General features: G+C 36.5%; 5 protein-coding genes and 2 pseudogenes across 12 annotated transcripts in view; 3 read left to right on the top strand and 4 right to left on the bottom strand.

The window, feature by feature from the left end:
- GTF2E2 (general transcription factor IIE subunit 2) overlaps nt 1-21,694 on the bottom strand; it is an 80,813-nt gene extending 59,119 nt beyond the window's left edge. For 4 of the 7 annotated variants that reach the window (XM_039846445.1, XM_039846446.1, XM_039846447.1 and 1 more), the window contains exons 1-2: nt 21,458-21,694; nt 18,810-18,982 (exon numbers count right to left, since the gene is read on the bottom strand). In XM_039846445.1, coding sequence (XP_039702379.1) covers nt 18,810-18,978 — 169 coding nt within the window. In that variant the 5' untranslated portion in view covers nt 18,979-18,982; nt 21,458-21,694. Of the gene's footprint in view, nt 1-18,809; nt 18,983-19,510; nt 19,589-19,673; nt 19,696-19,770; nt 19,790-21,457 lie in introns of those variants that run through there. The other 3 variants (XM_039846444.1, XM_039846441.1, XM_039846443.1) reach the window with 3 other exon arrangements.
- SMIM18 (small integral membrane protein 18) lies at nt 1,647-8,319 on the top strand. Of its 2 annotated transcripts, XM_039846457.1 has the most exons (3): nt 1,647-1,706; nt 7,221-7,283; nt 7,799-8,319. In XM_039846457.1, the coding sequence occupies exon 3, from the start codon at nt 7,836-7,838 to the stop codon at nt 8,130-8,132; it is 297 nt and encodes a 98-aa protein (XP_039702391.1). In that variant the 5' UTR covers nt 1,647-1,706; nt 7,221-7,283; nt 7,799-7,835; the 3' UTR covers nt 8,133-8,319. The 2 variants fall into 2 exon arrangements, with proteins under 2 accessions (XP_039702391.1, XP_039702392.1); XM_039846458.1 differs by lacking the exon at nt 1,647-1,706 and having other exon boundaries at nt 6,830-7,283.
- Nucleotides 21,695-32,205: 10,511 nt separating the features above from the next.
- GSR (glutathione-disulfide reductase) lies at nt 32,206-68,757 on the bottom strand. Its single transcript, XM_039846439.1, has 13 exons — nt 68,392-68,757; nt 56,974-57,000; nt 53,602-53,690; nt 52,346-52,415; nt 50,082-50,229; nt 47,615-47,669; nt 44,548-44,647; nt 40,051-40,137; nt 38,803-38,961; nt 36,626-36,737; nt 35,283-35,414; nt 34,372-34,505; nt 32,206-32,419 (listed from the first exon to the last, which is right to left on the bottom strand). The coding sequence occupies exons 1-13, from the start codon at nt 68,674-68,676 to the stop codon at nt 32,270-32,272; spliced, it is 1,548 nt and encodes a 515-aa protein (XP_039702373.1). The 5' UTR covers nt 68,677-68,757; the 3' UTR covers nt 32,206-32,269.
- A 1,192-nt stretch (nt 68,758-69,949) lies between these two features.
- LOC120589052 (28S ribosomal protein S35, mitochondrial-like) lies at nt 69,950-71,021 on the top strand (annotated as a pseudogene).
- Nucleotides 71,022-79,074: 8,053 nt separating this feature from the next.
- On the top strand, nt 79,075-102,558 carry UBXN8 (UBX domain protein 8). The gene is made up of 8 exons (XM_039846438.1): nt 79,075-79,598; nt 83,060-83,182; nt 85,578-85,648; nt 89,039-89,161; nt 91,009-91,146; nt 92,564-92,605; nt 96,725-96,799; nt 101,339-102,558. Exons 1-8 carry the CDS (start codon nt 79,511-79,513, stop codon nt 101,504-101,506), a joined length of 828 nt encoding a protein of 275 aa, XP_039702372.1. The 5' UTR covers nt 79,075-79,510; the 3' UTR covers nt 101,507-102,558.
- LOC120589108 (uncharacterized) lies at nt 83,467-83,586 on the bottom strand (annotated as a pseudogene).
- Nucleotides 102,559-111,763: 9,205 nt separating the features above from the next.
- On the bottom strand, nt 111,764-142,375 carry PPP2CB (protein phosphatase 2 catalytic subunit beta). Its single transcript, XM_039846437.1, has 7 exons — nt 141,910-142,375; nt 125,773-125,982; nt 123,928-124,101; nt 118,985-119,074; nt 118,713-118,874; nt 116,854-116,972; nt 111,764-112,432 (listed from the first exon to the last, which is right to left on the bottom strand). Exons 1-7 carry the CDS (start codon nt 142,009-142,011, stop codon nt 112,360-112,362), a joined length of 930 nt encoding a protein of 309 aa, XP_039702371.1. The 5' UTR covers nt 142,012-142,375; the 3' UTR covers nt 111,764-112,359.
- Between the last annotated feature and the right edge of the window lie 1,804 nt (nt 142,376-144,179).

Here is a 144,179-nt window from a genome sequence, read left to right as displayed (position 1 = left end):
GCAAAAGAATGCATTAGAAGAACTGCAAGTCAAATGTAACAATTGTCAGAGATCCAAAAGAACAGCTTCTAGATGACAACATAATACTCCTTTGAGAATGGTTAGTGAAAAATATGCTTTTTTGAAACTAAAATGAGACTTCATATGCAATTTTCCTCTAAAAATAACTTTGTTAACCATCTGACAAGTTACTTGACACATTAAAGCTCTTATATCCAGAGCCTCCCAAAATAACGATATTAAAAATACCTTACAGGTGTGTTTTCACGCTTTGTCAATTATGAAATACTACCTACCTACATGGTTCATTTTTCAAGATGTTTAGGATCTTCACAACGATAATAGAAACTAACTTTTATTAAACACTTACTATATAGCCAAGAGCCATGCTAAAAGATTTTCTCATTTAATCCCTCCCCAAAATCCTATCTGAGAGATATTATCTACTTTTAAACATAACACAGATAGTAAGTGGCAGAGTATGGACTCATATCCAGTTGTAAACTGTGATAATAGCTTGTAAAAGAATTATTAACTAACTAGTTTTTAACAGAGATTAATCCATCTGAAACTGGCTATTTTGTCAGAGTACAGAAATCTACATATGCACATTTACTGTTTTCTTGTTTAACTTTAGTAAAATAATATTAAGTTAGTAACATATAAACAACTAAATGGGAAGACTATGAAAAACGGATGACAAATAAGAAAGTAGCAAATGGCCAATCATGAATCACAAACAATTTTGTTTACCATGGGGTCTCCAGCATTTAACTCAATGCCAGGCATAGTAAACACTCAATAAACGTTAAACGAATGAATGAATGAATGGGAGGGAAGGAGAGAGGAAGAAAGGAAGGGAAAACTTCCAGGTATTGATATTTTAATGGCCCCAGAAACTAAAGTGCTGATTTATCTAAAAATAAGTCTGCAGAGAAAGCATTACACAGCCTGCTATTGTTAAAATAGCCACTCTCATAATTAAAAACTTTGATTGTTATGCTTACACCACAACTTTAATACGCCATTTGAAAAAAAATTCTGTCTCTAAACATCCAACTGAGGATTCTTTTGCCATTTAAATTTCCGACTGCTTTTTTAATGTAGGCAGTGTACCTACCAAAACTAACATTCTCCCAACTGGTAAAGCTGAAAACCTTATTTCTTTTCCCTCACAATTTCTCTTAAATCAAACTACAACATGGTAATAATCACTCCCAGAGGGCAAGACTTATATAAAACACAAGTACTTAAAGGAGAGGAAATATCTTTATGAGATTTTATGTACACTTCCTAGAGGAAATGTAAAGCTGGTAAACCTGTTTGTTTCCTAGGTTACTACCTCTCTCGACATCATCTTCTAGCCCTAGCACTGAAATACTCACAGAAGGATCTGAAAATTTATAGTTAAACACCAAGGAAATATCAGTTTGTTGCTAACTCACAAATTCCTACGCAGGAATTCAGCTAAAGGACAAAAATAAGGCAAGAAAAAGGGGTGACAGTTGATATCTCAGATAGCTCGACTCAAGTTTATGAATGATTTACTCTTAAGGGTGGCAAGACTTAATGTAAATTAATGTAGAGGAAACTGTCAGCTGCACTGTGGTTCAGCCAATAGAAGCACTGCTCCATCTTGGCTGTGCACTAGACTGCATTACAAACAGACGATACCATCGCCTCAACAGCAGCCTTTCAGACAAGAGGTAGGTTTATATCATCTTTTTCATTTAGCAATACATGTCTTTATGATGCAATATAAAAATATTTTGCTATAAAAATCAAGCAGAAAGCTTTGTTGCTACTAAAGACCAAAAAAAGCAATGTATTCATTTCATTGCTTAGTAGGATTTTATTATAAAAATATGAAGACTGCCTTATGCTTTTTGATAAGCAGCCTTACCATCTGTGCCTTAACAGAAAATTCATGCTATTTTCTATGAACCTGATGTATATTTAGACCTAAGAGTAAACCATAAGCGTTTGATGTTAAGTGGTTAACTTGCTAATTTCAATTTCTCTGAGCTATTTCGTTTCAGCAGTTTGGTCTGTCTTAAACAAAGGATTTTTCTTCAAGAAAAATCTAGACTAAAAGCTAATCCTGGACTAAAGCTTTCTGATATAGGCAAATTATATTAGCTAGAAAAAAAGCAGTCACTTACAAGAAAGTTTGTTATATTTTAACAAATATGAGGAAATAGTTTGAATTATTTTTTATTTGATTTTGAGTGTAGATGCAGAGAATGCTGAGAAATTACAAATGTAACTTTTATATTAAAATAAAAAGACAATGAAGGTACCTTTACGTAGGCTGCATTATACTGTAACCAAAGACATCACTTATAGAACTTCAGACTTCCAGTAACGTTTTAATTAAAATAATTCCTTACAGTGAAAATTTAAATGTATAGTATAATATACAAGTTATACTGATTAAATGAAAACCTTTTTAAATACTTTCATTTTGTATGACACAAAAAAATATTTATCACCATAATTTCGATATAATGTTAAACTTATTCTTAAACTGATTCTCCAAATAAATACAGAGTAAGTCTTTTTGATAAACTATGTTTTAAAATAAAAATGTCCTAAGAATTGGTTAATGGAGGAGAGTATGGTTCCTTTCCAGGTAATAAGATTATTTCATGGCTCAGAGTAAGCATTCATGTCTACTGAAAATTAGTTATCAACTAACTGCTAACCAAATTTTTAATTTTAAAATATTTGAGCATAAAAATTATTATTTAATAGATGCTAGAGTTCCAGGCTATTACCTATACATGCTGACCTAAAGATCCAGCTTTGCTTTTCTTTGCTGGTAAATGTACTTAAATTTTAAAGAATTTTTTTCATAATTTTTACTCAATTTTTTTAGCCAGTGTTCAGCCTATATGAGCAAAATATCCCTTACAAAGTCCAGAGGGTGCTGTAAGAAGATAGATCTCCCAGGTTCGGCACAATGGGGTTAGTTACCTAGAAAACATTCTTGTTTGTTATACGAAGTATAAAAAAAAGTCTTAGGTAAAATTTTAAAATAAAAACAATTCTGTCAAATAAAAGAGTTAACTTGTAATTCAAATTTCAGGTAAATTGTAAACAGAAACCTCTGCCATCCACATTATTTTAACACTATAATCAGCCTTTGTTTTACTGGTAATATATCTATAGTTAGTACAAATGGAGGCTCATTGCTGTTTCACTGAACTGACTAGACGCATGGCCTAACTCAGAGATCCAGGGCTGAGTGAACTGTTCTATATTTAAAGGGCATTATGATTAATTAATTGATCATATTTCAAAGTGATATGCTTAAAGGCACTAGAAAATTCAATTCAAGGGCTTTTACCATAAATACAGCAAAAGCATAATTTTCTTCTGATCTGGCAATTAAAAGTTCCAAAACAGTTCCAAGTCTTAACCCCATAAATATTTCACTAGAATGTTTGAAATGGGAGGAAAAATAGGTGAAGGGAGTATTTCATTAAAAAAAAAACAACTAAAAAATATGGTATTTACTTTAAAACTTCCCATTCCTGTAATGAAATTTTAAAGGGGCTATGAGAGATTAAAAGTAATACAGACAGTTCCTACCTTTTTCTTTTTTTTTTTTACCATTTTCTTTTACTTTTCATAAGGCATGTTTACAGCATTTGCTTGATATCAATTTAAATTTTAGTTTCAAAAATAGTCTCAATACAAAAAAATCCTAATGGTAAATATCTTTCTGCTTGTCTAAGTATATCTAATCCATCAAAGTAAATTTTAGATTTTACCCTAAATTTAACACAAAAAATTACTAAAACTCTGCCATACTTTCAAAGAATAAACTATATTAAATGTGAAGTAGAAAATGACTCCATATTATAAGGATTTACTTTTTTCAAATGTTCCCAGAAGCTAACTAAAGAGTGAATGTTTTGAGTTGCTCATCAGTTATCAATACACTCACAAGAGGCAAACTGTCATCATTTACAACATAAACCTGACATGTATATACTCTTTCTTAAACTGCTTATATGCTTCTAGCAAAGCTTACAAGTGCCCTGGCAGATGGCATACACTGCTATCCACTGTCATCATTGCAAGGAGAATTATTATAAGCATATTTGTGTGTAGATAAAGTACACAGTGTAATCGAAATAAGTGTTTACTAATCCTAATTTTAATTTTTTGGAAGTAACTCAGAAAACTCAATATATGTATTAAATAGATATATAACACAATAGACTTTTAAAAACCAAAGACAAGGGATACTTTTAAATATATTAGTTTGGGTTTTGAGTAATATACTCAAATGGTTCAAAAACTAAAATGCTACAAGGTGTATCTTGAGAAATCTCACACACATCCTTGTCCACCAATTCTACTCTCCAACCAATCCCACAAGTAATCGTTGTTATTAATTTCTTGTATATCCAAGATTTTTGTGCAGATACAAGCAAATAAAAATATATATTTCTCCGTAACTATACATACTGTCTTGCACCTTACTCTTTTCACTTAACATATCCTAAAAATCTTTCCATACCACTACACAATTACCTCACTGATGCATAATATTCAATTGTGTCGATATTCTATATTAATTTTAACCAGAAGAATAGTCATTGATGGGTAGAAGTGAACTTCAAGTGACTAAATTTAGTTGTGTACCTGTCTGCATGCCTCCGCCTTTTCCCCTCCCTTTCGCCTTTCTATCCATCTATTTTTTTAAGGGCAAGGGAGCCTGAAAAAATTTTAAGCAGTTTACTTGTATCTCAAAAATAAATAGAATATGAAGTGCTTTAAACCAATTTTCCAATCATTTTAAGATTACATTTTGAAATTAACTTACATTATTAGTCTTTACAACTTCTCCCCAGTTTTAAAGTCAATACAAGTAAAGAGGCCTATTCATGATTAAAATACAAATAACTTCAGTGTAATTTCAACCAAGCATGAGTTATAGACTAACATAGCCAATTTCTAGGAAAATTAAAAGTCTGATTTATTAGGAGACAAGATTCTGAGTGAAGCTTTTAATTTTTAACTTTTAGTTAAAATTGCTATATTTTTGAAATTAATAGCAAAACATTTTAAATTAAGTTAATAAGGTAGATTAAACTAATTTGAGGGGCATAATGTGGAAACAGAGGGGAAACCTCTCTTTTCCCTCCCTATCACTGCCCCACCCCCACAGTCACTTCTAATGCCAGATTTAGAAAAGAATCTTTCAAAAGACGTTCCCATATTTTATAAAGGAATCGACCTAAAAGGCCTTAACAGAAAATCTAAGGAATATTTTCATCCATGCTGGAGAGGTCCTAGGTTAGTTAGCCCAGGTAAAATTATTAGAGACTCTCAAGCAATTCTTTCTGTTCTTTATCTACCCATGTTAAGTGGCATTGTACCCCATTTCCCCAAGGTCATATTCTTCTTCTTCTCCCTGTCTGTGCTGCTCTTCAAAAAGGACCTGAAACTCATTCACACTGAAGTAGAAATAATTGCAACAGTGTGTTACCTCTCCCAAGAATATCTGCATTTTAGTAGTGATAAAAATCTTAAAGGAGTTCCAAAGCTGAACTTTTTATAGACATTTGTGTGTATGTGTGCACCTACACACAACATTATTAGGAAGGCTGGGTCATAAAGACTTTTGTCTCCATTTGAATCAGTTTGTATGGGTTACTTGACTATTTGTGTGCAGAGTAATTAAAATCAGAGGCAACAACAATGCAGAGGTTGGAAGGCTAACCTGTCAGAACATTCCACATTACACGACTCCAAGGGGCATCACTTACATTGTATTCTACATGAATAACACCCCATAACACAACATGAATGGTGCTCCCTGGAGTTGTGCAACACAGCAGCACTGCTTTCTGTAATACGCTTGGAACAGAAAAATTCAAAGGATAAAAGAGGGTAACTTTGAAAACGCTGGGTCTCCAAGCGTAGTCTGAAAATAATGTAATGTAATGAGCAGTTATACACCTGTGTTACAATGTATTTCTGTATGTCTCAGAATAGAAGCAACTGATTAATGTCCATCAGTTATCCTTCATTTTAAGATGAAGGATCACCAAGCACCATGAAACTGAAAAATTCTTAAATCCAAAAAGAAAAAATTAATTTAAGTCTTTTATATCTGGCCTCACCATCAATTTAACCTTCAAAATGCACAAAAGAAGGAACAAAATCCATCCAGAGAGGTGAAGTGATTTGCCAAGCAAATCTGATTTAAGAAAATAAAAACCTTAGAAAATATTTATTTATCAACCCCAAAGTTTTAAAATTACATCTATAAAGAAAACAAAGAAATCTAAGAAATTATATTGTTATGGCTTTGGGGTATTTTTTTAAGTCACTTTTTAATCTTTTTTTTTTTTTTGATGTGAAAATAATATTATGGTTATGTTTAAAAACAGGGTCCTCACCTTTTAAGAGGTATATATATACTGAGATTTCTAGATGAATTAATATAATGTCTGAGATTTTCTTCAAAATAATCCATGGGGTGGCAGCAGTGGGTAGAGCTATAAACTGGCCAAGAGCTGATAAACGAAGTTGTATTATGAGCATATGGGGATTCGTTATACTCTTATACTTCTGCACCACCTTTAAGTTTTCTTTAAATGACACTCTCATATACAAGTTACCTCCAGCACCTAGAAAAGTATTGGTACACAGCAAGTAATCAATAAACATCTGATTACAAGAATAAACGAAAGTCTTTACAACTATGTAGAGGAAAAAAGTAAACAAAATAAGTCATCTTTCATAAAAGAAAGCATACAAACTGACAACAGTCTTTGAATTAGTGATATACTTTTTCCTCTTATTTCCAGATTTTCTTAGTATATATTTTATAATTTTTAAAAATAAGTTTAAATAGATATTTCTGAAAGATCAAGGTAATAAAAATTCATCCTATTATTTTTACTGCTATCAAAATTTCAATCCTCATGGTCCCATTTAAGGCCTAACAAATATCAGGTCAGCAAGAGCAAGACTTAATAACTCGCTGTGAAATGGAATAATAATTTAATAAATGATATCTGAGGCACTAAATTTGTTTTTAAAATGTTCATGTCTATAGGTCATTTAGTTATATTAAGCATTTAAGATTATCATATACACAACAAAAATATCCTTAAAAAAAGATTAAGGTCTCTTCATAGGCAACTTTGATTTTTCTCTCTCTACTATTTTCACTCAGCCACTATTTCCTGATTCAGGTAACCTGTCCTTGAAGTTTAAAGGAGTGGAAATAGGAGACGTAAATACACTGAACCAAGAAGGTAAGAAGGATCCACAAGGGTAATGAGAATAGCTTTTCTGGAGGCAGTTTCAAAAACATGGCCTTAAAATGCTAAGATTTCTTGTAGACCACAGCTTTACTCAAATTTTCAACCAATTCAGCTGCCTTTTTCCTCCTTCCACTAGCAGTTAATTTCTGTGTATAAGTCTTAAATATATATATTTGTCTAATAAATAATATACATAAAAATATATAGGATGGTTTACAGAATACACTGGCATACAGAAGAAGTTAATACTAAATTTATTTTTAAATTAATTTATTAAATCATAAAAATATATAGGATGGTTTACAGAATACACTGGCATACAGAAAAAGTTGATACTAAATTTATTTTTAAATTAATTTATTAAATCAATTTAAAAATACCATTCTGGTAGGAAAAAAGACACAAGTCGCCTATACAAATTTACTAACAAATCTTAGTTAAAATTGAGATTTGAATTGACAGATCTGTACTTTGGTTACATACATTCATGTTCCACTTTTTTACAGATTCAAAAGGGCAAAATAAGAAGTGAAATCTCTAAGAATGGCCTCCTTGAGCTCCAGCCTCTGGAATGAAACCACTACATCTGTTTATCAGTACCTTGGTTTTCAAGTTCAAAAAATTTACCCTTTCCATGATAACTGGAACACTGCCTGCTTTGTCATTCTGCTTTTATTTATATTTACAGTGGTATCTTTAGTGGTACTGGCTTTCCTTTATGAAGTGCTTGACTGCTGCTGCTGTGTAAAAAACAAAACGGTGAAAGACTTGAAAAGTGAACCTAACCCTCTTAGAAGTATGATGGACAACATCAGAAAACGTGAAACTGAAGTGGTCTAGCACTCTAAATAAGGTGAACAAAATCTCTGAAAACAGCCTTCAACTACTGAGGAAAAATTTTTTCTGAGGCCAACTATTATTACAAAATCGACTGACTTTGAATGATCAAAATTCTTTCTAACAGAAGTGAAAAACAAATATGTACTTTGTGTGTGCGTATCATTTCATTAAATATACAGTAAAACTACACAAATGTGAATAATTTACTAATTTATTTAAAATGACACTTCAAAAATTGGATGAAAGATTCCTAGAATTCAATAGTAAACAGCAAAAGGTAAAATCGCAAACATAAGCAAGGTTAATGATGTCAAAATAAGTGATACCTAAACAAATCATATGGACTAAAAAATAGAGTAGTACTCTATATGTTTTGATAATAAAAATACTATTTAAATGCTTACCTAGATCCAAAGTAAAATACTTCCACTTATAAAGTCCTTATTAAAAAGCAGCATTTTCTAATTTATTGAAGACAACATACAAATTTTTAAAGACTTAAGTTTTATGTAGGACTAGTGTGAAAAAAGTCTCCAAATACTCAGAAAGGTCAGAAGTATACTTGCCTAAAATTTTCATAAAATGGACTGTTGAAATACCTGGTTTAAGAAGGGCAAGCTATTTTCAAACTAAAACTTACTAGCACAGCAATAAATTTCATTTCTTGAGCTTGTGCTTTCATTTTACTTCTCACATTCACACTCACAGGGCTAAGATACCCAATGTAGAAAAGAATGCAAAAAAAAAAAAAAAAAAAGTCAAAAAATAGGACCACTCAACACCTATTAAGAAATATGGCAATTTTGTTTCTTGGAATTCCAAGGGCTATACGGATATATTTTATAACCCTAGGATTATTTTGCTACCACCAAAGAGCAAGTCAAAGCATGTTCTTAACCACTAGAACTGTCCTTAGGCCCGAAATGCAACTCTTGAAAATTTTTCGAAAAATTAGTTCAAAAGAAAAAAGCTCAAGATACAAAGATGTTTACTACAACTTTACTAAAAATAACAAAAAATTGGAAATAGCCTTTAACTAAATGTGGCACATCAACTTAACAGATTATTAAGAAACTAATGAAAATTATGGCAAAATAGAACATATTTGATATGTGAAAAATATCTCATTTTCAATTTAGAAAACCCTAAGTGCCAGTCTGAAATGGCTTTTCCACAAAATAGTTTGTTTTTTTCTAACATTAGAAACAAACACAAGTAATGTAACCAACTTTCAAAGGACTTGTGAAACCTAGATATACAAAATATTTTGGTAACCAGGAGCTATTCTGAGCACTGTTAAAACTACATTTTTAAAAACAGTAAACTTTAGGGTCCTCGCCATGAATGGAAAGCATCCAGGTCCTTTAATAACTAAATTTTCTGATAATGAACACTATTGATTTTCCCTACCTTGCCCTGCAATTTATTTAGCCATTAAACAAACATGTATTGAATGATTCTATGTGTGAGGGATAGGAGGCAAATAACTAATTACAAGATTACAATGGCACACAGTAACTTAGAAAGTTGGAAAGTGCTGTGAAAATTCAAAGGCTCAGCACTGAATTCAAGTAGTAAAGGGGGAATAACTTTTAAGCTAAGACTCAAAAAAATAGGAGTTAGCCAAAAGAAAGAGGGAAGTAGGTAAGAAAAAATGTTGCAGTTAGAGGAAAGAATATGAGCAAAGGCCAAGAGGCAAAAAGAGAGTAAAGCATGTTAGATGAGCTACAAGTCAGTATCGCTAAGAGAGAGTACAAGGAGAACAGTGAGATATGGGCATAAAAGAGAGTGGAAACTACAGCAGGTAGGAAAAGATGGACTTTACCGGAAAAGCAATGGTGATCACTTTAAGTGATGACATCATCAGATTTATGAATAAAAAAAGCACTGACTGGGATACAGAGAATGGACAGCAGAGAAGCTAAACCAGAAGATCTGGTAAACAACTAATTGGGAAATCCAATGATAGTGACATGAACTAGGATTGTATGGTAGTCTTTAGTATTTATACCCAATATATGCAGTTCTCTTTCTGAGCACAAGAAACCCCTGTGGCTGGGTACAGCCCTGTGACTAGATTTAGCCAATGACTAGTGAAAGGAAGTGATGCGTGTCACCTCCAGGCCAGAGCATTTAACTGCCAGGAAAGATCTTCCAGAATTCTCTTCCCCCCTAGCACTGAAACCAACATTTAAAGTACCAGTACTCAGTCTACAACTATGACATTCTGAACGCGTCCGATCTTGTCTGCTCTCGGAAGCTAAGCAGGGTCGGGCCTGATTAGTATTTAAATGGGAGACCACCTAGGAATACCGGGTGGTATTTTTAATGCTGCAGGCATTAAAAATAATAATAATAATAAAGTACCAGCACTCTATAAGCCTGGGTCCCTGAGAGACTATAATAAGTTCAGATCCCTGCCAACACATGATAAACATGTGGTATGAAAGAGAAACAAACTTTTGTAGTTTTAAGCCAGCATCAGTAAACGCTGCTTCCTGCTTATAGCCTTGGTGTCCCGTCTCTCAGAGAATCCCACAACATTTCTGGTGGCTCGTCCAGGATCTGAAGATGGCGGTTTTCACCTCCTTTGTCTTCGGGGTCTGGCCCTTGGGATACTGGGAGAAGTAGACTTCACCTGGTGCACCAGGAGAACTATTGTCTGTAGGGAAAGACAACTCTTCCAGCGGACGAGGGTGGCGGCTCCGAGAGCACAATGGAACCCGGAGAACACCACCCAACTGAGTGATAAGGACCCGGGTCCCAGGAACAGCCTCCATTAGAGGACAGAAGGGCAGTCTGCTCAACTCCCAAGGTCACTCGATTACATTTGTTAGAGGAAAACAATGACCTCTCAGGTATACAGGGCGGAGAGTGGTATGTGTATGGTGTGCGTTTGCATGTGACTAATACGTGGGCTTCCTACAAAGCGAGAGTTGAGCCCCTATCTGCGGGTCCGTGGCGAACCTCATACAGCTTAGGGTGGTGTCACTGGATCTCCATGAGGAATCTACTCCAGTGATCCAAGTCGGGGGTTTACACCGCCCCATCAATTGCTAAGATCCCCACAAGGGGAGTGGCCGGAGACCGGTGAAGCAAATCTCTGAGTGCATGTGAGACACCAACCACGGGTGGAAGGATGGGTAGACAACTGAGTAGACACCTTTAGGTCATATGCTTAAGAATTTCAAAAAGGGTTATTCAGGAGATTATGAAGCTAAACTCACCCCACAGAAACTCTGCACCTTTTATGACTGACTGGCCCTCTTTTGGCGTTGGGTGGCCAGCAGAGGGAGCTCTCAATAGGGAAGTCATTGCAAAGGTCTCAAGTCATTACCAGTGAACCGGGCCACCCAGATCAATTCCCTTATGACAATTCCTGGGAGACAATAGTTCGCATCCGACCCCCTTGGTTGAGAGACTACCTAAAGGACAACTGTAGGGTCCTCCTAGCCTGAGCCTTGGCGCCCTCCCGAGGTCAATTAAAGGAAAAGAGGCCTGTGTTGTCAGCAGATCCAGAAGTCAGTCAATCTTTGCCTTCCAATGGGAAAGCCCTAAAAGCGGAAACAAGGGCCAGGTAACATGGACACAGCTGCCTCAGGGGTTCAAGAACTCCCCAACCATTTCGGGACAGTTCTAGCCTCGGATTTAAAGGCATTCCCGGCAGACCAACACAGCTGTACATTACTCCAGTATGTAGATGACCTCCTCCTCACAGGAAAGACCAATGAGGAATGCACGGAAAGAATGCATCTACTCCTCAATCTCCTATGGGAAGCAGGTTACAAGGCCTCTAAAAGGAAGGCTCAAATCTGCCAAGAAAGAGTCAAATACCACGGCTTCCACCTGTCGCAGGGACAACACCAACTGGGCCCAGAAAGGAAACAAACAGTCTGTTCAATTCCCATCCCTACCACCCAGTGACAAGTCCGCAAATTCCTCGGAGCAGCTGGTTTCTGTAGAATCTGGATACCTAATTTCTCCATCCTGGCCAAATCCCTCTATGAAGTCACAAAGGGAAAAGAACATGGAGCCTCTGGGAATCTACACAACAGAAGGCCTCTGAAGAAATCAAACGGGCACTCACTAACATCCCAGACTAGGATTCTCAGATTTAACCAAATCTTTCTTTCTGTATGTACACGAGCGCACGGGTGTCGCAGTAGGGTCTTAACCCAACTGCTAGGATCTTGGCACTGCCCTGTGGCTTATGTCTCTGAACAGCTTGACTCTGTCGCCCAGGGCTGGCCACCCTGCTTGCAAGCACTCAGAGCCATGACTCTCCTTGTGTCAGAGGCCAACAAACTGACTATGGGGCAAGAACTGACAGTTCGAGTACCACATTCAATAACAACATTACTGGAATACACGTAACAATATTGGCTAACCAATGCCCAGATGGTCAGATACCAAGGAATGCTATGCAAGAATCCACAAATCTGCCTAGAGGTAATACAAATCTTGAACCCCGTCACCTTGCTACCTGTTGTGTCTGGCCAGCCAGATCACAATTACACTGAAGTCATGGATGAAGCTTTCCAGCCAACCCAATTTGAGAGACCAGCCCCTCAGGGACCCTGATGTAGAATATTACACTGATGGTAGCAGCTTTGTGAGGGGAGGAGAACGCCTTGCCGGATATGCTGTGGTGACCCTACATTCCACTACTGAAGCAAAACTTCTGCCTAAGGGAACCTCAGCATGGAAGGCAGAGCTCATTGCCTTGACTTGCGCCTTTCAGCTGGCAGCAGGAGTGTGTGCTAATATATAGAATGACTCTAAGTATGCCTTCACCACCCTCTATGTACATGGAGCCCTGTACAAAGAAAAGGGTCTAATCAATTCAGGGAGAAAAAGCAAAAATATGGAAAAGAAATTCTAGAACTCTAAGATGCTGTGTGGGCCTCCAAGAAAGTGGCAGTCATGCACTGCAGAGGACATCAAAAAGGGGATGACATAATGGCCCGGGGCAACCGCAGGGCAGACCATGTTGCCAAACTGGCAGCAGCCAAGAAAATGGCCACCCTATGGCTCTAACTGCTTCCCTGTTTTCAGTCCTTTAGCCAAATGGGACCCCAAGTACGTGCCTCAAGAAGCAGCCTAATTTAAGATTGAAGAGGGAGCCTCCTCCCTGTGGATGGTAGAAGTTCAAAGACAGGCGAACTGCAGTCTTTGGGGCCCTAGCCCCAGCTTTTGTCAAGCAGTTTCACCAAAGGACTCACCTTGGTAGCACTGCCCTAGAAACCACTCTGAGCGGATACTCGTATGTCCTCCAGCTCTCTAGCATCTCCCGAGCAGTGTGTGAATAGTGTAAGGTCTGTGCCCGCAAAAACCCCAGGCAAGGGCTATGTGCCCTACCGGGGGTCCAAAGTGTTGGTGGCACTCTCTTTGAGGAACTTAAAGTAGACTTCACTAAAATGCCTCGATCACGGGGCCTCAAGTATCTCTTGGTCTTTGTATGCACCTATTCCAATTAGGTAGAGGCTTATCCCACCTGGGTTTTTTTGGACTGAGAAGACCCAAAAAGTAGCCAGACTGCTCCTCTGAGAAATTGTTCCACAATTTGGCCTACCAATTACCTCTGGCTCAGATAATGGGCCAGCCTTTATACCAGAAATAGTGCAGCTACTAGCTAAGAATTTAAATGTTAAATGGAAATTGCATACTGCCCATCGACCACAGAGTTCAGGACAGGACCCTTAAGATTCAGTTGGGAAAACTAAGTCAGGAAACACATCTACATTGGGATGAAGTTCTCCCCATGGCACTATTAAGCATCAGGTTGGCCCCAACCAAGAAGACTGGGTGTTCCCCCTACAAGATCATATATGGGCAATCACCACCACTTATCAAAGGACTTCAAGGAGACCTCAAAGAAACAGGTGAATTGACTCTGAGACAAGAGCTTCCGGCTCTAGGGACCACCTTCCAGACTCTCAACCAATGGGTTAGGGAAAGGCTCCCTGTCAGTTTAACCACTGAAGTTCACTCCTTTAAGCCAGGAGACTCTGTCTGGGTAAAAGAGTGGAACATTTAGCCCCTAAAACCCCTGTGGAGAGGCCCCTTTACTGTCATTTTGTCTACCCTCACTGCAGTTAAGGTTGCTGAAATAACACCCTGGATACATCACAGCAGACTTAAACCTGCAGCTGCAGAGTGGGAATGTGTTCCTCCTTGGCTGACTCCTCGAAACCCGTCTTCTGGGAAAAAAACACCAACTGTGTACCAAAAGAGACAAAAGGGTAAGGCGTCAACCCCACTTTGAATACACGCCGAGGCTGACAATCTACAACCCAGAAACCTGGATAATGATCTCATCAGAATAACATCCTAAAAAGGCTCTTCTAACACTCCTGCCCCCACACTCGTGTATGAACAATCTCTACTTTTCTTCCCCTTAGCCCATTGCATACAAGGTGCAGATAAGGTCTGTACCCACTGGCTTCTACTTCCATAACCAGCCTACCCAAAGGGTGTGCCCTAAACGCCACACTCTTCACTCACTGGGGATTCCAATATTGGATGGGATACATAAAGGTTAGATCTGAGAGTGGCCAATCCTGCCAAGAGCCTAAAAAAATTAGGGAAAACTTGGGGGTGTTGGCCATAGACTTCAAGCAGGGAAAGGTCCATAACCATGCAGAGGGCCCAGCAGTCGGAGAAATAGTCCAATGGCTGCGTAATTCAACCACATCTAAGCCTACACCGTCTCATAGGCCCCAAAGCCCACAAATGTATGATCAGCTAAAGGTAGCTTTGGGCCAAAACCTAGACCTCCCAACCCTAGGGAAGAACCTCTTTGTTGACCTAGCTGGAAAGATAGCCTATGAACTTGGAGCAGCACTCATGAGTGAACATTGGCCTTGGAAGGGAACTAGCCTAGATGCCTTTTACCTCCTTCAGTGGAACTACACGGTGGCTCATCACAAAGAGGGTCGACCCCAGAGCTGGGTCCTCTGCTCAGAAGTGGTAGGGGAAGAATGTCTTGGCATGATGGGTCCAGGATACACTCAGTGGGTTGGAGAAACTCCATGTAAAAAAATGCTATTTTTAAATCACACAGACCTAAACTGGTGGTTCAAGGTTCCTTCCTGGTATTGGGCCAATAATACTGCAGCTAACTCTTCCTTGTGCCACTCTCTCAATCAAAACTTGCCTGTCACAAACTGTACTATAGAGGATGGCACGGTCCCTAACCCTCTCCACGCCATCCCAGCTATTGGCAAATTCTGGGAAAAACTCAATTCCACAAGCCCCGACAGCTGGAAAGCACTCGATGGGCTCTTCTGGATTTGTGGAAAGTGGACTTTTACTCAACTTCCGACAAACTGGGACAAAAGTTGCACCATTGGGAGCATTCAGTCTGGCTTCTTCCTTCTACCTGACCAAGGAGGAAATGAGCTAGGTGTTCCCCTATATCAAGATTTAAAGGCCAGAACTAAGAGATCACTTGAAATAGGAGGATTACAAATGTGGGGGGAAGATAAGTGGCTACCCCACCATATTATCCAAAACTATGGCCCCACAACTTGGGCCCAAGATGGGAGCTGAGGTTACCGGACCCCTACATACATGCTCAACCAAATCATTAGATTACGAGCAGTTCTTAAGATCATAACCAATGAGACTGAAACTGCCTTAGAGCTTTTAGCCAAGCAACAATCCTAGATGCGGTCAGCTATCTACCAAAACCGCCTACCCTTAGATTATCTATTAACAGAAGATGGAGGAATATGTGGACAGTTTAACCAAACTGCCTGTTGCCTCAAAATAGATGACAATGGCAAAGCTGTGACTGCCATAGCTACTAATATTAGGAAAATAGCTCATGTGCCCATCCAAAGTTGGAAAGCATGGGACTCTGGTAGTCTCTTTGTAGGCTGGTTCTCCACTTTCAGTGGCTTTAAGACCTTAGCTGGGATAGTACTCCTCCTCCTTGGAACCTGCCTCCTCATCCTTTGCCTATTGCCTCTTGGTATCTGGTCAACTACCTCCCTCATAGAGGCTATAGTAGAAAAAAAAAAAAAAAACTACAGCAAAAGCTATGGAAGTACCAGCCTCTAAACCAAAATTAGAAGGAAATGATGCTCTCGGATCCCGTCCTGAGTCCGAGCATCAAAGCGGGGAATGTGGCAGCCTGACCTTGCCAAGCCAGTTCCTGCTCGAATGAGTTTGTTCCTGACTGCCCCTGCCTTCCAAGGACTCTCCAGCTGACATAAATTTTCTCATAGCTTGCCAACCAATCAATGTTCTTCCTTATATCTGTAGCTGTGTAGGAATGACAAGACTGTATAAAACTGCCCGTTATGTTACAATTGGGGCTCAGCTTTTGGATAATAATCCACTGAGCTGGTGCCAGCATAAATAAACGCTGCTTCTTGCTTATAGCCTTGGTGTCCCATCCCTCTGTTCGAAAATCCCACACCACACATATTGATGAAAAACTGAATGTTTTCCTCCTAAGATCAGAACAAGGCAAAGATGTTCACTCTCACTTGTATTTCTATTCGACATTATACTAGCCAGTCCAGACAAGAAAAATAAAAAGCATTCGTATTGGAAAGGACGAAGTAAAACTGTTCTTATTCACAGATACATAATATTGTATGTAGAAAATACTAAGAAATCCACACAAAAAATTTGGAAATAATAAACAAGTTTAGCAAGGTTGCAGAATACATGATCAATGTAGAAAAGTTTATTATATTTCTATATACTACTAATAAACAATTCAAAAAAAATCAAAGAAACAATTTCATTCACAACAATATTGAAATGATAAAATAGGAAAAATTTAACAAAATAAATATAAGATTTATACATTAAACATCTAAATAAATGGAAAGATATCCATGTTCATTGACCGAATGATTTAATATTGTTAAAACAGCAATTCTCCCCAAATTGATTTATAGATTTAATGTAATCCCTATCAAAATTACAGCTGGCTCTTTTACAGATTGGAATTGGTGAAATGATCCTAAAATTTATATGGAAAAACAAAGGATCCAAGAAAAAAACAAAATAATGTTGAAAAGAAAAAAACTGAAGGACTTACACTTCCCAATTTCAAAACTTAACTACAATGCTATAGTAATCAAGAGAGTGTGGTACTGTCATAAAGATAGACATGTGAATTAATAGAATCAAATTGAGATACCAGAAATAAACTCTTTCACTTATAGTCAATTGATATTCAACAAGGGTGCCAATTAATGTAAATCAATGGAGAAAATAGTGTTTTCAAGAAATGGTGCAGAGACCACTAAATAACCACACACAAAAAGACAAATTTAGACCCTTATGTTAAACCACACACAAAAAAATCAACTCAAATGTATTACTGGCCTAATGTGAGAGCTAAAACTATAAAACTCTTAGAGGAAAACAGTAAATTCTCATGATCCTAGATTAGGCAAAGATTTCTTAGATGTGATGCTGAGAGCACAAGTGACATTAGGTCAAGAAATTATATCCAGAATATATAAAGAAATCTTATAAATCAATAGGAAGACAACCCAATATTTTTAAATGGGCAAAAAATCTGAACAGACATTCTCCAAAGAAGACACACAAATGGTCAAATAAGTACATGAAATGATGTCCAACATCACTGGTCATTAAGGAACTGAATATTAAAACCACAATGATAGCAATTCACATCCACTAGAACAGCTATTTAGATAGGAATAACAAATCTTAGCAAGAATAAAAAATGGAACCCTCAAGTATTGATGGTGAGAATGTAAAATGCCACAGCCATTTTGGTAGTTTCTTAAAAAGTTAAACATATACTTACCACATGACCCAGAAATTTCACTCTTAAGTCTCCACCCAAGAGAAAAAAAAAAAAAATGAACAAAGACTATACAGGAATGTTCAGGGCAACACTATTCATAATAGCCAAAAAGTGGAAGGAAAACAAATGTCTATTAACTGGTGAATGGATAAACAAATTGTAGCATATCCATACAATGGAATACTCTTCAGCAAAAAAATGGAATTACTGATATATGCTACAACGTGGATGAATCCTTGTACAAAATATCATTAAACTGAATCCCACAACAAATAAAAAGAATTATATACCATAACCAAGTAAGATCTGTTCCAAGAATGCAAAGCTGGTTTCACATCTGAAAATCAATTAATGTAATATATCATGTTAATATAATAAAGAGCAAGAACATGATCATCTTAATAGATGCTAAGTAAAAGAAGCCACATTCTAAAGACCACATACTATACAAATCCATTTATATGAAATGTCCAGAAAAGGCAAATATATAGAGACAGAAAGTAGATTATTGGTTATCTGGGACTGGAGTGGGAACAGGGAGTGACTGCAAATGGGCACAAGGGGTCTTTTGGGGGTGATGGAAATGTCCTAAAATTGGATTGTGCTAATAGTTGCACAGTTCTGTAAATTTACTAAAAATCTTAACTGTATACTTAAAATGAGTAAACTGTATGGTATGTAAATTAAACCTCAATGACGTAAATTCTAACTATAACATAAGACTATTAATATCTGAAAAACAAAAAATTCTATCATTCCGTCACTTATACTTCAAGTGCCTATCAATATGAATGTTGAAGTGAAAAATGAACTTGCCACCACTGAATGGTTTCCTGAAAAATAAAACTAAACAGTTCTAAACAGTCAATTTTACTAACCAGAATTTTGCTTAGAACCTGATGATCCTCCATGTTCTAGCTTTGCTTTCTTCTTCTTCGATGACGATGATGTTGATGACTCAGAAGATACTGAACGTTTTTCTACTACAGGAGTGGAAAGAGCTCGTTTTTTGAACAGCTCCCGTTCTCTCAATAGGCTTGGATCCATAATGCTGCAAAGATAAATATAAGTATGTTTAATAAAAATTCCAGTCACTCAAACCTGTATGCCAAATCCATAGGTCTCAACAAGTTACTGCCCAAACAAAATTACCTTTACCAGTTCTCTAGCACTTGTATTTATTCACTTACTCATTCAATCAAAAAATCTTTAAATAATGCCTATTATGTGCCAAGCATTGTGCTAGGCACTAAGAAAGAGAAAAAGAATTATCCTCTAATGCTCTAGAACTGCACTGTCCAATATGGTAGCCACTGGTAACATGTGCTTACTGAGCACCTGAAATGGGGCTGGAGATGAGTTATACTCTAAGTGTAAAACATACACCAGATTTAAAAGACATAACAGAAAGAACTTTTAAAATTACTAATGAGGTATTTTAGATAGATTACATGTTGATATAATACTTTGGATATACTGGATTAAAATTAATTTTCTCTAATTTTTTAAAACTTTTTTCAAAACTATGGCTACTAGAAAATTTTAAATTACATGTGTGGCTCACACTTTTGCAACTTACTTTGTATTTCTATTGGACAATGCTGCTCTAGAAATAACATCAGGTCTACTCGGCAGAAATTAGGCAGACTTAGGCTTACTGTGGAAAAAAAAAGAGAACCATCAGAAATGCTTATAAATGAAAATGGTAATGTCACCATAATAAAAATAATTTTAAAAAATACTTAGAATACTGTAAGCTCCTTGAAAGAAAAGTTTCCTCTTTGACTTCTTATATTTATCTTGGCATTTCATACATACTGTGCTGGTATGTAAACTTACAGATGAGTTATTTAGCATGCTGGAGTAAAGGAAATAGTGAGAAAAAAAAGAGAAAAAAAGGTATTTTAAAACTAGTGAACTCTCTATCATTAAGTACATTAATATTTGGTAGAAATACCTAAGAAAATTCCTTACTTGGAGGGAGGGAGGACTAAACCTCTTCGGGTTTTTCCCCCAGTTCTAAACGCTACAATTGTAAGCAACTACAGTACAATAAGGGTAGCCACAGATCATTCAACAAGTATTTTAAAACGTTCCTCTCTTATCTGAACTCTCCCTAGAAACCCAAGGAGAATCTAGGAAGCACACAAGCAGACTTTGTAAATGATCTGTGCACTGTTAAGATTAGTGTTTGTAAATAAGGAAGGAAGGTCCCAGAAGAAAAAGACTCTTACACTTTGAAAACCTTCAAGCACAAGGTAGCTCAATCAAATGCTCCTTACTCCACACCTGCAATGCTGGTAAAGGTCTCTAAAACACTCTAGGTCACATTTTATTTATTCATTGCTTTTAAGCCAGGTGCTCAAAGCTTTCCTGTTCTCAGTGTAAGCAAGCTGCTTGAAGGCAAGGCTTTATCTTCCAGAACCTCTCAAAATGTGGAGGCTTTTACTGCACTTCGGGTGTGGAGTAAGGAGCACGTGATTTAAGAGTCAGGATCTTAGGGTCCTCGTCCAGGTACTTTCCTTTAGAAGCCTGTACTTCTTACTCCACACCTGAAATGTTGGTCAAGACCTCTAAAACAAAGGTGTGGGTATGGGTAATGTTCCACGGTACCTAGAGCAGAAGGCTTAATGTCTATCTTTCCCATCGCACGCTCTAACTTTTCCTTTTTCTCAGAAAGCTACTCAATATTTGTAGTTTTACATGTACTGACGTGTGGTAGACAGGACTCACCACCCTGCTCGTTTTACATTTAAAAAACACCACCACCATAGGGACTTCATGTGTCCACGTGTCACAGATGAACAGGGAGAAGCCAAAATTAAGTCACAATCTTCCGTCTCCAAAGCCCACGTTCTTTCCACTGTAATATCCGACTTCTTTCAACCTTTCTACTTACCGTTTTTTTTTTTGCTTCTTTCCCTGCCTAAGCCTCAGAGGTGCCACTAAGAATCTAGGAACACTGCTACATTGAATGGCCGGCAAGCTAGGAAAAGAAACTGCTTACATCTTAAATGACAGAAATGTAAAGGTGGGAGAAAACTGCACCGCAGTGTTTTGTTTTGGAAAATGTCTTTAGCCTTTGCAGAAAATTATTATAACTAAAATTTAGGAATCATTACTAACTAGATCTCCAAAAGGTGACTTAAAAAAAAAAAAGTCCGTGGACGAGCTTCTACGAGCTTCTAAATCACAGCCTTTTAGGTGCACGGACATCGTGGTTCCCCAAACTCCACACACGGGTCGCTCGGCTACTGCTAACGTAAACTTGGGGGCTACGAAGAGGCACAATCGGCTATCCGACTGCGAATTTCTCCTTTACAACCCAAAAGTTTGCTGAATAAACCTCCGGCCTAAAAGACAATGCTCCCAAGAAGTTTGTTACTGTGTTTAAGTGCTTCTCGTAGAGAACGGCAGCACCAGCCTCACGATGGGTGGAAGACACACTCGCCCCTTGGCAGGAAGCGGTCCCCACGACAAGCAGGCCAGAGTTTCGCGCCCCTCGCCTCGCGGCTGCAGCCCCTACCTGAGCAAGGTGGGCCGCCCCACGCGACCCGCTGTCGCCTCCCACTGTCTCCGCCTCGGCCAGCCGCCCGCGTCCGCGTGGCCGTCGCTTTCGGGTCCTAGTCAGTCCCCCCGCCTGTCCGGACGCACGCCCAGCGCCGCCCCCGCCAGGTCGGGGTCTCCGCACTGGCAGCGGCGGCGGCAGCACCGACAACTCGGCCCAGGGCTCCGCCCGCCACTTCCTGATCAGGCTGCTAAGAGCTCAGTCCCGGCAGCCACCGCGGCGCCTCCACCGCCTAGAATGCGCGTGCGTCGTCACGTGCCCTGCTTGGGTGTAGTGCAGGAGAACCAGCCAGCTGAGGCGTTCCGGGTCTCCATGACAACAGGAGGGTGCTAGGGACCGGGCGGAGAACAGGACTCGGGTGGGAATTAGCAGCCGCTAAAATGGAACTTTACTTTGCGTAAAATTAAAGCTACCAGATCCTCCTGCAACGTCATCTGAAATCTGTTACGCGATTTTTCAAGTTATTGTCTACTAGGTGATTTGTGACTTTACATTAAAATGCCTGTACCAGCATCTAAACTTCAAAGAACATTGTTTCAGCTCTATTACATATGAGGAAACAAGAGGCCCAGGGAAATTAATGACTTGCTCAAAACTGCACAACTAGCAAAGGCAAATCCTGATGTGAAGCCCAGTTTCTAAACTCCTAACCACCACACGTGTGAACTTTTAGAAAAAATTTTGGATTCAGAAGCAACATAAAGGGGTAGAAATACAGCCTGCCATGTACTGGAGTGTCAGATTTCTGCGCTCTTTTCTTCACTCCTATAACCTAAAGCGGCAGCATAGCCAGTGCTCAACTATTCTGTGGCTCTTTTAATTCTCAATACTGGTTACCCAAATTACTTGTGTTGGTTTTTCTCATCAGGGAATAATTGTACGACCACAATGGGTTACTTGCATTAGGCTGTTACGAAGATTAAATGAGATGATAAATTTTTAGTCAAAACTTGGAAATAAAGACAAAAGATGATTGTGTGACTTTTAAAAATCGATTTCATTGTAGAGGATTTTGTAATAAACCCACTTGACGTTCATCTGATACCCTAGGGAAATGTAACTTTGAATAACAATTTAGTAGTGTCCAAAGATTTTAAAACCCAGTAAAGCTAGAAATATCTGGTAAAAAACTGATGAGGGATATTAGGGAGCAGCAGATATCAAGTACAAAAAATAATCCGAGGTTAAAATTGCATTGTGCTGAGAAACAAGAACCAGTATTGTTTCAATTTATTAATCTTTATTTCATCGTTCCTTTCCCCAGTGGTTTTACAAATTCCAGTTTCTCATACCTTGTGGAATCAGTTGTATCATTCTGCTGGTGTCCTTGAGAGAATTAGTATACAAATGGACAATGACTAGGCCATAAATGATTATAAAATTCTGACCCACATAAGAAACCAACCCACAACCCTTGAGCAATCAGCTCATAATGGCCAGGATCTGCTCAAAGGCTGCCAACCTCCCTATTTTGGACACATACACACACACACATGCACCAAGACCAACCAGAGAAAACCATATATGCTCTCTAAATCAGCCAGAGATGTCCGCTTCTAGTTACTTCACCTCCAGCTTCCCTTGCCAATAACCTTTTATAAGAACACACTAGAAGCATCCTTTTTTTTTCTCACTATACCAGCATACCTCATTTTATGGTACTTCACTATATTGCACTTCACAGGTGTTATTTTTACATATTGAAGGCAAGACCCTCCCACCAACAAAATTATTACAACTTGCTTTATTGTCATACTTGTTTTATTATGGTGGTCTGGAACCAAACTGCAAAATATTCCAAGGTATGCCTGTAAAGCTTCCCCTCTTTCTGATCTCCTGTCAAATACAAGTGATGGTGGCTGACTCCTTGCTATAGCAAGCTCTGTAATTTCTTTCCTCATGTAAGTGGTCTTCAATTATTTACATTTTGTTAAAAAAAAAAACAACTTTAGTACATGGTCATTATCTAGTCACGTGAGAATTATGAGCTTAAAATTAGAGAATGATGCTTTTTACACAACTAGATCTACCACAAGGAGAGCACTCAATGAACCATTAAAAAATAAACTAAGGTACATTAAAATTTTGAAGAGCTTATTTGCGCAGACATCGACTGAAATCACGCAACCCCACACCAAAAATGGTTAGGAACACTCAACTGACAGGAGTTGGGGAAAAGGTTTTCATTGAGAAGATTCAGAAAAAAGCAATAAAGTATATGATTGACTATACCTTAAGCGATTGACTTATTTGGGAAAGCCTAGTTGGTAGGTTGTGATTAGTTCTTAAATTTCATTTTCTCCAATTTAAGTGCATTGACTCTGGCTTTGGTTTCAGTTTGCTTAATGTAGGCTACCAAAGCATTAGAGCCATCACAGTTTAATGCCTTCCTTGTTTATTTACTTTAACAAAATGCTCACAATTATTCCTTTATTTCATTTCTTATCTTAGCCAGTTGGAACAGACTTTGGACATAGTTACCCCTTCCAATGCCAATATTAAAATGTTATTTATAATCCGAACCCCCAAATCTCAATTGCCCCCTCTTTACCCAAATATTAGCTATTATTATGCCCAATTTGAAACCTTCACCTACAGACTACAGCAAATCACTGAACTATATAAATAATGGATGTTATCGACCAGTAATATTACTCCTGTTTATACTGCCTTCTGCCTGTGACTAGGTCATAACACTGAAAGCAATGACTGCATTCATTCAAAACACTTTTGGGTGATACCTTGTACTCTGAAGATATTCAAGTGAAGACAAAAATGGGCTCTCTATATGGCCCATAATTAGGCTATTTTTGTATCAGAAGTACTACACATGGACATATTACAAATGAACTAAAAAGAGGTTTGTCTGTTGGTAATGTCGACTACAACAATGATCAACTTAACCGTTCCCAAATGAGCTTGATTTCAGGGCATTCAAGAGTTGAGATTAAACATATAGACTTTAATTACTTTTATTCTGTCTTCTCATCCTTGTTATACAATGTAGATACCACCTGGGTTGCTCCTGAGGCAGCCTCCAGCCAGGGCTTAGTGTCTGAGATGTGAGACATGACTATTTATAAGGACATGGCTATTTGTGTAATATACATAAAGTCTCCATCACTGATGCTTAAATAAACCTCTATTATAATTAAACCCACCTACATATTAGCATCCTCAGTATTTCAAGTCCCAAGGGTGTGCCTAGTGTCAACTTATATGAAGAACGATTCCAGCTACTAATGCAATAGCAATTATGTCTTACTTATCTCATGAATGCTTATAATACCCTGCATACTTGTTGGTAGAAAATATGGTGGCTTTTCAGGAAATATAATTTGTATATTTTATAAAACATTCTCCTGTCCTGGCCAATCCAAACTCCTCTACCCAAAAAACACAACTCAATATAACTACAGAATTAATTCCAATATAGCAGATCTTTTTTGCACTATTTTATTTAATTGTGGTAAAATATACATAACACAAAATTCACCATTTCAACAATTTTAAAATGTACAACTGAATGGCATTAAATACATTTATAATATTATGCAACCATCATCACTCTTTCCAAAATTTTTCATCACCCCAAAAAGAAACTCTGTACCCATTAAGCAATAACTGCCCATTCTCTCCTCTCCAAGGCCCTTGGTAACTTCCCCCCGCACCCTCTGCCCTTGGTAATTCCTTATACTTTCTCTATGAATTTGCCCTAGTTCTAACTATTTTATGTAAGTGGAATAATACAATATTTGTCTTTTTGTGTCTGGTTTATTTCACTTAACGTAATGTTTTCAAGGTTCATCCATGTCCTAGCGTGTATCTGAACTCCATTTTTTTTAATGTAGTGGCTTAATTTTTTTATATTATATAATTGTTTGGAAGAGGAAAATTGAGGTAAAGTACATTTACTTTACTCTGACATCAAATAACAACTGCCTTTCAATTCCCCTCATCTGGCAATCCATCTCAACTAACTAGATATATAAATTCTCAAAATAGCAGACAAAGCAAATTAGCCTACATTCACAGAAATCAAAAGCTAAAGTAAGTACTTTGCTCATTATTTGTCCTGGATTTCTCTAGTATGGGTGGTCTCTCCTCTCGTGGAGCCTTTTCCCCTACCTTCTGATGCAGTCTGCCCATCCTGAAAATAACTTCCCAGGGTAAGACATTAGCATTCACCCTTCCCTAGCATTCATCCCAAGAGGGAGGAAAAACACTCTTTCTTTCCTTCAACCCATCTTAAGCTCTGAAGCTAAGATCCTGTAATTAAACTAAAGACAGATTAACAAGAAAAATAAGTTTATTAGCATGTGCATTGCTCATAACATGGGAGTATCTAGTGATGAGTAACTCAGAGGGATGGTTAGAACTTGGGCTTATATAGCATCTTCACAAAAGAACAATAACTTTTTAAAGACATGACAAAACCTTGAGTGAAAAGAACTTTGAGCTTCTGGAGTGGTAAATTATGCGAAGGCAAATATATAGAGAAACTAATGGAAGATAAGGGCTAGTTAGTAAAGTTTGTCATGTAGATTCCTCTGGAGCCATCTCTGGGATGATAAGAGCCTAAAGTTGTTTCCAATGATTAATTTTTGTCCTTCTTGTAGAGAGAGTAAGGGGGACACCTTTATAAATTTATATCTTACTTTTTTAGGCAAATAGAGGGAAGGTGGAAAGCTGTTCTTACATCTGCTTCTTTTCTATAACTTCCATTCTGAAGGGGTTAAAATACTGGACTTTGAGCCAGACAGAACTGGCCTGAATTTCTGCTCCACCAATTACTAGTCGTGTGACCTAAGCCAGTATTTAATCTCTCTAAACTTGAGTTTCCTACTCTGTAATGGAAAGGACAGTCTTAGTTTGGGCTGCCATAACGAATTACAGTAAGGCTTCACTTAACATCATCAATAGGTTCTGCAACTTCAAGTAAAACAGTGTATAACGAAATCAATTTTACCATAGGCTAATTGCTATAAATAAGAGTTAAGATCCTATGCATCTCATCAAAGTTATAACAAAATGACACTGAACGAAATGATGTTATTCGAGGACCTGCTATACCACAGACTGGGTAACTTAAACAACAAATATTTATTTCTCACAGTTCTATAGGCTGGAAAGTACAAGGTCAAGGTGCCAACAGATCTGGTGTCTGTTAAGAGCTTGTTTCCTGGTTTGCCTTCTTGCTGTGTCCTCACAAGGCAGAGAGCAGAGAAAGAGAGGAAGCAAGCTTTTTCTTATTTCTTTTTAGAAGGGCACTAATCCCATCATGAAGTCTCCACCCTCATGACCTAATTATTTCCCAAAGGCCCCTACCTGCAAATACCATTATATTGGGGGTTAGGTTTCAACATATGAATTCGATTGGGACATAAACATGCAGTCCATAACAAGTATTAAATAATAACTGTAAAGCATTCGCCACAGTGTGTGGACTATCATAGCTATTATTATTAGAACCCAAAGCATTCACTACAGTGTGGACTATTATAGCTATTATTATTAGAACTCAACTCTCCAGTTACTCTTCAAAGTCACCAATGATTTCCCAATTACTAAATCCAATGGTCTCTGTGGTAGATTGTATAATTGTTCACATGTACCTCCTCTTCTTGAAGGAAAACTATATTTCCCAAGTCTTTAGGCTCAGTGGCCTCCTATGTACTATTTTCCTTTGAGCTACTTCCCCATGTCTTTAATCCTGACAACTCTGTCCCTTTCCTCCAAGGTCTTTGCCATTATCCATCTCTTAAACATGGGTGTTACTGACACTCTAGACTCCTCTCGCTCTTCACATTCCTTGTCTTAAAGGTCATATATATACACTCCTGGCTTTAACTATGACCTCCAGGTATATAATTCACAAATCTGTCTCCCTAATCCTGACTTTTCTCCTACACGCCAGCTTTTAAGCTTCCAGATCCCTACTGGGACCACTAACTCAACATGCCCTAAACTTAGTGTCTGCTGCCTTTAAATCAGTTTTTCTGCCTATCTTGGCTCTTTCTATTAATGGCATCGACTTTCTCCCAGTCTCTCAGACTAGAAACCTCAGGACTAGTTTTGACTCCTCCTTTTCCCTCAAGTCCTAAATACTATCAGTTCACAAATTCTGTTGACTCTTTCACTGCAAGTTTTCTTATGTGTATCCCTTTCCCTTCCCACCAAGACCCCCCTAGTCCGGGCCCTTTATTGCCTCACGTGGACAACCTCAGCCTCGTTTCTGACCTCCCACCCTACTCTCTACTCTTTCCACTTCAATCTTCCAGTCCTACTTTGATGACATTTCTTCCTTTAACAATCTTCAATTTTTAACTATCAATGATTCCATATTCCTAATCTTCTCATCCACTGATCAACATCCTCTCCAAATAGCACAATCAAATTTTCTAGCATCATCACCTATTAACTCCAGTCATTCAATTCAACAGTACTGGGCACTGCAATAAGCGATGTGAATATACAGTACAATAGTCCCCCCTTATGCTGTTTTGCTTTTTACGGTTTCAGTTATCCGTGGTCAACTGCAGCCCAAACATGTTAAATGGGAAATTCCAGAAATATACAATTCTTAAGTTTTAAATTGCAAGCCACTTCTTAGTATGATGAAATCTCTCAACAGTCCCACTCTGTGACTCAGCCCTTTGTCCAGTGTGTCCACACTGTACATGCTCCCTGCCCGTTAGTCACTTAGCAGCCCACTCGGTTAGCAGACTGACTGTCAAGGTATTACAGGGCCTATGTTCAACTCACCCTTATTTTACTTAGTAATGTTCCCAAAGCACAAGAGTAGTGATGCTGGCAACTAGGATATACCAAGAGAAGCCATAAAGTGCTTCCTTTAAGTGAAAAGGTGAAAATTCTTGCATTAATAAGGTATTCTATCATCTCATATCACAAGAAGGGTGAGTACAGTACAATAAGATATTTTAAGAGAGACCACATTCACATAACTTTTATTCAATATATGGTTGTAATTGTTCTATTTTATTATTATTGTTAACTTCTTACTGTGTCTAATTTATAAATTAAACAGTATCATAGGTATGTATAAGAAAAAACAAAATATAGGGGTCGGTACTATCTACAGTTCCAGGCATCCACTGGGGGTCTTGGAACATATACCCTGTAGATGGCAGGGAGGCGCGGGGACTACTATATAAAAATGTAGAGCATGCTCCTGTGTTTGTAAGGAGCAAATACTCTTTACTTATACTTAAAGTCAATGCAACAAGTGCTATAATAGATGTATAAGCTTTCTTGTAATTCAAGGTTATAGTTTAGGAAAACAAAACTGGAGCAACCTTAAAAACTGGAAACTGATGTAGGCTAATTTAAGTACAATGAATGTATTCTATAGAGGGTAGCTCACAGAATCTTGGGAGGGCTGGTGATCCAGGCTCAGAGGCTAGGCAGCTAGTGTCATGGTGGCCAAAATCATGACTCAGAAATGATCCAGTGAGGTCAGCATTGCTGCCATGGGATTCTAGTTGCTATAACTAAAAACTGACATGGCAGGTACTGGTACTACTGCCAGACCAACTCTTAATTTTGTTGCCATAGTCACTAGAATTCTCTCATCCCTGTTTCTGAGTAGTCGGGGGTGGGTGCATCTGATTGGCTAAGTCTATGTTATGAGCTTTCTACCTAGCTGCAAGGGAGCCTGGGAAAGCATGCACCTGATATTTTGGGGCTCTATGTGGGTATATGGGCTTTGTCTCTTATTGAGGTTCATAAGGATGGGATTCCCCAAACTTATGAAGTCTGGATGCTAAACAGCCAAAAAGACAAATGTCTGCTACTATAACTTACAGAAAAAAGACTTAAAAGGGGAATTATTGCCATAAAAATTTATGTAAAAACTAGATGTTGTCCCAGCCCTACCGTCCAACACTTTACCTTTTAACACCGTGCCCTAACACATTAAATAGCACTTAAAATATACTACATGAAAAACAGAAATGATTATATATAATCACTCTTACCTTTAAGATGTTGACAGATCTTTATTGAAGAGTCAACATGCTAAATTATCGTATAAAAGGCAATGGCAATAAAAGAGTATTTCTCAGAGCAGGGCACAATGGAAACCACCTTCTATACCTTCCGCTAACAGCTCGTCACCTACATCCAGGTCAAACTCATGGAAAGAGAAAAGTGTGTTGAAGACCTGAAAATCCTGCCTACAAATTTTTCAAAAACATAAAGGATTAAAATTTTGGCTTTAGTACTATAGATATTAGTGTAAAAAATCACAGTAACACACCTTCGCTCTCTTGCAAACAGAGCTGCTGCATGACGTACCAGGAATGATATTACGAAACTCAACATAAAGAATATAGAAATGATTGTCAAGTGTAAAATGACATTTACAAGGTGAAAATGTAGTGCAGACTTATTGTGTGACCAGGTATTATGGGAATATATAGCAAATAAAACTATTAGCCTTCAGGACATGGTTCCATAGTGTAGCGGTTAGCATGTCTGCTTTACACGCAGAAGGTCCTTGGTTCGTGCCCCAGTGGAGCCACAGTCCATGGTCTATGGCCATGCCAACCTGAACAAGCCCCATGTCTGATCTTGGAAGCTAAGCAGGGTCGGGCCTGGTTAGTCCTTGGATCAGAGACCACCTAGGAAGACCAGGTGCTACAGGAATAAATGATGATAACTTTTTTAAAAAAAAGTATTAGTCTTCACAAAGGTGGTTTTAGTCAAGACTTGTAAAATGAGATTTCTAGGTCTTGTGATTAAAATGGCCACAAATTCTGTAACACTCCTCCCACTGAGGTGAAGAGTCATTAACTTCTGCTTAAATCTAAGTTGGCCTTAGTGACTTGCTTAACCAGTAACATGTGGCAGAAGTGATGTTCTAGAACTTCCGAGGTTAGGTCATAAGGCATGTATCATCTGCCTGGGAATCTTGGAACAATCTCTGGGAGCCCTGAGCTTCCGTATCAGCCCATTACACCTTGAGACTGCAATACTGGAAAGACCACACGTGAACACTCTGGTTGACAGCCCCAGCTGAGACCAGCCTTCCAGTTATCCTTGTCTAAGTGTCAGATATAGGAATGATTCTGTTTTAGACTTTCTAGACCAGTCCAATTGCCAGTTGAATACCTCCAAATGATCTCCGTCAACACCAATGGAAGAGTCATCCTTGCAAGCTGAGATTTGCTCAAATTCCTAACCCACATAATCATGAGATATAATAAAGTGGTTGCTATTTCAAGTCACTAAGTTTTCAGGCAGTTCGTTATGTAGCAATACATAACTGGATCATCAGGCAAACAGGTGAGAAAGAACATTCCACACAAAATAAACATGCACTCTTATTATCCAACCACGTTGAATGAACTCTATCATTTCTCAGAATCTTGACCCACTATCTTTTAGGCTGGTAGGTAAGAAGGGTAGGAGGAGGGAGAGTAGTGTGTGGTTATGTCAGTCCAGTCCATGTCCAGGTTTTTAAACCCTATTTTCTTGCTGCAACAGTCACATAATCTAGTTAACTAACATAGTATTTTTCTTTCATTGACACTGGAACTATTTGAAGTCTGTGCAGCAACCTGGCCAACCAGAAAGACATTCATTCATTAAAAGCTTTATGACAGAAGTCAGTAGCACTATGCCACTAATAAAAGCCATGGAAAATTTGAACTAACTTACCTAGCTAGTAAAGGCACATGGAAATAAACTATTAAAAACCTAAGTGATTTCTAGACTGTTCTTCCAACTCAACCATTAAATTGGCGAAATGCTTTTTATACCTGTGGTCTATATTTATAAAAGTGAAATATCTTTTCTCTCCCATAAGGCCTTAAGCCTTTGGCTCAGTGCTGGCATCTGTTCCTCCAATGTGCAACATTCTTAGAAAATGAACTGTTACCTATAAATTAACAACAACAAATTTTATAAGAAGAAAAAGCTGCAATTTTATTTTTAAAGTTTTGGAAATAATTTCCAGAAAAAAACAAAAGGACAAGAACACATAAAAGAACTGAAATCATTCATTGAGCCACTGAACTATGAACTCTGAGCAGACAGACTTGTGAAGTATTGGAGTCCCTCTCCTTCTGAAAGCAGGAATCACTTCTAAAATGTCCCTCACTTATGTAACCAGCTTCCTCAAATCTTTTCCAAGTTTAATGTACTTTATCTCATAAGAGTAAAACAAATAATTTGTAATCACTTAAAACAAAAGAAAGAATAAAATAAAAGAGGCAGGCCTCTTGTGTCATGTTTTTAGAGAAAGGTCACATCCCTGAAGCAGCTTTGCAATATGCAGAGCACAGTACTGGCTTTAAAATAAAACCCAACCAAACCAAAAAGAAGAGATTCTGTGCACTTGCATTATTTAAATGTGAACAGCTGCTAATATACTTCTCTATAAAAAGTAGGAAGCTATATTCATTCATTCGTTCATTCATTCATTCAAAGTACATTAATTGTAGTTCACATAGTTTTACACTTGGGATGAGGCTCAAACAAAAACAAAAACAAAACCAGCTAGCACAAAGCTGTTAATAAAAAACTTTAAAATATTATTGTGAGAAGTAATCAAATGAAAATTATCCTACATAACAAAAAATTCCCAATTACATAAATAAATTCTTATTATGTACTGAAAATTTCTACTGTCAGAAGATCCTAATTAAAATAAAGAAATACATAAAATAAGAACAGTTTAAGTAAATGTGATTTGGTTCACTTCAGAAAGTGTACTGGTCCAGCTGCCAGCCATAGGAGTCTGAGTTCTCAACGAAGTGTGACCAGTTCTTCCGAAGAGGTAGGGTGAATGGCAACCGTGTTGTCAAAGTCAGCTTTTGTGGCTCCCATTTTCACTGCAACGGCAAAACCCTGCAGCATTTCATCACACCCAATCCCCTGCATGTGGATCCCAATCACCTGAAGAAGAAAAAGAGAAAGATATCGAATATTAAAAACTTCTAAAAAACTTACACCTCCAACCCCAACAGGCATGACAAAGCTTACATAGTCCTACCTCAACATCCCTCCCCAGCCCATCTCACATAGTCCTCCCTCAGGCTTTCTGCCTCGCTGACGTTCTTTCTGCCCTGGATACTCATCATGCTCTCTCTTTTACACAAGTCATTCTCCTTCTGCCTAGACAATCTTCCAGCACCTCTTTTGACAGTTAAAGACCATTCATTCTTCAGAGAAACACATTCCTTCCTGATCAAGTTAAACTGTCTATCACATGATCTCTCGCTACCAATGTTTCTCCACCATGGTTCTATCACAACTGCAATGATGTATTTATATTTTGGGGGACCAGACAATCACAGTCCATCTTTCATAGCACACTTTAATCTCCAGATGACAGAACCCTGTCTGCTTTTGCTCCCCACTCTATCTCTACAGCCCAGCACAAAAATGGCCCTCAGGAGGCACTCAGTCCTACATGCCAGATGACTCCACGAAGGACCATATGAGGCATTTGTTTCAAATCACATTTTCCAATGAGCTTTCTCACTATACTTTAAAACTATTAGTTAATGTTCCCCTCAGCAAATGTTTTGAGGGTAAATAGTCCATTGAAAAACAGAGAACATAAAATTTATCTACAAAAATATTTTGTTTAAAAACAAATCAAAACTGAATGGTACACTTAAAAATGGTTCAAGTAAATTTTATGCTAAGTGCTTTTTACAATTAAAAAAAAGTACATCTCAATTTAAAACAAACAAACTCCAAATCATGTATTATATATGCATTAAACAGTCAGATTTTTAGATATTGTGATCTAAACTGAATTTACAACACCAGAATTTCTGGTGACAGCGGGAAATTTATATTACTCTTCTCTATATCCCAGTTATTAAGTCTTTAGCAGACTGTCAGGTAAGGTTTATCAAATGAATGAATGATAAATGGTATGAAGAGATAAGTAGGAATGATAAACTGATATGAAGCGATAAGTAGGCATCTTGCTGATTCTACATCTGGAAATCTTAGGCTACTGAGGAACATTCAGAGACAAGAAAAAAAGCAACCTCTGTTTTGCTGCCAACCCACTTATTTTCTTCTCTTTGCTGATTCTCTGAGTCTGTCAATCCTCAACGATGTTGACTTCTATAAGCCAGGGACTATGTCTTACGGCTTTTGGAGTACAGGACCACTGAATCAGATACAGACTATGTTCTTTCTGATAAGAAGAGTTGGAAACTACATTGGAATCTTCAATTGAGCCACTATCCCTCACGGAGCCACGTTCCCAAGGCATATTGCTAAGTTCCATTTTAACATTTAATTCAACTTGTTGAAAAAACCAAGAGGCTGACCTAATACCCAATTTTTAAAAAAATCTGTTCAAATTCAAACCAAAACCATAAGAAGATACCATTTCACATCCACTAGAATGTTCATAATAAAAAGACAATAGCAAGTATTAGCAAGAATGTGGAGAAATTGGAACTCTCATACAAGGCTGAGGGAAATGCAAAATGGTGCAGCCACATTGGAAAATAGTTTGTTAGTCCCTAAAAAGTTAAACCAAAAATAGATAATTTTACTGAATAAACTTGCTCTTCTTCACTGATTAAATTTATCTTACATTAAATCCTCACACTTACCCATATTTCTGAGTTTCCTATCTATCCTGGCCAATGATAGTGAACTTTGTGTGGTTTTCAAACTTTCCCCCTTGGTTTGCAGTAGAACCTTCTTTCTAAATGAAATATTATAGCAGCTCAATATATGTAGGCAGATAAAAGTGAGACTGTTCCAGTTGAACCAGGAGACTTAACTACTTGGTCTCCTTCCTCCCCACCTCACCAAGATGCCCCAACCCCTGCCAACTTGAAGTCACTCTTTAGCTTACTAGATTTTCCCCATACCTTCTCTTCTTTGTTGGCACAAACCATTTTCATCACACATTTTGTTTTCCTTTTGGTAATTGCATGATACATTGGGGTAAAGGTGGTTGAGTAGGTCTTCACATTTTCTTTTCCATATTTAGAAATGGCCTCATCTGTAATGCACAGGGGGAAAAAATCTATCAAAAAAGTAAACAGTTCCACTAACCTATCAAAGAGAGAGCAAGAAATACATAATCTGAATCAAATCATGAGAAAATATCAAACAAAACCAAAATGAGCATTATTCTACAAAGTAAATGTTGATATCATAAAAGATGAAAGACTGAGGAATTACATCTCTCGATTAAAAGAGACCAAAGAGGTATGAAAACTAATTACAGTGATTATCCTGGACTGAATCCTGGACTTCGGGAAAAAAAAGTTAAAAATGACATGATTTGAGATAATTGGTAAATCTGAGTAAGACCCAAAGTTTAGATAATACTGTATCAATTTGAATGTTCTCATTTGAAAATTACACTGTACTTCTGTAAGGAAACTGCCTGGTTCTTAGGAAACAGATACTGAAGTGAGTGAGTGAGTGAGTGTGTATGCGCACATGTGACACACAGAGAGAAAGAAAAAAAGAAAAGAAAGCAAAAAATGTTAACGGTATACAGGAGTCCTCTGTACTATTTCTGCAACTTTTAAATTTGAAATTAGTTCAAATAAAAAAGCTTAAAAGAAGTAAAAGAGATGACAGCATTGTATGGGGGGAAATTAATTATATGCTTAAAGTGATGGTAAGGAGGAAACTGGAACTGTGACAAGAGGTTAACCAAAACGGAGTGTAACCAAGGAGACAGATTTAGTCAGCTGACAGACATCTAGTTTAAAGTTGGGAGTGGAGGGAAGGAAACCACAAATGACCTTCATTTTTAAATACCTACCTTCTGTGAGTCCCACTGTCCCAATAGGGGGGTGACTAAAGACCACTGTGGGGATGTTGTCATAGTCTAATTTGGAATCTTCTTTGCATTCAAAAAGTCTATGGGCAAGTTTTCGGCCAGCAGCTATGGCAACTGTAAAGATATTTTAAAATTAGTGTTCAGTTTATTGTTCATTTTAACACAGCAGAACTGTTCTAACTATTTAGCCATCTGGCTTAATATACTAGTTCTGACGTTTTATGCCAATGCTCATAATACTGAGTTCAATATAATGATGACAGCAATGGCTCAGTTAACAATTCAAAACTATCAACTACGTGAATTCTGTACATTCTAATATAACAAATAAAAAAGAGACACATACAAGTTCCCAACCATCTGGCAGTGACCTAGTTAATGAGGATATCACCTTTTCAATACAATATTTATGGCGCAGACTATTTTAGTTTTAAGCATCTTCGGTTCTACTTTATAACCACATTCAGTTCACGCTAATTTTTTTTAAGTTTATTTTTATAATTATTTCATTTATTCTTTTTAAAAAGTTTATTCTTCTTAATCTGTTTTTACCACTAACAGTCTTTATCTTAAAATAAATGACTTAGTTCAGTAAAAGCATCAGCTATTAATTTTGATTTGAAATTGACAGTTGTTTCCCCCAGAAAATAAGTTATCAGTAGGATACAGAAGAAATTTCTTCACTTTGACAATTTTCAAGATTGTGTTATAAAGTTTTTGAAACTTCGCTTGTTATTTTGCTTTTGTGAAGAGAACTTTAGAGAAGCTAAAAGGCTTTGTGTGTGTAATGGGAAGTTTCCATTCTGAGGTAAGGCCCAGGGCCATTTTGGAAAGGATAGTGAGGTCACAGAGGGGTATGGAGTGAAAGCAGATGGAATGATGCTGATACAGATAGAAGTGTGACAAAAAGCTTGAAAAGGTGCCAGTTAACTCAGGAAGTAGATTGAGGTATAGAATTCAGGGGATGGATGGGGGTCAGTCTTGGCTGTATTAAGACTAAATAGTCCTATAAGAATCCCACTCAAAATTACTTCTTCCCAAACTGTCACCACACACAACTGATTCTAACTTACAGTGTTCAGACGATGACTGTATCGACTATATAAAAATTTTAGTCTTCACTAAGCATTTTTAAAGTAGAAATGAATATTATTTAGAAAACATCAGGTTTTCTAAACCAATACCTATTTCAATATTTTTATCATTTTGATGACATAAAGACATTCATCCTTTTAACTTTGCTTAAGCTGATTTGACTATGAACTGCTGAACAGTTTTATATAACACAGAGAGCCTCCATTACCCAAGAAAAGAAGAAACATTACCTGGAGTAAGAAGAGCTTTTCCACACACATCTCCAACTGCATAGATGCCTTTTACATTAGTATTCTGGAATTCATCTACGATGATATGACCTTTCTTGTCAGTTTGAATCCCCTGAAATTGTGAAGGGACATCGTGTAACTATCCAGCTTATCTACAAAAAATGGCAGATCAAATCTCTGGATCTACCTCATCTCAGGCACCTCTTCAGCCTGAATCTCCAAGAACTACAAGACAAAAAATAGAAGTTGCCAAGTTTCCTATCTTTTGTTTAATTGAAAAGGGAAATGTGTTATCCAATTTTGAGGTGTTTTAACAGGATCTGCAACGTACAACTCAACTGGAGAAGTAAACATGAACAAGAATCACTCAACTATTAGACCTGCTACCTGCTATCTCTGTGGAGTCCATCTAGGACAGTGTTTTTCAACCTTCTTCCACTGAAGCAGTCCTCCTGAAGCTTGCTAACTCATACCCTAGAGGGGCGCAACTTGAAGCGGTCATCAAAAGCAGATTTCTGTGAAGCTTACCATTTTATCTTTGACAAGCCAAGCAAATTTTGCATTCTATTCTAAAGTATATTGCTGTTTCCTTTAACCAAAATATTGTCCTATAAATTGAGTTGAATTTTTGCTCCAAGATGGGTCATGCTTATCTTGTGGTTTTCTAGATGCCATGTGTACACAATCCCATGTGAGTAGAGACAACAGAAGCAGGAAGCAGGTACTGAAGAGGTCAAGAGCAATTACCTTTGAAGCCAGATCAATCTAGGTTCAAATCTCAGCCATTTGCTAGCTATGAGATATTGTATAACTACCTATTTATCAACAAATATTTGAACTTCTAGTACAAATGAGGCATTAACCTAGCCACTGTGAATATAGTAGTAATATAGACGTCCTCCCAGCTCCACGGAGTTTACAGCCATAAATTATTAGCTCTGTGCTCCTGGTTTCCTCATCCTTACCCTCAAAGAGTTGTTGGAAAGATTAAATTAGCTTAGTAACATGTTGACAAGACCTATACATAGGAATCATTCAATCTGCAATATAAAAATATATCTTAACATTGAGACAAAAATTTTTGCCTCATTTTTTAAAAATTCAGCGAATATAGTTGAAAACTGGACCTACCAATGCCTCTATCTGTACAATGGCAAAATATCTCTTGAAAGGTGAAATGCCAGATGACTAGTTTTGTTAAGATAAAAATAGACCACTAGTTTTACTAAATTTCACTGAACAATAAGATTAAAAACAAGCAAAACATCTCCCAGGTATTTTATTTTTTTAATGCTAATATCTTTTTTATAGAAATGTCAAAAGAATCTACACTATAACAGGTATTAATATTAGAATATAAATCAAAATGTTATACTTCTCAAGAGACTCCATCAAATATATAAACCTCAAACATATGAAATATCTACTATTACTAGTAGAGTAGTACAGGATATTAAAAATATCATCACCATCATTGTCAATAGCAATTGTTAACATTTATTGAGTTCATACTATAAGCTGACAGCTTAGCTAATTACTTTGAATGCTCTCTCTCATTTACTCTTCACTATAAGCCAGTAAGGCAAGTACTATTTTTATTACCATATTTACACGAAGCTGTTCAAACTTAATAGTAATTAAGCTGCTTGTTTAAGGCCATATAACTGGTAAGTAATGAAACTAAGGTTCAAAATTGGGTCAAACTCTGGAACCCATGCTCTAAGCTACTATACTAGACTTTCCTTCAAAATTTAAAAGAAATATCAATGCTAATTGTAACCTTAATAGTTCAGCTTCACATCTGCTACAATGTCCAGGACAAATTACACACCCAGCAATCAAGATTAGAGCTGCAGACAATAAGGAATAATTATAGGGCTTTAAAGAGACAAGTTTCATAATAAAAAAGGAAATCTATAAGGAAGAGGCTAGTCAAGAAACTGCTGGACAATCCAGATTAGAGGTGGCAGGGACCTGATCTAGGATGATGATGTTAAAAAGGAAAAAAAATTTTAAATTTCAAAGAAGCAGCAATGAGATTTGATAACAAACTGGATACATGGAATAAACAGAAAAGAATCTAATAGAACCCACTACAATTTTTGGGTCTGGGGGTGGAGGAGACACAGGGCTACTAAGAGATTCAAGAATGTTTTGGGCAAACTAACTCAGCTTACCACTTTGTTTAAATTCAGAGACCTGGAATTTGGGTCCCGCCCAATGGCCCAGAGCAGGCAGTCAACATCTGGAATAGTGGTCAAGGTGGGTTTCCTACCAGGAACTGAAGTAACCATGCAGAGTTCCAAGCCCGAGGAAGTCTTTTTAACTTCCTTGACCTATTGGCAGATAAATGTGTTAATTGTGGGGAAGGGAGGGAAAAAGGAAAGCAAAAAGGAAAGCTAGAATTCTTAACATTTAAAAAAGTCCCCACTGAATCCTACCTGTAAATCTTATGTGCTGATACATTTACTTTTCCCCAAAGGCCACCAATACTAGAAGTCCTAGGAGCCAAGACTGTTTCCTACATTCCCCCAAATCATCGAGCCAACAGCCAGAAATGTCAGCTCATGTCAGCAACATAAGGCTTCAACTTAAAAACAAAGCATCTTAAATTTTACTTCTTAAAAACTGTGATAAAATTTTAAGCCATAAATCTAAATACAATGATTTGCAATTGGAGTGAGAGGAGGAGGAAATAAGCTATAGCAGCATCACCAAAACACTTTTTCACACTGTACAATCGTTGCTTCTCCCTGGACATTCTTAACCAGAACGAGGGTGGGGTGAGGGTAAGACAGGTCTGGAGAGTGCAGCCCAGCTATAGTTTGGTGACGGTCCCAAGGGGATTCTGATGTTGACCCCCGCCACCAACCTAGCACTTTCACATTCACAAAGCATATTCGCATTTATTATTTTACTTGAAATGGCCTATGGTGAAAGGGGGAAACTCTGGCAAAAAAAAAAAAAAAACATTTTTATAAGGCCAATGCTCCAGGAAAATTCTGAAATTTAGGTGATTTCCTGAGAAGTAGAGCACTTTGTTATTCTTTCCACCTGCAAAACCCAAAAGAGCATGCTTTAAGAATAGAGTCTACGACGATATTTCCTGAAAAATAAATATAAACCTGGAAAATAAAGATGTTCAATTAAGGCGTCTGAGCACAAAAATTCAAGTTTTAGTCTTACTAAACTATATTCAAATACCAGATTTCTAATCTTTTATATCTTGACTTCATTAATTAATTAGTGAGAAATACAGCTTCTCAGAATAAAGCAGAGTTGGTAGTACTCTACTCTAGAAAATAAACTGACTAAGGTAAACAAAGAGTTTGTGCTTATAAAACCAATGGGGTGAAGCCAAAAGCACAAAGTGTGATTCACACAGAGAGACAAGGGCTGTAAGCATGCCTTGGGCTAAGTCATACCTGTGAGTACTTCAGGACCTCTATGCCAGCATTCTCCAGCTCTTCGGTGCAGTTGGAACTGATTATTGAATCAAAATTTCTAAGTACCTGTATACAAACAAAGATAGCAGAAGTATAGAGGCAGGAAATAAAGATACGCTATAACCTCAGGAGAGAATGTTGGTATCATCCTTCCTCTTATCTCTTCATTCATGGCACTATTCTGAGTGGAGTTTTAATAAATCTATTTTCCTACATAGCCGCCAATGTCTGTATTACATCCGACTTCACAAACTCCTGTTCTACTGTTAAACAGATAGGCAATCTCAGCCCTCTACTATCACCATGTTCCTCTACTCAAAGTTTCCTTTTCTTTTCCATAAGCCTAGAGATCAGAAATTCTCTTTCCCCTTTTATTACTCCAAGGCCAGCTTTCCTTTTGACATGATTTAAGGGAAGATTCTCTAGCAAAATCTCTTTATACAGGTAGCAAAGTCAATGGTGTGGCCTTGGAGATTTATTTTATTTTATAATAGTCTTAATATCTGTTTAGGATCATAAACTACTTTAGGGTCCTAGATTGGTATATGTGGGATCCATTTCAATTAAAGTTTCCAACAAAGTTGAAAACACTGCTTTTTTTTTTCCTGGAATGCTAGCTGTTGTTCTAGAGAATATTTGTCTGCTTATCCTCTTCTGCTTATCCTCGAATCTTTCTAATGACCTATATGGTAGGAGATGTTATCCCTATTTTTTTTTCAGATGAGAAAGTCGAGACTCTAAGAAATAGTGTGACTTTCAGAAAGTACTAGGACTAGAATTCAAATTGAGATCGGTCTGAATCTTCAAATCAAACTCTCTCCACATTATGCACTGGCTTCTTTCCACCCCATAATTATGGCAACCATGTAAGTCACCGGAACCATTAAGAATGGACCACTGTGGCCTACCAGGGCAGACAATTTCTGCTCCATTACCCCTTGCAAGCCTATAGACCACGGGAAGGCACAAGGACCATGGAAGAACAAGGTTAAGTCCATTCTTTTTTTTTTCATTAGTTTCAAGTAAAAGTAAGGCCCTTCTTTCACATCTCTCAGACCAGTTAATAGAGCCACTAAATGGGGAGTAAAGAGATATGATTTCATATTCTCGGAACCAAGGCTCATTAATCTGCCTTCCATATCTATGGAGACACTTTATTTATTTATTTTTTAAATTGATTTCAGAACACCAAGCTGAGGTGGGAAGCTCAGTGCAACTGGTCAATTTTATCTTACAAGGTATTCACATAGTCATTAACATTGCTGCTATAACAATATTCTCACACTTCACCTTTTTCACAGCAGTCATTCACTTAATCTTTGTTAGAACACTATCGTTATGAGTAGACATGCAGTGAATGTCTATCTTGTGGGATTTACTCTAAAAGGTGCTAGGAGGATATAAATATGCATATTGACACCTCTGTTCCCTTTCCAGTGGAGAAAGACATGTAACTTTTACAAGGTAAACTGAGGTCGACACTATGAATTCTCTGATTCATTCAATCCATTAACAAATATTTATTAAGTTTTACTACACAGAAGACATAAAATATTAGAACAAAAGACTAATAATTAACTATTAGGCTATACAGATAAGGTGTTTTATAAGAGATAAATTATACAGAACAGGGAAGATTTAATGGAGAATGTGCCATCTGCATTAGATCTTGATGATTTGGGAAGGGAAAGCAGTTTAAGCAAAAGAGTCCATACAAATATAAAGACACAGGGCCAGGTTACAGATAGAAAATAGCAAGTAGGCTACTTTGAATGGAAGAAATTTGAAGAAAATAAGTAGGGAATAGGCCAGAGAGGGTTAATATCCTTCTGGAAGACAGGGAATATGTCTGACGAGATTGTTTTGTGAGAGCTCAGTATATACACTAGGAGTGATGGTCAAATCTCACAAATCACAAATGTAGATCGATATGCCAGAAAATATATTTGTAGAGAACCTTGTCATGATAGTGGTGGTGCTGATAACAGAGGTGGTAACGATAACGGTGATATGATGATAGGGGTGACAGAAGAGGAAGAAGATACTCAGTAGGAAAAGCATATTTTTTTGGAAAGGGAATGGAAAACCATTTTCTTTATTCTACACTATTGGTGAAAGTTTATCCTAATTCTTAAGGAATGCAACCTCAAAGATGATATTGGTCATGGTGGAGATCATGGAACTGATAATGCAGTAGATTTAATAGTCAAGTAAACTAAATAAAGAAGGCAATAAATCTAATGAGAATAATCATGCCTCTTTCAAACAAAAGAAGACAAAGACAAGTAAACTTGGTAGCAAGGAAACAACCTAACGTATAAAATTAATCTATAGAACTCAGTGTCATTGGATAGAATTAATGGATAGTATTAACTAGGACTATAAAATTTAAAAAGCATTTGGCACTTAAAAGAATAAGGAATATTTTTAGTATCTAATATCCTGAGGTAAGTATCATTACTATTTGTTAATTTCACTTAAGATCTTTAAATATCTATTTGCTTGCTTGCCCTTATGAAGTTCCATGACTATGAAAATCATAGAACCTTAATTAGGAGCAACATGAATTCTGTATTATAACATCATTGAAATAAGAAATAGAATTGACATAACAATCTAGGTTTTTGCTACCAGGATTGTTATTCTTTTTTCTTCAAAATTCTCAATATCATTTCCAGTTGGATTTCGATGTTCCTATGATGGCTACCATTACTGCCCTATGGAGACTATTCTTTTAAATAATAGATGTCACCATCTAGCAATTTTTCTTTACTCATAGGCCTCCTCCGGAGACTTCTTGCGATAACACACATGTAACACACCTCAGGCAGGGTAAAGGTGGAAGGTCATGAGTTATTTATAAGACAGTTCTAGAATAGAGCTACACTGGGACAAGAAAAGGGAGAATGAGCCTGACGCATTGGGGGTGGGGGAGGACAGGAGGCCCAAGGAGACGTGGCTCTCTACAAACAAGGCAATTTCCCAAATGCAGGAAATTAACCACTCTATTGATAAACTGGAGCAGTTTATTTGCTTATTTACATATTAATTTCAGGCTAGCTATCCCTCTGCCTTTCTCCTTCCTTCCAATTTGCTGGATATATCCCAGCAATGCAAAATAACATTTACCTAGGAAAAATATTATTCGGGACATTAATTTCTTGGGAGTTAATTAAATAACAAGTCTCAAAGCCAGAAAGCTCCTTGGAGTACACACTAACCAGGATTATCCATTTCCCTCCTCTTCCTCTATTTGCTCAAATAATCAGGAATCTGAATCATAGCATTTGAGTGGCAGGGATCCGATAAATCCTGTTTCAAAGGCATTAAACGACTTGTACAAGACACACACTTATTAGGGACAGCCAGATTCTTAAGTCAACACCCATTTCTGTCCCACACCACATCTCTGAAAGCTCTAATGCTGTGCCACTATCCAGGGGTGCTAAGCCACAATTAATCAGCAAACGTATAAAGCAACACTTCACCATTAACAACAAAAATGGAGGCAGCATTTTAGTAGAAAAAATATTGTCCTGGGCTTCTGAGACTTTAGTTGATTCTTAGTTTTGATCCTAATTAGCAGTCACAAATCTCTGTTGGCCTTAAAATGAGGTTTGAGTAACCATTTCCATAGTGTACAGTTCCATAGTGTTAACTATATTTTTATTGTTGTGCTAATCTCTAAAACTTTTGCCTCTTGCAAAACTAGAACTCTATACCCATTAAACAATAACTCCTCATTCCCTCCTTCCTCCCCGTTCCTGGCAACCACCATTCTATTTTCTATTTCTATGAGTAGCACTACTCTAGATACCTCATGTAAGTGGAATAATACAGTATTTGTCTTTTTGTGACTGACTTATTTCACTTTGCATGTCCTCAAGGCTCATCCTAGGTGCAACATGTCAGGAAACTCTTTTTTTTAAGGTTGAATAATATTCCATTGTATGTATAGACCACATTATGTTTATCCATTCATCCATCAATCAACACTTGGGCCACTTCCATCTCTTGGCTATTGTGAAGAATGCCGCCATAAACATAAGTAAACAAATATTTTTGATAAGTATCCTTTTAATGCAAAGAACTTAGTAAACTTTTTTGACTACCTGATCATATGAAATTGATTTCCAGAATAAGAAGCTAACCCGATAGTCTGTAAACTTTAACTAATACTTATATTTAACCCTGTATGTCTCCTTACAAAGCCATCTGATATTATCTACCACTTCAGGACGAAAAGAACAGCCAGTTTGATTAAATCAAAATCATTACCATCAACTAGCAGCTGGTAGGTGGGAAAGACAGAAAGCCTAATTCGAATAGCTTCTATGCAACTCGATGTGGAACAAATCAACTGACCTCCACATGCTTTGTACCCTAGTATTTAATGACAACACGAGAGAAAATTCTCACTGCAAATGTTTAAGAGGACAAACATCAAGGAAAGAAAACGGCAAAGGACAGATTTACCTTATCATGCCGTATCATTAGTGATGTCTTAGAACCCAGAGCTGAAAGGATCCCGGCTATCTCCACAGCGATGTAACCCGCGCCAACAATGACACTGCGGCTAAAATGAGAGCAGAGGGTTAATATATATATTTTTTAATTAATTTACTTTTATGGTGACATTGGTTAACGAAATCTAACAAGTTTCAGCTGTACACTTTAACAGTAAGGCACATATATTTAATATTTTTAAATAAATTTATTTTGGAATAATTTTAGATTTGCAGGAAAAGTTGAAAAGATAATATAGAGATGTTCTGCATACCCTCTACAGTTTCTCTGAAAGTGAACATCTCACATCACATCATCATGGTACAATTGTCAAAACTAAGAAACTGACATTGGTACCTTGCCATTAACTGAATTCCAGACTTTACTCAGATTTAACCAGTTTTCCATTCATTTCCTTTTTCTGTTCCAAGATCCAATCTAGATACCACATTGTAATTTTAAGTAGAAAACATCCCTTTGCAGAAATATATTTTTAGTTGTTTTAAAAGTTCATTATCCTCATTTCTTCAGAGAGGAAACACACAAAAACACTGAAAATAGAGATGATTCCTTATGCAAAGATCTTCGCATCTAAAACTAAAATTGACACCAATTCTCACCACCATTATTCTCTGCTCAGGATTTCTCTTTGATCATTATCTATCAATCTTTGCAATATAATTAAAGGAAAATTTTAGCTAGCCATTTAACTTGTAGGATAGATCTGAATTAAAACTAGACTCCCTGTATAAATTTTGGTCTAAGAAAGCATCTAAACACTACATAGGTATTAGATGAAACTGCATCAATAGTGGAGAAGCTGGCCCCAGCCCTAGAATAATGTGTACTTCTATGCTGCAGCCTAGGCAAAAAGTAGTCCATTCAAGACTGTAGTTCTCTAAAGCTTCAAACACTGTCCTCTTCCATTCTTACAGTGCTTGGGTAGGAAGTAAACAATCAGGGAAAAACGAAGGAACTTTCGTTTCACCCCTAGATAAGGTACTATGTTGTGAGTCCCTGCCTTCAGAGACCTATGGTCTGTATGGAGGATGAAGTATGAACCCAAATGGCTGCAAGTTAGAAGTACGCACCCTCTTATCCTATAATCTAGGTATGAAGAGAGAAATGTCTATATAGTTTGGAAAATATGAAACAGTCCTCTCTCTACCTCTCTCTTCTCTATTATATGATGATTCTTCTCCTTTCTTTAGGTCTTCCCTCTTTCTTCTTTTCTCTATCTATCTCCTCTTTCTTCCCCAACACTTATATTACTTTTGTTAAGCATTTCACTAGACAAGATAAGTATCCATCCCTGCTCTTGAGGAATTCTTGAGGTTTTCTGAGGAACAGAAGTCAATAATCAGTTCCTGCAGGATAGAGGGCTCAGAGAATGTTCCAGATTCCTGAAAGATGAGTGGCTCATGCAGGGGTTGGAGGATACATTCCAAGCAAAGGGGACATATAAGGAACAGGTGTGAAACAAGTTGGCTTCTTCAGAGAACTATACAGAGCTCAGCGTTTGGCTCTCAGCTCCCAAAAGCGCCTCTCTTCTACCTCTTGCCACTAAAGCATCCCTTGGAAATGACCTTACATCCCTCGAGTCTCCAAAGCACTTCTCTTTAACTCAGAAATACCCGTACCACAGCATTCCACGGGGTCCATTCTCCTGCCTCCACCCTACCATAAGCCCAATGAGGGCAAAAGTGAACCATACAGCCCATAGCACATGATACCTTGCCTACAGAATTTATTCGTTCTCCGATGATTTGCTTATTTATCAACATAAAAATGATAAAGGAGTCTAAAAAAAATTTCACATAATCGTTATTTCATTTTCCTATTTTCAGTCTTCTGTTTATGACATGCATAAATTAGTTTATTGCTAGCAATGCTAGTTTAATAAATAATTTTAAAATATTTAATGGAGAGACAGCCGTAATAAAATGTCTTTGAGGGCAAGTCTAGATTGAATTATATCATCTATACAAGATGAGTCACAACCACATTTCTGGAAACATTCTCACATGTGTCGTAACATTCAACCCTAAAACCAAACAGTACAGGGTAGATCCCAAGGGGAAAAAGGCTATTCTCTAACAGTTCCATGCCCTGCAGACAGCAAATCCAAAAAGACAGTTTGCTTTTCTCGAAGTCAAAAGATTGCCTGGTATTAATGGGACATTTTCACTGCAGCTTTGGAAAGAAAGAAGCCCTCTTCTCCCTTTATTAATTGTAGCTCTAGGTGACTTAGGGTAAAGGTATGGACATGGATTATTAGTCACCTTCCATGAAGGCCTCTTTAAAAGCACGAGATTAGGATCTCAAACCAGATTGGCAGCACCACTGAGGGAGCGGGAGAGTTGAGCAATACTGACTCCAGAGAGTTACTCAGAAGGAGATAAAGGCCAGACCTCGGGGCGAAAAGCGTCCCTCCTCCAGTTCTTGGGTGTCATCTCTTTCCACGAGTGAAAGGAGGATCTCATTAACCTAGAAAGTTTGCAACTGGCAGCTTCTTCAAAGTAGAGAAAAAAATCTTCCTCATTATCTTTCTCCTCTCATATATCTAAACCCATGACAGTGGATTACTAAGGTTATTTGGATAAACACATATAAAGAACAATTTCAGAAAATCTATTTTTGTGATACTGACAGAGGTTTCATTTATGGAGATCCCTCCGTACCAGAATCAGTTACTTGACACATTATCAAGCTGGAGAAAGAAGACAGTTTTAAATCTTTACTATTTATTCTTCCAAACCACCCTGTATTTGATTCTGGTTTTAAAAACTTTGCCATGGCCTCTAACCAAAAGCATGAAAGATTTGCATCACTTAATGAGGGGTACTAGTGGATGAGATACCCAAGGTCATAAAAAGAAAAGAGGTAGGAGAATAGAATACAAGAAATACTTGCGTTTATTGGTTGGGGGCGAAGAGAAATGTCAGAGGGAGGAGAAATGTCAGGGGAGGGAGGAGGAAATGTCAGCTGAGAGACTGAGGGAGAATGAACACTGAGGTCAGGAAGGAAACCAGCCTACCTAGGCAATTCTTCCAGTTCAAAAAATCCATCACTGGTTATTCCTAGGCTGGCACCTATGTAAGAAAATACAATATAGATTACACGGATTGAGCTGTCTCTTGGAAAATCATCGTAACATTTTCTGCAAGACCCAACACTTTCTCAGTCATCACATTCTGTTTTGACAAGTTTTGTTAAAGTCCTCACTGCGGAAGCTGCCAACCAAGTCTCCGAGTTGACATTTTTGTTTTCTCTCTAGAAATAAGAGCAGCGATGACTAAATAACTAATACATTTTTCTGAGGAACTAAAATTTTCTCAGCTTTCATGAATAGACTCTTTGCTGGATCTGCTTCACTCTCCCACCCCCAAATGTAGGCAGGAACCACTTGGCTCAGCCATGATCCTCTTCTCTTCTCTCTGCTTTTTTCTTCAAAAGATTTAACCAACTCTCCTCCCATTGTGGAGGACTTCCAAATACATAGTTCCAGTTGTGACCTCCCCAACTTTCGGTTCCATGTTTCCTAATTGTCCCACTATGCACTTCTACTTTGCTTCAAACTCAATATATTTAGAACTGAACTTTAACTTTATGCCCCTCTCTCAAGTTCACCAATTCACTTAAAGGGATAATCTTCCACCAATAATCCAGATGGAGTCTTGAACCGTCAATCAGTGATTCCTTCTCTCATTGCCCCCTTACGTCTCGTCAGTTATTAAAAATATTGCCCTTCGCCAAATCCACAGCACATCCTGATTACAAGACACATCCTGATTTCAGAGGTGTTGACTGTTTTTTTTTTAATGTCTTGGAATCAGCAGCGTCTCAGTAATTGTCTGCAGAACTGAACTAAGCTCTTCCATCACACTTTGGATGCTAACCCTGTAGTTTAGAACTGTATCATCACCTCCTGTCTATTGCAGCAGCTTTCTAACTGATCTGTCACTGTCAGATTAGTTTTCTAAAATTGCCACTTAGATATTGTTACTACCTTACTTATAAGCTAATAATTATTTGCCCCAGTTGTCATGAATTATAGAGATTTAGGAATTTGACTTTATAAGTCACAATTTAGCCCCAACCCTCTTCCAGTCTCGGCTCAATGTATTCATTTCCAGAATTTTCAATGTTAGAAATACTGGTTATATTGGTTGAATGTCGCTCAAAGACATTTTTATTACTCACTGGTTCTTCCAGTCTTCCTCTTCCTCAGCACATAATGCTCAATTTATGAGCCCCTTTCCTGGGAATTATTTTTGCTTTATACCAGCCCACAATAATCTGTCCCACCAATGAGCACTCCAACTCTCACTGTCTAGGAGTCGCCTGGTAACATTTACTTTTTTTTTTCATTACAATTGTTTTTATTGTACGTTTTTAATTAATAAATGTGTATGTTAAAAAATTAAAAAGACAACAGAGCATCTAATAAAAAGCAGATGTCTCATACCTTACACCTTTAGTCCTCTCCTTGTAGGGAGTCAGCATCACCAGGCTTTGAATATCATCCCAGAGATATTCTAGTGCACATATATAGTCTCCTTGCCTTCTTAAAAATACACGGATTATAGCATGCTATACACCCTGTCCCACACCTTGCTATTTTTCATTTCATAATTTTGGAGACTGTTCCATATGAGGATGCTTATGTACAATCTTCCCAACTAAATTTTAAGCTTTGTGAAAACAGTACCTTTATATCTTTTATAATAGTTGTTCTCAACTTCTTGAGGGTCATGAACCTGCTTTAGAAGCTGGTGAAAATTTGTGAATTCTCTCCAGAAAGAAAAAAAATTACATAAATGCTACAAAGACTCAATTTTTCCACATAAATTCAGGTTGGTCACAGGTCTTATGAAGCCAATTCATGGAGAATACAAAAGACGTGTAAACTATGACCACCATCCACAAAGACCTTATAATCTAAGTGGGGGAGAAAGACATGGACAATGTGTCTTTTAAGAGAATAAGGCAGTATGCTCATGATTCGTCTCTATGTATATAAAATGCAAAGGCAGACATGACTGAGATTCCTTTCTGCTTTAATTTTATCATTATATGAGAAAAGAATGTATATAAAGGTTTAATTAGGTAATTAAGTTATATCACTACAAGATTTCTCTCCCTTAAACAAAAACAGTAAATACATCATGGGTCTTCAAAATAGCAACTCATGTGACAAACCGAGGCTGGAAACAATCTCTACCATACAGAGAGGAACAGATGAGGCTCTCACTGATTTTTCTCTCTGTGTTACCTGTAGTATGTCTGAGGCTAGAGCTGGAAGAAATATCTTTCTTTGCCCTGTCACTAAGCACCACTTAAGCCAATTACATTTAGGTTCTGCAGAGACCTTCTCTTGTGGCCTTGTCCAAAAAAAAAGAACTGGTTTAGGCAGATCTCCTGGAATGGCTTATAATAAGGCTGAACACAACGGTAAACTCCTCCTGGCTATTATTAACAAGCATTGCCGTTGGAAGACTCACCGGGGATCTGGCTCTCCTGAGGACGCGAGGGCATGCCACCTGTTGCAATCAGGATGTGAGGAGCAGTGTATTTTTCCCCATTGACCTCTACTGTGGGCTGGGGATCACACGTGAATGCTGCATGGCCATAGATGATGTCTATATGGGACTGGAGAAGGAACCATGACATTAGCCTGTTCTTAAGGTAAAACAAAAACACCTGCTGCAACGTATCGGCTCTTTTCATTTCTACTAAGGATCTTGATTTGGGGTTTGCTGAGGCCAAGACAATGCTCAACGTTTGAGTTTCTGCAGAACTTCTGATACTTAGGTAAGGGGTTGCCATTGGATGCTGGAAGTGTACAGTAAGAAGAGTGCTAGCATGGGCCAAAACCCAGAGATCAAAAAATATATGCATGTCACTCCCACAAGGAGAAAGATTACATCTTCGCCCCCAAGAGCTGAGGGAGGAAGTCTTCCTCACCTGCAATGCAAACACACTAAAGAATGATGTGTCTGGAGGAAGGCCAGCAGGCTAAGACAAAAGGATAAAGATGAAGGAAGTGCAGGCAAAAGAGAAATACTCTAGCCAAGGGAGGAAAATACAATGCTTCCGTTTTCCTAAACAAAAGAACACCACCGCAAAACTACGTGACAATAAAGTTCCATGCTAGAGATGTTGAGAACTCAGACTCTCATTAGTCTCACCAAAATCCTCTGTGCCAGGGCCTCGACTTGGGGATCGGAGATTGCTGGCAGCGAGCTCCTGCCAGCCACGATACAAGTAATGGCATGCGAATGTGGTCAATTTTCAAAGATAATGAAATCACGCAAGCGGGATCACAGAACAGAATGTTTTAACATTTTGGAACATGCTTGGTCCTGAAATGAGTTAACACCTCCTTTCCAATCACACCTCCAGGCCTGTTGAACAGGTGCCCTACTCAATAAAGTTGAATCAAGATCGATGCCAAAAGCCACAAACCTCCATTAAATCCTTCTTCAGGAAGTAATAATTTCCTACGGAATGCTACACAAAAAGAGGTATGGAGCAAGTGACAATAATATAAGAAACTGACAAAATTTTTATTTTTTAGGATATTTGACACAAAGTTTCCTTTCTTATTCAGAATTTTTGGATCAACTATATGTAAATCCTTCCTAATAAGCTCACAGTAAGTTTTACCACATACCAAGATTTGTATTTTAAAATGCTGTTTCTTAAGCCATTTTCCTATCTCTTTTACACTTTAGCAAGCTCCACTTAAAAAAAAAGTGGTTTAGTATAACAAGTGGTATCTCTATACTCACGTCTAGCAGCCTTAAAATCTCTTATTATCACGCTTAGGGAACTGAAGCCTCCAAATATTTTCCTTCTGAACTGGGGATTAAGGTCAGAAAATTTAGCCCTCCAAAAATTAACCCAACAAATGATAAGAATCGATATAAAAATATAAAAGGTTATCCATCTGTAGAAGTTACTCTCCCTAAAAACTGGTTTATACACATGCTGCTGATGAGATTATGATGGCCCAAATATCATAAAAAATCTACCAATCCAAATATAACCCAAGCTCCATTGAAATCTTAGAAACTGAAAAGTGAGACTGAAAAGGCGAATGAAGATGGTAGGATATAAGCTGTGAAGAAAAAGAAGAGTTGCACGGTACATAATTTGTCGATGTCTCAGACTGGTCCCAGGTGGCAGAGGTACGACATCTAAGTACTAAGGCAGGTTAAGCCTCAAGATGGTAAATGACAACATATATTTGCTGAAAGCAAACACACCTTTGCCCATGTTTCATTTTGTGAATGAAACACCTTTGTTGTGTTTCATTCACAAAAACAACCTTCTGAACCATAATTTGGTCTCCTGAGTAGATCTAGCCACTAAGGATGAGGGTGACCTGCGCAAATGAACAATGGCAGGTTTCCAGCCAGCTAATGCTCCAGATTTTAATTAATAAACTAGGATAATCAGCCTCTTAAGTGTTTGGCTTCTGGAACTAAGTGGAGGGCCAGACCTACTCAAGGTATAGCCATCAGGTGAGACCCAGTCTACCAGCTATGGCACACACACTGCCCACTCTGTAGAAAAGAGGATGGCCTACCAAGTCAGAGGCTTCTTCTCTCTGACAGGTCAATCTCAAAATCACTAATTACAAAAGAAGTTACAGAAACATTAAGAGATACATGTAATGGCTACATTTTAATCTGGCCAGACTTGTTAGCATACTCCAGCAGAGAACAGCTCATTCTCAAAGTTCAAAAATCAGGGCACTCACCTTGGTTAGATTATTTTGATAGATGGTGTTCAGGCGGCTCACATAGGCATCTCGTTTTTCCTTTATAACACTGTGGTGAAACCTAAGTCAGTACTGAGAAGTAGGATTCTCCCCTTTCAGTTAATAACTAGGGCATCCATCCCCAAACAGCCCCTGAGCAGAGAATCACAGACTATCAATAAGAACCCCATGAGTGACTGTCTCTGAGACAGTCACCCCCGCCCTCGTGTCCATCTGCACTCACTATGGAGAGAAGCTCTATTCCACTCTGTGCAGACTGTTCAGCTGACATCCGTGATATGTAAATAGAACCTTTCTTTGCATAGAAGACAAGGAGAACTGCTTTGGTATAGTGCCTAGTGCCCGGTGGCTATTTGATATTTGTTGAATAAATAAGTGAATGCTAAAATTTATTTAAAATTCAAGGGCTTCAAAAAGTCTATGGCTGGTTCCTCAAAAAGTTAAACACAAAATGCCACATGACTCAGCAATTCCACTTCTAGATAAAGATCCAAAACAACTGAAAGCACAAACTCACAGATCGACGCTCATAGCATTATTATTCACAAGAGACAAAAAGTGGGGGAAAAAAGTCCATTGAAGGATGAATGTATAAACAAAATATGGTATATAAATGTAAAGAAATATCATTCAGCCTTAAAAAGGACTGAAATTCTGACACATGTCACAACATCGATGAACTCTGGAAACATTATGCTAAGTGAAATAAGCCAGGCATACAAGAACAAATATCGTATAAAGTACCTAGAATAGGCAAATTCATAGCAACAAAGTTTCTGGATGGCAGACTAGTGATACCAGGGGCTGGGAGGAGAGAAGATGAGGAGTTACTGTTTAATGGGTACATTAAAAACATCATTTTAATGTACCCATTTAATGGGATGGCGGAGAAGTTCTGAAAATGGATAGCGGTAATGGTTGCACAACACTAAAAATATATAAATGCCACTGAACCGACAATTTAAAAATGGCTAAAATAGACATTTTATGTGGTGTGTCTGTATGTGCACATATTTAATGTATATAACTTGATGAGTTTAGAGATAAGTATGCACATGTGAAACCATCACTGCCGTCAAGGCCATAAACATATCCATCATCCATCACCTGCAAAAGCTTGTTTTATATAGTTTACCACAATAACACTCCCACACACACCAAAATTCACAGCTCATTTAATTATGAAAGAAAATATTTATATTTGTAAAAAGAACCGTCTCAGCATTAATACTTACCGCCAATTGAATTTACTATCACAATTTTGAAAGCCATAATCAACATGATCGTGCATGAATTCAGAGTGGACAGCTGTGTTCCACATTACCTGTGAAAAAAGGACCCAAAACAGTAGTGCATGAGTTCTGAGAGAAAACAAATCATGAATGAAAAATAACTATATAACAGCAGATAAATATACTAATTTTAAAATTAAAAATTAAACATCTAAAAAGAGAAAGTTCAGAAATATGACCAGATAGATTTTATAGGGAAGCCTCTAGAACGTTGGGGGGAAATTACTTTTACGGTTAAATTCCATAGTTTATAAACTCTGTAAAAGCAGGATATTATAAGTCCCATAGTCCTTCCATTAACCTTTATTACTGCTTACATTCTTTTTTTAAGTTTCAGATTTCTTTAAGCCCTGCCTTTTGTGATTAGTTTTAGGAAGTGGAATTATATCTGTAACTTCACAGTAAAGTGATTTCAAAGGATGCTATTAGGTAAAGTTGAGGGCTGAAAACTTCAAGAGAATGAATTCCTATTATGTATTCAGTAACTACAAACATGTCCTTGTAAGACATATGTAATTAGACATCTGGAACTCAAAGGTTCGATGCGTCTCTTGTGGAATGTAGCCTACAATCCAGAGAGGACTTTTAATGCCAACAGATCATCACGATAACTGGATTCAAACTAGCATCCAGAACTCTCGATGACAGACAAAACTACCATTTTTCTTTGTCAGACAAGCCTTAGACTCCTTTCTAACAAGACTTAAGATTCCTTCTTCGCACCTTTCTCTCTTTATGAATAAATTGATGACCACTGCATTGTTTTGTTTTTTTATACTGAGGTGAAATTCACATTATATAGTATTAACTATTTTATCTGCTGGAATCTTTATCTTAATGCATATGAAAGACATCAATACTACAGATATATTATGTAATTTTAAGAAACATCACAGTATCTCATATTTTCCTGAGTAAATATTTGTTTACTTCCAATTTGTAGTATGTATGATGCTTTAGCATCAAGCACCTCTGGAGGCAGTGCCTCTGTATGAACTGTACGGGCTTTCAGGCTCAGATCTAATCGAGCAGTTAGCAGGCCCATCCATCTGGCTCCTTCTCTACGGCTGCTTCACTCCACCCTTCTGCAGGGGGCAGTTACTCTAGGCTTCAGTCTGTTCTATAAAACAAGAGGCAATTACCAAATAACTTCAAGAATGCAAAAGTATTTTGAAATCAGTAAAGTCCTATAAAAATACAAAGTAAATGTCTAGTACATGTGATCAGAAGAGAAAAGTGAAATATAGGAAATAAAACATTACAAATTTAGGCTACTGTGAAGTATCAGCCCAGATGGTATTTTAAAACAATGAGGCAGCAGCAATCACTACCAGATTTACTAACATAATTGGTTTAAACTACATAACATCACCTTACGAATACTTTACATAATTCATATATCCATAATTACATGATTCCAAGTAGAACAGATTCTAAAATCTAAGATGAAAACAAAATAGTTGAGGAAAAATGTCCCATAGGAAAAAAAAATTTTCCTAAGACAGAAAAAAATTCTACCTATACTAGAGAAGAGATTACAGAAAGCCATTCTGGAATTAAACTTAGATGTGTGTTACTGATGCGATCAGGATATTTGCTTACGTACCAAAAAGCTGCCAATTTAATATCTAATCTCAGTAACAAAAGGTTGTAACCTTGAGATTATAACATGTTTTGAAAGTACATTCAAATGAAGAGTAAAATTATTTGCAAGTATAAGCAAGAGGCAGCTTTGGAAATAAGAGCTGTCATTTCTTCCTCTTTGTCACAGGCAAAGGATGAGTTCATTCAATGTGCTACGTACCATAGCTATTAGAATCAAAAACCACTGCAGTAGTAAAGAGAATCTCTGAGGCTATAGAAGTGAATGGAAACACTTAAGATTTCACTTAATAATTTGGTGTGCTAGCTGGGTCTCCCTATTGAGAAAAAGCTATCTTGTACAGATGACCAGTCCTAATGACTAGGCCCAGATATAATCTCACTCACTCTAAACTAATAAATCAATGTATCATTTTATAAAAACGATTCCCATCATATTGGGTCATCAATTCACTGGTCTATCTGATCACTCCCGAGTGAACCAATAAACCTGAATTTCTGCAATAGCAAAGATGGGGACTAGGATCCAAGTACATAGCAATTCTATCAACAGACTGCTCACCATAAAGGTAGCCAAATACTGTCTTTCAAGCAACTTGAGAAATTCAATCTTAGAGTAGCCATAAGATATCCAAAGTCACATGATACATGATTTTCATATGGGATTTAACAGGGGATTTTTAATTTACACAGAAATCCATTTGTGTTTAAAAAAAAAAACTCCTACCAACAAAATAAAACAAGAAAACCTATGAAAATCTCGACATGACTTTCCAGGAGAAAAACAGTTCCAGTCTCCCTGGGGAAAACTGATTCAGAGATGCACTGGAACAAGTGAAAAGACCAGATGGCTTGAGGCAAACATCCTACACTCTGCAAAGTCATCCCAGGATTACAGGTAGTTAACCAGAACCATCTGTGGAAGGAGGAGCATCCATCCGCCACCATCATCCACCTACTCTTGGTCATATCAACACTTGGGCTGAGAGCTGGGTATAAACTTTTTATTTCCTGTTGGATCTCCCTATTGAGAAAAGTTATCCTGTGCAGATGGATAGTTCTTTTCTTTTATGCCATGACTATAGATATTTGGTCGGTCTTTGTTCCTTCTAGACCATCAGAAGTTTGAGACCAGACACTGTGTTCCATACCTGGTTACCTCCCCCGCAGGGTGCCCCCACAGTAATTCTGTCACTTTGTCATCATGTGGTGAGAACTTATCACTTGGCCAATGTCCAGGATGAATTTCTTTTGCATGCATGATGAAATGAGTATCCAGGCCCTCCCTCCCCCAGCTCAGTTCTGACCAGGAGAACCTAAAGCAATTGTAGAAACAGTGCTGAGTGAGGAAATCTGCCTGGAGATCCTGGAGCTATCCTGTGGCCATGAAACAGGGGGTTTACTGTTCGTTATGCACCTAGGATGTCAGAATGGAACGAGGCCAGGGTCCCTTCAGATATCTTTAACTGCTAAGCCAATCTCAGAAATGGCCTATCTCTAGGCTTCTTTTTTTTTCCCTTCTAGGTTTCTTAATAAGTGATATTTAAAAATACAAATAAAAACTATCCTATTGTTTAAGCCATTTTAGTTGGTTTCTCAGTTATTTTTTGCAGAAAGAATTTTAACTGATACATTTGGAAACAACCATATTCTGATCACGATTTACCAGATACATAAAAGGAGTGTGAAAGGAAGGAGAAATAAAAATTCTACCTTTTTGGGTACACATCCAACATTCACCTGAGGAAAAAATGAAAAAAGACGTGTTTTAATAGTATTAAACTCAAACCATCAAACAAACCTGTAAGAAATGAACCCCAAGCATCAACCCAGGAGATTCTTGAGTTCTAAGTCACAATCTACCTTTACTTCCATTTTTCTAATACAGAGCTGTAAAAGATGAACATTATTTTTCTTGTGTGATGAGGCAGAGAACTTTCCTCATCAGCATTTTCTCAAAAGAGCAGAGAGTGAGAATTCCATTTCCAGGGGCCATGCACTGCAGGAATGGTACAGGTCAGGAGACGGCAGAAGCTGAGCTTGCACAGAACTCAGAAGAAAGCAGCAGAAGAGAAATAGCACACAGAGCTGAGAGGACGCACCAGCTGAATAAGGGCAACTGAACCATCTGAGCAGCTGACCTGGAGGATTTCTGGGAAACTTACTGTGGAGCATCTTTGGTAAAACACTGAGAATGCCGCCTTTGAGAAAACCTCTCATGGAAATCCACGTTATTCTTCAGGACCAAAGGATGATGATGAATCAAAGAGTAATGTTCATCTACGCTATGAAGTCATATACTTGAAGTCATAGAGAGATAGATCACAAATTTGACTCTTAACCTTCTAGGAGCCAGTACACAAAGGAAAACAAATACTTATATAAGGTTTCACGTAAAAACTAATTGTTTAAGAAAATAACTATTCTTGCCCATTAGACTAGAGAGAAAGTCCTCTCAAGGGTCCTTGTAAACTAGCTGTGACATATATGTTCACACACAAACTTCTGTTTACATTTATTTGACATCCTATGTTAATAACTGAAAAAAACACGTTAAGAGTAAGATTGATTAAAGTGCCTTGAGGGTGAAGAAATTTGGACTTGACTGAATGGATGACCACTCAGTATATCTTAGCAGAGGAGCTAATTACAGGAGAACTAGATTGATCCCTCTCTTTTGAAGGGCAAATTAGAGACCCCTTAGCTCCAGAAACCTACCATGTAATGTACATTTCAGATACCCTTTAACCTTATAAACACCAACTGGGAGGTGTGGTGATGTGTCTTGGCCACTACAATGAGACTTAAACAAGGTATCGATTGTATATCCTTTAAAAAAAATCAGTATATTTACTCATGCCTATTGGCACAGGACAAAGTCTAAATATTCAGATGCTGGTGAATACTTACCAAAAGCACAAAAATATAAGGTACTATATATAGCATGGAATTTAGGACATTGATCAACCATTAGTAAAGAAACTTGAGAGAACATAAATACATATTAGACCTCATAAGAATGACTAGGACTTATGACTACTTCTATGCATTCAGCCTAAAGGATTAATCTAAGATATACAAAAGCTAAATACACAAAGATGATGTTACATCTAAACACAGGTATAATCATTTGCTTACCATTATCATACAGAAAAATATTTATGTAATAAAAATGAAAAAAGCAAGATTCAATAGAAAACTATATTTTAAAAATTTTAAGATAAAAGATAATCTCAGTAATAAAATATTTTAAATCTATTGATAAAAAAAGATTTTCCATATCAGTGTTAGAAAGCACATCCATTTTGTTCATCAAGTCTATGGTTAGGAGTGTATCCTACAGAAATTGTCACATATTTTACTCAAGTGCCCCAAAATACATGTATAAAAAATGTTCTTTGTAGCACTGTCATAGTGAATGAACCATCATCCATCAGAAGGGAAGTCTTATTGTAGGGAAATTTTTGTACATTGAGCCTATGTACATTACAGCCACTTAAAAGGAGATTTCTATGTACTGTTATGGAACAAGTTCTAAGACAGAAAATTAAATGACAAAAAGAAAGTTACAGAATAATACGTACTGCCTGATTCAATTTGCACTTATATATATTTGTAAATGTATACATGCATTTAAAGAGCTTAATCAAATACTCCAAAATGTTAATAGCTATCACTTCTGAGGAGGGGAAAAAAACTTTAAGTTTTATTCTATACGCTTTTTATAATGGGAACATCATCATTCATTACTTGTATAATTCATTTAGATAAAGAAATAAACTAAAATGATTTTACCTGGGTAGAATTTAGATGGGTGATACTTTGGTCTCTCTTATCTATTTTTATCATTTTCTATCACACAATTATTTTTCCTTTATATAGAAACGAATGCCTTCTAGACATAACTTATACCAGGTACTTATCACTCTGCTGATCATGACCATAAGGAACTACATTAGTTCTCTGTATCCCCAAAGAATACAAGCCTATTCTTAAAGCAGAATACTTTCTGGGTGTCCTACACTGAAACCTAAACTTCACATACCCTTGCCAAGGGACCTGATATGAAAGGCTACATTAAAAGGAACCTGCCCAAATCCCATTAAGACTGCAAATGTTTGAAAGAGGGGGTCTTATTAAACCTTCTATTTCCACTTGTTGTTCCAAATTCTATTTGCTAGCATACCTGCTGCAATTTCATTATAATCGTATTATTTGCTATAATTCTGCATTCAGGAAATTAAAAGAATGAGTTATGTTTCTATGGAGTTCTCAAGTTATCAGTCATTTAGGATTTTGTTTTTCCTAGAAAGAGTTAGGTCATATACTGTCTAGCTGTGGACTTGGTTTTTCATGAGATTATGTTACAATAAGGATTCATAAGGCAACAGAAGCAGGAACTCATAGGACTAAAAGAAGGGTACGGAATTCAGGCAAAATAAAAAAATAAAATAAAATAAAAAATAAAATAAAATAAAAATCAACACCTACAGCAGCATTACAAGCACACTCTTCAGAAAGTACTTGAGAGTAGCAATTAGAATAACTTACGGATTTCTACCCAGACTGCCCTCCCACCTGAGTAAGCAGAGTATATGCTATTTCTCAACCCCTAAGTGTTTTACAAAGTCATGGGGATAAATGGAGTGAGCCAATTCTACAGACGGAGGATGGCAGGTGTTTCCTGGGTGGGAGAGCAGAAGAGGAAGGCAGCTGAATCCCTGTGGGAAGAGTAATCTCAGCCCTGTGTGGGAAGATTTTATTATTAGACCTGCCTTTCCAGTTAATTTGGCAAAGTGCTCCCATCCATACCTTTATACCCTGCATTTCACAGCTTAAATTCACTAAAATGCTTTAACAAAGACAGACTCCAAAAGTACTTTCTCCAAAAGTAGAAATGATTTCAACATATTAAATAAATACACTCTGGTTGTCCTCCGGTCAAACTTCTCCAGCTTCCCAGGAAACTTTAAAAGCAATTCAAATTGTCATACGGCACTAATGTTCTGAACCACTTTCACCTCTCATCAATTGCCTGTACAAACGTCCTCGTGTACGTTTGAAGCTATCTGAAAGTTATTCAAGGCAATTTTTTTAAGTTTGGAATATGCTTTTTTTAAGGGCCTGAACTTCACTGGTGCCAAGTGTATAAACTTGGTTTATTTTTAAGAAGTTTCTGCCTTTTTGGCTTCTCAATTTTTTTAACTTGCAACCATTCATGCATTTGTAAGTACTGATTAGGCACTAATTTGACCCAAGCACTATGCAAAGCAAAACAAAGCACTAAAAGGATACAGTCCCCGCTCTCATGGAGCCCACAGTCCTAACCAGAGAGAGTCCTTCAGCCTATGAAAGATGCTGACTCAAGCAGCAGCAGCAGAATCAAGAGATTCCCTAAACCTGCAGAGCCTTGAAATTTCAGATTTCAGATAAAGATTAGTGTCCAGGCAGGCACCCAGCTTTAGAGAGAAAGGAAGTATTCTGTGTAAAGCAAAATCTAAAGCAAGAAAATAAATTGATACAAGAGGTATTAACACAGGTTGGAAGTGAAATTGTTTTGCTCAATACTTAGCTAACCGGAACATGAGATTAACGTGACCCTCCCAGTCTCAGGGATCATCAAAACTTATAAGAATTGTTACTCTGGGGCACCCGGGGGACCCAGAAATAGCTATGAGACAAAACTCTGCAGGAGTGTCCATTCTCTCCATCATCTGCCACCCGATGTAGTGACATCTGGCCCCATATCTCCTGCTCCTCACCCTCCCAAAAAAAGAATCTGGGATCTCATATCCTATTTAATCTCTAATGTTGCAACACTCAGTGAATAAATGGTTATTAATTAAGACTAACTGATATCCACTTACAAATGCCAAAGATTATTAGAATTCCCATAAAATTTCTTCAATTCCACTTGTCAAAAAAAGCAATAAATGCAGCCACTTTAAAATGGAGCCAGAGCTGCCATGCCAGAGAAACTGCCTTGCAGGTCTGATGCCTCAAACCTTTGGAATGTTAAAACAGGGCAAAATAACTTTTTGCACTGGGACTAAAGCAGCCTTATGCCCCAAAGAGCTGTTTTCAAAAATAACGAGAAAGCAGATATTACGACTACAGGACTGAAAATTAAAAACATTGTTTATAATTAACAACAGTTAGGTTATCTGCACCAATGGAAGTGCCATTCGTTCTATTGATGTAATTGTTCCCCTTCCTTTTCTCATAAATATCTATTGCCTTTGTCTCCTAATTGGAACACTATTTGGGCTTCTGCCTGAATCAATGTGTCCCAAATAAATGCTTGTTGCCTCTGACTTTGAAAGGCCTTTTACTTTTAGGTTAACACACTCTAGGAGAAAACAGTCTCTGTTGCTACTTGTTCAAAATACCTTTTATATAAAAAAAAATAGGAACTCAGGGATTCGGAGGCAGCCTTTTACTTTCTGGCCCTGCAGATTTAGTGAATTCTGTGGGGCAAATGACAACGCAATATTACAGATTGACTTAATCAATCTAGAACTGATTGGTCAGAAACACGATATATTGTATAATATTACATAGTATAAGACTGGTGCAAAAGATTAAACAGGCCATAAGGTCAATTACAAGACAAATTTCAACATTAGGATTTGCCTACTTCAACTAACCCTACTCTTTCTGATCATCCCGTTACTCAGCACCAAAGCATACATGTGCACCCCATTTTAAGAAACTCTAAATCCAAGTAACAACTTAGAATAATTTCCTAGTTTTGAGGGATACCTGTCAATAATAAAGGAACTAATGGCAGGGTTCCTTTAAACTGTGATCTCCTTTCTGTAAACGCACATTAAAAAAAGCATGTTCAACATTGGGACATTAAGCTTAGAGAAATAACCCAGTCACAGACAAATATTGTATGATTCCACTTATACGAGGTACCTAAAATAGTCAAATTCATAGTCAAGAGTGTAACAGTGGTTGCCAGGGGCTAGGGGAAGGAAAATGGGGAGTCAAGTCATCAACGGGTACGAAATTTCAGTTTCACAGGGTAAGCTCTAGAGAGCTGCTGACCACACTCTATCTACAGTCAACAACACTGTATTGCACGCTTAAAATCCAATAAGGCAGACCTCATGCTAAACGTTCTTATCATAAAATGAGAAAGCAAGTTCAGCCGTATAAAAAAGCATGTTCAGACATCATAATATCAAGGTACACACTATCCCTTCCAAGTTAGGTAATGAATTACCTGTTGCTAAGTAATTATTTTCAGCCTAGATGAACACAAAAAAAACAATCTACTGAGCAGCCTGTTTCTCAGGCCTCTTTCAAAACTCCCACCTTGTCTATGGCCATACCACCCTGAATGCCCTGATCTCCTCAAAACCCCCACCTTTCCTGCTGGCCTTTCTAATTCCTTCCATGCAGCACAGTCCAGTGATGTTAATGATCAAGAAGGCTTTTGTTAGGTATAAACATCCAGTTATAACATAATTAAGTCCTGGGGATGTAATATACAGCATGGTGACTCTAGTAAATAATACTGTATTGAATATTTGAAAGTTACTAAGAGAGGAGATCTTAAAGAAGAAAAAACTTTTATAACTACGTATAGTGATGGATGTTATTAACTAGACTTGTGATCATTTTGCAATATATGCAAATATATAAATAGTTAATTATGCTGAACACCTGAAACTAATATAAGGTTATACATCAATTATACCTCAATAAAAAGTAAATAAATAAATTAAAAAAAATAAATGGCTTTCATTCTAGTGATCAATCCTTACTACCCAACTCTCACTGGCAAGAACTGCATCTATGCCACAAGAACCTGGTTAATCTATCACAAAATCAGTCCATGCAACCAGAACACTGGGACATGTGCTCCCACAGGCTGTGGGGCAAAGAGTGAGCAGTACATCAGAAAGATCCCTTCCTTGAGCTGACTTCCCACATCCGCATAGGCAAAGAAATGAACCACAGAGACAAAGCTCCCAGAAGGCTCTAATTCGCCTTGGCTTTGGGCAATCTCTCTGCATTTCTCCACAGCCTACATTTGATTATGATAGAAGCACTATATTCAGCTTTTTGGAGACTCCAAACTGAATTCAAAGATTACCTCATGTATTTTTCTGTCTTCAAAAATGACTTCCATTTCCCATCTTCCTTAGGGGAACAAGGTCCTGAAAAAAGGACTTGTGCTACTGCCACTTCCTCAGCTTTGGGTCCCTGCTTCTTCTGCAGGGTATCCAACAGCGCCTTGTTGGGACAGAGCATTCAGAGGTTCACAACCTCAATGGTCCGTAGGAGCCATTATGAGGAAGGCCCAGGAAAGAATTTGTCACTTTCAGTGGAAAATAAATAGCAGTTGCTAGCTATGATGACTTTGTACTTTGGATCTGGATTTGCTGCATCTTTCTTTATAGTAAGACACCAGCTGCTTAAGAAATAAGGATGTTTTGGTTAATCCATGAAATAGATGTGAAGAGCATTTTAAGAGGTGCAGTCCCCTTGAAAAATGGATCAAACTGTTGAAATCAACATACTAGATATATTTGTAAATAAACTTATGGCATGAAAAAAATGACAATCAGAAATTGCTTATCTGTAATTGAATTACAGGGAAAATAAATAACTTCTTTCAATTTCTCATTTTTAATGTCTAACCTAATATCCTACTGTAATTTTTTTTTGCCTGATCCAGAAAAATAAAGACTAATTTAAGAGAGGAATTATGTTATTAGAGCTACACATGCTTCTTAACCTAGTTCATCCATTAGAAGTTTAGCAGCAGTCTGGCCCCTATTGCTTCTTTCACTTTGAACTGAAGAGGATAAGAATATGCGCCCCAAAATATGCTACTTTGGCATAGGATTATTTTGAGCGGAAGACAATTAAGAAACAGCAGACACAGGAGGAATCCTCTGCTCCCCTGTCTTCTGCCTAAAATCAAGGCATAAACTTCCTTTTGTGAAGCTGTCCCCACTCCTCTCCCGTACTAGGGGAATATCCCTTATCCATGGAGATGGAAAGGCGGCACTGAGATGAATCTGCACACACACAGTAACCCTTATCTCGTTCATTTCCCCATGTATTTTACCTTCCCACAATTTACCCACCCCTAGGAGCCCCAACCACCTTCACTTTGTTTAGTCACTGCTCCACAATTTACCATCCTTTATAAACTGGTATTAAGCTCCCATGCTTAACCAGTTCTTTGGTTTTTTCATTTCTTTTCTCTAACACTCCCATGTTCATATAAACAAACCTCTTCTGTTTATCTACTGTCAATTTAATTCAAAGACTCCAGATACTGAACCAAAGAAGGCAGAGGAAAAGTTTTTCATCGCCTACAGAACAATATGGGGTAAAGTCATTTCATACCTAAGCTTCTTAAAAACTTACACCCTTGGAAAGCGTTCTAGGCTGGTTAGTTCAGAAGCATGAAATTAGGAAACTACGAAATGAATGACTCTAGGACCAAATTCATTGTCATCTGACCCCCGCAATTATAAAGGGTTCACCAGATTCATTCTAATGCTTCCATGGCGTGAAAATCTTCACACAATTCCTACTTCCCATAAAACCCCAGCACTGTATCTGACTCATACACACCAAAATCAGAACGAAGCTCCTTAAAAATTCATCTGCTGAACAGGATATAGTCAATAATATTATAATAACTATGTACAGTGCCAGGTGGGTACTAGACTAGTGTGGAGGGGATCAATTCGTAAATTATATAAATAACTAATCACTATGCTGTACACCTGAAACTAATATACAGTAATACTGAATGCCAGCTGAATACTGCAATTGAGAAAAAAAAAAAAATCTGCTGGGCTTCACTCCAGACCTACTAAATCAGGAACTCTGGGGTGGAGACCCATGTAGTAGACTCTTAATCAAGTGTTTTTAGAGTAAATGATGTCTGCTTCTTAAGAAGCAGGAGTAAAAAGGTTCCTCCCCTGTAGTTGAGAACAATGCTTTAAAACGTCCATCAACTCATAATTCTTTAAAACGTCCATCAACTCATAATTACTCCACACGATTAAACCAAAGCCATGGTTTCTGCTAATTCCACAGGTTTTACTACATTTGGTTTGGTTTCAACCACGTTTTACCTGACAATTTGCTAAAGTGAGGGTCCTGGACTAAATTCCTAAAAGGATCTGTGTGAGTCCAATCCTTAACTGGAAAACAGGGCCCATGTAGTTTCATCAAGCTTAAAGTATTCAATTTAAAAGACTGTCCTTTACTTGAAATTATAGGCTTCCTACTTTTTATTTAAAAAAAAAAGCACTTGATAAAAATGTTAGTGATACAGAATTTTTTTAACGTCAATTACTCTAAAAAATTTAAGTCAGCAAGCTTATGCTGGCACTTCTATTAAAAAAAAAAAAGTATAGTTAGACTGAATCAGTGGATCTCCAAAATCACTTGACGTTCTATCACTCCACGAATCTAAATTATTATGGAGGAAGGCGTAAAACAACAAAAAAACCTTAAAAATAAAAACTTACATTTTTTTGTTTGTTACTAGACTACTTTCATGGAAAATTTAGAAACTGCAGATAACAACTATAACACTTACCAACAACGTATTTCATTTAGGAAAACACTGGTTGGAGAGTCAATATTAAAGAAACTTCATTTGACTTCCCCAAGGAACATCTCTCGATAGTACCACTATCACAAAACCACTTTTGTGTCACCCTCCTGCTCAAAATCCTTCTACAGTTTCCTATTTCCCAAAACTTTACACTTTTTTACAACCTACCCACTGGCTACTCTCTATTAGAGACATCTTCTGCTCCAGCCAAATTCGATTACACAACATATACTGCCTCTATGCCTTTGCCCTCTCAAGAAAATATCCATTCAAATTCAAAAAGATACTATCGCCTTCAGGAAACCACCTCATGGTGCTCAGGTAGAAGTGGTCACTGCAACTTTTCTCTCCACTACTGTAATTTGTTATTACTGCAGCAATCAGTACAGACCACCTCACTTTGGGAATGACTGTCTACACTCTGCTCTCCACTCACCTCCAACTATATTGTAAATTCCTTGAAGGAAAGAACTTTTGTTTTGCAAACGTTTCTATCTACCCTTTTCTCTCAGCCAGCCCCAATGCAAATACTTAGCGCTGAGAATCAAAGAAAAACATGAACAAATGAAATATGCTCAGAAAGCCTCAAGTTTTCCTATACCTGCTTGAAAATCACTGCACATAAGTTTATTCTTTGCACAGTGACAAATGGTTACTAGACTTAGTATGGTGATCATGTTGTAAGATATGTAAATGTTGAATCACTACGTTGTATACCTGAAACCAACACTGTATGCCAGCTATAATTAAAAAAAAAAAAAACATTTAAAAAAGTTTATTATTAACTGTGAATACAGATAACTGGAATGTGAACAAATCTAAACTCATGTCTCATCAATTGGTTATAACTTCTCATATTCAATGCATACCAACACCCTTCCAGTACAAAAGCCAGTTTGAGAAGAGCCCGAATGGAAAGTCATGAAAATGTTAAATATGAGATTTCTCTCAATGCTTACAGGAAAATAAAAGTTGCTGCAGCAGAATGAGATAAGTAAGGCCAGTCACTGTATAAGGAAGCGTAAATGGCTGACTGTCCTGAGCTGTCCTTTGTCTTCTCAGTAGTTTATCTCTTAGTATATTCACCTTCCTAACAAGAACCTAAAAAAAAGTCAGCCCTTTCTTGCTTAATACCAGTAGAACCAATGACCACAGATATCGCAAGCTTATTATGGCATTGATGAGGAAGGAGGAAAACAGAGAAAAGTAATGAGGTACAAAGTTGACCAGTAAAGTGTTTTTACCATATGTTTAGGGAGACTCTAAGTGGCACCCATCAATCTTTCTGCAGAGACAGACTTCTAATTGAATCTATCTGGACTAAGTGTCAAGGTGCAAGTTGATAATTAACAGGGACTTTTTTCTCTCTCATTCCCACTTTCATTTTGAACTTGAAAAATGAGCACTGGACAATGGGAGTCAGCCCTGTGGTAGCTGTCGATTTTGAGTTTCATTCATTCACATGTGGTTATTGAGCAGGGTATTTTGTCAAGGTGATAAGAGGTGCACAAACACACGAACCCATCCTTGCCCTGAAGTTCCCAATTAAGCATAACTTAAACATCAGTCTCCAAAGGAATGTGGAGAACCCATCCCTAATTCCAGGTTATTCTTGGAAACTGCATTTTAATATTAATGGCAGGTACCTCACCCAGGTCTTGTGATAGAAAAGGCCACACCAATAACTTGGCAATAAAACTTTTTTTTTTTTTAATGATGTATAGTTTCTCAATCGCAGGATTCACAACTCTCTCTTTTAAAGTAGCTTTAAAATCTCCCTCAAACAAGGAGGGGAAAGGCAAAAGGTCTGAGAATTCATTTAATAGTAAATCCTACATGAAGGTAACTTGTAGTCAGTGGTTCATAACCTGGCTGCAATTCAGAATTATCTATGGAGCTTCTAAAAATCCCAACGGCCAAGCTGCACCTCAGACCAATGAAATTAGAAGCCATGGGAGCAGAACTCCTCAGGTGATTCGAAGGTGCAGCGAAGGGTGAGAACCACTGCTGTAAATAAATCATCCTGCCCTTGAAACTGAAGAGAGAGAACACGGATCCACACTGCTCAAGAGCATATATCCCATACCCCGGCCCGCATACACGCAGGCCGGGTGCAATTTTTCCAGATGTAGTTTTATATTTCATGGATCTGGGATGAGCTCACGCGTGGAACACAATACTCTTGCACCTTGAGAATTGAGGATGCAGAAAAGTTCTATGAGATTTACCCACCTACGGCTATCGCTAATTTTGCATCTTGACTGGAACAGACACGGGTTTAGTTTTGGGGGCCGCAGGGAAGTCCCTTTACTACACGTCTTTCATCTAAACCCGCTGGGATCCTGACCTCAGAAGAGGGTGGGAAAACCGAAAGCGCAGTGCTAGGAGCCCACCCTCCGACCCAGGAGGAACGGATCGCACTAGGAAAGAGCACAGGCTGTTCCTGGCGAGGCGAGGAGAAAGCGGGGCTGCAGGTCGCAGCGCTGCAGACACAGCGGCGCGAGAAGCGCCGGGAGGGACCCGGTACTCACGCAAGTGCCGCCCAGCTTGTGGCTCTCCACCACGGCGGCCCTGGCGCCCAGCTCGGCCGCTCGGCGCGCGCTGCCGAGCCCGCCCGAGCCGCCCCCGATCACCAAGTAGTCGTAGACGGCTACGGAGCCGACGGCAGGCGGCGGGCGCTGCGGCTCCTGCCTGCACTCCATCGCGCGGACGCGGGCGGGCGGCGGCTGAGGCAGCGGGAGGTCGAGGAAGGCGCGCGCCGCCCGCTGCCAGCTCCGCTGCACAGTCGGGCTCAGGGACCCGGGCAGCAGGGCCATGCACGCGGAAGTGCGCGGAGGGACACGGCCCCGGGGCGGTCCCCCGCGAAGGAGGGGGCGCGGGCCCGGGGCAAGCGCAGGCTCACGGTGACTAAGCACCCGGCCGCGGCGCAGGGGGAGGGGGTTGAGGGCGGGGCGTGGGGCTCCCGGCCAGGCTCCCCTGGACCCGCCCCTAACCCCACCTCCACACCGGCCCCTCCACCTGCGCGCCGTCGCACGAGCGGTTGGCTCTGCCCAAAGTGAGAAACTCTAGGGGGGTGGTCTCTTCGCCTCCATATTCATCCCAGCACTTAGGTTCCGCCACCGAGTGGTATCAACCAAATGTAGGTTTCTGAAAGCCTGTGGGGCATGGAAAGATGAACACCTTCTTTTATTTCACACAGCCTTTCGGCGCGGACACTTTGGAAGTTGCCAATGGCACTGACTTCTAGAGCAAGGGAGAGTTGCCTTCCATTATTTCGCAGGTTGATGTTTTTCAAAGTTTGATCCGCAGACCACCTGGAGTGCTGATCCCTGGGCCCTAACTCAGATCGACTATATAGGAACCTGGAGGAGGGGGAGCCAGGAGGCGCACCCCAGCAAGCTACACTTTAAACACATTCCCCTGCATTCAGATGAATCCTAAACACATTTAGTTTGGGGAACATTGGAATAACGAGTTTTGTGATTATCATTTTCTTCCCCAGCTGTTGAGACTGACTGGGGTGTTGTTTTACAATATCTGGAACTACCAGCTAGACAACAAAATAGTAAGTGAGCTTTGAATTGGTGTGATTTCCCACAGGCTGAGAGCTCTATAAGCAGAGGAATGAAGGTCCCAGTCACAGACGCTGGGCTCAGCACACTGAGGGGGACTGAGAATCAACCACGCTCCAGTTAGAATGGTATCCAATTCTTGTTTTAAACTTTTGGGTTTTTTCCCTGATCAAAAAGTAATACACAGGGTCGGTCCTGGTTAGTACTTGGATGTAGGCATAAAAAAAATAATAATTAATTAATTAAAAATAAATAAATAAATAATAGAGGAAGATGGGTTCTTCCTTCAGTAGAATGCCATATAATAAATGTAGAAAGTACAACAGAGTTAGAAAAATAACCATTTTGCAACTATCATAGTGATGACTGTCATTAATCAATGAATGTTAAAACCATTGGGTTTGATGAGGAAAGGGTTATTTACACAGTCTCACAATATGTACTCACAGATTGATTATTAATAACAAAGGAAAAAATGGTAAATTTACAGTGGGCCAGATACCACCTTATCCAAGTGATCAAAATTAAATGTGCCAGTAATGAGACAGTTGTCATTGTGCACCTCATGATGTGATGCAGTAAGAAGTGCACAACTTGGCTTGTCCTCCGGGCTTGGTGTCTTCGTAGACATGGTGGCTGCCACATTCCCCACGTGGCTGGTCCTGCAGCCAGGGGCCATGACCTTACCTGCTTTCTCTACTGTGCCTCCAGCCACTCTCGCCCAGGGTCCAAGCCCACGTACCACAGAAGGAACATCCAAATCTGAAAAGCCACTGAGAAGAAAGGCACTACCTCCTAGGGCAGATAAAATGGCTGTTGACCAGGGCTGGCCTGGTAAACAGGATTCCCCTATTGCAGCACCATTTAAACTCTGTAGTATCTCTTTGTATGAATGGGTTATCCAGGAAAGAAGTGGGTGCCTATGGCAAAGGATGGAAATCTAGAACTTTTAAAGATCCCCAGTTTTCTGCATTTGACTCCCGTAGCACTTTAAAAAGCGCTATGAAGCTCTTAGAGATTTCTGCATTGAGTAGCCAGCTGCACTAGACAGTGATGAGAAATTTGGCATTTTCCAGTTGAAATTGACACAGCTGATTATGTTTCATCAGGACCATCTATTCGAAACCCCAAAGCATGAGTAAGTTAAACTCTCCAGTTTGAATTTAGATGATCATGCAAAGAAGAAACTTATTAAACTTGTAGGAGAGCGATATTGCAAGACCACAGATGTGCCTACCATTAAAACAGATAGGTGCTCTTTAAAGAGACAAAATTATGATTATGCAATGTATCTGCTAACAGTTTTATACAATGAGTCTTAGAAAACTTGAAGAATGGGAGAAAACTAAGACTGAAGCAGACATGGAAGAGTATATATGGAAAAATAGCTCCTCAGAAAAAAATATCCTGAACACACTTCTCCAAATTAAAGCTGCAGAGAAAAATCTGGAAGTAAATAAGAGCTCCTTGATACTAAATAAGTTGAAGATTACAAAAAGTCTGTTGTTAGTCTTAAGAATGATGGAGACAATGAAAATACCCTTTCTCAGTACAAAGAATTAGTGAAGAAATTATTAAATCTGACTTGAATTATGTAGAAAAAATCTGCTTGATTTATTAATTTTATGATCAATATGTAATTATCTAATGTGCTATAAAGTTGAAAATATTAAAAAACCATTGTTTTACTTCAGAGTTAAAATTATTCCTTTCGTACTAATACACAATGGCAATGATTATTCACAAATTTTCTTATTTATACACTGGGGCAATTAGACTAGTTGATCTCTGATTTCTTCTGGTTCTAAAGGGTTTTGATTTTATTTCTACCATAACAACTTTAGTATAATATATAAAATAGATTACATATGTAATATATATTTACATATAGATAGTTATTTTGTCACCTGCTACCTTTGTTTCCCTACAAATTAGTACTTATTGGTTGCTTTTGTATTATGATTTTGTTTATTTGGGAAGCTAGGCCTAGAACCAATCCCTTATTCAGTATTTTGTTTACATAACTGCTATTTACTCAATGCATCTTTGCCGATGCCAATTCTGATTACGAGAGGTCTTTATGAGTATTTTATAACCTAAAAAGTTTCCATCTCTCTATTTTGGGGTTACTTTGTGTTGATTCAGCTCTGTTTAGTATCCTGCTTTCTATTTTCTGGGCTTCATTTCTCCAAATCCAAGCTTGGAGAGAAGTGAAAATGGAGATTAACTGGTATTCATCTCTGGATTCTCCCGTTAGAGCTTCCACAGCTCAGGAAAGAGATGCAGTATAGGGACCTTGAGTTTAATTGGAGTAAATGACAAAATGAGAACTGCCCTAAGAAACATTCCATTCAATTTAGCTGTCAAGTCAGTGTTGTTTTTATTTTTCAAGTCAGTGTTTTTAAGTATATCTATAAGTCATTTCTTACCACTTCCAAGCAGTCCACAAGTGATTGATTTAAAATAATTATTGAGTTAAAAAAATAAGTACACAACTTTACTTATGTAGTATTCCTGCTAAAAATCCATAACTTAAATCTAATTATGAGGTTAACAGAAAAAAACAAAATCAAGGGAAATTTTATAATTAGCCTCTACCCTTTAAAAACTATCAAATGTCTTAAAAACAAAACAAAGCTAAGGAACTATTCCAGGTTAAAGTTTGAAGAAATATGAGAACAATAAAGCTTGATCCTGGATGAGAGTCTGCACTGGGGAAAATTTACTATAAAGGACAAATGGTGAAATTTAAATAGGCCTATATAATGGTACTATATCAATGTTAAATATCCTGAGTTTGATTGATGAGGAAATTTGGGGAATTTCATTAAAAATTAATCAGCTTTCTGCTTTTGTAAATATGCTTGCTTTCTGCAGATAGGCTTATTGCATGCAAGAGCTCTTGCAAGAGCTCATTTGCACTTTGCTCGACTTATAAATGTAACTGTTTGTACTCCAGCAGCTCTCACTCCCTTTAACAATGTGTTTACTGGTTGCCCATAGCAACTCCCCCTTCTGTATGTTACTACTTGAAATCTGCATAGCAACTCCTGCTGTATGTAACAGTTTATGTTCAAACTAGCCAATTAGCTTGTGTAAAGCTTTTCCCATATTAAGAGATGTTTCCACTGAGAACCTGCCCAGATTTTCAGAGCACTAACTCTCTAGGACTGGGTGTAATGAATTTTGAATTCTTCTGAGTGAACTGCTTGGTTTTTTGCTGGTCTGACTTTTGGAGCTTTTGGGATTTTTCCACAACATGATCACTATACTGTGGTTATGAGAGAATATCCTTATTCTTAAGATACACACTGAAATATTTAGGAGTAAAGAGTCAGAGAAACTTAAATTCTTATCACACCACAGGCATTGACAGTTATTTAATCTCTCTGAGTGTCAGTTTCTTTGTGAAATGTGAAGATTGACAAAAAGGAAATAAGCACATTAAACAGATAACTTAGAGTGGAGGAAATGAACCTAGGGGAACTGGAAATAGTAGAACAGTATAGATTGGTTAAGCCTTAGGCAGCTTGACGGGTAATGGAGATGGATGGAGTCCTGGAAAACCTTGGCTGTAACCAGCCCAAGGTGTTTAGACATTACTCCATAGGCAATAAAGAGTTGCTGGAGATTGTTCAGAGGTGTGTTTCACTGTAAATACATGACATGAACTGGAAAGGGTGAAACTGACAGTATAGGAGGCAAAGGTAATAGGTAGCAACATTGAGAACAAACAGGAAGGAACAGATTAGATAGACCTGAAGAAGTAAAATTAGTAAATTGTCTTGAACTAGGGAAAAAATGACGGAAAATACAGCAAACATAAAGAGGAAAGGAGGTAAAGGTTTATGTCTCTGCTAGTTTCAAAGGAGAAAGGAACTTTATCACCTAGTTGCATAATCTCATGCAATATGTTGAAACCAAAGGTTCATAAAATATTTTGAGACTAAACTATTTTGCTTTCATGTGTTTCCTTTTTGCTTCTGACTTAGGTGGGAAGAACAGGTAGCCAGATCCCAAGCACTTGAAGACTTCTGACTATTTAAACTTTCTCTTCTTCAACCAAAGAAATGTCAGCTAAAGTAAAATTTTAGTTAATACAGTTAATAAGAGGTAGTTTCAGGATGATATGAAATGCTGAGAATGAAAATCAAATGAGTTATCGTTCAAGTGTGACAGTCTTATGACATCATAAACTAGCATGATTTGTGAGAAACAGCAGAGCCCCAATTATTTCACATTTTAATTTCATCATTAAGAATATTCTTTTGAACACTAGACACACTTAAGTGATTTTCATAAAGACACTGTAAAATATTAGTCAAAATAATAAATAATATGTATTGAGCTAAGCATTGCGTTTATGAGCTTTATTAGGCATGGTGCTAAGAGCTTTGCATGCTCTCCCCTCCTCAATCCAATAAACAAATACTATTTTTTCCATTTTATAGATGAGGAGACCGAGGCTCAAAGAGTATAAATAACTTGTACAAGATGACACAGCTAGTAAATGACAAAGGTTCGATCCTTGCCAACTTAATGCTGAAGCCTATTCTCTTAACTATTACTGGAGAGAAATAATTATAGATGGTGTCCTATAGTAAAAATACAAGATTCAATATTTTTTTAAATGATACGTTTTTTGTAGGAGAATGCTGATTATCACTCTTTTTTAGTGTAGACTCTCTCTCCCTCTGCATTTTTTATATAATTTGTAGGAAATGTATTCATGACTCATAGTGCCTTATTTATGTTACAACTTTGTGTTACTTGAAGTTACAGGTCAAGAGCTATTATGTTAGAGGGAAGATAGTAATGCTACTGCTGTCCCCCCATCCCCTTATTCTGTATGAGGTACATTCCAAGACCCCCAGTGGATGCCTGAAACCAAGATAGTACTGAACCCTATATATACTATGTTTTCTCCTATACATACATAACTATGATAAAGTTTAATCTATAAATTAGGCACAATAAGAGATTAACAACAATAACTAATAATAAAATAGAACAATTGTAATAATACACTGTAATAAAAGTTATGTGAATGCAGTGTCTCAAATTATCTTATTGTACTATACTCACTCGTCTTGTGATGATGTGAAATGCTAAAATGCCTACATGATGAGATGAAGTGATGCTAAAGGCACTGTGACATAGCATTAGGCTATTATAAGGGTGACTTGAACATAAGGACTTCAACCGTCAATCCAATAACCAAGATGGCTACTAAGTGACTAACAGGTGAGGAGAATTAACATTGTGGATCCATTGGACAAAGGGGATGATTCATGTCCTGTAAACAGAATAAAATATTTAAAACTGTAAACTGGTCTAAATCTCCACAATGGCTTCAGCGTTCAGCAAACATATGTCTCTAAAACATAGTGTGGAGTGAAAATATTTGAGTTTTACAGAATAAAACTGGAAGGCTCAGAACAGTGTGCAATTTAAAACTTATGAATTGTTTATTTCTGGAATTTTCCAATTAATATTTTTGGACTGTAGTTGACAGCAGGCTCACCAAAGGTAATTGAAACCGTGGAAAATGAAATTACAGACAAGGGGGACTACTGTACTTCTATAAACAATCTGAGAAATCTGTACAAGAAACAGTGGTATACAAAAAAACTTGCACATTTTAAGTTGCTCAATGAAATGCGTTTCTCATGAAGCATATAGGAAGACAATTGCAGTCATTTATGAGGATAAAAATAATATGAGGAAAGAAAGAAAATATATATTACCCTGTTACACAACGTCAGAGTTTAATATTGGGGCAAAAGATAAATATGGAAGAGACAGAGAACAAGAACTATAACTGAATGAAAGATTAACAAAAAACAAATTTTATGATAAGGAGAAGGAATCTTTCTGAGGAAAATAGCAAGTCTGCTTTGTTGGGAAACTGGACACTACCTCAGAAGACACATCTAGCAGGAAATCACACATGTGCTGAATAGCTTTGGCCTTTTGATCTCAAATTGTTTTACATGTATTTTGCAATTAGAAGATGAGGAAGATCATAAAAAGCTTTAGAAATAACAATGTTACTATTCTGCATTTAAATATGTGGTATTATTTCCATAAATGTTTACAGAACAAAACACCCTCCAAGCTGACACATAAAATTAACCATAATACACTAGAGTACAATCTCTACACCAAGCAGGAATCTTGTCTGATGTGTTTGTGGCCATGTCTCCAGCATCTGTAACAGCACGTGGGGCTTGGTAGTTGCTTCACATTTGTTGATTGAATAAATCAAGTCTATAAGATTTGAATCGTAGTTCCTCATATAACAATAGCATCCCTTGCCTAAATTCATCCTCCCTCCCTCCCTCAATGGTATCTAAGCATGGCTTATGAAACTTACCTGTGAAACATTGATAATAGCTCCTAACTCAGAATCTCTGGGAAAGAAGTCCATATACATGTGAGAAGTTCAGTACTGAATGTCCTAAAAATGTGTTTACCACTTATACTCTGCTACATCTAAAGAAAATTTAAAATATAGAACACATTACTGAAATAATAAAAGAATAATATGGCATTCCAAATGAGTGGAAAAGGCAATGAGTGCTATGAAGTCAGAGCAAGGAGAGATCACTGTGGTTGCTGAACGCTGAAGCCATTGTGGAGATTTAGACCAGTTTACAGTTTTAAATAGTTATTATATTCTTGGTCATATATTTTAATTTGACTACAATGGATCATTGGATAAAGATAGGAAACTAAAGGACATTGATGCTTAAATACAAGTTAATAAGGGACATAAAAATATTAATCTACAAATTCACCACGAAATATTTTCCACCAGATCACTAAGTTACATTCATCTGATCAAAATTCTTATAGAGTTCATCAAGATGTCTCTAAAACATAGTGTGGAGTGAAAATATTTGAGTTTTCAATTGTTGGAAATAAAGCCTAAGAGAAGAAGAGCTTTCAAAAGCAGCGATCTTTTCTCATTATTTAGGAGAAGAAAACTATAAAAATAATTTCATAAACCTAATATAAAAGCTAAAACATAAACTTTTAGAAGAAAACACATAAGAATCCTTCAATTTCAGGATAGGCAAAGCTTTCTCAGATGGAACACAGAAAGCAATAATCAATAAAAGAATCTTTGATAAATTGGTCTTCAAAATTTTAAGACCTCTCATCAAAAAAACCATCATTAAAAAAATAAATTGGTAAGCTACAGGCTGATATCTGACTGGCATTGAGGTTATATAAAGAACCCCTACACTTCATTAACCCAGAAGAGAAACAGCAGTTAAAAAGATTTGAACAGATACTTCAAATGGAAGATAAATGAATGGCCAATAAGTATACAAAAAATGTCATTAATATCATTAGTCATCAGGGAAATAGAAAGCTACTATGAGAAATAACTGCACATCTACCAGGATAACTAAAATAAAATACAGTGACAATACCAAATGTGAAAAAGGATGTGGAGAAATTGAACCATTCATACATTGCTGGTAGGAAGATGATGCAGACACTTTGAAAAATAAATATGGCATTTTCTCCCAAAGCTAAACATGTGTTTACCATATGACCCCAAAATTGCGCTCTTGGGCATTTGTCCCACAAAAATGAAAACTTAAGTTCACCTAGAACTTACAAATAAATGTTCATAGCAACTGTGGGGGAGCAGAATCTGCCACCCAAAATATGCTTTTATTGAGATATTAAGCTGGTTATTATTAAGACAAAAGAAGACTCAGGAAGAATCTCTGACCTTATTCCTAACTGCTGTGAACAAAAAAGGGGCTCCATAATAAATGTGACAAGTTCAGTGACAGAAAGTAACCTCACAGGGTGATCTGATCACAAATTCCTAACTGGGCAGGTAATGGTGGGTGGTCACACCCAAGGCCTATAACTTCTTTAGTAGGTTTATCTTTGCTTTTAAGCAAGCCCTGTCTAGTGTTCTATTGAACCTAGGTTAACACACTTTTGGAATGCCAGAGCCATTCTCTTTTTCAGTCTCTCCCAGGCGGAGGTGTAACCACCCTCCAGGGAGCACATAATTTTGTTAACTCTACTATAATCCAATTATAGAGATTTCTCAGGTTTACTTTCTTTCACCTTAATTCCAAATGGTTAAAAAGAACTGCCAAACTGTGATTCTCAGAAGCATTTTGAGATCTTGCTTCCCTGCACGTCATCAGTTTGGCTCAAATTAAATCTTATAAAAATTCTCTAAAGGTTTGGATGGTCTTATGAGGATAGTATTATTCCATATACTATGTCCAATCCCAATGAGATACCCACATTGAAAAGGCAGCCTTAAACTATTCAAACTTAAACTTTAAAAGCCCTATAAAAAGCACTCTCGACTTCCCCTCTGAGACACTACTAAAATTATGTCAAAATAGTGTTCTCCCTTAATGTAGTAAGGGAGACATTTGGTTTTACTAGAACGAGTTATTCTGGTGGTATTTTAGGGTGAGTGAGCCTTAGACAATCGCAGTGAAGAAACTTTACAATCAATGACGTTTGGGAAATGGCTAAGACCCCAAGCAAATTAGAAATACTCAGGAGTGCCCACTTTATTGTCCTGACAGAGCCATCTATAGATTATAAAAACATAGGAAGCCAGAGGGGGGAAAAAAAAATACCCAAAGAAGTAAATCACATCAAAATGAAGATATTAAGAGCTTTAGAACTTCCTTTCTTTCCTGTCTTCATGCAGTCAACAAATGAGAACCTCTGAATGATATAATTACTTAATTGGTATGTCATGTTATAATTTATATTACCTCACCTTAGTTTTCAGATTGTGTTCTCAGATTTTGCACCTTCAATTCCAGATGAAGTTCTTTCTGTGGACCCAGCCACAACCTACCTATGTGTATGCCCATCCAGTCTTTAAACTGCAATATTTTAACTGCTGTTAAAGTCTGCATACTGTTTTCTAAACTTGGAACTTCCATTCTCCCTTTTGTCCTCCCACTCTTCCCCTTTCCTAATCTTTACAACACAATTTAGGTGATTTCTTTTAGGAAAGCCCAAATCTCTCGGGGTAGGGTTTGGTGACGGGTAGCACCCTGGGGTATCTCTATTACAGTGCTCAGGCACCATATTTAGGTTTACAGGGGTATCATTCCCACTAAACTGAGTTTCTTGAGGACAAACTCAGTAACTTACACATATTTGAATCTCCAGGCGTTCTAGAGTATTAGGCAAATTGTGCGATTCAATTAATGTTAGCTGAACTAAATTAAATTGAAGGATGAGGTGGAAGGATTGATGGATGGGTCAGAAAATGAAATTTCAGAACATGAAAATTTTTAAGTTGTGAGGCCCTTCATAACTTAACTGAGTCGCAGGTTGTCAGAAGCGCCACAGAGGTGAGTCATGGGATGGCAATGAGGTCATAGAACTGTGCGGCCAAGTTCAGTCATTAACAATAACCTGTTGGCAAAACTAAGAAGGAGCTGAACAAGGGTTAGCGGGTCTCCAGGTTATGAAATTAGGTGCCCGACCTCACTTTTGAATCGTCTTCCCGTGGCACCAGACCACAAGGAGTCAGAAACCGTTAGAGATTTAAAAAAAAAAAAAAAAAAAAAAAGGTGCTTCTTAAGAGTAGTGCTTAGTAGCTCTGACCCAGAAAACCACAGTCATCCACTAAAGACACAAGGTCAAGGAGCCAGGCTGCCTCTAACAGCATCAACTGCCCGTACACTTTCTCCTCCAGTTCATTTTACTGTTGAGAGCGTTTTCACAGCTTGCACAGAGTCTGACGGCCGAAGGGCAGGCGCTGCCGGCCTCAGCTCCAAGGAGCCGCCACGCTAGAGCTCAAGCTTTTCTTCCATTGGACTTGGCTCGGCGGGCAGCCAGTGGGGCCATTTCCCACGGACATCATGTAACGTGGGGCGGTAACTTGTATTTCTTCTCATATGAAGCTACAGATTATGAGTTCAAAAACTCAGGCTTATCTCAATCTGATCAACGACAGGGACCTAGACTCTAGTCCTCTCCCAAAATCCCGCCCTCACGGAACGGTTCCGCTCTAGACCTTCCCAGGGGAGGCAACACCGGAAGCGGCGGTACTTCTGCCACAATGGCATCTTGTGGAGTCGTTGGCATTTTTCTCCTCTCTGCTCTTCCCCTCTTGTGTCTGGAGCTCCGGCGTGGGATCCCGGATCTAGGTAAGCGTTCACTTCTTCCTCTTGGCGCTCACACGGGGCGATTTTCCCAGGGATGTTGCGTAGAATTACCGTCTCGCAGCCGCGCCGCCACTGGCCGGCTTTGACTACGACTCCCAGGCTGCATCGCGCCTGCCTCCCTCTTCAGGCGCAGGGCGGTTCAGTCGCAAGTGTCCCTTTTCCTTGGGGTACCCGACTGCATTTAGCGGAAAAAACGTCCTTGCGGATCTGGTGAAGTTTTGTGTGTAAGGGGACCGACACAGAAAGCACAGGAACAAACACAGACACTACTTTCAAATTGTGTTGAATGCGCAAAAGGAAATAAAGAGGGCGATATGACGGAGGCCTTCTGAAGAATCTAAACAGATTTTAAACAAGGATCCAGCCCTTTTCAAAGCCGGGTAAAAACATTACAGACATTAGGAATTTTGACATGTTGGAGGAAGAGGATGACGACCGCTGTGGCTGGATTAGGGAGATTAAGGGGTATAATGGCTCGAGATAATGTAAAAGTGGAAATTCTCCAATTTCGGGGAGGCAGTATTTACAGGTGTAAGCAGTAACTCAGTTACAGGGAGGTGATATCTCCAGGCGCCAGCCCCAGGAGAAGTGCAACGTTCCAAGGTGAAGATAATAAAACTGTCTACTAGGCCCTGTTTGATCTGAGAGTTCCCCGGATACATTTATCTTTGTACAAACCGTTAATGGCTAACTTCTGCTTCTTGTAATCTGCTTATTCAAGGATGTAGTAGGAGGCTTTATAAGCTTCCTCCTCTAGAAGCTCGGGGCTGATCTCCTCTAACCCTGCGTGGTAGAGAGTCAGTCGCTGGCCGGCTAATAAAGGCTCATAATTAATCTCAATTGGCTCCGTGGGTCTCAGAATCATTCGCGTCACAACAATAACATTAATTGAATATCTATCTATTATAAGCCTGACACTAAATGCTGTTTATAATGATCCAATCTGCATTACAATTGTAGGCGGTGGGGACACTTGAAACTGATGTAGGGAGGTTAACTGACTAAACGTTTTTAAAAAAGTCACTGGATTCAGTGTGGAAAATGTTTAGGAAAGGAAGCTATAGTGGAAGCAGTGGGACGGGTTAGGTTTTTGCAGTGGGCTAGCAGTGATGATGGCATGGACTAGGATGATAACATGAAATATGCACAGCTTTGGGATATTTACAAAGTAGAATCAACAAGATTTGACAATTGGGGTGAGGGAATAGAGGGATTTAAAGAAGACTCCTACGTGGAGGATAGAATAACCCTAAGTAGCTGGTAGTGCCAACGATAAAGGGAAAACTGAAAAGAAAATGGTGGACCTGTGGAAAATCAGTTCATTTTTGGACATATAAGTGATCAGATTACATATCTATCTCCCTCATTAAACTCAGTTTTGAAGTTAGAGAGCATGATGAAACTTAGCTTTAATGTTTTCTCTCTCTTAATCCTCCCTTGCCACCCCTAAGAAGTCAGGTACCCAGAATTTTGCTTGAAATAAGAAATTAAAATGCTTTAACAAATTATACAAAGACCCTCCCAAAGCCTCTGATTCAATTCAAGATGTGTTGAAATCTTTGGACCTTTTATCCAAATGACACAAACGTTAAATTCACACTTACCTATTAAAGAAGTCACCTGATCCCTTTCCAGCATCCATCTCTACTATGCTCATTCGGAATCTTCTACTTTGCACTAACATTTGATTCACTCAGTCAATGAGAAGGTGATTACTGAGGATTGCAGAAGGAGATCTGTTTACATGATCAGCTTTGACGACAGAGAAAACACTTCTTGAGGGCAGAGACCATATCTAATTTGTTTTCGTATTCCCGGCACTAATCAAAATATGCAATTTAATAAAAGTAAGCCAAAAATTCTAGAAAACACAACTGGGCTCCTGGCAGCATCTCCATCTAGTTCCTGAAATTTTTACTTAATTAACGTCTTTCTCCTAGAATCCTCTGTTTTGAAATGATGGTTGTTTACTATGGTTTCTTGATAATGGTTCTACAATTATCTAGTAACAGTATTTAAGTCTATTTACCAATCATATATCCCAGTTCAACAGCTATAGAGCTAGTTATATGTGGAACGGTAGTTACAGATATTAATACTCTTAGTTGGAGCTGCTAATTGAATTCCAGGAGTGGTGAGGAGTAGAATTCCCATACCTGTTCATTCACCTGGGCTATATTTTTGGACATACATTGAAAAACTATTCCTGTCCTTTTCTTCTGTGTCAAAGCCTTCATTGCCAGTGCATATTTACTTGTACTTAAGCTAAATATTTTGCTGCTGGTTCCTCACATGTGTTATCCTTTGAAGTGCCCTGCACATGGGCTCTTGCGTGTAGGTACCAAAAAAAAAAATCAACTTAATTTAAAATTTTTTTACTTGAAAGATCCACACACAAACCTAGTTCTATTATATTCCCATATGACATTTGCAAATTGCTTGATTACTAGAACAAAAAGCAATATTATGGAATATAAATCCCATAACTCAGTGGTTTCTCTAAATACCATTACTCTAGGTATTAAATTACTTTCGTAATGGCCAGAGTTACTCCAGATTTAATTATGTTATATTGAACAACACCTGAAACAACAGTTGGACGGGCTGTGATGCAAAAAAAATCTATAAATATAAATACGTCTGTATATATAATTCTCTCTTTAATTTTTTGGTTAATAGACTACCAATGCCATCACATTAGTAAAATGGTTCCTCTGTATTTCCGTCTGGCAATTTTTGAGACTTACAAAAGCAAACTAAAAATTCCTGGGGTGGGGAAGGAACAGTTGAAACCATTTTTTTTAAACCATTTTTAACCCAACTTTATATCTCCATTCCTTCACCATTTAGCAAATTATATTACACAAAGTAGGCACTTGTTACGTTTTTTTGCTGATTTAATTTTCATCTTGGTTCTTAAAATATAAAGCCAAATACTGAATTTTTACCTTTTTCTAGGCAAACATGTATATAGTAATTTTATTTACAAATGACCAAATAAATATTGAGAAATAAAGCAGTTTCATAATTTAACTGCGAGAAATAAGAATTTAGTATTTCAGTGGGAATGACTGTTTTTAAACAGAACTAGATTATCACCATTATTTAATTCCTAAATATGTGGATAATTTTATCTCCTCTGAGCAGAAAGGAAACTGGTATTACATATCAGTGATAGTCATAATATTTATAATGTCACCAGTCACTTGGATTATACCTATATTCCTGAGGTAGAAGATGTTCTAGAATTGTTTTCTGCAAACTTGTTCTGTTAATAACCATGAAAAATTGTGGCACTCAAAGGAGACTATATAAAATAATATAAGACAATTGCATAACTTTTATTATACTTTTCCATTACAAATAATCTTCAAATGTGTTGTTATTAGTATCAGGAAAAATATTTTCAATTTTAATTTTTTTTTTTTTTTTACTTTTATAAGGAATTAAAGATATAATTTTGCTGTGTGGCCGAATTCTCTTACTGCTTGCTCTTCTTACTTTAATTATTTCTGTGACTACCTCATGGCTTAACTCATTTAAATCTTCCCAAGTTTATCTGAAAGGTAAGTTTATTGTTTTTATACACTTTTATACTTTACTACTAAAATTTGTTTCCTTTATTCGAGAACCCTGCGTTAATAAGAACCATTTTACCATTAATTTGTACAGTGTATTTTCAAGGTAATCATTACAACTTTGGTCATTGCTTAGGCGTAAAAATTAAGGGATTGTAAACTGACAAGGTCCTTGCAATCTGTGAGGTCAACGAAGGGGTTGCCTCGCCTTTTTAAAAAAAAAAAAAAAAAACTTTGGTCATGATTTTTAAAAAATTTTTTATTATTATTTATGCCTACAGCACCTGGTCTTCCTAGGTGGTCTCCCATCCAAGTACTAACCAGTCCTGACCCTGCTTACTTTCTGAGATCAAATGGGATCGGGCTTGTTCAGGGATGGCATGGCCGTAGACCATGGACCGTGGCTCCATTGGGGTGTGAACCCAGGACCTTCTGCGTGTAAAGCAGACGTGCTAACCACTACACTATGGAACAACTCCAGTCATGATTTTGAATGGATCATACATCTCAACATTTTTATTTATAAGAAATCATACATTTTCCTTATATATACATTTGAAACTATATCATTTCTAAGTTAATACTTTGCAAATTCTCTAATTTTAAATTGTGTTTATGCAGTTTAACTGCTGTTTGATTACATATAGCTATAAACTATTCTATAAATGGTAAATGTATCCACCATTAATCTCTTAAGGCTTTTCACCCTATTTTTCATTACATTCTGGCAGTTTTTATTTATGCACTTATCTCTTATGTATAGTTAGGTGCTCTTAATTTTAGGAAACCATGCTTGTTCTTAGTTTTCTTTTTTCTTTTTTTGATAAGTGAAAGTTTGTGTTAGAAGCCTTTTAAAACCACATTGTACTATTGTAATTTGCCTCAGATGAATCCTAAATCTAATGCCTACATTCTTACATCCTATTAGAAAAGAAGCTTGCCAATAGTAAATCCGGGGCATTATGTTTTATTTTGCTATTTAAATGTAAACAAATAAAAGGAAAATGACCGATGTCAATTTATAGCCCTTTCAAACTAACTATGAATAAAACTATAATCCTAAAAGGTTATACTATTCAACTAAAATTTAAAAGACAACGTGGATATTTCAGGATTTCCCAATTATAGATTTTGGAATTTTTTTCTTTTGGTAAATTATTTGATCTCTCATACTTCAAATTACTCAGCTGGAAAATTAAAATTACTCATTGTAACTTCTCTTAGTAACTTTGTATTGACTACATTTTGATATAGGAGGATATTTGCTGCATACATTAAACTATCAGGTCAAGTAGTCTATGTATTTATTATAAATAAAGGAAACATGCACCTGACAGTTTCTTAACCTTAAGTTGCACCTGTATGTTTTTGGACTGCGAGTCACTTTGGTACATTTATTTATGGGTTGTAATTTTGAAGTATAAATCATGGAAGACTAAAACTAATAAGTAATTAAGACTGTATAGTGCCTAATTATTGTCAGATTTTTCTTCAGATGAGTAAAAAACTGGCTTGCTCACACACTTGCCATTTTCTCTGTTATCAGATATTGAGATATCAGACTCCAGATTTATCCAGAACTTTTTAATCTTCCTTATTTTATAAAGGTTTGCAAGATGAAGTATATCAAAAGTTCAGAAGTAGTCAGTTCTCAGTGGCTTTAAGGATTAAAGCCCCTTCCTCCCCTGCTATTGATTTGTTTGAAAACTATATTCTTTGACTCAGTTTGGAAGGGGTCTTAAGACCAAAAGTCTGACTGATCACATAGGAAGTTAGTGGCCGAACTGGACTTTCTGATTTCCTCTGTGGTTTACTGTCCAAATCTTTCCCTAATAAACTTGATGAAATAGTTACTGACATACATATAAAACTGTTGAGAGAAAGGAAGCCTCCTCTTTAAGGAGCCAGGCAGCTTAAAGGATATATTTTCCTAAAAGATTCCTCAAGAGAATAATGAAATGTAATTAACTTAAATGAAATTTGCACCTAGAATAAAAAAGGTACACATGCAGAAATCCTTCCTTTTGACATTCAGTGGATTATAACCTAATATTGGTTTAGTCACTATAGGCATTGCCAAGCATTGCCACCTTTGGGATCTAGGCATGTTGCTTTTACTGTCATGTCCAAGGGTGACCAAATGGCACTCCTCCTGCCTGCAGTGTGTGCAGTATTCCACACTTCATGTGTGTAATGGGTTTCCATGCTACATCATGGAGGTGTTGAAGCCCTATTGGGGGCCTGCAGAAAAAACCCAACCATAAGCATTCTTGAAGCCGCCTCACCAAAACTATAACATACAGTATTAATACATTATCAGAGGACTTTTTTTTCAGAATAGATCTTTTCATACTGATTTTACTTTTATGTTTCGATGTCTTAGAAGAAGAAGAGAAGAATGAGAAAAGGCAAAAACTTGTGAGAAAAAAACAACAAGAGGCACAGGGTGAAAAGGTAAAGCATAATTTTTAGAGAGTGTATCTAGAAAGAATACAAAAATATCTGGGGCTTTTAAATTTAGGTCTGTTGCTTTCTGTGTGCTCAGATTTTTTTTTTATTGTTGAGCTCAAATTCATATGATATAAAAATTAACCATTTTAAAGTGTACAATTCAATGGCATTTAGCACATTAATAATTTTGTGCAACCAGTACCTCTCTCTAGCTCCAAAACATTTTCTTCACCCCAAAAAGAAAACCCCATACCCATTAAACAGTTACTTCCTCATCCCGCTAAGCCCCCTTCCATCCTCTGGTAACTACCAATCTGTTTTCTGTTTATGGTTTATCTATTCTGGACGTTTCATATAAATGTTATCCTATAACATGATGTCTTATCTCTGGCTTCTTTCACTTAGCATAACGATTTCTGAGGTTCATCCATATAGCATGTGTCAGTACGTTATCCATTTTTATGGCTGAATAATATTCCATTGTATGGATATACCAAATTTTGATTATCCTTTCATTTGCTGATGGACATTTATGTTGTTTCCACCTTTTGGCTATTGTGAATAGTTGAATAGTGCTGCTAGTGTTAACTCTTCTTTAAAGGTTTGATAGAATTCACCAATGAATCCATTTGGTCCTGGACTTTGTTGGCTTTTAATTAATGATTCAATCTCTTGTTAGTTCTGTTAAGATTTCCTATTTCTTCTTGAGTCACTTTAGATCATTTGTGTGTTTCTAGAAACTTGTCCATTTCATCTTGGTTATCTAATTTGATGGCATATTATTGTACATAGTATTCTCTTTTAATCCTTTTTATTTCTGTAAGGTCACATTCATTTCTGATATTCGTTGTCTTCTCTTTTTCTTAGTCAAGTTAAAGAACTTGATCTTTTCAAATAATCCATTTTCAGTTTTGTTGGTTATATTGTTTTTCTATGCTATCCTCTATATTTTTATCTCTTCTGTAATCTTTATTATTTGCTTCCTTATGCTAGCTTAGGGTTTAGTTTGTTCTTTTTTTAGTTTTATAAAATATGTAATTAACTTCTTGATTTGAGATCTTTCTTCTTTACTTAGATGTTTTCAGCTATAACTTTCCCTCTGAGCACTGCTTTTGCTACATCTTATCTGAGATAGGTTTTGATAGCTAAAAATTGCTTTTACCATGGATGACTGTCTAAGTTATCTTCTTGACCTTGAACTGTCAGGTAGCACTTGGGCAGTTGCCAGATTGATGACTAACCTTTGTGAAAGAGGAGATTCCTGTGGACTTTCACCTAAATATTAAAAACATAAATCCTTTACAAAGGCCTTAATACATGGGATTAATTTTTGACATCAATCACTTATTTTTCTGGCAAATAAATTATTCCTTTTTAAGTAACTAAGTGAGGGCTGAAAGCAAATCACAAAAGTAAAAGCCTACATATTTGGGGGGCGGGAGGTGTACTACATTTCTAACTACCTGATCTGAATTTAATAACAATGAAAGTATCCTTGCAAGATTTTTAAGAAGATCTCTTGTAAATATTTGAACTCCTCAAGTTTAATGTTATCTTTTATGGAAGTAACTGTTAATTTTAAAGCCTTGCATGATTATTAGTAAACTATAATTCCATCTACATGCTAATTGTATACTAACTGGCATATGTAATTCCTAAGAGTATGTAAAGTTGGGATTCTTTTGTTTGGCAAAAGTCAAAAAACTTTATTAACTCTGTCTTTTCTCTTTAGACAAAGGAAAATCAATAAATCGATGTCACAATATAGTCTTTGTGCATGGTGAAGTGCCTGATCTGTGCAGACATGTGTCCGATGATACATAAAATTTTTGAGTCTTTGCATTTAAAAAAAATGATCTTTGTCTTCTGACACTTGATTGATAGTTTGATTTTGTATTGAATTACAGGTTGAAAATCATTGGAATTTTGAAGTATTACACCATTATTCTCAAAATTCCAGTGCAGCTTTTCAAGTTCCCTTTTTTCTGTTCGTTAATTTTTGTCTCCATTTTTTATGTTGGAGGCTTTCCTGAATCATCTGGTAGTCCTTGGCTCTGTCCTTTCAGATTTAAGAATGATGCACTAAGAAGCTAACTGATGGTATATGCATTTGTAAAATTTCGAGTTTTGTGTTCTTTACTGTTTATAAGTTATACTTCAGCGGAAATGGAAAATAAAGCTAAATTGGAATTTCTGTGTATGTGAGCAGAGCTTGAAGTGTTGTCTGTTGGCGTAGGGTACACACCAATTTAATGGTAAGGGTGACTGAGGAGTAATCTAGCTTTGTCAGTATCTCTGTGTTCCTCTTGCAGTTCACTTTCTTTAGAGAAGGAGCCTGGCTACCAGCAGTCTGAGTCAGGTAGGAAGACAGCTGGGGAGTCTGTGCATATTCTGTTTTAGTTTGCACTCTTGCCCTCCACTAGACCTGGGATCTGTGACTCTGCAGCCTCTCTGGTTCACATTCCCAAAGAATAAACCTTCTGTGCCTGTCTATATATGGTAGGGTGGGTCTGGGGATCTAATAGGTCTTTTATCTTTCCCCCCCACCCTAAGAACCTCAGATGTAAATTGGAGTCGTCATCATCCTTGGTTCACTACATATTCATCATTGCTTGCTGGATGCATAAGCTTCCCCCATCACCCTCTGTTTTTAGCTCTGTACCCTACCCCATGTCACTGCCATGGTATCTGGTGTCTCTTCAGAGCTGTTGCAGGTCTGTGGAGGGGACTGGCCTACTTCTTTATTGTTATCCTCCTTTACAAGCACTTAGGTTGCATCTTTCCCACTCTTACATCAGCTACCATTCCTCCTCCTGCCCTCAGATATAGTGGTTTGAGGATTATAATATTTCTGTTTTATCAGCGATGGTATTTGGGTTTCTATTTCTTGTTTCCATGGTTGTTTTGGGGTGATTTTCAAGAGGGAGGAAGGCAGAAATTTCACTCTGTCATCTTAAAACCAGAATCTCCATTTCTTTTGAAATAGCTCCAAAAATATTTTCTACTTTACTATGATTGAGCTATTCAATTAATGCTCTTCCAAATGAGTTGGTGCCTTGGGCATTATGGCTTAAAACACACCGCCCCAACTTTCAGCTCCTAAGAAGGCATCTTTGTATCCCTAGCCCCTAGTCAGTTTTTGTTACACTGAAAACACATTAAAGGAGATAAAAGCAGACTGCCTTAAAAGCATAAGTATAGAACATTTACCTTAGGTATAAATACAAATTTTTAACAAACTGATGCAAAAATGGAGGATGCTGCTTTTTTTGGCCAAAATTTAGTGTGAAAACACAATTTCTTACCTGGTTCTTATTTACAACTTTATAGACAATGTAAAACCTTAGGAATGTTAATTTATAGTAAAAACACCTAATTTATTTTTTTGAACAGGCCAGCAGATACATAGAGAATGTTCTAAAACCTCACCAGGAAATGAAATTGAAAAAACTGGAAGAGCGCTTTTATCAGATGATGGGTGAAACCTGGAAGTTAAGCAACGGTCATAAACTTGGGGTTAGAAAATATTCCGTTTTATATTTTGAATTCCGTTAGTACTTAAGTTTCTTTTTACATATAAAGTGATTTTTTAAAATTGCAAATGATGTTAAACTGTTAATAGTCTTTTTTTAGGCATCTTTATTTTTTATTAATAATGATTGTACATCAGTTTTTATTCAGTATATTTGTGTGTGGTTTTTGGTGCCTAAGAGCATATAACTTAAAGCCTTGAAAAGCTCTAACGTAAGGTAAACTTTAAGAAAACTGTTGACTATATCATTGTATTTTATGAGGGAATTCAGATCTTTCTTCAAGGATCTTTAGCGTATATGCTCATTTTGCTTGCGTCTGTTTTTGTATAGCCAAATTAACTCTGGCTCTTTTTTCCTTTGGCATTGAGTATGAATTTTGTTATTTGCTCATGGGAGTTCACAATTTTAAGTTTTCTTACAGAGAAAAAGGATATTCATAAAGGAATTACGTTTTAGAATAAAACTTAATAGTTTTTATGTGTAAGATCATTTCTGTCCCAAAGATTTTTTGCCTTCTGTTACAGTGCACCTTTCACTATCTTGTAAAGAAAATGATTCAGTAAAAGTAAACAGGATTCTTAAAGTGAAGAAGAATCTATTTTTATTCTGTTTATAATGGTTAAAATCAAGGGTGAGTAATAAAATTAATGGGAAAGACAGGGAAGGTAAAATGCAACTGCTATGTACTGATTTTATTTCTGAGTTGAGTTTGTCTTTTGTTCAATTTTGTGGTGTTAAATGCTGATTTCAGCCTGCCACATCTCTTTCTGAAATGGTCACAATGTGAATTAGTCATTTTGCCCCTTGCTATTGGGCTATGTCTTCATGGCACTATTAGTTTGTATTTTAATGTAATAAGTGTGTGTGTCTGTGGTGGGGGCGGGTGGTGTAGCAAAAAGTCAGGGACAGGGTAGACCATTGGTGTTGTTATAAAGGCTCTTAGGGCCATCAAAACATGAGAATTGGAATGTTAGAGATGAAAGAAAGTGTATCCAGAAGCTGAAGCTGATCAAACCCATAGTTTGCAGTGAGGCAGCCTAAATTCAGTCAGTTAATTGTTCAGCATCAAGATCTCTTGGCTCCCATTCTCCAGGCTCCTTCTACCAACTTCTCTTAGGATAAAGGAAGCGGGAAAACAGCCCACCGAAATGGTGGCCATTTTTGTCTGATAAAGAGAAATTTTACAAGGTCAGTAGATACGGAAGAAAGGTATTAGTGAACTAATAAGTATATATTTGAGAATTTGACACTGAAGTGAATTATCTTGCTAAGGAAAAAGTTTTAATAGATAATATTGATAAAAATAATCTTTATGCTTTCTGGAATAAAATCCTTTGCCTCCTAAAGTGATCGATTCAAATGGAAGCCCCAAATTTAAATTTGAGAACCAAAATATGTTTCTATATAACAAGATACTAAGGCTGCATTCAGTTATGGAAGTTTTGCACAGTCATATACATAGACATATGTTTTTACACATATGTTCTGTTTTCATAGGCTTTTAAGGCATAATCCCTTGCACTGCCTTGCTTCCTTTACTGAAAAGAAGAAAAGATATCCAGATTTTTTTCTTTTTTTCCATCCTACTGAAAAATTTGGGGGTCAATTAAAATGGAAAGGTCTCTCTCAGTTTTGTATCTATCAGAGGGAACCTCAGAGCTGGATAAGGGTATTTTCTACAGGATGTTAAGCTCCGTGTTTTCTTGTCTAAGGAGATAATGCTTTAATTTTCTGGGTCTAATAATGACTATTATATTTTTTTGCTGAAATGCCATCAGGTAAATAAAGTTGATAAAAGCATCTCTTTAGAAACTGTCTGGTTTTGACCAGGGTGATGAAGATTTGGTGGTTGAAAACGAGAGTCAGACATCTTTTGAAACATCAAACAGAGAAGCAGCAAGGAGACGGAACTTGCCTAATCCTTTAATCAAAGTTTCACCACCTGCTGAACAGCGCATGCAGAAGGAGGTTCGTTATGCAAAGCCTACTCACTGCATTGTATCAGTGTACAGTAGGAATATTGTTCTCTGGGTGAGGTGGTATACTGAGTGAAGAATAGGACTGGCTTTTAATCCAGATGATGTCTTCCCACTACCTTATGAAGTGATAGACTTAATTAAGAATCACTTTTCCTGCTTAATATTAATGTTCTGAATCAAACTTAGAAGGTATGAAGATAAATGATACTAGGTTTAGATACTAGGTTCAGTTTTCTTTTTAAGGAAGTAATTTGGTTATGTAGAAATGAAAAACAATGTTTACCAAGGAAATATTCCTTTTGGTAGCTAAGACATGGTGAAGCCATATTTAATGAGTGGGTAATAACACGAGTGTATCATTTTCTTCAGTGGCCCTACTAGGGAATGGGTTAGCAACCACTCACTGTGGAACAGTGCTCAGCTTTTATTATTCCTTCTTTCTTTTCAGATTTTTAATCCTTAAGTTAAATTTGGAGCTGGCAAAGATTAGAAATAAGAAATCTGTTTTTACTGACTTAGGAAAAGCTGGTGGGTTATCTAATCCCTGAGAGTGGTTTCAAATGTATTGCTTCTTAGTCTGAGGCGTTCCTGGTCCCTTAATGGAGCTTGAGGATGGGAATCAGGTCACTGAAGTATTTCTAACATTTCAAAAAGATCTAATGAACTGTATGGACTAATTAAAAATTCAAGATTCTTTGTTTTTTGTTAAGAGCACAAATTAGCTCATGCTGATGGTAAATTTCAGTTGACCATCACATGTTTTGATACCAAATGAAAACAAATGGTTTATTTAATAAATGCAATTAATGTTTGTCAGATAAAATGATATAAAATGTGGAGTCTATGGTATTAAAAAATAAAAAGTGTTCCTAGAGGTGAAATTGAAATTTGACAAGTGTTTTAATGAAAGAAAATGGTCTGAACATCTGGTTTTTTAATAGATAAAGAAAAATATGGAAGCACTGAGTAAATCATGCAAGCAACCAAAGTGAATGGTTGCTAACCAGTCCTCTAGAAGAGCGAGTGAAGAAAAATATACATTCAACTTAAAATGTGTATATGTATGAACCGAAGTAATTGTAGGGTCTTATTTTCCTCTGTCCTTAAAATAGTATATTTTTATATAGTATCTTGGAACCTCATAAAAACAAAATTCTTTAAGTGTGTATAGATTGAAAATCCTGTTCTTATGATCTTTTGTTAGCACAAAGTTGTTTACCCAAAAATGTTTATGAATTTAGCTCTTATTCTCATTGTAAACTTCTTATAAGTGTATCTGAAATGAAAAGATTTCATTAAACTTAGATGTGTCTAAATTTTGTATTGAAAGGAACTTTTCTCATTGAGATTATTTTTTCTTCTTTGAAATGTTTACATTCCTGTTACTAATATTTACTTTTCTTCAGGTTCCAGATTTACCTGAAGAACCTCCTGAAACAGCTGAAGAAGTAAGCTGATTTTTTTCTTTGAAAATTAAATATATTTTATATTTCCTTTAACGTTAAGTAGGGCTCATCTAAGTTTGGGTTTAGAAAGTATAGATAGTGTAAGTGCTTAAGTAATTGCACTATAATTAGGTCTTGTTTTGAATATGGAGTAATGTCAAACTCCTAAACTCACATCCTGTTTTGGAAGCCTGCTGTCTGCTGAGTATGTTTTTTAGAGCTTAGAGCCTTCCAGCTGCATCAGGCAGAGATAAGATACATGGGCTTTTCCAAAATTCAAGTGAGCAAATAAGGTACTTATTAAGATAGAATCAAAATAGGCAGATAACTTTAAATTTTAGTTTTTCTCTTAAAAAAGAGAAAATGAAGAATGTACCTATACTGTAGATATTTGAATTAAAGGGTAGTTTGCTGTTTAGGGGGCAGAGTTAGACTGAAACCCTACTCTGCATTGAGCCATTGTCAACACATTTGTAACATTTAAGTCCAGTACTGTGGATGTCAGGAAAATCTGAAAGTCACATAGAAATAGAGATAATGAAATGTATGATGCAGGTAGTGAACTCCCATGAGAAACACAATGGTTTCTTTTGTTTGTTTCTCCCCCGTACACCAGATAAATTTCTCCCTGTTATACCAGATAAATTCATGCCCATGATATAGATCTGTCCTGATCTTTCTACATTCTCACTTCTCATCAAGCTCAGGGTTGATATCCATGGCAACCATTTACAATACAGGAGTAATTAAATATAGCTCAGGTTTGACAGGGAATGCCTTTTATGAATTTACTCTAGCTTTGACACACATGACATTATTCCTACAAAATAGCAGTTTGTCACTGAAGGTGCATGGATTATAGACATCAGATTTTCAGTGAATCCTTTGAAACTGTACCTTTTAGTGATTACATGTAAAAGGACGGTGTTTTTCTTCAGACTTTCAGATCTGTGACACTAAAAAGGTTGAGAAACTTCTGCTCCCCTCTTTGTAAGCGTCATTTATAGTCATTCCGTTTTATTTCTTCTCTATCCTTTTCCAATATTTGTTAGGTGATATGTTGTTACACTCATTAAAGTGTATGTGAGAGTAATGGAATTTTAGAACCAGAATGAACCTAAATAACAACTCTCATCCCATTTCCTCACTTGAAGCTGAAGCCACAGGGTAAGAGTCTGAGGTGCCTGCTGGGAGAACCCAGATCTCCTGGCTGTAGCCAGTACTCTTCCCTCATTTATTCTATAAGCAATACTGTAACCCCTATTTTCATATCCCTGCTCTGAGTTTTGGTCCTCTTTACTCTGTTTTTGGTTAATACAGTAAAAAATAATTATAAATAACTGTTATCTGAGAATCACATGTAAAATGTATGCACCATATATATATATATAAATATATACATAGTGTCAATTGGTCGAGCAACTTTTATAGTGAAATTTTATAAAGAATGCCACTAATGTATAAGTTGATACTACATGATACTTTTACAGTGTATTCTACATTAATGAAGAAATGCTAAATATTGGACTATTTTCATTCTATCACAGTCATCATTAGGCAAGGCATTTTTCATCTGTATAGTTGCTACTGCTCATAAATTTCTAAGAAGCCAGTGCAAAAATTCTTAATTTCCCACTAACTGTTCATAAATGTCCCCTGTTCTCATTGACTTAGATCTTGTTATCATACTCTTGATCTAAACAGCTGTTTCTGAGCAGTTAGTCTGGTCTCTCTAGACGCTTCTCTATCTGGATTTTCCCCTCATTATAGCCAGTTTTTCAGAATAATGAAAATAGTAAGCATGGAATATCATTATAATCATAAAAGTTAAAAACAAGGAAACGAAATTATTCTATTTTGGGGAGCGTGCCATTCCAATCCATCTGCTATTACCTTAATAAAGTATTTTCGAAGTAAAGACAACATGCCTAGAGTAGGGAATGCAAGATATACCTGGTTACCCAAGACTTCAGGATATTTGTCTTTGTAACTTATGTAATCATATCATTTCTGGCTTTCTGCAAAATGCTATTTCCTGTTTTGTCAACTTAAAAATTTTGCTCTGGTATTATAATCATTACATATCATCATATATAAAGTTTGCCCTAGCAAAACAAATATATTTTGATCTCTAAGCTATATAACTGTTTTATGAGTACATACATAAAATAATTTTACTTTTAGGAATACTAGAAATTATAATTTTCAAGAAACTATCTATTTCTTTGTTAAAGTTAGGCCCATTAAATGTATGGTGTTACCCACAGAATAAAGGGACATTTTTATAATTCTGTAATGCTAGGAGAAGGGACTAGAATTCATTTTAAAGGTTAACGGAACCAGATGAAGCTTTCACTATGAGTGTGTGTGTGTGTGTGTGTGTGTGTGTGTGTGTGTGTGTGTGTGTACATGTGAGAAAATTCCTATTAGAGTAGAAGCCTGCTTGGATTTAAACACAGACTAATAGAAGAGGAAACTAATGACTAACGTGTATTTCTGATAAGGAAGGGAGGGATCTGAAACATAATTAACATAAATCTTTCTTTAGCAGTACACCCTAATTTTTTAGTGCCTGTTATGTATTTAATATTACAACTATCCATAGAGCTCTAAAATAATATAAGATTTTTAAAATGAGAGGAGGAAATAACTCATGGTGATCTTGAATTCACAAGGGAATATTCATATGTTGCTGTTCTACTTTTAAATAAAAAAGACAATAACTGTATAATTTAAGATAATTTGAAAATAATTTTGTAAATCATCAAATAATGGTACCATATCACCACAGCAACTGTTTTCATTATCGTATGCTATCTTATTTCATCTTAAGGAGTACTTGAGGACCAAATTTTAATTATTGCTGCCACTTTTAATTTAGATGTCATTTAACATGTTTGGGACAATGATTTACTTTCCAGTTTGGGTTGTGTCTCAAGCCTTTTACCCATTATTCCACTACACTGTCAGTATTAGGAAGATTGAACAACCAGTTGTCACAGTAATTGTAATAACAGAACAATTGCTAGATTTCAAACAATGATAGTTCATTTCTTTCAAGTATTTATCTAACTATAATGGAAAACATTAATTCACTAAATTTTAACCCTATTTTCTCTCACAGCATTTGGCTTTAATTATCCTATCAGATCATTAAAATTTGAATGAAATCTCACTGTAATAGTTACATTTTATTGTTTCTAAAAATAAGCAAAATTGGCTTTTAGTCTGTGATTCAGTTATTTTGTGATTTGTTTTATCATAAAACTTTTTAGTAGAATAACAGGGCTCAACCCTGCGCTGATTTGGATGGGAATCAAATACCTTACCTACTTGAATGGAAATATTTTCTAACATGGCTTGCCTGAAGCGGGTAGGCGCTGCTGTGAAACCACCATTTCTATATGATGCCTGCATTAACTCCCAGGACAGTTATGATAATGTTAACCATAAGAAAAGGTTTCCTGTCGGGTAAATAGTAAACATCAGAATAAATGACTAATTCATCATCTTTTCTTTTTGGAATGTTTTTTTTTTAACAAACTAGCAGTTTGCAAGTTCTTTTTAGCTGTTTCGCTGTTTTGTCAAAGGAAATATTATGGGGAAACTTAATATGTAACACAATTAAAGCAGGACTGCTCCCAGGAGAGGTCTCAGAGCTCCCAGTAACCAGGACCAACTCTAGGCTCATTTGCTTAGGTGATGTAGGCATGGAGCACAGCCTACAGTAATAAAGTGAACAGGGTAGCTTTTTGTTTACTTCCAATCTAATGTTTCTCTTGCTGTATACTATGAGGTGTCACTGGATCTTGGTTTAGTAGGTCACTTTTGAAGCACAGCTGCAATCTGCATGTTACTAGGCAGTTGTTTAGTCTCTGGTGCCCCCTCTGGAAGGCTCTGTCACTGATCTCAATTAGTAGGAAGATGTTTTTCAGTTTCAGAAGAATTATTTCTGTTTAGAGTGAATTTTATCTGGATCTTTATGTTGGTCTATTACCAGAGCTAAATTCCTACAAAACCCCACATGAGCTTTTATAATTACAGATGTTTCACTTGAGTAGTAATTTTAGATTGCAAAGAGCAGTGGATTGGAATTCATATCTGAATATTTTTATTCCTCAGGTAGTTACTGTTGCTCTCCGATGTCCAAGTGGGAGCATCCTGAGGAGAAGGTTTTTTAAGTCTTACAGCTCGCAGGTGAGGAAATGCATATTTTGAGAAATATTCGTGTTGAAATTGGCAATACACTTACATGTATTATAATTTATAAGTACTCTATGTTGTAGAATTTTGGAAACTGTAGCCTGCTGGGTCCATTTAAACTGTTCTGCATTCAAAAATTTTTTCAGTTCTTTTCCTATTTTTTTATCTGTTTTGTTTGTTTGTTTGTTTGTTTTAGTTACTTAATCACAGCTTGGTGGGTAAGCTGCTTTCAAATCCTTAGGAAGCAGCCATTATTAACTTTGTTCCCATGACTCCTGATGGATTATTAACCTAAGCCCCTTTGCTTATATGTAATTTTCAGATCATTTTCTAGGACTTATTTTCTTTTGTTCTCTTAAAAAAATGTTTTTTCTCTTAAAAACAATACTGTGTTCATTAGCAATACTCTGGAAAATATAGAAAAGTAGAGAAAAAAAAATTATGATCTGCAGTCTCACACCAAAGCTAATAACTAATATTTTCATATATTTCTATTTTTGAATGCATTTAAACATATAATTATGTATTCATTAAAAATATGTACCTAATAAGTTTCTATCCTGATTATTGCATATAACCTATGACAAGAATGCTTATAAACCAAGAAAAATTGAGGAGTGAAAAAGATGAAAGGGGAAGTACAAATGATCAGTTATATAAATAGTCACAGGGATGTAAAATACAGCATAAGGAATACAGTCAATAATATCGTAATGTTGTAATTACTATGTATGTTGTCAGATAAATACTAGATTTTTAAGGTAAATGTTTAATCACTATGTTCTGGTTAACCTATAACTGTAATTGAAAAATAAATTTAAAAAAAAGAAAATTTGGAAAAAAATTTTACTACCTATTTGATAGTCATTTCTTTATAAGGAGCTATACAAATCAAGGAAAAGATAAACACCTCAGTAGAATGGCAGATAAAAAAATATGAAAAATTTCCTGAAGAAGAAAGACCAAGTGTCAGGGTCAGGGTCAGGGGTATTGCTGAGCTGACCCAGAAGCTTTGAGATGTGATGCCCAGTTGGAAGAATGCACAAGAGGCAGACATGAGGATGAAACGGCAGGCACTAACTTTATTGCGTGGACCGCACTTCTGTTGGGAAGTGCAGTTCTATTGGGGAGTGCAGTCTATTGCACGTGGCACGCAGTCTTGTGCACGCTTATCCTGCTCCCCTTCTTCTCCAGGGACCGCATGGCTCTTCACATAGCAGAGTACAAAAGTGGCATTCAGCCACACATGCGTGATACAATAAGCTGAAGTATGTTTACATATTTTCTAAGTCTGGGGTCCTATTCCTAGTCACGGGCCTGGATCCCAGCCAGACTTTGGGCCAGTCAGGCGTGGCGTCCACACCAAGTAACATAAAAATATGAAAAAGATGCCTGGCCTCGCTTAGAATTAAACAAGTGATAATTAAAATGGGACACCATTTTCTACCTATCAGATTGTTCAAGAGTAAAAAAAAATAGTACCCAGGGAGAAAAAAAAGGCGTAGATGATAGAGGCTCTGTTCATTCCCTCTGGCGACCAAATCAAAGTTGTGACAGAAACAAGGAGCAGCCTCAAGGAAAAATCGTCTGGGCTCTTGATGAACAAGCCATACAACTAGGGAGAAATCCAAGAAAGCAGCCTGCAACGGCAGAAGGTAGGACGGGGCAGGGACACAGGGCTGCGCGGTCCAGAGTGGCTGAGTGAGACGGAGGCTGTGGCAGCAGCATCTGCAGAAGCCTCTTAAAGGGGCCGCATCCACAAACGGATTTTCGCGGTTATGGACCTGCTCACTCTGAGCACCAGTGCCGATTAGGCTGTGCTCAGTGGGTACCAGGGACTAACAGGGAGACATTGTCAGAGTGAGGGCTGAGGCAAGACTCACTCTGTACAGAAGTGCTGGCAGTATCCATTGTTCCTCTGTTGAGCCCTCCCCCTCCCAACACCGTCATAGCTGTGGCAGCATCAAACTGGGTAACAGATTGCTCTGCCCAGAGGAGTCCCTGAAACCCCGCCTCTCCCAACTCGTGGCCCCACCCAAGCCACATCCAGGTGTATCCTCAGCAAGTCAGATGCTCCTTGCTGAGCAGTGCCTAGATTCATACTGGAGGCAGCTGGCCTCGGTTTCCGGCATGGCCTTTTGAGGCAACTGTAAGCATAGCAGCATCTGTGGATTGCTTGCTGAATCTTAACAGGTGGTCCCGGAGGGGAAGAGGCTTGGGCTAAATTTGGCCTGTAGCTGTACCCCTCTCAGGACTGTGCCATTGGACAGCTACTTCACAAATCCACACTAATAAGACTGGGAGACTTAGGTGCTTTGCTTAGTACATAGAAACAGACACGGAAAGGCAGCCAAAATTGGAAGATGAAGAAGCAGAAACCATATGACAGAGAAGAACAGAGATCCAGGTATAATGGAGTCAAGTAATCTAACAGATGCAGAGTTCAAAACACTGTTTATAAAGATGCTCAATGAACTTATGGGAAGTATAGATAAATTCAGTGAGAACTTCAACAAAGAGATCAAAATCATAAAAATGGAAATGGAAATTATAAAAGGGAACGAGTCTGAAATGAGGAACACATTATCTAAGATGAGAAGTATATTAAATGGAATAAACAAAGGAATAAACAAAGTGAATGAAGAAAAGGATCAAATGCCCTATCTAGAGGACGGGAAAGCCAAGGACACACAATCAGCATGGCAAGAGATGAGATGCCAAGACTATAAAAATAATTTAAGGAGCACATGGGACATTATTAAGGGTCCAAATATTCATTCGATCAGCATAACCGAAGAAAATCAAGATGTTGAACAGCTGTTTGAAGAAATAATGATGGAAAACTTCCCTAACCTGGTGAAAGAAATGGACATAAAACCCCAGGAAGTTCAGAGAATTCCAAAAATCAGGGATCCGAAGAGGCCCACAACATGGCACATCATAATTAAAATGGCAAAGCTTAAATACAAAGAAAGACTATTAAAAGCAGTAAGAGAAAAACAAATAATTACGTATGAGGGAATACTCATAAGACTGGCAACTGATTTCTCAAAAGAAACTGCAGGACAGAAGGGCCTGACAAAAAATATTCGACAGGATGAAGACCCAGGATATACAACCAAGAATAATTTATCCAGCAAAGCCATCATTTAGAGTTGAAGAACAGATAAAGAGTTTCCCAGACAAAAATAAGCTAAATGAGTTTACCACCACCAAAGCATTATTACGGGAAATGGAGGGACTTCTTTAAGAAGAAAAAACATGTATCAAAAAATAAGAATAAAGAATGGTAACAACTATATTCCTATCAATAAGTACCTTAAAGGGAAAAGAATTAAGTGCTCCAACCAAAAGACAGAGTGGCTGAAAGGATAAGAAAACAAGACCCCTACATATGAAAAGGGAAGGGATGAAAAAAGATATTGCTTTGATGGACCTAGAAGGTATTTAAGTCAGACAGAGAGATAAACACTATATGATTTCACTTATATGAGGAATTTAAGGAATAAAAAGAACAAACTAATCAAAAACAGACTCACAAATATTGTGGACAGTTTGGTATCGGACAGAGGAGGGGTTTGGGGACTGGGAGAATGGGGAAGGGCCAAAGAAGTACAAATTAGTAGCTGATGGATGGTCACGGGGATGGGGAGCACGACACAGGGAATGCAGTTAGCATTAATACGTTGTCTAGGTGGAGGATCAGGGGAGGGAGGGTGCAATTGGGGGGATCATTTTATGAACTATATAGCCGTCTAACCAATGTACTGTATACTTGAAACTAAATTAAAAAAAAAAATAGTACCCAGTTTTGCCCAGTGTGTGGGGACAACAGGGGTTCTCATTAATCGTTCATGTGAATGTAACTTGGACCTGTGTTCCTATGAAATAATTTACCAGTATATATCTTTAAAATATATAAAAATACATATTTGGGGCCATTAGTTTCATTTATGAGTATTTATTCTAAGGTCATACAACTTCCTAAAGCAACAGACCTTTCTTTGGCATACACAAAAACAGTGTTGCTTTTAGGCAATAGTAATTGAAAATTTGGACAATTACTATGAGAATATTCATGACAGGGAATGTTATGAATTCATAGGGCTGACCCACTGAAAATCATGTTATCATAAGGTAGAGTCTCTGGGGCCTGCACGTGTCCTTTGTGACCAAGTTCCTGAGTGATTTTGATGTGGCTTAGATTATGATCTAAATCATTATTTTTCCCAAATGTTAACCTTTTGTTCTCAATCTTTGTATTGAATAATCTTTCCATCCCCTATGGTTGGGGCTTTCCTAATTGTTAAATGCCTCTGCTGTCTGTGGGTGCCTGTAGTCCCTAGGCCTTAAGCAAAATGTGTTAAAGGTTATTCATATCTCAAAATCCATGGCATACTATTTTTCTTTACACTCGAGAAAGTTCCTTTGAAAGGTAGGAAAGTTCTGTAAAATGGTAAAATGTCATGGTGATCCTGAGGGACATAAGAGTGTATAGTATTTGATAACTATGTTTTTTTTTTTAAATTTTAGGTCCTGTTTGACTGGATGATGAAAATTGGGTACCACACATCCCTATACAGCCTTTCTACTTCCTTTCCCAGAAGGCCTCTGGAAGTGGAGGGAGGCTGGTCATTGCAGGACATAGGAATAACTGTGGATACTATACTCAACGTGGAAGAGAAAGAGCCAAGCAACTAGTTAAGAAATGAGAACTACCTGTTCTACATAAAATCAGTTATGCCACAACCTTACAGGACAATAAAAGAATCATATTAAAATCATGCTAGACCTTGATTGAGCTCAAGGCAGTAAACACTTTAATTGCTGGTGTCCATGGGAATATATGGACACACAGGATTAGAAAAGGATTGCTCTCTGCATATAATTTTTGGAATGTGCCATTTTATACTGTATCAACTGAGAACTAGGTAAAAATGTACACTGTAAGACACTCAATAATTTCTTTTCTTCCTAGATGACATCATCTATGAAAATGACATCATTTGTTGAAAAACAGTCATATGACTATAGATTCTGCCTCTTCAATCCATCTCAGTCACACCATGAATATTTCACAATTCAATGAAACTCTTTAAAGCCTTATGAGTAAGAATCTTCTGTTGTATTTCTAAAAATTAAAACATTTTAAAGATGATTCAAAGCTCTTTAAGGCTTTAAAGTGCTTTTTGATAGGTATATGTTAATGTTTACTAATATTTAAGATTTATATAATTTTGCCTTGCATTGAATTGTAACATAAAGTTCCAGGTAGACCAATATTTTTAAAAATTAAAATATTTTTAAAAAAATAGGTGAGTTTCTTTTATATATCTGGTCGTTTCATTTTCTGCTTATAAACCTGTAAGTACTCATGCACTATGATACCAAGTTCAAACACCGAGTATGGAATAAAAGGCTGTTAACTTTGTTCTAGTCACTCCCTTTTTTCCTTTTCCATGCTCTGCCTTAAGAGTCAGTTAACTTGACTCCTGTGTATTTCCCTTTATTTAATGCTCCATTATACCTCTTCTGTAGAATTTATTACATTTTATTATAAATAGCTATGGTTTTGTTTTTCCAAATACATAATTCCTTAACAGCAAGGATTATATTCTTTTTGTTCCCTCTACAAATATCTAGTAGATACTTAATATATACTTGAAAATAAATATTAAGTTGTCTCAACCATTAACTTTTTTGTCTCTGGAATATCCCACATTAAAAAAATAAATTGATTATAAATTGTAAAAAAAGTGCTGTTCCAGAACTTTATAAAATAACACAAAAAATGTCACCTATAATCTCTACTTAGAAATAAACATGACTAACATGGTTTCCTATATGTCCCGTCAAGATTTTTCTAAGCTTATATACCATACATAAAAAAAAAAAAAGACTCCGTATTTTTTGACCTTTTGGAAAAACTGATTATTGTGAAAGCTACCAAGTAATTACGCTACATAGGATGAAGCAGCGTGCTCCGAGATGGCCCCCAATGAGCCCTGTGTCCTGGTGTTCACACAACATACCAGGGCTGATTGGTATGACCAATAGAATTAACCAAAAGTACACTAAATCCTAACTTAACGCAATCGCTGTTTTTTGGAATCAGACATTAGGTAAAACGATGTATAGTCATGCGTCACATAATGATGTTTTGGTCAATAATACTGTAAGTACAGTGACAGTCCCCAAGGTTATAACAGAGCTGATAAATTCCTATCACCTAGTGATGTCGTAGCCATCATAACATCTGAACTCAGTGTGTTACATGTTTGTGGTGATGCTGGTGTAAACAAATGTGCGTGGCAAGTTGTGTAAGGATATAGAGAAAGCATTTTTTTTGTACAGCTGTACAATGTGTTTGTATTTTAAGCTAAGTGTTATCACAAAAGAATTGAAAAGGTAAAAAAATTAAAAGTTTTATAAGGTAAAAAAGTTTCAATAAGCTAAGGTTAATTTATTATTGAAGAAACAAATATTTAAAAAAAAAATTTAGTGTAGCCTAAGTGTACAGTGTTTGTAAGGCTATACTACATACAGTGAGGCCCTCGGCCTTCACATTCATAGTCACTCTCCACTGGTTGACTCACCCAGAGCAACTTCCAGTCCTGCAGTCTCCATTCATGGTCAGTGCCCTATACAGGTATGCCACTTTTTTTTAATCTTTTATACCATATCTTTACTGTACTTTTTGTTTAGATGTTTATATACACAAATACCATTGTTTTACAATTGCGTAAGTATTCAGTACAGTAACATGCTGTAGAAGCTTGCAGCCTAGGAGCTGTAGGTTATATACCATGTAGCCTAGGTGTAGAGTAAGCTATACCATTTATGTTTGTGTAAGTATATTCTATGATGTTCCAACAATGACAAAATCACCTAACGACGCATTTCCCAGAACGTATCTCAATTATTAAGTGACACATGATTGTATAACGAAACCAATTTTACCATAGACTAGTTGATATAAACAAAAGTTCCTACAGTGTATTTCTAGTCACAAAAACATCACTGATCTTCTAAATAAAGACACAAAGCACTTTTTATATTAAGCTTTGAAATAAATGTGAGCTATACATACATTTAAGAAAAATCAGTAAAAACAAGCAAGATAATTATTTTCCAACCCCACTCATTCCAGTTCAGGATCGTGGGTGGTGGGAGCTTATCCTAGCTCGGGGCATAAGGCAGGAACCCACACCGGACAGGATGCCGGGTGCACTCACACACACCCACACTCACTCAGACTGGGATCATTTAGACACACAATTAACCTAACGTGCACATCCTGGGATGTGGAAGGAGACTGGAGTACCCAGAGAAAAACCATGCAGACATGGGGAGAATGTGCCAACTCCACAGAAGAAGTGGCCCCAGCTTTTTTTCTGTCATAATGAAATGAGCTTATTCAAGGACTCACTATAAACATGTCCCTTCTTCAATTAGATTATAAAGGACTGCCATTTTTTTGCTCCCTTTTCCATCTTATCAATTACTCTGATGGAAACAATGTTGTTAGCAGCCCAGTGGAGAGTAACAGGTGTCACGGAACTGTCAGAATCCTGACAACAGGTACCTAAGTGAGCTTGGAATTCATCCTCCAGCCTCAATCATATGCAGACTGCAGGCCTGCCCAACACCTTGACTGCAATCTAATGAGAGACCTTAAAGTCAGCACCACTCCAGCTAAGCTGCTCCAGGATTCCTGACCCACAGAAACAGTGGGAGGCAATAATGTTTTAAGCTATAACATTGGGGGACGTTTGTTCTGTGGCAATAGATAACTAGTACAAGAAATATTCAGGGCATTTCTCAACAATGTTAAGATGTCCTTAGAAAAAATGACTTTTACTTTTCCAGGTAGGTTCTTTCACTTTCTCTAGCTGTTGCTATCTCTTAACCAGAGTTCCTTTCTCTAAATAAGGATATGTGGCTTGTGTGCTAGAGGTATGATCCAGTAAGCTTCCATTATTTTTAAAAATACTCAAGTGCAAATAGAAATGCAAAAAGAAAAAGAAACATTTCCATATTTACCTGTTCTGATCATTGACTTTCATAGGCTCTATTTTCAGCCGTCCATCCACATCCATTTCCAAGGATATTGACTAAAGAAAATGATTACCATTAAAAAAATTATCTTTTAAAAAGCCAACATTTCAGTAATTAACAAATAGTTCCTAAAATTGGTGGAATAAAGGTCCTTCCCCACCTCCTAATTTCTAACAAAAAAATCACTAGGGCCATCTCTTTGCGTGGCAATACAGTTTTCTCTAATACACAGAAAAAATGCTATCAAGGCTAAAAATAGAGATGCTTGTTTCCTTGGCCACAAAAGCTAATTTCTCCCCTGAGTTTAGGGAAAGGAACTACGGATGGTTTAAATCTATGGATTCTTGGCTAACAATCCTTTTATACTGTAGTCTTCTTGCAATAAGTTGGGAAAACTAGAAACTTGACTAAGGAATTATTTTTCAAGGTCTAATGATGGTATTGTGGTTAGGAGAAAAAGGAGGAGGCAAAGAGGGAGAGAAAATCCTTATCTCTAAAGAAACATACTACAATGTGAGAGGAATTATGGTCAAAATTTGCTTCAAAATAATGGGGGGAAACAGTAGTTATGGATATAGGTGAATATTAAAGTAAAAGGTACACTGAAGTACCTTGATACTCCTTTCTACTTTTGTAATTTTCCATAGTAAACTGTTAAAAGATAACAGGCTTAAGATAAAAAAGGGGCAGACTTACATTTGTCAAGTGATTAAAGAAAGCTGATTTAAAATAGCTTTAGATTAAAAAAAAGCCCCAGGGAAAACTAACTTGAATCCTATTTCAACTTAGCCTGTGTATTAATGTTTTTAGTAATACACTTCAGTGAATGAATGAAACTGAAAAGTTTAAAGACCTACATCATAACCATACTAAAGAATATTCTAAATTGTATGCAGTCAAAATGCTCAGGAAGGTACTACATAACCTACATACCTCTAGTGCACAAGCCACACATCTTTAGAAAAATTTCCCTTAATCTTATTACTCTTCGTTTCTATTCATTTCTATTTATTTGTAAACTTACTCTCTCACTGTAAGGGACTGATGTGGGAAATCTGCTCATTTGAGTTTAACAATACGATAACTGCCTGTTATCAAAACATATGTCATTTTAGGTTGTTCTACTATAAGGACAGTGACACTAAGGGGTATTTTGTTATGGGGAGAAAAAAATTTAAAAAAACATAAAACCATCTTTTTCTGCAGGGAACTGTAAATGTGGCATTCCCCTTTAAAAGGGGAGTGGGGTTGGGCACCTAGCCCTTATCAGTTTCATTGTTCTGCTTGCTAAAATTAAGGTCCTAAAAATAAGTTCTAAACCCCACAGCGGTTTTAAACTTCCATTTAGGATGCAGAGCAAAGAATGTTTCTCCCATCCTAACAACGAGAAACAGCTGTTTGATATTAAAAAATAACACTTCAGAGCTCTCAGATGGTGGAGGCTGCAAAGCAATCACAGAAACTGAATTACAAAGAGGAATAAACTGCTTCAAGGAGACAGGACAGTCTTCTCTTTCTGGGCATGGGAGAAAAGGTGGCTGCTGCTATACAAGCAGATAAGGAAAATTCAGCTAAGATTTTAACATTTTAAAGGCCAAGTGTGGGCTACTGCATTGCTTGTAACAGGACTGGCTATTTAATTTGTGAGTCTTAGTGCAAAAAGAAAATGCAGGACCCTTGCTAAAAAAAGGATTCAAGATGGTGACAACACAGCGTTAAACCAAGCACAAGCCCCTTCTATGTCTGGGGCTGTGTGTGACTACACAGGTCACATGCCATGAAGCCAGTCCTGACTGGGAACCTCAGACACAAAGGGATTTCCCACTTACCTGAGAGCTCTTCGCCATCACCCTCCGTCAGGTGTTCATGAGGAGAGTGGTGGAGACGACCAGACAAAGCCGACCTCGGTGCGACCTCGGAGGAGGTGAATGGTGGCTGTGGAGGAACAAGCTCAAAGCCCCACTAGTTTCTTGAGATCCTTCTCCCCTACAGAGCCAAAGTCTTAACCCGCAGGCAGTGGTACACCAAATACTATGGCCGCAGGATGCTGGCAAAGATCTACTGTTTCTGGAGAAGCAGTAGAAGCAAAATCCATCCTCCTCTACTCATGGAATTCATCACCAGCAGACTTGTACTACAAGAAATATTCAAATAAGTCTTTCAGGCAGAAGAAAAATTATACCAGATGGAAATACGAATCTATACAAAAGCATGAAGAGCATTGGAAATAGTATATATATAATCATGAGTAAATACATGTTTTTTCCTTATTATTTAAATCCCTTTAAATAATAATCTAACATTCAAATAAAATGCTATAGAGGATTTTTAATAAATGTAAAAAAGCAAATACATGACAACAGTAGCACAAAGTTTGAGAGGGGATAAAAGAAAGTATACTCTTACAAGGTCCTTATACTAAATATATTTCTTGAAGGTAGACTGTAAGTTAAAGATGTGTGCCACAAATCCTAAAGCAACCACTGAAGTAACAAAGAGGTATAGTTAATAAGCCAATCAGGAGATAAATGGAATATAAAATATTCAATTAATCCAAAAGAAAAAAATTAAATTAAGAAAAAAATGCATGAGACAAATAGAAAACAAATAGCAAGATGACAGTTAAACTAATCACAGCAATAATCACATTAAAAATGTAATGGTCTTAACATCCTCAGTTAAAGATAGAGTGTTAGACTGGATTTAAAAAATGAAAGTCTCAACTATACGCTGCCTAAAAGAAACAGTGATAGGGGATAAGTACCATCAAAAACCCCACAGATAACATGAAATATTGGTTGTCTTAGTTAACGCAATATGAAACAAAAAAAATCATAAAGATTAGGAAGAAATAAGCTTTGTATTCAGAAACAACATGATCATGTAATAAAAAAAAACAAAGTAATATCTGATAATTATAAGAATTAAGTGTATTTAGTATGGCTACTGGATATAAGCATATTTTAAAAATCACTTTTATCTCTATCAATAAACAATTAGATAATAAAATTGGAAGAAAAGGATCATTTACAACATTTAAAATCAAATATAGTTAGATGGTAAGATTTCTACACCAAATATTATAATACATTGTTGAGGGAATTTAAGGAAGATTCAAAGGCGGTATACACCATCTCCATGGACTGGAAGACTCTTTTCTCCCCAAAGTGATACTTAATACAACCCTGCTTAAAATTCCAGCTGGCGCCCCCCACCCCCCTGCCTGCCATGTGAATATAAGAAGTTGATTCTAATTTTTTTTCACTTGTGGTAAAAAAATACATGTAATAAAATTTACCAGGTGTACAATTCAGTGGCATTAAGTACATTTACAATGTTGCAAAGCCATCACCACTATTTCCAGAACTTTTTCAACATCCCAGACAAACTCTACCCATTATATAACTCCCCATTCCCTCCTGCCCCTCCTTCCAGCCCCTGGTAACCTCTAATCCATTTTCTGTCTCTATGAATTTGTCTATTCTGGGTACCTTATATAAGTGAAATTATATACATTTGTCTTTTTGTCTAGTTTGCTGCACTTAGCATATCTTCAAGTTTCACCCATGTTGTAGCATATATCATAATTTCCTTCCTTTTGATGGCTGAATAGTCCATTTTATGTATATACCACATTTTGTTAATCCTTTAGTCTGCTGAAGGAAATCTGGGTTGTTCCTAACCTTTTGGCTATTGTGAATAACCTATCATGAACATTGGTACCTAGTATATTCTTTTTAAGATATGAGTGAATCAACTTCTTTAGCAGTAACAAGTATTTAGACTCCATTTATTCTTGAGTCAGCTTGGTAAAGTCAAAATAGCCTAGTAATTTGCTCATTACTTCTGTTTTCAAATTTACTAGCAAATGTTATTCATAGTATCTTCTTAATTCACACTTTTATTTGTGCCTTCTAAATGTTTTTATTAGTCTTTTCAAGTACCATCTTTTATTTTGTCATTTGTTCTTAATCTTTTAACTTTTATGAAATAGTAAGCAATTTGCTCATCTAGCTTTTTCTGTTACAAAACAAGCAATTAGTTATAAATTTCCCTCTAAAGATTGGCTTGGTTGCATTGCACAAGTTTTGTTCTTTGAACAGCTTCACTAGGGTATATTTTACATGTAAAATTTTCCCAATTTAAGAGTACAACTCAAAGATATTTGGTAAATTTACCAAATGGGGCAACCGTGGCCATAAGTTTTAGAACATCATTCCAGGGAGATCCCTAATGCCCATTTACAATTAAATTCCATTCCCCCCAAGTCAGCCCCAGGCAACCACTAACCTATTTCCATCTATAAATTCCCCTTTTCTGGACATTCCATATAAATGGAATCAAATAACAGTTTCTCCTGTTTGGCTTCTTTCATTAGCATGCTTTGAAGTTCATCTGTGTTGTAATGTTTCAGTTCATTCTTTTTTATTAATGGTAGTTTACAACTGTATGAATATAACATTTTATCTATTCTACAGCTGTTAAACGGTTAGGTTGTTTCCGCCTTTTTGCTATTATAATTAATGTTGCTATAAACACTTGCATGCATGTCTTTATGTGAACATGTGTTTGAACTTCTCTTGGGTAGATATATAGGAGTGGAATTGTTGCATCACAAGGTTACATTTAAGAAGCTGCCAACAGTTTCGGAAAGAGGCTGTACCATTTTACACTTTTTGATAGCAATGTATGAAAGCTCCCGTTTCTCCACATTCATGTTAATAAGGGCTTATTTATTATAGCCTTTCTAATATGTGTGAAATATTATCTCAATTATGCTTTTAGTTTATATTTCCTTAATGACCAACGATGTTGATCTTTTTGTGTACTTATCAGCCATTTGTATGTCTTTAGTGAAACATCTATTCCCATCTTCTGCCCATGTTTTTTTGGTTATCGACTGATGAGTTTTTTTTTAAGTCTGGATACAGTCCTTTATCAGATGTTTTGCAAATATTTTCTTGCAATATATTCTTTTCATTTAATTCTATCCTTCGAAGCACAAAAGTTTTAAATTTTAATGCAGTTCAATTTATCAATTTTTAAATTTTACAGACCATTCTTTTGGTATTATCTAAGAAATCTTTGCCTAATCCATGGTCTCAAAGGGGTTGTTTTCTTGTAGAAGTTTGTATTAGCTCTTATGTTTACGTCTATGACCTTTTTAGCGACTGTTTTTGTATGGTAGGAGGTAAGCACTTAAGTTCATCCTTTTGCATGTGGATATGTAATTGTCCTAACACCATTTGTTGAACAATCCTCCCTCAATGAATTGCCACTTTTTTTTTTTATGGTGACACTGGTTAACGAAATCCAGTTTCAGTTGTACATTTTAACAGTAAAGCATATATATACTTACACTGTGTTTTCACCTAAATTGCCACTTTTTTGAAAGATGATTATAAATATTAAGCATTTACTTCCGTGCTCTTAATTCTGTCCATTGATGCATGTTTGTTTATACCGGTACTATACTATCTTGAAAACTAGTTGTATATTAAATTTTGACATAAGGAAGTGAATGTATTTTGTTCTTATTTTTCAAAATTTCGCTATTCTAGATGTTTTGTTCACACATTTTTATACGTAGTTTAATAACCATTCGGTTTTTCTAAATTCTATTTTATATAACTTAAATTTCCTTTATTTCATCTTTGACCCTCGTTAATTTCAAGATAGGTATTTCTAAAAATTAGTTTTGCTATTGACCTCTAAATTAAATGCATTGTAGTCAGAGAATATGGTGTTGTGTATCAATTTTTTTAAAGTTTTTGACTTAATAATTGCAAATTTTAATAAATGTCAACATATAAACTTGACAAGAATGTGTGTTGTTAGGGTACAAAGAACTACACGTTCTTTAGGTCAATCTACTTAGAATGTATTATTTAAATCTTCTGCATCTTTTGACTTAATAGAGAAGCAAGTTGAAATCTGCCATTGTAATGAAAACTTGTCAACTTGCCTCTGCATTTCTAAGGATTGTTTTTAACATATGAAGGCTATTTTGGTATATACATAGGGGTTTAAAATTGTGAGTTAAGTCTAACTTTATTTGTATTGATCCTGTTTATAAATTTTGTCCCAAAGTCTATTTTAATAATAATAAAACTACTCCAGGTTTCCTTTGTTTAGTATCTTCTTGGCCTAGTCTTTTTATTTTCAACCTATCCAAATCACTTTATTTTTGGTGTGTCTTGTGTCTTTTTATTTTCAACCTATCCAAATCACTTTATTTTTGGTGTGTGTCTTGTAATCAGTGTATAGCTTGGCTTAAAAAATAAATAAAAAATAAATTAATTAAATCTGACCCTTTCTCTTTTAACTAGAGAATTCAGTCCATTTATATTTACTATAATTTTGAGATATTTATACTTATTTCTACCATCTCATTTTCTTACGTAAAGACAGACTTAAAAATTTTAGTTTTCTCTCATGTTTTCCACTCTACCTTTACTCCCCACACTGATACTGTATTTTCTTATCTACTATTTGGAATTTATATTATACATATATTTGAATAGTACTATTCCTATTAAACTGTCAGATATTAATTTATTCTCATTTCTAGATCAAAAGGTAAAGATAAAATAACATCTATTTGTGTTTTTAAAAGATTCTTCCCAGCTATATAATACTCTAGTTTTAGCATACAATTCTAGTTAACAACATGAATACATTAATACGAATTACCTAATGAAATGATGTTTAGAAATAAGAATGGCTTTTTTAATGGTCTAAAAGTTAACAGGTACTATTTGAATTATTTTCTTATGAAAATAAGCCCTATATAAAGGACATTAATTTAAATAACCTCAACACAATTGTTTATTACAAGTCAAGAGATTTTATATCGTTTTAAAACAGTAAAACTTTCAAGTGTACCACAGTAAATCAACATTTTTGTTTAAAATGAAAAGTTTATTTGCTCAGTACACCAAACAGAATGCAAGCATTGTCATGACAAATATACAGAAATATGCAGATCAACATAAAACAGTAATTTAGTTTAAATGTTATGACAACATACTCCCACGAAGAATCTTTCCTTCAGTTATACATTTCAATAAAATAAAAGGTAATGGATTAAGTGAAAATGAGCTTGTGAATTTTTCTTAAAAATAAAACTCCAACTCTATTAATCCATGCCAGTTAAACACTATAACTAAAATTTCCAAATAAGTGCAAAAAAGAGATGAAGGAGTTAGTTACCTTTTTTGCTTGAATAGTCCAGAGGAAAATGGTTACTACAAACACAGCAGGCAAACTGTTAAGACTGACTGATCTAGAACATAGTGTTGTACAGTCTCAAATTGTGCTAAATGCTTGTCATTAGTATGGCACATTTTGGTCCATGATACAGTTTAATGCCAAGATAGATCTCATTTTGTTACAGAAACACACAGATTACTGTTGCTTTTTGTTTTGTTTCTAAATATATATTTAAAAAGCCAGGTATACTTCCACATACAAAGGCAGGTTTTCCTTGGAGGAATTTACAGGAAGTAGTCTGGGGTGCGCCGGGTAACATGAGGCTCTCCACGACGAGGTGCTGGGTCAAACTGAAGGCTATATATAGCAAAAACAAAACAAAAACAAAACCCAAATAGTTAAAGGATTTGAATTTGCAAGCAAGCAAATCAATGTTGATTGGAATGACTCTGGACAAGTCATTGAAGGTGTTCTCCATGAAATTACCTCGCAGAGCTATGGTGAAAATAAGCAGATAAAATGTCTGATTCAGTGCCTGGCATAAAAGGTTTACAATATTATCAGTTAAATGGAGATGATGAGAGTAGACATGCTTGTTTTAGTATAGATTTTAGAGGGAAAATGTTCAGTTTTTCATTACTAAGAATGATGTTAGCTATGAGTTTTTTTATAGATGCTCTTTATCAGGTTGGAAGACATTCCCCCTTCTTTGACTAGTTTGTTGAGTATTTTTATTATGAAAGGTTGTTGGATTTTGACAGCACTTTTTCTTGCTTTACTGAGATGATCATGTTGTTTGTGCCCTTTATTCTATTAATATGGTATTCTACACTGACTTTCATATTTTGAACCAACTTTGCATTCCTGGGATAAATCCCACTTGACCACGGTGTATCATCCTTTTTATACATTGCTGAATTTGGTTTGCTAATATGTTGTTGCAGCTGTTTGCAACTATATACATTAAGAGTATTGGTCTGTAGTATACAGGCCTCAAAGAATGAACTGGGAAGTAATCTCTCTTCTGTATTTTGCAGGTATTTGTGAAAGGACTGGTATCAATTCCTTTTTAAACATTTGGTCAATTCACCAGAGGAGCCAACTGGGCCTGGGCTTTTCTTTGTGGGTAAGTTTTAAAATTACGAATTCAATTTCTTCACTTGCTACAGGTCCTCAGATATTCTATTTCTAATTGAGTCAGTTGTGGTAATTTTTGTCTTTTTAGGAATTTTTCCATTTCATTCAAGTTACCTAATAACTATATGTTACCATATAGTTATTCACTATATCCCCTCACAATTCTTTTTATTTCAGTAAGGTCTGTAGTTATTTTGGTAACATGTCTTCACTCTTTTTTCTTAGCCAGTTTAGTTCAGGCTTTTCAACTTTTGGATGTTGATTTTCTTCATTGTTTTTCTATATTTTATTTTCACACAAAACTTTCCTTCCAAGTGCTTGCACCAGGTTTAGTTTGCTTTTCTTTTTCTAGTAGGTATAAAGTTAGGTTACTGAGATTTTTCTTGATTTTTAATATAGAAATTTACAACTATAAATTTTCTTGAAAACACTGCTTTCGCTGTATCTCCTAAGTTTTGGTACACTGTGTTTTTACTTTCATTCATCTCTAAGTATTTTCTTACTTCCTTTGTGATTTCTTCTTTGACCCACAGGTTACTGAGGAATGTTAACTTCCAGATATTTATAAATTTTCCTTCTGTTGATTTCTAATTTTACTACATTGTGTCTGTAGAACATACTTTGCAAATCCAAGCTTCTTAAATGTATCGAGACTTGGTTTATTGTCAATCCTGGAGAATGTTCCATGTGTATTTGAGAAGACTGGAGAATGTTCCATGTGTATTTGAGAAGACTCTATTCTGCTGTTGTTGGTTACAGTGTTCTGTAGACGTTAGGTACAGTTAACAGTGTTCCTCAAGTCTTCTATTGCTTTGCCAATCTTCTGCATAGTTCTATTATTGAAAGTGGCACAATAAAGTCTTCAACTATTATTGTTGAACTGTCTATGCCTCCCTTCAATTCTGTTCGTTTTACTTCATATATTTTAGGGATCTGTTGTTAAGTGCATATATTCGTAATTGATATATCGTCCTAACGGTGTGGCTCATTTATCATTATGAAATGTTCTTTATGCCTAGTAGCAGTTTTGAAATCTATTCTGTTATTAGTGCATCCAGTCCAGTCAGTACTCTTGTGGTTGCTGCTTGTATGGTGTATCTTTTTTCACCATTTTACTTTTAACCTATTTGTATTTTTGAACCTAAATTATGTTTCCTGTAGATATTATAAAACTATACACTTAAAAAAATGCAATCTGATAATATCTGCCTTTTGACTTTGTTGCTTAAACCACTCACATTTAATATTATGGATATAAGTGAATTTAAACCTGCCATTCAAAAAAATATCTGTCCTGCTTTAACTGCTTTCTTTTGTTAAAGGGATATTGTCCATTGCACCATTTAAACTCTTTTAATAACTTTACAATTATTTTATTATTGGTTGCTCTAAAGCTTACGATACACAACATGAAATTCTATTTCTGATTTATACTAACTTAATTCTAGTGCATTATAGAAATTTACTCCAATATAAGTTTAACTCCTTTCCATTCTCCATCCTTCTTTTGCTACTGATATTATATACATATCTAAGTTAAAAACCTAAAATTATAATCATCATAATTACTTTACATAACCTCATGACCTTAAAAAAGCTGAGAAAGGAGACCAAATATATATTTATAGATTTTGCTATATTAACCTTTTTATTTTCTTCATATTCTTCCTTAGGATTCAAGTTACCATCTGGTGTCACTTCCTTACTTCATTTCCCACCCACCTCCTCTGTTCTGTTACTGTCAAATATACTACATCTCTATTTATTACATTTCCTTTAAGTTCAACTATACTACTAATATATACATACTGTGTTATGCAACTGGTTTTTAAATCAGTTAAGATGATGCAGTTGTACTCTTTTACAATTACCACTGTGTGCTCACACGTGCAAGCTCAGTTGATTTACTTTCTTATGTTATTTGCTTGCAGCCTAAAGTAGTCAGTCTCTATTATTTCTTCTATGGAAGGTCTGCTAGCATTCAATTTTCTCAATTTTTTAATGAGGACATCGTTCTTTCGCATTCATTTTCAAGTTTTGCTGGATGTAAGATTCTTGGTTGAGTTTTCTATTTTCAGCACTTTGAATGAATATTCTGTTCCAATGCCTTTCTGATGTCAGCTTATCTTATTCAAGTTCCCTTTTGTAGGTCAGTTTTCTCTTACTGCTTTGAAGGTTTCTTCTTTTAGACTTTTAGCATCTTGACCATGATGTGTCTGGATATGGCTATCTTTGAATTTATATAAGTTAAGAGTTTATAGAGCTTCTTGGGTGTACAAATTAATGTTTACCATCAAATCTGAGACGTTTTCAGCCATGATTTCTTCAAATACTCTGTCTCCTTCTCTCTCTCCTTTCCTTCTGGAACTCCCATTACACTTACATCAGTATCCTTAAAGGTGTCCAACATTTCTTGAGGCTCTACTCATTTTTCTTCATTGTCTTTATCTGTTAAAATTCTCCTTGCTCTGATCTTTTGCTTGTTGCTACTAGTATCATGGGAGCTATGAGAGCCCTCTTAACTGGTCTCTACCATGATACCCATTGTTTTCAACAAAATACTTAGGCTTGGAATTCTCCACCCTCTGTTCTAAGTAATATCAGTCCCCTCAGGCAGAGCTGAAAAACTTTTTGTTCTGCCTCTCACCATGAGTGAAACTTCTATGCCACAGCTCTGGAGCTGTGGTGGGTTGGTTTGATGGACCAATTATTTTTCCCCATTATTTTAATTTATTTTTCTTTTTGCTGAGCTAGTGTGAGCTAGGTCCTGCAACTTGTTTTCTTTCTGAGATAAAATTGACATATATTATTTTCAGGTGTACAACATGATTTGATAAATGTATACACTGCAAAACAATCAGCACAGTATTTCTAATTAATATCCATCACCATACATAGTTATAAATTTTTCTCTTGTGATGAGAACTGTTAAGATCTATTCTCTCAGCAACTTTCAAATATACAATACAGTATTATTAACTATAATCGCCATGTTGAACATTACACATCCCCATGAGTTATTTTATAACTAGAAATTTGTAATTTTGACCACCTTTACTCACTTCTTAGTGACACCCCATTCTATGAGCAGACACTGGGGCAAGAACACTGTGAACCCAGCATTCTCTGCCTGACATGCACACCAAGAGTAAAGCTTCCACCCTAGGAGCTAGTTAAGGGAAGATAATCTCAGCCTGCTTGAAATATGCTAGCACCTGAACCCCTGGGGGTGACACCATAGCCCTAGACTGGGAAGGAGAAAAGCCTCACCTTCTTGTCCACACTCACCCAGAGTACAGTACCTGGAGTAGTTTCCATACAAGGGATCTAGGACTAGAGGGAGGGAGTACATTGTGGATCAAATTCCACGGAGTCTGGCTGTTATTACTAAGATTTAATAGATTCTCTAAAATATATATATATTTCTATTTGCTGTATATATACTTAGCACTATTTCAAAAAACTTGAAATACTTGTTTAAAATAATTTTCTCCAGTTATTTTTGTTGGGGAGAGGGTTTGCCACATTCCTCTTTCTATTATTCTAGAAGTAGAAATGCTCTACCTCTCATTTTAATAATCTACATTTTAAATTTTCCTTCTAAAAGTCATCGCATACAATTTAAGTTTAAAGTTACTTACAAGGAATATTTTAAAGTGTCATCTAATTCCATGATAGCAGCCTGGTTCCCACAACGATAACAGTAATTGGGTGCACTGAAAATGGTTACCACATTCCGATCATGACACCAATTGTATCCCTGTAGCATTAAAAAAAATCAGTACTTCAGTATAAAATTGTAATCTTAACACAGATAAGTTTAGAAAACTAAACTTAAAAATTATAAGTATATTTTGGGGAAATTCAGTCTTCTAAGTTACCTTACACAGTATCTATCTTTAACATCGTACACCTGCACTGAATACTTAACTGTAGGGCACAACATTTTATTACATTAAGCTCAGTAACTGCTTTGTTTCAGCTTAATCAATGCTTGAGATTGTGGGTAGGATGTGTACTCGAATTTCTCCCACCATGACAGTAGATTTCTCAGTTTTTTCCCTGTAAATTGTGTCATCAATTTTTACTTTATATATTTTAAATCTATTATTAGGTTAAGTACAAATTTAGAATTATTGCCTCCCAGAGAACTGGGCCAGTTTTCATCAGTAATGACCTTTTTATATTTCGAATTATACTTTTTGTCTTAGAGCCTATTCTAATTCATATTATTAGCTGTATTTGGGTTAATTATCTAATTGATCATCACTTTCCATCCCTCTACTTCTATTCTGTAATGTCATTATGTTTAAGATACATCTCCCCCAAAACAGCTGAATTTTGATTGTCTTAGAGTCTCTGTCTTTTAAGGAAGTAAACATTTTCATCCATTTAATGTTTCTTATGATTACCGATATAATTAGATTTATCTTTACTGTAAGAATTTATGATCTTTATTTATTATGTTCTCACCCCTCCTCTTGCCTCTACTAGTAGAGGACTTCACAAAGTCCTCTACTAGAACTTTGTGAAGTTTTCCCTAACATTTTGAAGCCACTCTAAACTAGTTTAGAAGGATTATATTCTACTTATATTTCCTTAGTATTTACAAAATAGTTGCATCACAGTGGAGAAATCTAACAGGCACTACCTTAACTAACTGATCCACGTTAAAGCCACCAGCAGTAGGATAAATAAATTTTATGATCTCTGATATGATGCACTGAAAAGGACACATCATCATTATGTGGTATGCCTGCCAAAAATGCATATCCTGAATCTATTATCATAAGGAAACAAAAAACCATTAAGGAAGGATGTTTCTACAAAATAAAATTGCTTACACACTTAAAAAATGTCAAGATTATGCAAAACAAAGAAAATCTGAGGAATTATTTCCATATCAAAGGAGAATGAATGCAGCATGATCCTGGATTAGATTATACACATTCAATTAAATTTTGCCATAAAGGGCATTAGTGAGATAATCGAAATCTGAATCTGAATAAAGTGTTTAGATAATAGTACTACATCAATGCAAATTTCCTGACTGTGATAACTACACTGTGGCTGCATAAAAGAAAAGTTCTTATATTTATAAAATTCACATGAAATTTGGGGGTAAAGGAACATATCTACAATGGACATTTAAACAGTTCAAAAGAAAGTAATGTGTGGGGGAAGGGGGACAGGAAGGGAGAGATAATGACAAAGCAAATATTGAAATACTTATACTTGAGGAATCTGACTGTAGGTTACAAGGGAGTTTTTTTGGTACTATTTTTGCAACTTTTCTCTAAGTCTAAATTAACTTCAAAAGTGAGTTATAATTTTGCTCTAGCCAACTAGTACTTTCCCTATTTGCTAAAACGAGCCGAGTTTTCCTTTCACTTAGGTAATGGTGAGGAATGATTCTGAAATTCTAAGTCATGAAGGCTTTATTATAGACATATGTATTTATTTGAAATAAAGATCATCATCTTGTAGGAAAAGGACCTACCTCCATTACAAGTTGGTGAGCACGAGAAACCAGTGTGAGACCATTGGCATGGTTAAATGTTTCAGAAATGTCTTGTCCAAATGTGTAGCCAGCACCGCGTGGTGAAATACCCCACCCACCACGATCATCTGGATCTGACCATAAAAGATCACACATTGGGCCCTGGCCAAGAAAATCAGGTACATGTTATATATTATTAGCAGTCATATTTAACTAATTTAGATTTACCACAAAGTTGTTATAATTTTTCTTTTAATTAAAACTACGTTTACCTCATGTGGAACTTCCTGCAAACGATCCAGGGCTCTTATATGATCCAGTGTATCTATGGATGGAGAGAGGCCACCATGGAGGCAAAATATCTGTTTACAAATTTAAAAAGAAAATGAATTATTAATAGAAGGTAAATAATAATTACAAATGTCAATCCTAATAGCTTTTCAAAATAGTTTAAAAACTGACTGAGGAGAATTTATAGAATACAATGAAAACAAAAACCACATCAGAGAGCTTATATAATGTTTAGATGTATTTTTTTGTCTGTTTTCTTTATAATCTCATGTATTTTTTTATAGTGTTTACCTTTTCTCTGGTGAATGAGATCTCTATCCTTGTAACCTATCATTTTATTGGTTGCGGTTGATACATAAATTTTTTTTCTCCTACTGATTTCCTGTTATTGTTTCCAGTAGTTTTTGTTTGCTTGGATTTTTTTGAGTACACAATCCCGTTTGCAAAAATATTTGTTTTTTCTTCTCAATGCTCATATCTTTTAATTATTTTTATTGCTCAGTGCACTGGCTAGAACTTCCAAAACAAAACTGAAAAATACGTTAGTGGGGCTTTTTTGGTTGTTTTCATTTTTTGGTAAAACACCTATTTCCACACTCATCTTCTAGAGATTGTGAATAAGAAAGAATAATACAAGTTTTAGAGGGCACTTTTCTGATGTTGATGAGGTTTCTGATGTTTTGCTGATAAGTAGAGTCAGCATTTCTTTATCCAATTAACGTTATTTTAGTTCACTCCTTAAAAAAACGTAATTTTATATAATGAATGATAAAGGACTTTTTTCAAATGTTTTGGTCTGATTTCGTCTGTGCTGGCCACGTCTAGTTTGGTATCGGGGTTATTCTAGCTGTACAAAGTCTTAGCTCTGGAACACAGAAATGATGTATGTTCCTTAAAGGTTTGGTAGAATGTCTATAAAATTATCTAGACCTGGTTATTTTTCTTATTTCTACTAAGTCTAGTAGTCTACTTACGTTGATCCAGCTTCTTCAAAAACAATTTTTAATAATTAATATTTTACTATTTAAATATTTTACTATATAAATTTCATCCATCTTTTCAAGTTTATTAGAAACCTGCAGCTGTTACTGTGGTATATAAGTGCCTCCATATTTATAACAATGTTATTTCACATTCCTAGTGTTTTATGTGACCTGATTTCCCTTTTTACCTAGATCAGTTTTGACTATTAGAAATTTTTTAGTAGACTTTTCAAAATTTACTTTTGGCCATATCAATCAAATCTGTATTTTCTTTATCCTTTTCTTGTTTTTATATTTAATGATTCCTTTATTTTACTGTTTCATTCTTTGGCTAAATGTTTATATAACATTATCTCCTTTCTATTTTTTTACAAAACAAAATTTAAGAATATGCACTTCCTTATATTTCACCCTTTGTTTACATCTAAATGTTTTGGTCTACACAATACTTCCACTGTCTTTAAGAAATGATGTGTATTCTCATCTTTTATTTTCTGAATGTTAGAAGTTGTAATGGTTGCCAAGCAATCAGATCTTTCTTTTACCCTTTTCTATTTAATTTCTAGTCTGAGTTTTCTCCTATTACTTAGAGACTGTCACTTAACATGATATAAAAATAGACGGATGGATAAATAAATAAATGGAAGGGAATAAAGTCGGGAAAAAAGGAAGATGAAAAGAAAGGAAGACAGCAGAGAAACGAAAAGGAGAGGGGAAAGGGAGGGGAGGGTGAGAGAGGAGAGGTTGGAAGGAGATGGAAGGAAGGAAGGAATGAATAGGAAGGAATGGATATGTGGAAAGATGATCTGGTTTCTGTTTATTGGGTACCTAATATACCAAAGGCTATATACTCTCTGTATGTTAGGTAAGCTGTCCCACTGTTCTGATATAATACTTATTTAATTTTTATCTACTTGACTTCTGAGGTATATAAAAGCTATCTGTAACATTTTATAAATAATAACCTGTCACTAATGGTGTGTGGTACTGGCTATTTCGTTCCTTAATGGTACCATGACAGGAAATATCAATGGCCTGTTGAAGGTAAGAGGTTGAGGGCAAGTATATATAATTTAACTTGAACATATTCAATAAATAAAGACTCTACTAATGAATCCATTTAAAAAACAAGATTCACCATCAAGGTAGAGAGACTGTCCTTCTAAAATAATTTTGTCCATTAACTGTCATGTTGATAAATATTGATTTTTTTTAAAATTAAAAAACTCTAATTAAAAATTAACACCCTTTAATTCACATTGTTTTCTATTTTAGTATGCCTAGGAAAAATACTGTCCTTTTAAATTAATTACTGCAGTCCAAAATCATGGCTCATAAACGTGGACTATCAGGAACACACAGGAAAAGTCATAACAAAATTCCCACCAGGAATCCAAGAGAGGATCTTATTACATCCTTGACAAATCTGGACTTTTTTTTTTTTATGGTGACACTGGTTAACGAAATCCAGTAAGTTACAAGTGTACAATTGAGCAGTAAGTCATATATACTTTGCATTGTATGTTCATTGCCCATAGATTTCTGTCACCACATATTTGATCCCTTTTACCCTATCTAACCTCCCCCTTTCCCTTCCCCTCTGGTAACCACTAGTCTATTGTCCATGTCCATGAGTCTATTTGTTTCTCATGTTTGTTTATTGTTTTTAGGTTTATATCCCACATATAAGTGATAAACTATGTGGTTATCACCTTTTTCTTTCTGGCTTATTTCGCTTAGCATGATTATCTCAAGGTCCATCCATGTCACAAATGGCAGTATTTCATCCCTTCTACAGCTGAGTAACATTCTATTGTATATATGTATCACAGCTTCTTTATCCAATCACCTATTGTAGGACACTTCAGTTGCTTCCCATGTCCTGGCCACTGTGAATAATGCTGCTATGAACATCAATGTACAAATATCTTTTTGGATATGAGTTTTCAAGTCTTTGGGGTAAATACCCAGTAGAGGGATTGCTGGGTCATATAGTAGATCGATTCTTAGTTTTTTGAGGAATCTCAACACTGTACCAATTTGCAGTCCCACCAGCAGTGTATGAGGGGTCCTTTTTCTCCGCATCCTCTCCAACAATTGTTATTGTCCTGTTGATAGCAGATATTCCAACAGGTGTGAGAAAGTATCTCATTTTGGTTTGGATTTGCATTTCCCTAGTGATGCTGAGCATCCTTTCATATGTTTGTTGGCCATTTGTATGTCTTCTTGGGAGAAGTATCTGCTCAGGTCCTCTGCCCATTTTGTGATTGGATCGTTTCTTTGTTATTATTGAGTCATGAGTTCTTTGTATATTTTGGCTATTAGGCCCTTATTAGAGGCATTGCTCGCAAACATATTTTCCCACGCGGATGGTTGTCTCTTTACCTTGTTGATGGCTTCTTTTGCTGTGCAGGAGCTTTTTAGTTTGACATAGTCTCATGCATTTATTTTTGCTTTTACTTCCCTTGCTTTTGAGGTCAAAGTTATAAAATCCTCTTTAAGTTCAAAGTCCATGAGTTTAGTTCCTATGTTTTCTCCTATGCAACTTATTGTTTCCAATCTTGTATTCAGGTCCTTAATCCATTTGAGTTAATTTTGGTATGTGGTGAAAGTTTCCAGTTTTATTTTTTTGCAGGTGGCTTTCCAGTTTTCCCAGCACCATTTACTAAACAGGCTTTCCTTTCTCCACTGTATGTTTTTGGCTCCTCTATCAAAAATTATTTGCCCATATAAACATAAGTTTACTTCTAAACTCTCAGTTCTGTTCCATTAGTCTGTGTGTCTGTTTTTCTGCCAATACCATGGTGTTTTGATTATTTGTAGTATAATCTGAAGTCCAGCCTTGCTCTTTTTTCTCAGGGTGGCTTTGGCGATTCGGGGTGATTTGTGCTTCCATACAAATCTGATGATTTTTGCTCTATCTTTAAAAAATCCAGTGGGATTCTGATGAGGATTGCATTAAATCTGTATAATGCTTTAGGTAATAAGGCCATTTTAACAATTGATTCTTCCAATCCAAGAACCGGAATATCGTTCCATTTCTTTGTATCTTCTTCAATTTCTTTTAATAGGGTCTTATAGTTTTCATTATATAGGTCCTTCACATGTTTCATTAGATTTATTCCTAGGTATTTTATTCTTTTTGTTGCAATTGTAAAAGGAATTATTTCTTCCACTTCTTTTTCTGACAATTCATTATTAGAGTAAAGGAATGCTCTGGATTTTTGAACACTGATTTTTACCTAGAAATTTTATTGTATTTTTAATGGGGTATTTAGCTACCCTACTACAATGTTTTGTTCAGATTACTGTTGTTTCAAGGGGAGAGATCTGCGGACATCTCTCACTCCGCCATGATTCTGACTGACAACTCTGGACTTTTACAGTTTAAGAATTGTAGTTATATACTAAGTTTAATATTTAAATTAAAATCAGTTCTTCTTACAGAGATTATGTCTGTAAACTGAGATAATAGGAAATCTGTAAATTTTTTTTACAGTTTTGAATTTTTTAATTTTTACATACTTTTTATAGTGTATTTGTAATACTTGTTACAGGTGGAAACAAAACATTCACTTATTAGTAAAGATGGTGTAATACAAGATATTACCACTTGAAATTACCAGGAAAATGGGAATAAAAAATTATAATGGTAACCAGCAGATACTATGTATATAAATGAAGATAGCTGCATATTCTTTGGTCAAAAGATTTAATACATACCTGAGAACAACATGAACATTTGCTGGTCTCAATGTGCAAAAAACTGATTCAATCCCCTGTTTTGAAATCTTAAGTATAAGAAAAAGAGGCAGAAAAGGCCAAGGAAGTGAAGAAACACATGTCATAAATCTAGACCCTAAATTACTAGGAGAAAGTATTTTCCTACTTCCATCCCATCGCAAACCCATACCCCACCATGTAAGCACACACATACACACCTGTCCATCTACTAAAGCTGTAAGAGGAAGATAATCAAATAGATCTGTAAAATATTTCCAAACATTGGCATTTCCATACTTCCGTAGACATTCATCATAAAAGCCATATACTTGGGTAATTTGTCGGCTTTCATGGTTTCCTCTCAATATTGTAATGCGTTCCGGATAACGCACCTGGAGGATAAGCAGAAGAAATCCATGGTACAAACTATATTTTTACTAGTGACATGTTAAGCACGTTAACCTCTGACCCATTTTAAATGGCTCTTTTGTCTGCTAGTAAATGAAATGTTAAATCTTTTTCTGAGTAAAAATGTTCTCATTCATAACTAGGTCCTACTGGTTAAACTTTAAAATGTTTTTATAGTTATCCTACATTACTATTTATACAATCCTCATTGAAATACTTCTTAACTGATACCTATAATACTATAATAAACTTGTATCTGATTTTTAGTCTCAAATATCTTCATCTTCAAACTATCACCAGTCTTCTAAATATTCCCTGAACACGACAACTTCTCATTACTGAAGATCAGAAATTTGGACCTAAGACAAACTCCTCTACAGACTAACATCTCTGTCCCTTTTTGATTTTTACTTTCCAGGGGAAGATTGTGTTTACCAACAAAACCACAAAAAAAGGCCCTTGCCAAATCTAAGCAAGACTTCAAATGTATTAAACGTCCCTTTTCCATAACAAAATACAGAGACATACCTTATAGCATAGAATTTAGTTAGGAATATGTCAGATAAGAAGTTACAAAATGTACTGTTTTCTGTAAACCAAATTGATTAAAAGCTGCAAATACATACTTCAATTCATACATATTCACTAAGTATCCATTATTATGTTCAACAATGAACTCAGTGCTTAAAGCTAGGTGAGGTCTACACAAGATAATACATGAATTCTACTCTTTAGGGACTAATCTCACTAAAGAGGTATGTGAAATAATACAAGGCAATAAACTACTATGTAACATAAATAAGGGGTGCGATAATAAGTTTCATGGTAATTTAGAATAGAAGGAATAAGGCTTAAAATGGTTGGACTTCACTGAAGAACTCGAGCTGCATCTTGGCAGAAGGGGTAAGAAATCACAGAGCAATCCTGTTGAGAAATTAGATAAGAAAATATACGGAGAGAGACTGAGTACTGAAATTCTTTGATTTGAGGCAAAGTGTTTATGCTACCAACCACTGGCGGGCAAATTCAGGCTAGACTATAAGAGGGCCAGCCAAGGAGTTTGCGCTTGGCAACATGTTTATGGGCAACATGAAATCACTGAAGAATTTGGGAGCGGAGAAGTAACAAGATAAAAGTGTTAAAGAAATTTAATCTGGCAACATATGCAAGGTGTAAGCTGATCTGGAGGGGTCTGATCTTGGAGGCAGAAATATTAGTTACTATGCTATTGCAATAATCAAAGTGTGAAGTGATAATAATTCGGATTGGGTAGGGATAGTAAAAACAGACACAAGAATAACAGACTCTTCAAGGCAAGAATTTTAAAAGATCTTGTTTTTTAAAAGAGACTTGTTAATTGACTAAATATGAGGGATAAGTGACTAAATCAAAAATGATCCCAAGGCTTCGGCTATGTATTCTCTCAAGAGAATGATTTACCAGAAGTAGGCAGGAGAGTTTTAATGTAGTATTCTCAACTCTCTCTTTCCCCCACCCTCTCATCTGTCTCTAAAAAGATGCAAAATCAACTATTATTTTAAGGGGTTATAAACTGAATGGATCATTAAATAGAACAGATGATATATAATAATGCCATTTTGCCCTTTGTTGGTTTAAAACTTAAAAAAAAGGAAAGTGAATTTCACTAATCATACCTTTAATGCCACAAGAAGAGTCACAGTCTCCACTGAATAATAACCTCTGTCTACATAGTCACCCATGAATAGATAGTTTGTATCTGGTGATTTTCCTCCAATTCTAAAGAGTTCCATAAGATCATGGAATTGACCGTGCACATCTCCACAGACGGTAACAGGACAGCGAACCTCTTGCACATTTGATTCTTTTGTTAAAATTTCTTTAGCCTGTTAGAAAAATTAAATCAACAATTAAAAAAAGATTCTATCACAAAGTTTTTTTTCACTTGAGGTTCTCAATAATTTTTAATTTGTAAAGGGGTCCTGAGGCCCAATTCTATCACCAATTTAAAAAGTACCATTCCTTGTGTATTAAAAGAAAATCTGGAGAAACAAAACCTAAAATGTACCTTATAAAATCATAAAGCTAAAGCCACAATGAGATACCACTTTACACTTACTAGGATGGCTAAATTAAAAAGACAGGTAACAGCAAGTTTTCTAAGGACATGGAGAAATTGGAGCTCTCAACATTGTTGGTGCGAATGTAAAATGGTGCACCCGCTGTGGAAAAAGAGTCTGGCAGATCTTCCGTAAGTCAAAAATAGAATTACCATAGGGTACAGCAATTCCATTCTTAGATATTCACTTAAGAGAAACGAAAACTTATGTTTACACCTGACCTGTTCAAGGCAGCATTGTTTACAACAGCCAAAAAGTGGAAACCACCCAAATATCCATTAACTGATGGATGGATAAATAAAATGTAGCATATCTGTTCAATGGAATATTATTCAGCAATAAGAAATGAAGTATTGATACATGCTACAAACGTTAAAAACACTATGCAGCAGTCCACCTTTACCCGTGGGGTTTAAGTTCTAAGACTCTCAGTGGATGCCTGAAACCACCAGAGTACTGAACCCTATAATCATTGTTTTTTTCTATACATATAAAACTATGATAAAGTTTAATTTATAAATGAGGCTCAGTAATAGATTTAATACATAGAACAATGATAATGATATTCTGTAAGAATAAAGTTAGTGGTTACTCATTTCAGGGGATTCCCTGCAGAAGTCTTTACGTAGGCTCAATGCTTTCTGGCACAACACTTTGCCATCGATCAGAACATTTTTTCTTTTATGTCCTCCTCCCACAAATTTAATATCTTTTCCATCTCAATTAAGCACTTATCACTGGGACCATAAATTTTGCAGTTTGAGGTGCAACAACAAAACTAGCACAGCTTTCTCTTTCCTTCTTCATAATTTCACGGATGGAAGATTCATTCTTACCTTGGAACTTAAGAGACCTCAGCACACGATTTTCTTCCTTTCCTTACTTATTAAGTCAGGAACTTTTAGCTTTTCGCTTAACGGAAGCACTTTATTGCTTCTCTTTGGCATATCTGAAGGCCAGCATAACTACTCTGTGCTTTGAGGCCATTATGAAGTAAAATAAGGGTTACTTGAACACAAGCACTGCAATAGTGCACAGTCGATCTGTTAACTGAGATGGCTACTAAGTAACTAAGAGTGAGGATCATGTATATGATCCAGGGAGACTCTGGACAAATGGATGAGTCACATCTTGGGAGAGACAGAGCAGGACAGCAAGATTACCTCTTATTACTCAGAATGGTGTACAATTTAAAACTTATGAATGGTTTATTTCTGGACTTTTCCATTTAATATTTTCAGACAGTGGCTAACCTCGGGTAATTGAAACTATAGGTAATGGGGGACTACTGTATTAAATGAAAGCAAGCAGTCACAAATTTTCATATATTGTATGATTCCATTTACATTAAATGTCCATAATAGGCAAATCTACAGAGAAAGTAGATTAGTGGCTGCCTAGGGCTGGGGGATCTGGGAGGTAATGGCAAAGGGGTGTAGAGTTTCTTCTGGGAGTAATAAAAATGTTCTAAAATTGTGGTGATGGATCCATACCTGTAAATGTACTAAAAGCCACTGAACTGTGCACTCTAAATAGGTTAATTGTATGGTATAGGAATTGTATCTCTATAAAGTTTTTTTAAAAAAAAAATTTATTTACTGGCTAAAATAGGTCGTTACGAATTATTCAACTTCTCTAATAAAGAGACATTCTTACACCAATTCATAAGCCAACCTTCAACTTCTTTACTCCAACTATTTTATATTTAATGAGGCAAATTAGAATATACCAGAAGGCCCTGAAGTTAGTTTCTATACAAACAATGGCAGATTAAATGCACAGACTAAAATCAAGTTCATTATACCTCCTCTATTTTGCAACTCTGCCTAATAGGAAAAAGATCCCAGAATCAAAAAGAAAACAAAAATGCCTCTGAAGGCCTGTAATAAAATAGATATGATCAAAGTATATGTACCTTCCCACCAATACTCCAGAAGAGATTAGTAGGGCTAATTTTAGACCTCTTTACTTGTTATGTACAAACTTCTGATAAGCTATTTATCACATTTCCAGGTCTATGAGAGATTACGAACAGAAAACCATGAAGGATAAGAGGTAAGAACTGGGACTAACACAGATATATAAACTAAGATTAAGAAACAACCCCACAGCGAAAATAATGGTAGTGAAAATGACACTGGGCAACAAAAGTCATTTGAAGATTCAAGTAGGGCCCAGGGAGGAGAGCTAAGACTAGGGGGAGAGTGGGACTTTAGGGACAGACACTTCTCTGACCCTCTAAAGAGCATTTAAAAACACGGATTTAGGGTTTCTCTATACATAATGTAAGTTCCTATTTTTCTGCATCTTTGTCAACAGACTTTTAATACTCTTGCCAATTACTGGGTGTAAAATAGTTTCTTTTAATTTGCACCTCTGATATGTCTTAGAAAGCGGCTTTTTGTGTTTACTGGTCATTGGATTTCTTTTTGTGAAATGCCTACTCACAAAATTAGCTTAATTTTTCTATTAGGTTGTTTATACTTTCCCTATTGATTTGTACCAGTTTTCTTTTTTAGTATTATAAATATTTACCTTTTATTGGTTTCATGCATTTTAAATATCTTCTCACAGTCTGGGGATGGTGTTTTCATTTTGCTTAAGTGTTATTAAAGGTTTTTTTGTATTTGTTTCTAAACTTTAAGATAGCCAAATTTATCGCTTTTCCCTCTTTATGGATATTTGAGTCTTGTTTTAGAAACTGTTTCCTACACAGAGATCAGAAAGGCATTCCTGTATTTTTATACATGAATGTTCTTACTTTCACATTTAACAAGTTTTTAATCCAGAGCTGGAATTTGTTACATGGTATAATGTAGGGATTCATTTTATTATTCCTAATGTTTAGCCAACTGGCTCAGCATTATTTACTATACAGTGCCATCCTTTCTTCATTAATTTATAATGCCTCCTCCACCAAGCTTTAGAAAAGACTCATGTCTGTTTCCTGATTTCTTAAAACTAGAAACAACCTTATATACGCTCTCAGATTCCCCTTAACATTATTTACTGAAGGAGCTGCCTGTCTCTTGAACTGCTTTGCTGTCTAACCACTGTGCTGTAACACATGAAACTAATATAAAATAATGCTGAGTGTCAACTATAATTGAAAAATTTTTTAAAGTGAGGGAGAAGGTGAAGAGGAACAAGAAGTTCAAATTTCCAGTTATAAAATAAATAAAATTGACTCGAGTCACATAACATTAAGATTTAACAAGTTAATGCTATTTTTAACAACTTAAAAATCAACTAAAGGGAACATTATCAAAAACAAAGGAAAGATTATTTAATATATAGTACTTGTACTGGACAACATTTATCAGGTTAACAAACCATTCACTCTGATGTACAACATACGCAGCAATCACTTGACACATCGAAATATTCCTGAAGAGTAAGGTTCATGTATTCACGAAACAAATATTTGTCTGTTGTAGGCCAGGCACCAGAGATAGAGAAACAGGTAAACCCTCTAGCCTCAACACACTCAACCAAACAAAATAAAAACATCTGTATACAAAAAGGGTTAAAAAAAGAGAAGCCTGGGAAAATATTTATAGTACACAAGATAACAGAAACACATTGACATGTGTAATATAAAGATATTTGTAGAATAAATCACAATTTGTCTTAAAAATCATTGATTCTGTCAATCTCAAGAGGTCACATTTCCGAGAAATCCTAAGAAACTATATATTTTTGAAAAAGAGCATTTGAGAATACGAAGTTCTGAATTAGCCATCTTTGTTTAAAATGTTTAATAGAAAAGGGCCTGTAACTATTTTTATACTAATTGACTTAAAATGTAATTTAAAGTTATATTTTTCTGCATATTAATATCAGAAAGTTAATTTTTAAGTCTAGGTAAAGAGGTTTTCTAGTGATGGCTTCTTAATAGTTCCATGACTTATAATATTGAAACTACTAGGTTTTATTGAAAAATATTTATTCACTTAATATACAGATAAGTGAATGTAGCAGTTTTCAAAGTATGACCCAAGGGGATGTTCAGAGGTAATAGATTTACTATTGTTGTTTTACATAATAAACACTTTTGAAATGTCTGTTTTAATTGCCAATACAGTAAGCATCAACACAACTAAGATAAACAAAGGCCCTTTGCAGTCCGTAAGTGTTAAGAGTATAAAGGGTCATGAAACTAAAAAGCTTAAAAATTGCTTATTAATGCATCTGTTTTGTTGACCTACATGTAACATGAAACAGACCAAACAAAGGGTAAGTAGGTTCACATTTCTAGACTTGTATCCTAGTCACTTCGACTTGTTTTCAATGACTAGTAGTATTCTATTACATTAATCCAAGATACTGTTAGAATAAATAAAACAAAATCACAATGAAAGTTTGTATATACATTGTAGGAATCACAAAGAAAGTCGATCTTCAGAGTGACCTACGCCAACTAGATGCACGCAGCTGACTTTTAATTTCAAGTGATTCTAAGTAGTAGGGACAATGGCAAGTTCTAGTATAACAGAAGTGTTCTCTCCAGGTTTCTAAAACATTTCTAACATATGATTTTGACTGTGGCTACAATCTTTAATTTATACAAAATTTCCAAACTTGTCTCTCCAGCTTTCCTTCCGATTCTAGGCTACCAAATATTCTTCCAATAAATACTGTCTGTTTCTGTTTAAATCAGCCTGGTAGACTTCCCAAGTTACGAACTATGTAGCCCTTATTTTTTCTTCTCTTTGCCTATAATTAGTTAAAATGAGATTATATGTATAGAAGTCTTTTGAAAATATGGATTCTCCTCTTAGTTCGACTCTAACTGTGTAACCTTAAGACCTATATATCCTTCAGTTTCTTCACTTAGACTAGGTATTTATGAGTCTGTATCTTTAAAATAGGAAGTCTTATCTTCCACGTGCATACTCTAGAAATAGCTATTCTTTTCCAAACAGAAATTCTTTAAGGAATGATTCTTAGCTGCATGGCAAAAGATAGTATTTTATTATCATCCTGTCACTGAAATTATTATTATTATTTTTTTTGGTGGAGGGAAGAATACTTAAACTATGAGTTAATTTTTCTCACATAAGAAGACTGGAGGTAGGCAGCCCTGGATTGGCACAGCTTCTCAAGGGCCATCAGGGCAGTGGACTCTTTCCATCTACCTTCTTTGCCACCTTTAATAAACAGAATGCCATCTCATGGTCACAAAATAGTGGTGCACCTCTAGGCAATGTATCTGGTACCCTATTTAGCAAGGTGACAGAATGGGCAAAAGACCAAAGGGTACATGCCAGCCTAGTCTATCCATTTGACAAAGGTTTCCCAGAATTCTCAGCTACTCGTCACATCTCACTGGCCATTAAAGACACATGCTCCTTACTGCCCCAACCAATCATAAATGTGATTTTCTGTTAAAATGAGGGTAGAGTCACTAAAGGTATAATTCCAATTAGAAGTGAAGGGAATTTTAGAGATGATCAAGCATCTCCTAAAGGGTCTTACAAATGGCTCAGAAATGTCTAAGATCAGATAGGAACCAATATTTTAACCAAATTTATTCCATAAGACGGTTCTTAATTTTGTTCTGAAAAATAATCAAACTGAATAGCACAAATCATTAGAAAATTCGATCAGAGCTTATGTCATCTATTTATTATTTTTTCTTTTAAATCAATAACTGGCTGATTTGAACTCTGAAAGGAAATCTACTTCATGTATGACTATCTTACTGTCTTACTTTAAATTCAGAAATAAGAAGCACCAAAATGTAATTATCCAATTGTTATTTTAAAGATATATTAACCCAACACAGGTTTTCTAAAACTACCGGATGGGTTAAGATATAGCAGTCCCCCCTTATCTGTGATTTCAGTTACCTGAGGTCAACCAAGGTCTGAAAATACTAAATGGAAAATTCCAGAAATAAACAATTACTGTTTTAAATTGCACACCATTCTGAGCAGTATAATGAAATCTTGTGCGATCTGCCTCAGGGCCTGACTCATCCCTTTGTCCAGTATATCCATGCTGTATACACTTAGCCACCCATTAGTCACTTAGTAACTGGCTTGGTGATCAGATCGACTGTTGGGTTATTGTAGTCCTTGTGTTCAAGTAACCTTTATTTTATTTACTAATGGCCCCAAAGCCATTCGAATAACTTTTATTACAGTATATTGTTAAAACTGTTCTATTTTATTCTTAATGTTGTTAACCTCTTATCTTGCCTAACTTATAAAGTAAATTTTATCATAGGTATGTATAGGAAAAACATATTGTATATAGAGTTTGGTACTGTCCAAGGTTTCAGGCCTCCACTGGGGGTGTTGGAATGTATCCCCTGCAGATAAGGGGGGAACTACTGCATATGAGAGAGTATGTATATGTGTGTATGTCTTATAATATTTCCTGAGTTTTTATCTACATAGTATAGTGAAGAAAATACCTGGCAGGCCAGTGTGAGCCACCTCCACCCCTTATTTTATCTCCAGTCCACAGATCTCCTGTTTTTAAACACTTAATTTATAACCCACACCCTTTATTCGGATTCCTAGCTCACCAAGTGGTCTTACTGTAACATCACTTTGGCTTGCCTTCAAGGAAAGAATGTGTTGGACAGGTAGAAATATATAGTTCACCTGATACTTAGAATTCTCAATGTAAAAACCTTTGTGTGTCTGGAGTTCCCAAGGTCACCCCTAGGTTTGGTGGGTGTTTTGCAAAGAAGACCCACAGAACTCAGCACATAGTCATACTCATGGCTGTGACTTGTTACAGGAAATGGATATGAAGCAAAATCAGCAAAGGGAAAGGCAAATGGGGCAAAGTCCTGAGTAAATCAGCTGCAAGCTTCCAAGAGTCCTCTCCCATTCTTGTCACACAGAGTACACTTAATGCCTGCAGCAACGTGAGTTGTGACAACACACTTGAAATGCTGTCTACCAGGAAAGTTCATTAACGGACTCAGTGCCCAAGATTTGTAATTGGGAGCTGGTACCTTTTGCCTAGCATGTACCAAAATTTCTGATTGTCAGAAGGAAAGCATGTGTCAGCATAAATTACATGGTCTCCATACACAGTTTAGGCACAATGAGCCATTCTTAACGGGGAATGGTGGGAACCCTGCCCAAATCCTGTTTCCAGACACTAGCCAAGAGCAACCTTGAAATGAGGACTTTCTGTACACCTTGCGATTCTATATGTAATTTCATAAGTGTTCTCTAATGTGACTTAGCAGCCAAAGTTTAATTATCTTTAAGACATGGATAAGACCAAGTTTAAACTTGTAAAGTGAAGGACTGTGGTGGTGATTAAGTGCCACTTTACAGACATACATACAGGCAAATAGCTGTTATTAATGCTGTGACACTGCTGTATACCTATCCATTTAAACTTGTTTCCTTTCTCACCCATTTATGACATAATCTTTCTGGATGCTATAAATCAAATCTATCTTAGAAAATCTAAGATTTGGGGATGACATTCACATATAATAAAATGAACAAAATATTTTCCCTGCTAGCCATGTTTTAGAAGTGCAGAATAGGTAAACAGACTCAAGTCTCCTCCACCTCCCAACAGATGACATTCTATTTTTGTGTTGGGGCACACTGCCAGAGCCACATTAAAAAGCCACTGTATTTGGTTTTGGCAGTCAGTATATAAATTTTCTTTCCATCTCTATTTAGCAAATATAAAACATTAAAGGTTATCTCTTACTCTCTAGGCAAATTAATCTACAGAAAGCCATAGAACAGACCGATGTCTCAAACAGATGAAATTAAATGAAGTGAAAAATTCCACAGGGCTAGGTTAATATAAGCAGGGTGCTTGTCCTCCTTTGTTACAAGGTTTTTCCATAAATGACAGTTGACCTTTTTAAAAAAAATAAATAAATAAAATAACAATAAAATAAACCTTTCCTTTTAGTTAAACAATAGTCAAGTGTCTGCAGGCCAATCAATGTCAAGCTTGGAAATGCAAGAATAAATTACATACTGTTGAAATTTCAAAAGACTGAAGTTTGTAAATGTACATAGACCAAGATATATTGTTGTGAAAAAAGTTTTAGGATATTATACCTATGATCCCATTTAATAAAAACAATACACCACAAACACCCATCCCCTCTCCAACACACATTTTTTTGCACACGGAGAAGAGAGCCTGGAAGACTGTTTTCTCCGAGGTAGGAGGGCAGTGGATGGGCAAGGTGGGTGCCACATTTCTGAGATGACTGAATTAAAAAAAATATATATGTATTAGCTATTAAATCTGAAAAAAATAACTTTTTAAACTTCGAAACAAATTCCAGATGGCAATAGATTATGAAACAACTGCCGTGCCATATCCATATCATGGAATTTTATTCAGCCATAAAAAGGAATGAAGTACTTCTACATGCAACAACATGGAAGAATCTTGAAAATATTCTAAGTGAAAAAAGCCAGACACGAAAGACTACAGATTGTATGGTTCAACTTATATAAAACGTCTAGAATAAGCAAATCCATAGAGACAGAATGTAGATTAGTGGATTCCACAGTTTGGGGGAGTGATTGCTAATGGGTACAGGGTTTCTTATTTATTTATTTATTTTTTGGAGTGATGAAAATGTTCTGGAATTAGGTTGTGATGATGACTGGAAAACTTTATGAATATACTAAAACCACTTAATTGTGTTCTTTGAAAGATGACTTTTATGGTAATGTGAATAAAAAATTCACATTACCATAAAAGTCATAAAAAATCGTATGAGGAAAACACCAAAACTAAATGTGAAATATTGTTGTAGCTCAATGGAGTTAAAATAATCTAGTGGATTTGAATTCTACCCAATCGTTTCTCTTCAACAAAGGCAGTTCTCACTTCGCATAATCCCTATGTGCATGAATTTCAATTACCATGGTTTAGTTAAATAACATCAGGCCCAGAACAACGTGGTTCAAACATAAGTTACTACAGTATATTTACTATAATTACATAAAGTAAAAATTTTACTGCTAGTATGTAAATCACTACATAAACAAGAGGTGCAGTATCATGATCAGTCATGAACAATGACCAATCAACATTCTTTCTTTCGAAGTCTTTCACAGCACATCTGTTCGCACCCTGACACCAAAGTGTGTAATAGTTGCATTGCCTCCTTATCTTCCAGCAATAAACTCATGTGACATGTTATAAAAGTAGAAACTCAAAAGAAGGATTTGGTCAATAATGATGAAATTGCAGCAAAGAAATAAAAAGTGGTAATGCTGGAAATTAAATTCAAATAAAAAACTTATTAGAAAAATAGCTGACTGTGGGAATGCTGGCAACTGCTGCCACTGGAGAGACTCTAGATACACAGCCAGAAAATAAATAAGTAGACTTGGTGACATAAATGAGGAAAGCAGATGTGAAGAAAAGGATGAAGATATCCAAGAGGAAGTGATGCTGGCAAAAATCTCATTAAATGAACTCTCAGACATATTCCATCCACAACACTGAAAGCACGAAGGAGAAAATGTTGGAAGCTAATCCAAACTTTAAAAAGGTAAATTTATCAGAATCTTAGCATATTCCACAAAGTAAGATTTCTCAAAATCCAATATGGAATTTCTGTATCAGAATACCTGTCATGCTCTTTTTAAAAATGCACATTCTTAGACCTGCCCAACACATAATAAAATCAGTCTCTGGGATGGAGTCAAGAAATTTGAATTTTTAAATTTGCTTTCCAAGTGATTCTTGGGTACACACAAAGCTTAAGGAAAAGTTGGATAATTTTGACTAGAGGAAAATGTTAAAATGTACAGTAAAAATTTAAAAACTGGGAAAGAATATTGTAAACATTTTAAAATGGCTAATTTTCTTCATTTTCAGAGTTTACAGAATCGAGAAAAGACAAGATGTTATGAAATTTAGAAACTTTACATCCTACCCACTCTATTCTGATAAATCTACCCATGTTTTCTTCATGTATTTTGGTATTTTCATTTATTTATTGTTTATTAAAGTTCTTGTCACCTAAAATCTGTTATGAAGTAAAAACCTGTGTAGTGAAGACTTAACCTCACCCAAAGAGAGGTCTGGCCTTTGCCCCTGGGTACTAGGAGGTGGTCACCATGGGATGCTTGATGAGAGTATCTTTGCCTGCACACTTTGACCATTGGACAGCCCAATGATGTGATTTATGCCGGGGGATTTGGGTGACCTGGTATCAGTTCTGCCTGTGGAGGACCTGGAGATTAATGATGTCAGCCTCTCCTGAATTCTGCACTATGCATCTCCTCCCTTGGCTGATTTTAATCTGTATTCTTTCTAATAAACTGTAATCATGAATTTAACAGCTTTCAATTAGTTCTGTATGTCCATCCTGTGAATTACTGAAACTGAGAGTGGTTTTGGAACCCACTGAACTTGCAACTGGTGTCAGAAGTATGTGTGGTCTTGGGAACTGTGCCCTCTAACTCCGCAATATCTTTTTAAATCACAAAAGTAAACTATATTACAAAGAATTTGAAAGGCTTCTCTGGCCGCTCTATTAAAAGAACCTCCTAAGCTCAAACCCATCACTCTCCCCATCCTCTGCTTTTTCTTCCCAGCAAGAATCATTACCCAACATACTATCGAATTTTCTTATAATCTGTCCCCTCTTCTGTTTGTAGCTGAATCTCCAGCACTTTAAACAAGGTCCAGAGCACATAGAAGCGTCAACTAGAATTTATTAAATGTACAGCGTAAATACACAGTGGCAGCATTTATTCAACCGCTCCTCTCTTTTCTTCCTCGTTTCCCACAGAATAAGTGCCTCCTTTGCAACTAAAGCAATGGCAAGATTGCACTGCACCTTATTCAGGACATAAATAACATATGGAAATCTTTCAAAGGTAGAAGAAACTTTCTAATTATTTTCCTCTCTATGATACGGGAAGAGCAAAATTAAACTATAATGCACACACTATATCTTGCACATTAAAAAAAAATAATTTTATGCTAAGAAGTCAGTTCAAATAAAGTTTCAGCTAAGATTAAACAGGGAAGGACATTTAATTTCACCTGCCATCCCACTCGCAAAACGATTGTTTTATTTGTATAAAATACTATTTAATAGATCTTTAATAGAATTTAGCACATTTTTGAACTGTATCATAGTGCTATTATAGTACAAGTTAGTAATATCAGGATGCATGTACCTCAAGATTGTCATTTACTTCTTTTTAATCACAGAAGTATTTCAGTCAAAGGACAGCCTGCAAGGGGCAATAAACTGTCCCAGACTACAAGAGGCGGCAAAGAAAGTATAAGCTTGAACTGCCTCATTCCCAAGAAAGGAAACTGTATTTGTTAATGCGCAAGCCTCTTTCCCTAATTATGATTATTAAGGAAATTCAGATTTGAAAAGCTACATGCAGAGAGTATTCTACAACATCTGGTCATTAATAAACGGTTAGTATAAAAGAAAAAATTTCTTCATGCAAGTTAAAGAACCAGGATTAGGTTTACATTTCACTACATTTATAAGGAGAATTATAAAGAAATCAGTTCAACACAATTAAAAATTCCCATTTAAACTAATGTAGACTCAAATTTTTCACACACATTCGAGTATGTCTATTTTAATGCCATTCTTAGAAAAACTAAGTTCAGAAAATAGTGAGTTTATACAGTCTAAAATGCAGTCATAATTTTGGTATGAACTTTATCTTCAATGTCTGACATTTTAGTTTCCTTCCACCAAAAGACTTCATAGCATTTATCTTTAAAAGCCTGTGAAGGAAAAATTTCTGCAAAATTTTCAAATTAGAATAAAAGGCATTTGTTGCAAATAAAACTACTCCATGTGAAAAGAAAATTTATAATATAAATATCTTCATTTAATCTATGGATATAATTTAACATACATATGCAGTCAAGAAATGATTAATTGATTTTTAAAAAGTCTGCTTTCTAGTCATCAGCAATAGTTCATGCTAGTCTGGTTTGGTTTAGTTTCTTTATCTGTCTGCTATGAGGTTGACAATTTGTTCAGTCAGTAGATTTGGGTTTTAACCTCAGACTCCACCGTAATCATGTCATTCTTTGTTATAATAAGAAAGAAGGAACTACTTTCTATATCATTGCATTTTAAACTGTATCAATGGACCACCAAAGCTGGCACTACTCCTTGTTCAAGGGAAGTTAAAATGAAAGCACCAGTTAAGGTTTTTGTCTGTTGAGACTATTTTTTACTTATTTATTTAGTTCGTTAGTTATAGTCTGTCAAAGAAAAGTAATCCAAGAGATTTTTCTCAACTCACAAAAATCATTCATTTTGATCAGGATCTAATTTTCATCAAGATGGTTTTAGGTATTTGGGAATTTAAGCCTGCCGTTTTACATTTCTGAAGTAACATCCTAAAGATATTTCTGCTTATTATAAGGCTGAGGCCAGGACCAAGAAATATATCCATTAGTCCAATATAAAATTAACGTATTTATACTCCTATACAAGCCTCAAAATTTTTCTAAGTAGGCACTATACAATCAGAATGAAGATCAGCTAACACACCAACAGGCTCAATTTCCCTTCCTAGAGTATCATCACCATAGTTCTTTAGTATAAAAGAAAGTTCATCAGGTCAAAGAGCCTAAAAAATGTCTTCCTGAGATTCTGCCAAGAGTTAAATATAGTTCTAGTCACAGAATGTCCTGAACAGTGCCAGACTGGCTCTCTAGGCACACCATCTTTTAAAATTACTGTGCATACTGCTGTTGCAGGAATGAGTAGCAGAAATAATTTCTCTATACACGACTCAAATTTACAATTAGCTTCAAAAGTTGGACTGCTAATTTAATGTTAAGAGCTAGTCTTCTCAGAAGATATGCCTTACTATTTTATGCAAACAACTTTTCTCTAGACAGAAATCCACCTTGAAGGCAAGACATACCATAACCATTCATTTTTGTTGTTGTTATTCTTCAATTCATTTTTGTTGTTGTTATTCTTCAATTGGCATTAGGATGGATTTCATTTTTGCCACTACCCCAAAATAGGGCCTTTACCAGTATCACTTTGGTCTTAATTTCAGGTGACTCATTTTTTAGGCAATCAAAGTCAAAACAGAAACAATTTTTAGGAAAAACCACCATCATATAAAGTAACTTTCCAGAGTAGTATTTCCAATAGACTCCAAAAATCATGCCAATAAAAAAAAAATTAATTAAAATCTAGACACAAAGATATAAAGAGAAAGATGATTTATAAAATTGGGCTTAACTTTTCATTTTTCTTTTATATTCTTTCTAAAAGCCTACCATTCTGACCCTGGAAGAGTTGAGCGAGTATTAAGTAGACCAAATGAAGAGTGAAGTTACTTCACAAAATTGCTACCAACCCCAGTACTTTTTGCTTCAGATAACAAGGACCACAAGAAATACTGAAACTGTATTTTTCAGGATTCTCTAGCCACTATATAAAAAACTTCTTTTGAAGTACATTTACCAGAGAGAAGCCATATCTATTTATTCTGAATCTTTTTCTAAAACAAAATGGGGCGACAGATTTAAAACAAGATAAAATAGCTATATTTAGTTTTAGTTTTTCTTCATTTTTCATTGAGTGCTTCAGGACTTTATACAGGTCCTATTCTCTATATTCACAACCAATCCAGGAGATGCGCAAATATTATCCCTGTCTTACAGATAAGGAATCAGATGCGCAAAGACACTGGCAGCTATCAATCTGTGGAGCCAGGGTGAACTCAAGCTGACTTCTTGAGTTCATGATACATAAACACTACACTTGTCAGGAAAAAAAAGAGGATGGGATAGAGATATAAAATAGAACTAGAGACTAAAGTTAGATGATAAAAAATACATATACCACAAAAAATACACATATCACAGTTGTTAGAAGAGGGCAGCAAAACTAAACATTGTTCAGAAGGGTAAAGAGAAAGGGATACTACCACACCTCTCCATCTCATTGCCAATCCCACCAAAGGGGTGGAGGACAATGATAAATGGGGATTTTCACTCACAAATTCATGTTTACTGCATAAGTATAAATATTCAAAGAAAAAAGTGGATTAAGATATAAGCTTATATATACACCTATAAGGTCCTAGGAACCTTCAATGTGTTTAGGAGTCAAAGTAAAAATAACTGTTCTTGACAAATACAGATAGCTTCCTAGAATGATTAAAACTCAACTGTCATTTCTCTAGGAAAACATCTTAAAATTATTAGAGTCAAAGGAAAAACAGATTCAACTTCCACCTTTGTCTATAACCTCAAGCGTGTACACACACACACACACACACACACACGTTCATAGTGAAGGTAACTGACTCAGCTAATTTCAAAACGACATTTCGCTTGACACTAGAGCTTGAGAGAGATTTAAAACGTAAATTTTAAGGCTCATAAAATTATAGGTTATCGCACAAGAAAAACTGAATGTCTACTTTAAGCTATAAATTAACAGTTTCGCAAAAAGAAAAATACCACTTGGTTGGCAGTTCTATTTACAGAAATAACTTCTGTGTTAAATAGTTATTTAATATATGAAGTTCCTATGCAACACTACAGTTTACAACACTACTTTAACTTAATATTAGCTATTACTCCTCCATCCCTAATTAAGCTGTTTAATTTTGAGGCCCTTATTAATAACAATGACGAAATCTTTCATTCTTAAGTGTGTTTCTGAGGCATCTCGACTTCCCAACATAATGATCAAGTCTTATAAGTTATGGCTTAAAAATACAAAGCAACTCAAGAGCATTAAAGAATAAATTACCTCATTACTCCTTCAGAGGGGATGTTTTTATGCAAAAACGTATAAAATTATTTTGCCCAATATTATTAAAGATAAACGAGAAAAACTCTAAAGTAGATGGAGTCCAAAATAATTCCAGCAATTAAGAAAGGGACATATAAAGAATTCAGAAAGCTGTCTAAGATCCCACAATCAAGAACGACTGTAAACAGTTCCACCACCCGCACACTGTATTACTCTTTGGAATAGGAAGGAAAAAAACCCTTTATATATCACAAAAAAGGAAAGAACTTTCTGAAAAGTGCTACCCTACACGAAAAACACATACTTCATTTATCATTTCAAGAAAGCACTGTTGCCAAACTTAAGATCTGCTGTCTTTCTGAAAATCAACATTTTGCTTCCAAGAGTCTCTCTACGTGAAGACCAGACACCATCTGTTACGGTTACAACTAAAGTCAACCTCTATTTTAGAAATCAGTCTATCACACCCACCTTTCTACAAATGCTTCACATTCCAAGTTAGTGATTTTTGAAGGGCCCGATTCACCTACGAAAAATCCTTCGTTTATTAACAAGGTCGTTAATAGTAACAACATCCAGGTCAATCTTCGGTGCATTTTCTAATAAGAGATTGCATTAAACTAATTGGCCAGCATTGTAAAGCTTTGAGATTGCTCGTCCACATATGAAATGAGTGTCAATAACTCCCCCAAAGAGTGTCAGTGACCCCAATCAAACATAGGACGTGGATTCTGGTTGCCACGTTTCTCTCGCCCATCTACTCGGACCCCTTAGGCCAGTAACGTGAGCACACGCCGGGGCCAGGACGGAGGAGCCCGGAAAGGACAGCTCAACGCCCCGGGGTCTGGACCGGCCCAGCTCCGCCGGGCACAGAGCGGCCGGGCCCGGGAAAGGGCCACCGTGGCCCACTCCCAACCAGCCCCGCTCCGATATCTCTTTTCTTTTACCTTTTCGCACAGCGTCCGCACTTGGTTCTCGTTCAGCTGTTTACACTCGTTCAGCTGCTCGACCCACTGGTCCAGCTCCTTGGTGAACGCCTTGTCGTCCATGGCGGCCGGGTCCCCGCCGCCGCCCTCCCCCCTCCCCGCCCCCACCCACCCCCGCCCCGGGCGCTGCTCCCCTCTCCCGCCGCCGCCGCCAGCTCCCAGCGGGACCAGAGAGAGCCGGGGAGCGCGGCCGCTGGCCCCGCGCCCCGCCCAAGCCCAGCGGGCGGCTCCGGGCGCGCGGCCTCCAGCAGACCCCCGGCCGCCCGGCCGCGCGCCCCGGGAGTCGGTGAAAGGCGCGGGGAAGCGTGCGGGGGCGCGGCGCGGGACTTCGGCGCAGCTCCCACCCGACGACGGCCACTCGCTGCCTCCTACCGCCCGCTGGCCTCTCTCGCCCCTTCTCTCTCGCCCTTTCTCTTCCCTCCCTCCGGGTTTCCGTCATCGCCCGGGCATTTCCGCCGGGAAAAGGCGAGCAGGCTGCGCCGCCGCCAGGGCGAAGGACGCGAGGAGGGATGTTGCGCCTCCGTGTGGCTCGGCGGAGAAACGGCCCCAGCGAGGCAAGGATTCCACCACTTGCTCCCTCCTTCCGCTCGTCGTTTTCCCCCACTTCGGGTGCAGACCGAGCTCTCCCCGTTCTTTCTTCACGCCTTTTTTTCTGGGAACCTTGTCCCCACCTTAGTCTCCTGCAGTGCTTTTTCAGCGCCCTGTTGGAGGATTGGGGAAGCTTGTGCCTTTTCTCAACAACATTGTCTTCCCAGAGTCTAGCATTCTCCCACAGGAAGCATTCAATATTGAGTGAATAAGTGAGTTCTTTCTAGCCTTATCTCTGCCACTAACTAGCTGTGGGGCCCTAACAGCTCGAATCTCCCCATTTGGCATCAGAAAAATGAGGTGATTGTTCTGCATCTTGTTCTGTGGCCCTACCAGATCCAGCATTCTTCACTGCGTTTACCAGTGTTTACGCAATGTTCTAATAATTTGTTCACTCACCAGATATTTACCGAGCAACTGCTGCCAGATTCCTTGAAGAACAAGTACTAAATAACCATACTTCCTCTATTTGAGGTACATACAACTGCTGCTGAACCCTAGAGGAGGGCAATATCCTGTATCAAAAGGCAAGGGTTCCTTCCAATCTTGCTTTGCCAAATTCCCAGCTGTTTTTGGACAATCAAAAAAAAAAAAAAAAAAATCTCCCCAAGACTCAGATTCTTTATCAAAAGGGCTCAGTAAGGCCTACTTTTTCAGATTGTGAAAATCAAATTTTACAAGTGCCTATCCAATAGTACAGTATTGTAGTCCCCCAGGCAACAGCTACAGAAAGGTCGATTTGAACTGAAATTTGAACTTTCTCCCCAGGCAAAACCTTGAAAGTTGCCTGGAGTAGAGCAAAGATGTTCTAAGGAATTTGTTTTGTTTTGTTTTGTGGCAGAGGACAAATGTGTGAAAGCCCATGATTTTCTACTAAAATCTCCTTGCAATACTTTTTTTTGGTGACTTTTCTTATGGTGGTAAAACATAAATTTTACTATTTTAACCATTTTAAAGCATATAACTCAATAGCATTAAGAACATTCACAATGTGGAGCGACCCTCACCTGAATGATCTGTAGAACTTTTTTATAATCCCAAACTGTGCCAATTAAACAATAATTGTCAATCTTCCAATATACATATACCTTTATATATTATTTGTCATAAATCTCAGAAGAGCCCTTTCCCTGATATTCTAAAGATGCATTTGGTGCTTATTCTTACACTTTTATTTGCATTATCGATTTAATTCTAATTTGCATTTTCCCATATTATATCATATTCCATTGACTCTAAGATAACATTTTTTTACACAACATCTCTGAAATTGAGTCGTATCTTACAATTAACGACATTGTAGATTCAATCAAATCCCCCGAGAATGAGGTTTTATAGCCAAAGAGCTATGTTCAAGTTACTTTATTTTGGTCTCTCCCCACCCTTCATTTCAGCATGTGGTGATTGTACTCATTTAATAGCTAAATTTGTTTCTGCTTGCATATAATTTGTTACTCCCATCTTTTAGTTTTCTTAATATATGGAACATTATCTAAGCTTCCAAAAGTAAAATTTATCCAAAAAGTTGAATTCAGAAAAATGTCATTCTTGCCCTCATCCCTTCACCCTGTTCTCCCCAACTCTTTGTAGGTAACCAGCTTCTTTTTTTTTTCCTGTATTCTTTTATGCAAAAATATGTATAT

Source organism: Pteropus medius, unplaced genomic scaffold (assembly GCF_902729225.1).
Source record: "Pteropus medius unplaced genomic scaffold, Ma_sr-lr_union100, whole genome shotgun sequence".
Classification (NCBI taxonomy): domain Eukaryota; kingdom Metazoa; phylum Chordata; class Mammalia; order Chiroptera; family Pteropodidae; genus Pteropus; species Pteropus medius.
Note: the sequence above shows the minus strand (reverse complement) of the source record. Positions and strands in the feature narration are given on the sequence as shown.

Coding starts and splice junctions, on each gene's coding strand:
- SMIM18 (XM_039846457.1), top strand. CDS start 7,836: ATGGCCTCCTTGAGCTCCAGCCTCTGGAATGAAACCACTACATCTGTT.
- GSR (XM_039846439.1), bottom strand. CDS start 68,676: ATGGCCCTGCTGCCCGGGTCCCTGAGCCCGACTGTGCAGCGGAGCTGG. Junction 50,230..52,345: donor ATCAAAATAATCTAACCAAG/GTGAGTGCCCTG, acceptor TTCCTTCTCCAG/TCCCATATAGACATCATCTA. Junction 36,738..38,802: donor CTCTGAATTTAAACAAAGTG/GTAAGCTGAGTT, acceptor TCACAATTTCAG/GGGATTCAAACTGACAAGAA.
- UBXN8 (XM_039846438.1), top strand. CDS start 79,511: ATGGCATCTTGTGGAGTCGTTGGCATTTTTCTCCTCTCTGCTCTTCCC. Junction 79,599..83,059: donor GCGTGGGATCCCGGATCTAG/GTAAGCGTTCAC, acceptor TACTTTTATAAG/GAATTAAAGATATAATTTTG. Junction 91,147..92,563: donor AACAGCGCATGCAGAAGGAG/GTTCGTTATGCA, acceptor ACTTTTCTTCAG/GTTCCAGATTTACCTGAAGA.
- PPP2CB (XM_039846437.1), bottom strand. CDS start 142,011: ATGGACGACAAGGCGTTCACCAAGGAGCTGGACCAGTGGGTCGAGCAG. Junction 125,983..141,909: donor TGCGGACGCTGTGCGAAAAG/GTAAAAGAAAAG, acceptor TTTTTCTAACAG/GCTAAAGAAATTTTAACAAA. Junction 124,102..125,772: donor CTCTTCTTGTGGCATTAAAG/GTATGATTAGTG, acceptor CTTATCCTCCAG/GTGCGTTATCCGGAACGCAT.